This window comes from Tiliqua scincoides, chromosome 8 (assembly GCF_035046505.1).
Source record: "Tiliqua scincoides isolate rTilSci1 chromosome 8, rTilSci1.hap2, whole genome shotgun sequence".
NCBI classification, from domain to species: Eukaryota; Metazoa; Chordata; class Lepidosauria; order Squamata; family Scincidae; genus Tiliqua; species Tiliqua scincoides.
Window position 1 is genome coordinate 18,596,973 of NC_089828.1, and position 141,079 is coordinate 18,738,051.

General features: G+C 46.7%; 6 protein-coding genes across 7 annotated transcripts; 4 read left to right on the forward strand and 2 right to left on the reverse strand.

The window, feature by feature from the left end:
- Positions 1 to 10,837: 10,837 nt before the first annotated feature.
- On the forward strand, positions 10,838 to 25,030 carry COX5A (cytochrome c oxidase subunit 5A). Its single transcript, XM_066636307.1, has 5 exons — positions 10,838 to 11,166; positions 20,233 to 20,349; positions 21,535 to 21,656; positions 23,747 to 23,869; positions 24,875 to 25,030. Exons 1-4 carry the CDS (start codon positions 11,088 to 11,090, stop codon positions 23,858 to 23,860), a joined length of 432 nt encoding a protein of 143 aa, XP_066492404.1. The 5' UTR covers positions 10,838 to 11,087; the 3' UTR covers positions 23,861 to 23,869; positions 24,875 to 25,030.
- An 8,610-nt stretch (positions 25,031 to 33,640) lies between these two features.
- Positions 33,641 to 49,589, forward strand: FAM219B (family with sequence similarity 219 member B). Of its 2 annotated transcripts, none has more exons than XM_066636619.1 (6): positions 33,641 to 33,769; positions 37,156 to 37,252; positions 40,131 to 40,221; positions 45,622 to 45,699; positions 45,856 to 45,904; positions 46,530 to 49,589. In XM_066636619.1, the coding sequence occupies exons 1-6, from the start codon at positions 33,668 to 33,670 to the stop codon at positions 46,683 to 46,685; spliced, it is 573 nt and encodes a 190-aa protein (XP_066492716.1). In that variant the 5' UTR covers positions 33,641 to 33,667; the 3' UTR covers positions 46,686 to 49,589. The 2 variants fall into 2 exon arrangements, with proteins under 2 accessions (XP_066492716.1, XP_066492717.1); XM_066636620.1 differs by having other exon boundaries at positions 37,162 to 37,252.
- A 1,229-nt stretch (positions 49,590 to 50,818) lies between these two features.
- Positions 50,819 to 65,629, reverse strand: MPI (mannose phosphate isomerase). The gene is made up of 9 exons (XM_066636355.1): positions 65,469 to 65,629; positions 62,587 to 62,865; positions 61,372 to 61,499; positions 60,097 to 60,297; positions 58,113 to 58,254; positions 57,808 to 57,990; positions 57,026 to 57,199; positions 55,368 to 55,576; positions 50,819 to 53,220 (listed from the first exon to the last, which is right to left on the reverse strand). The coding sequence occupies exons 2-9, from the start codon at positions 62,600 to 62,602 to the stop codon at positions 53,002 to 53,004; spliced, it is 1,272 nt and encodes a 423-aa protein (XP_066492452.1). The 5' UTR covers positions 62,603 to 62,865; positions 65,469 to 65,629; the 3' UTR covers positions 50,819 to 53,001.
- Positions 65,630 to 71,225: 5,596 nt separating this feature from the next.
- Positions 71,226 to 97,273, forward strand: SCAMP2 (secretory carrier membrane protein 2). The gene is made up of 9 exons (XM_066635734.1): positions 71,226 to 71,373; positions 80,421 to 80,501; positions 81,972 to 82,061; positions 85,018 to 85,135; positions 87,497 to 87,625; positions 88,979 to 89,138; positions 91,484 to 91,585; positions 94,849 to 94,966; positions 95,655 to 97,273. Exons 1-9 carry the CDS (start codon positions 71,317 to 71,319, stop codon positions 95,799 to 95,801), a joined length of 1,002 nt encoding a protein of 333 aa, XP_066491831.1. The 5' UTR covers positions 71,226 to 71,316; the 3' UTR covers positions 95,802 to 97,273.
- A 3,673-nt stretch (positions 97,274 to 100,946) lies between these two features.
- ULK3 (unc-51 like kinase 3) lies at positions 100,947 to 126,321 on the forward strand. The gene is made up of 16 exons (XM_066636295.1): positions 100,947 to 101,151; positions 103,543 to 103,683; positions 104,779 to 104,899; positions 105,383 to 105,487; positions 105,828 to 105,971; positions 106,445 to 106,527; positions 107,585 to 107,740; positions 108,944 to 109,049; positions 112,351 to 112,391; positions 114,004 to 114,106; positions 117,371 to 117,435; positions 119,426 to 119,504; positions 120,078 to 120,118; positions 120,430 to 120,477; positions 120,942 to 121,008; positions 126,169 to 126,321. Exons 1-16 carry the CDS (start codon positions 101,050 to 101,052, stop codon positions 126,183 to 126,185), a joined length of 1,419 nt encoding a protein of 472 aa, XP_066492392.1. The 5' UTR covers positions 100,947 to 101,049; the 3' UTR covers positions 126,186 to 126,321.
- A 6,327-nt stretch (positions 126,322 to 132,648) lies between these two features.
- Positions 132,649 to 133,407, reverse strand: LOC136658664 (growth arrest-specific protein 1-like). Its single transcript, XM_066635464.1, has one exon. The coding sequence runs from the start codon at positions 133,405 to 133,407 to the stop codon at positions 132,649 to 132,651; it is 759 nt and encodes a 252-aa protein (XP_066491561.1).
- Between the last annotated feature and the right edge of the window lie 7,672 nt (positions 133,408 to 141,079).

Below are 141,079 nucleotides of genomic sequence, written 5' to 3' on the forward strand. Positions count from 1 at the left end.
GCAGTGCGGTTATCATTATTCAAGATCCAGCCCATTGTGTGTGGATTGGATATTGTGCTATTGTCTTTGGATCAAGGCTTCAAGGATTATCACAAATGCAGCCAGGAAATGTATCTGCCATTCATTTAAATAAGCTTTAAGTCTCAGGACTCATAAGAACAAATTCAGACACTTCGAACCTTCTCAAATACACAAAAGCAGCATTTCGCAGGGCCAAATTAATGATGATGATGATGATGATGAAAGATCACAACACTGCTTCTCGGGCACAGTTTCCTCAAGCAGGAACAAAAGATGTGCGAGGAGGTCGAGGTAAGGAGAAAGGCAGGGGAGGGTGCAGGATTTTTGCACCCTTTGAACATCATTTTCCACAGCAGTAGATTTATCCACTAAGCCTCTTCAGGCTTCTTCAAATATGTCAGTGATAGGTGGAATATATTGGAAGTAAGAAAAGGGTGGAGGCAGTTTTGCACCATTTTTAATATGTGGATATATGAATGTTCCAGAATGCAGTTTGGTACTGCACCATTGCCTTATTTAATGAGGTCAACTCATCACTGAGGACCTGACTCCACCTCACGGGCCCATGCTCTCAAGCGTTCATACACTTCCAGGCACCAGAGCCAGCCTGCATGAGGAGCTCCCCTAACCCATCTCCACTGCTTCCATTCCCCAATTTTGAAAAAGAAAAGGAGAATGGAGTGAAAGAGGAAGTGTGGAGGAGAGGACAGTCTCTGACACTCTAGCCCAGTGGTGCCCAAAGTCATGACCGAGGTCCATCAGAAATGTGGCCCCAGACAGCAGCTTTTCATTCGGCCTCCATGCGGCTCTTCAGTTGGGTAGATTTGGGCACAGGGGCACTCTGGGCAGTCACTTCTGTTGCCTGACATTCAGAAGGCTGTGCAACAGGATGTTCAGGCAGACTTGACTGCCCAGAGTGTTCCAGAGGCCAGATCTACCCAGAGGAGGAGTCACACAGAGGTGGAATGAACAGGGCCACTCACCGGGCAGACGGATCCACCTGAACCTGGGCCAGGTTTGAGCAGCCCTGCTCTAGCCCACCCTTCTCCTCTCATCCACACGTCCTCTTTTGTTATATACTTGTTTTTCTTCTCAAATTTAGAGAGCAGGAGGAGGAATGACTGAGACAGTGTCCCACAAAGCAAAGGTGTAACAAAAGTGGAGCCTGAGGGGCACCTGCCTGGGGTGCTAGGCCAAGGAGAGTGCATGAGTGCCTTGCGCTGCTTACAGTTCTCCGTAAGCATAGAGAACCAAGAGAACTCCATAAGCAGAGGAGGACAGGGAACACCCTGTTCCTTTTGGTCAGTGGTGCCGTCTTCAAGTGGTGCCTCTTCAAAGGGGAACCTCCACAGGAGAAACAAGGGGAGCACAAAGCTGCCAGAGGCTTTTCCTCCAGGTAGAACCCAGAAGTGACATCACTATGCCACATGATGTTAGTATGTCACTGACTCGGGTGCCAGGGCTTCTAGGTACACCTCTGTCACCAAGTGTGGGGGGAGCATTTGGCACACTGCTTAATGTGCTGGTCAGGGGTGTAGTAGAGGGGGAGTGGGTAGGAGCACATGGCTTGCATTTCCACTACAGGAGGAGCAATGATGCTAAGAACGTAACAGCCCCACTGGATAGGGCCCATAGACCCATCTAGTCCAGCTTCCTGTATCTCACAGTGGCCCACCAAATAGCCCCAGGGAGCACACAAGACAACAAGAGACCTACATCTTGGTTCTTGATGCTGTCTAGTAACATCTCAGGTGGTGCCTCTGAAAAATATTTCAAAGAGCCTGAGCTGAGAAGGAGTATCAGGTGCAGCAGAAGGCAAACTGGGAAGTTTGCCTAAGGGCGCAATCTTGCCCTTGACTTGGCCCAGGAGGATCACAAAATGTGCCATAAGGCACATTTGCACCTTCTCAGAAGGAAGCTGGTCCGGCGCTCAGAGAGGCTGACAGAAGACTCTATGCAGGCTTCCTCTGAGCGCCCTGGCTTGGCTTGGATGTGCCGACGCTAGGACCAAAGATAAGCAGGGAGGAGGTGGGAGGGAGGCATTCCTGGGCGGCAGGAGGGCGGGCAGTGGACAGCCCTGGAGGCGGGGCTGGGATCCCGCAGTTATGCCAAATCCCAACCCCCGTTCCCAGGGAGAACGGAGTGGCTTCAGGCTCTCCGCTCTCCTCTGACTTGTGCCACCTGAAGAGGTGGAGCAAATATGAGGAGACCCGTAGGGGCCAGCAGCCCTTACCCAGAGGTATGGGGAAATGTTTCCCCTTGCCTCTGGCTGAGCCGCTTATGGCCACTATCCTGCGCTGGATACAGCGCAAGCCTCCTGGCTTGCCTGTTCCAGCGCAGGATAGGATTGCACCCTAAGGGAAGGAGGAGGAAAGGTAAGCCCAAATCATGTCCCCAGGGAAGAGAGTGGAGGCTATTTCATTGGATGAAGAGCCCCAGGAGACACAGGCAGTAGAAGTAAGTGGACCTTCTCAATCAACACACATGGGATTGTGGTCTAATATCTCTTTTATATTGATCTGTTTTTAATCGCACTTTTTTACACATTTCTTTTAAACTATTGCAGCCCATTCCAATAGTTCGAGATGAAATGAATTGCTAGATCATATGTTTCAAAGTGGGCCATGGGGAGGGGGGGAACAATCTAATGAAGGAATTTAAAGGAAGGAATTTTGTTATGTACTCTTGGAGGAGGAACTGGGTCACGGCAAGCTTCAAAATGCACTACTGCAGCACTGGAGCTGGGAGGCCTCAGGTCAGCTCTAGCAGGCAGAGTGAGCTAAAATCTTATAGCATTCTATTCACCTGAGTGGTTTATCCCTTCCCATAATACATGGTCACAGTAACTCAGTAATATTGTATAGGTCCAAGTAAACTCAAGGCTAGCTCTGATCAATCATACACATCAGCACTTTATACCCCAAGTACCTTTTTATTCAGGCTTATGATCATGTGGGCCTTGAAAAAACAAACAGAGCTGTCAATTCAACCAAAAAATATAAACAGCATTCCCCCCCTTTTTCAGGAGCATATAGGGGCACATTTAGGGGGTGTTTTCCTAAGGCCAGCCAGGACTGATAAGGGAACTAATGTTCCTTTACCTTGTGCAGGTCTTCATGACTGCCCCATCACCACCACAGAATGCAGCTGGTGCCCTGCTGGCACAGCTGCACTGGTGCTGGAAACTGGGCTGTCAGACCCTGATCAGGTGCAGTTTTAAGGCACACCTGCAAGGATAGACCTATTCATGATCACTGGAGAGCCAACTCACTACCCTATTACCTTATGGATTTGCCTTATATAGAATCAGACTGTCAATCCATCTACCTTGGTACTGTTGGCTGTCTGGCAATAATTACTGAAACGGGGTGTCTTGCTACTGCCAAGGCCAGCATTAGGGAAGTGGCCAGCATCATTAGGGAGCTGCCAAGGGCCCAGTTCCAGTCCCTGAGATCCCCTTAGCTTTCATGTGCTGATTGTGAAGCATCTCCCTTGGCCACCTAAGCATAAGAGGGAGTCACCAAGGCACCAAGGATAGTTTGTTCTGAAACAAAGCCAGCCCTGGATGCCACAGACTGAAGATGGGACTCCCTGCAACTACCACTGAGTGGTGGCCTCTCCCCGGTCCCATTTGTAGTGCACAAAAACCTCGGTTGTCTCTTCTTACCTGATGGTACACCAGACCGTCATCATAACCTCAATCCTAACTTACATTGGAAAAAGCAGGCAGGCTGGCCTGCGCTGTATCCAACGCAGGGTTGGAGGTGGCTATGGCGCAACTCAGGGCAAGAAGGTATTTCCCCTTACCCTGAGCACTGCCCCAGCCAGTGCAATGGGGCTACTAGGAACTGCACCAGCTAAACAGGTGGTGCAGATCCAAGCAGCCTGGTGTTAGGCCGGGCTGCTCGGGAAGGGGGTTAGAAGGCTAGAGGCCTCCTAAGTGCCGGAGGCCAGTGCCACCCCCTCCCTGGCCCAGCTCACCCACTGGTCTTCCCACTGCCCACCTTCCCCGTGCCCTGGAACACCCACAAAACGTCTTCCTCAAACCCCTGCGCCAGCAGCCCGCTGCTGTTCCAAATGTATCTTGACCACGTCTTGATCTGGTGTGGGGAAGCCGGCTTGCATCCTTGCTCCAACCTCACCGACTCAAAAAGAGGTGCAGACATGCCATGCCTTACAGCACATTTGCAACACTCTTCAGCTGGTGCAAGGGACTTGCGCCAGCCAATTAAGCACTCAGGATTGCGCTCTAAATTGTCTAACTTTATTATTTCTTTGTCATTTCCAGCAGACTTTCCAATCTTCTCTCGCCTTTCTTCATATCAAACATCCAAATAGGCTGAGCAAAAACAGCTCTTGGATATGTTTGAGTGAAGGCTTGGTCACCACTGGAATTCTAGCAATGGAACACTGTACAGCGCCCTGTGACCTCTGGAGTGACCACCAGGGGGAGACAACAGCACCACAGGGGTACTGCTCAGAGGCAGAACTGAGTACAAATACCCCATCTGTCCCATAAACAGCCCAGTGCTTTTTTACAAGGGATAGCAGCGTTATCAGCAGGTGAGATTCAGCCATCCAGATGGGCTGCTTTCCGCCTGATGCACAAGGCCTTGTGTGCGCCGCCATTTGTCTACCTTCCCTGTACATTTGCAGCCAGCCTCTTATCCCCACATCTCTGTCTTTCAGGATTATTGCTGTGCTACTCACAGGGACTGAATGCGAAAGGCAGGCAGGGATGGCATATGAGCCGACGGCTTCCCTTTCCACCCCGACTGCAAAATCTGCACACATCCACATACTGCTTTGTCGCTATCAGCATCCGCAGGCAGTCAAATGCATTAATTGTTGCCATAAGCCCCGGGCCAGTGGAGAGATACCAATTCCCCCAGCTCAGCCTTTTCTGCTAGTATCTCCTCATTCATCACCTGGCTTCCATCTTCTAATCCAGCTACAGCTGTAGAGTTGGGGGGGGGGGAAAGAATGACAGATCTGCAATGGAAAAAACACACAGGCTGTGGCTGCACAGTGGGGAAGGGAAATGAATGCAAAAGCCACCTCTCCCATTGTCCACTTGCCTCCCATCCTCAAGGCTTCCCTTTGAAAACCCCAGGCCCAGCAGTATAAGACACAGGAAGAGAGACAGAGGGGAGGCTGGATAGGCCAGGATGTGTCCTGGAGGGGAGAGAGGAAGCAGAAAATGGTTTTGTGTGGGGGAAGTCCTCCTTATCTTCCAGCAGGCAGAAGTTTCTCTGGGCTGGAGGCCACCACTTATCTGCTTTTGGCACAGATTGATTCATTCCACTTTTCTTGTGTTTGCATAATTGAATATTAATTTTTCAGTTGTTGTTTTTCCACCCCTGCCCTCTTCTCCAGCTTCCTTTCTCATTCCACTCTGTGCTGGCTTGGAGTCTGTAAGTCCTTCGGGACACTAAGGCAAGCAAGGAATGACAGATGGCATTGAAGGATGGAGAGTTAATCCATCCTCAGGGTCTTGAGAATCCAATATCCCATCAGTCATTTGGCTTTCTCTCTGCCATTCCTTTCACTTTAAAGTGAATGAGAAATGCCAGTTTGTCAGTCGTGGGTGCTGACATCCTCTGTTTGCCCACGGAATAGATCCTGAAAGGCACAGAAAGCTAGCTTTGCCTAAGTATGTCGTAATCGGAGAAGGCTGATGTTGATTTCCCGTTTGCAGTTCCTTATTCAACACATTTTGTCCCTTGAGTGAGTGTCAGACTGCCATGAGTCACTCCACCAAGCACATGGCAACAGTACTGTCTTGACCCACCCTCCCCATTCACAACTGGGCTTCTGAGCCCCTGTGATGATGCAGAAGCTTCTGACAACACCTGTTCATGGATGGGCAAGATCGGTGAGTGCAGTGTAGACCATGCTTTCGATCTCTGTTTGAAAGCCTTTCCCTTCTCTTTGCTACAGAGATGAGCAGAGATGGGCAAACTTGGATCTGTCTCACCTGCTTTGATAGTTGGGATAGATAAAGGGATGTTCTTTTCCCTCTCCCACAACACTAGAACCAGAGGGCATCCACTAAAATTGAGGCAAAAGAAAATATTTCTTTACCCAGTGTGTAATTAATCTGTGGAACTCCTTGTCACAGGATGTGGTGATGGCATCTGGCCTAGATGCCTTTCAAAGGGGACTGGTCAGATTTATGGATGAAAAGTCCATCACAGGTTACAAGCCATGAGAAATAAGCCATCTCAGAATGTCAGATGTAAGGGAATGGCAACAGGATACAGGTATCTTGTTGTCTTCTGTGCTTCCTGAGGCATCTGGTGGGCCACTGTGAGATACAGGAAGCTGGACTAGATGGGCCTTTGGCCTGATCCAGCAGGGCTCTTCTTATGTCTTTATATGAGAGTCTTCAGCAAAATATACTTGAAGATCAGTTATTTTTTCCCAAACCAAAGACAAGTTTATATTTAAACCAGATTTCAGAGAATGTCTGCTGCATTAGTAAGCAGGAGAAATACTGCCACCCCAAACACCTGCCAAGGGGCACAGCCAACGCAGGTCCCTCGCCCACCCACTCTCCAGACCTATCAGCTCTCTAGTCTATGCAATCAAGGACACAAACTGGTCTCATTTCCCCTCCTCAATCAAGGAGGAAAACTTCAGTGTCCCACTCGCTCTCCAACAAGCTCACATGAAGACAGAGCTGAGCTGATTGATGGATTTAATTTGTGGTGGTTCATGCTGTTTTGACACGGTTGAGAGCAGTGACGGATGTATTTCCCCCTGTACGAGGGGAGGTTGTCAGCAGACTTAGCCTTCATGGGGGATGGGAAGGTAGAGCTTGCATCTAGACACTTCAGGAGTGGTGGAGGGCAGGAAGATTGCAAGAGAACTGGCAAAGAAAAGCAGTTAAGCAGTGTGATTCTGGATGAATGAAGTCCTACAGGTCAAGCAGGGCTTACTCATAAGTCTGGGTACAATTGCAATCTGTATAGCAAGGAGCAAGCCAAGGACACAAAGGCTCAAGAAGGCTTGGGGTTTGGTTACCTTAGGGATTGTTCTGTCTCTGGGTTAAGATGATCCTCTGAGGGCTAAACTACACAATGCTTTAAACTTTAAACCAGATCTTGGAAAGATCTCTTCCAGCCTATTCCCAGCTTTGAACAGGTGGGCTCCATCTGGTTCCATCACCTTCAGAGATTAGGTGACTGATAACTGGAGAAAGGGCCTTTTCAGTTATAATGACCTGCCTGTATAAATTCTAATCTTCATTGACTTGCAGTTGGCCTCTTGCAAAGCTGATCTTGGAAGGAGCTCTGGTCTAATGTAGGCAACCAGGCCTTACAAAACATTTGTTCCAATCTTACAGATACCTCACAAAGGAGTCTTGCAAGCTGCTTTGATTTAGATTGAGGGATTGAACTAATACAAGTACATCTCAATTGCCATGAGCATTGTTCAGAAAGCACAAACATGTGATGCATGTGCACTACCCACGCTTACCAGTCATATAAAATTATGCACATAATTATGCCTACACTTCCATGTCTGTCTGTGTGAATCATCAAAATAATTTCTAAGCAGCTGGGATAACATTTCTGGTTCTGAACGGGGACCTCTGTGTCACCCCCCCCCCCCCATTAGCAATCATTAAGTAAGTTAATGCCAGTAGACTTATTTCTAGTTCTGCCATTGATTAGAATGATATTACTGTCATCGATAAAGGATGACTTTGAGCTAGCCATAAAAATCTCCAAAGCTACAATTTGCCAAGTTGCCATCTCCCCCAGCTCCATCTCAACTATATCTCACAGCTCCCACTGAAGGGTGGTGGAGTGAACAAAGAAATCACCAACCCCTTTCTATTTAATATTTTGCAAATGTTTCAAATTATTATTAATTGATTTTAGATTCAGGCAATTTCAAGCTATAAAAGCAGCAGACTCAGGAGATTTAAAGCCCTTGAAAGCCCATTGGCTGCAGATCAAGAATGTTCTGCCCTAGAGAGAGAGAGAGAGCGAGCGAGCGAGCGAGCGCTAGTAAGAGAGTGAGTTTATTTAAATTAATTCTGTGACCAAAAATAAATAAAAAATCTTAAAATAGCCTGAAGGATCTTGCTCCACAAGCTCCCAGGAGCCTTTTATTCATTAAATTGTCCCATGCCCTGTGCTTTACAGATATGGCAAAGTATGGGAAAATTGCCAACTTTTTCCTGCTAGAAAATCTCCAGGGCCTTTAACAAGCAAAACAAGCAGATGGGGCATCGACCAGTATGAAAACCTAGTGATAGGGAAAACTTCATCTGTTGAATTGCTGCCTGTCACACCACTCTTAATGATTCAGGAGCCCTATGGAGTTCAGTAAAAATGACTTGCCATTTGTCTCTTTCTCACTATGCTACATTCCTTCCCTCCCCCCCCCCCCATCCAGGGAGCAAGAATAGTATTTGGTGCCAGTAGCATACCAAGGGTGGGGCGGCACACCCTGGATGCATGGGACAAAGGGGTGTCAGTATGCTCATCCCTTTGAATGCTGGGTAAACCTGGCTTCCTCTATGGGGAACCTCAAGGCAGAGGCTGGGTCTACCCAATGCTTCGAATGCCGGGGTAGAGCTGTCTCCTCCAAGGGTTCTCAAGGTGAAAGACATGCCTTTGAGCAGCCAAGAGTGAGGCAGTGGGAACAGCCTGACCCAGGTACTGGTGGCAGTAAGTATGCCGCTGTTTGGTGTCCAGCCTTGGGTGCCAGGATTCATAGGCTGCATCCTTTGAAGATGGACTGGGCAGAAACGCATACGTGAGATTTGGATCTCCCCACAACTCAGCAGTGAATATAAAACAAGATTCAAGTTTTAAAAAACGATTTAGAAAAGGTCTCACAAGCCACAAGGGGGCGGCTGAGAAGCAGCTTGTGAGCCAAGAAAGTGAATACAGCCCAGACATGTGCTAGGTGAGGTGTGTTCTGGACCAAGCCCTGTCTTTTCCTCTCCTAGACACTGACACATTTCAAATGACCTTTTAGCATGGCAGCAGGATGCAGGCTGACTGCAGCAATTTTGCCCATGGAAAGGCCGCCCATCCGAGCATCTCATCGCAAACTCAGATTGTCAGCAAGTGCCAGTTCAGCTGAGTCGTTCAAGTTTCCGCCTCTGAGCTCAATATGCCTTTGCTAGCATTTGGAGCTCATGGTGAAGGCCTTCAATGACAGTTTTATTGCAGGCATTAAATTTTATTTTATAATGAAGAATGAAGCATTGCAGCTCAAAACGAGCGTAATGAAGGATAAATAAATAAACAAATGCCTGTGGCTGGAATCCTGGGCACGTTTACTTAAGTGTAAACCCTATTGAATCAGTGGGATCTGCTTTGGAGAATATATGCATAGTATGGGGTTGCAAGGCAACCAAACAAAATTCTCATACTCTGCCATTTCTTGTTTAGGCTGTGTGTTAAATAAAGTAAGGCTGCCATCCTGTACGCAAGTGGTTCTCAAACTTTTAGCACCAGGATGGTCCCAGGACCCACTATTTAGAATGAGAATTTGTCACAACCCACCAGAAGTGATGACTGGAAGTGACATCATCAAGCAGGACCATTTTTAACAATCCAAGGCTGCAATCCTACCCAGATTTATGCAGGAGTAAGTCCCATTCACTATCATTGTTAAAAGCATATACACAATAGCCAGTTAAAAGTATAGATCTGTCACATTTCCCCAACTGCAGTCACATACTGGTAGCATCAAGCCTACTATATTAAAAATAAAATATTGAAATGAATAGGGACTCACTTGAAATGAGCTCACAACCCACCTAGTGGGTCCCGACTCACAGTTTGAGAAACACTGCTGTACACACATACATGGAAGCAAGACTCATTGAACTGAATGGGGCTGATGTCTGAATAGACATGCATAGGCTTGTGTCATGAGACTCAAGCAGACTTTCTTGGAAGTAGGCCCTGTTGAACAGAGCGTGACATACTTCTAAGTAAACACACATAAGATTGCACTTTGTGGCAGTGAGTTCCACAAGCCAATTACAGTCCTCACCACATCTTGTGGCAGTCCCTCCCCATGCCTTTTGGCAGAGAGTTCCACAAGCCAATTACAGCCTTTGCCAGGCCTTGTGGCAGAGAGCTCCACAAGGCAAATACGGCCCAAATCACGCATTGTGGCAGAGAGTTCCGCAAGCCAACTACGGCCCTCCCCATGCCTTGTGGCAGAGAGTTTCACAAGCCAGTTACGGCCCTCGTCACACCTTGTGGCAGAGAGTTGCACAAGCCAACTATGGCCCTCCCCATGCCTTGTGGCAGAGAGTTTCACAAGCCAGTTACGGCCCTCGTCACACCTTGTGGCAGAGAGTTGCACAAGCCAACTATGGCCCTCCCCATGCCTTGTGGCAGAGAGTTTCACAAGCCAGTTACGGCCCTCGTCACACCTTGTGGCAGAGAGTTGCACAAGCCAACTACGGCCCTCCCCATGCCTTGTGGCAGAGAGTTTCACAAGCCAGTTGCGGCCCTCATCACGCCTTGTGGTAGAGAGTTCCGCAAGCCAACTATGGCCCTCCCCACGCCTTGCAGCAGAGAGTTCCACAAGCCAACTATACAGTATAATAATGCATACTCCTGATTGGCCCGATTGGTTGTGATTGGCACCCAATTCCTTCAGGGGGCGGGACTTACGGAAAAAACGACACCTCCCTGTCACCTTTCTGTCCCTCTCAGCAGGCCCCGCCTCTCCTCTTTGCGTTTCACCCCTCCCAGCAGGGGGAGGTCCGCGCATGCGCGCCCTCTTTCTCCACCGCGGCGTCCTTTAAGGCGGGCAGAGATTTGTCCTTCCCGACTTCCCGTCGCATGGCCACGCCCTCTTTTGCCCTCGGTTTCTGCGGCAGGGAGCAGCGGCGCGTGGCCCGTTAGCCTCGTCTCTCGCAGCGGGTGGCTGGCGGCGCGCGCGCGCACGAGGGCGCTTGTGAGGGGAAGGGAGCCGTTAACGGCCGGGCGCGTGCGTGCTTGTGTGCACGCGCCGTCTCCTCGGCCAACCGCCGCCTCAGCCCCGCTCTGCTCCCGCCCGCTACTTCCTCGTCCTCAGCCATGTTGGCAGCCGCTCAGCTCGTCCGCCGCCTCGCCGCACCTGCCCTCCGCGGCCTGGGCCCGAGGGCGTCCCCCGCAGGTGAGTCCGGCGGGAGCGGGCTGGCCTTCCCCTCGGCCGCCTCCCTGCGGCCCCCGGTGCCTCGCCCGTCCAGGCCGCGCCGTGTCCTTGCCGTGACCCCGTCTAGGGCGGCGCTCACTCGAGGGCGGGCTGCACCTGCGGCCTGTGTCCGTTGGCCCCTGCCCCCTCCCCCCAGCACCCCCTGAGCTTCCCAGGCTCAGCTCCTCAGGGCTGGTGGGAGAGGAGGGGGGCGCCCCTGGTTGCCATGCTGACAAGGCCTCCGGTGAAGCCTGGGGGCAGGAGTGACTCTCATCAGCTCTCATCAGCCCTGCTGCCCCTCTCCCACGTGAATGCCCCCCAACTCTCCTCCCCCCACAGCCTCCTCTGGGTCAGCAGGCCTGGTGGCTTTACGGTGACATTGACTCTCACCACCTCTGCTGCCACCTCCCCCAGGTGAATGCCCCCTAATTCTCCTCCCCCCACAGCCTCCTCTGGGTCTGCAGGCCTTGTGACAGGGAGGTGACATTGACTAGCCAGGACCAGGACAGTGCAGTGTGTCCATTTTCAGTCCTTTTCATCTCAAGGCATACAGGCAAGGCGCAACATCTGCTTTTTCATAATTGACCCCATTCTGCTGGTGGGGGGGCAACATCCCCCAGTGGCCCTAATAATAAATGACCTTCCCCCCCCAAATTCCCATGGCACACCATTCATTGTACGTGGTTGAAAATTGCTGGTGTAGTGGTTTGGGAGCAGGACTTAGACCTGGAAGATCCAGGTTGAAATACCTGCTCGGCCATGGTGCTTCCTGGGTGACCTTGTTTTTATGCTAGTGGTTTTTCATACCATGATCCCAATAAAAAAAGTATGAGACTGGGAACCCACTGTCAATCCTGATCCCCCCCTCCCAAGATCCTGTCTGCTCACTCCTTTCCCCTCTCACCACCCACTCCCTGCCCCTGTAATGCCCTTCCAGCACTGTTCACTGTAATATTCTTGCTAGAGAGAGCAGGAAAAGTGACCACAAAGCTTGGCACTAGCAAAAACTATTTTAGCACCATTGCTAAGCACCTGAGCAGGACTAGGATCCAGTCTCCCAAAGTTATTCACTAGATGTTCCCTCCTTTTACCTGCTGGTGTTCTAGTCCAGTAATCTTCAACCTTTTTCATTGAAGAGGTTGAAGAGAACTGGTGTAGTGGTTTGGGAGTTGGACTTAGACCTAGAAGATCCAGGTTCAAGTCTCTCCTCAGCCATGAAGCTTCCTGGATGATCTTGGGCCAGTCACTCTCTCTCAGCCTCACCTATTGCACAGGGTTGTTGTGAGGAGAAAGGGAAGGGAGGAACCATGTATGCCCCCTCCCAGCTCCTTAGAGGAAGGGTGATATAAAAATGCAAAATAAAATAAAAATAGGTGACAAGCTGTTTCAAGGAGGGGGTTCAGTTTTTTTGCTGAACCTCAGTGGGGAACCAGAGCTATGAGGAAGGGATTTTCTTCCTCCCCTCAACACATGCCCAGAACACTCAGTCTGTGGTGGCGCTTTTAGTTCCTCCTCTTCTCATTTTGTATTTTCTTTGTATCTTTGCATTTTCATTGTCCCTGGAAACGGAACAGTGTTAAGGACAGGATGAATATTTCCTGAGGAACAACATTTCTTCTGGCTTGAAATGCAGAGAGGCTGTGAGCTTTTTTCCAGAAGCCTAAGGGAACTGCTAGTCTTGGTTTTAAAACAGGAGCTATTGCAGTACTTGGATGCCTAGAGGCATGCTCGAGGAAAGGCAAGACTTATTGGGTGACCTTGTACTGTAATTGGCTGTCACCTTGACCCTGGCTCACAGGCTGTGAGTTTAAAAGAGGGGGAATTGATTGTGGATGGTACTGTGAACTTTTTGTTAAAAGGATGGGTTGAAAATGAACTACATATGCTCAACTCATTTCTTTCTCTATTTTGAGAGACACACTTGGGGTCCTTCTAAGACAGTTTCTTCTAAAAACAGTCCAAGACTTCTGACTGCTTGAATGTGTAGATTTGACTTTTGCACAGTGATCCTGCTTTCAAGGTCATTAACAACTCTTGCTGACATCAGATCTAGTTTTCAACTATTCCTGTAGGTACCTAATACTAAAAATGTTTAGGGATACTAACTTGCATTTTGTATGCATATATATGTATTTAAAATACTTAGACCCCCACCTTCCATAAAATGGGATGTCCAAGGCAGCTAACTGAAGTTAGCTGTCAAGCTCCTTCTTCATCCAGAACTTCTTGTCAGATCTTGAGCCACTGTAGTCTGCTTCCAAAGTGGGCATACTAGTTTACAGTAGTTTACTGGTTTGCAGTAAATCTCTGAGAAGGAAACTTCATTATGTGAATTTCTGGTCATGTCTAAGAGTAGAATGCATATGTTGGTGGCTGCAGACCTATTCAAACCTGGGATTGCCCAATTGTATATAAACTAGGGGGCCAGATTTGTAAACTAACCAGGAACATGCAACAAGCAGTATGTAACAATACTGTTATGCTGTATGTATGTGTACAATAGAACTTGAGCACAGCAAGCTACTACAAGGGTTGAGAAAAGGTGCACAACTTGTAGGTAGCTATGTTGATTTCTTAGAGATAATATAACATAGTATGTAATATAAGGATAATATAACATATTAAGGCCACACCTGGAGTATTGTGTCCAGTTCTGGTCACCACATCTCCAAAAGGACATAGTGGAAATGGAAAAGGTGCAGAAGAGAGAGACTAAAATGATTACTGGGCATCTTCCTTATGAGGAAAGGCTATGGTGTTTGGGCCTCTTCAGTATAGAAAAGAGATGCCTGAGGGACATGATTGAGACACACAAAATTATGCACGGGAAGGATAAAGTGGATAGATGCTCTTTACACTCTCACATGCCACCAGGACCCGGGGACATCCACTCAAATTGAGTGTTGGGAGAGTTAGGACAGACAAAAGAAAATATTTACTCAGCATGTGGTTGGTCTGTGGGACTCCTTGCCACAGGATGTGGTGATGGCATCTGGCCTGGATGCCTTTAAAAGGGGATTGGACAAGTTTCTGGAGGAAAAATCCATTACGGGTTACAAGCCATGATGTGTATGTGCAACCTCCTGATTTTAGAAATGGGCTATGTCAGAATGCCAGATGCAAAAGGGAGGCATCAGGATGAGGTCTCTTGTTATCTGGTGTGCTCCCTGGGGCATTTGGTGGGCCACTGAGATACAGGAAGCTGAACTAGATGGGCCTATGGCCTGATCTAGTGGGGATGTTCTTATGTTCTTAACATTCATTCTCCTTGCACCTTTATTAGGATCAACCAAAATCAGACAAGGTCACAAGCAGCATGAGTCATGATTTCTCCAGTACACTCCTCAGAGATTCTCCTTCTTGGAGATTTACTGCAGAGTTAATCTGTGATCACTAAACTCTTATTGGCTATTTGTGTTCCAGAGCAGGAGTTGCCATTGAAGAGATTGCTTAGGGCAGTGGTATTCAGACCACCCCAGCCTGAGGACCTTTACTCCCTTAAGGCTGAGGTATTCAATCTGTGTGTCCCGCCTCCCTAGTGAGGCATGGCTAGCCTCCAGGGGTGTTGCCAGGCATCTCTGGAGAGAGGTGGCTGCAGCTGCTCTGCTCAGCTGCACTGGCTGCCTCCTGACTTGCTTTTCAGAGGCTGAGAATGAGGTGGGTGGGGCAGTGTGAAACATGGTGGGGGGAGGTGGGAGAGAAGGCTGGCTAGGCAGGCAGAGGTGCCGCATCTCATCATGGAGCTCTCTCCATGTGCAACCTTGCCCCAAGGACTACATTTCCCAGTGTGCCCCTCACCCTGGGCATCTTGGGATTGGTCAAGGCTGGAAGAGAGAAGAGTGTGGAGGTGCTGCATCTCATCAGCACAGGGCACACTCCTGGCAGACTTCAAACTGGGAGGAAAGAGTAAATACAGGCAGTGCAGTGCTTTCCTCTGCTCCTAGTGGGGGTGTGTGTCCAAATGCCCCAGCCTGCATCCCTCCGTCTTGCCTGAGGGGATCAGGGGTGGCATCTGCATGCTGGGTGTATGTGTGTGAGTAGCGCCCCCCGTCTACTTTGCGGTGAGTTGTAATCTTGCTGTATGTGGCTGCAATCCTTTCCACACTTTCCTGGGAGTAAGTCCCATTGACTCAAATGGGGCTTACTTCTGAGTAGACCTACATAGGCTTGGGGTCTGTGTCAGTTTAACCTAGGATCTTCATCTTTCTTTTTTCCCCCTTCAAAAAAGAAAAAAAGCCACTCTTGATGGCTTTGTCTCCAAAAATTGATTAAAAATAAAAATCCCCATTCCTTTTTAGCCATTCCCCTTCTTCCTCCTGCCTCCTTTTTTTGGGGGGGGGGGGGAGTGTACTCTGTTGGCTGCTATTGTAAGACAAAAGGCACAATCCTAGCTAGGTCTACTCAAAAGTAAGTCCTATTGTGTTCAATGGGACTTACTCCCAGGAAAGTGGGGTTAGGATTCCAGCCAAACAGTCTCTAGGTCTCAGTTTGCATCAGTTTGCAATTAGCAGATACACACAAAACAAAGTCTTCCCCTCCCCCAGGAAATTCATCACTTCCTCCCCCTTTCCAAAACCCTCCAGGTGTGCTGCTAACAAACTCAGGGCGCAGTCCTAACCAGGTCTACTCAGAAGTAAGTCCTATTTTGTTCAATGGGGCTTACTCTCAGGTAAGTGTGCTTAGGATTGCAGCCTCAGAGTGCTAGCAGCCTTGTTTCTCGTGTATAATTATAACACCTTCACCCCCATTTTGGGGGAACCGAGGTGAGGTTTTGTAATGGGGAGCCGTGGCCAATGGCTACAAGGATTAAGGGAGGCGCAAGCCAGAAAAGTTCGAGAACCACCGCCCTTAAGGGGTGGGGACAGGGTTGAAGGAGGCGATGTGATCCCCAGGATTCCGTGGCTAACAGGGCTGCAGGGACTGGGATGTGCTCACCAGTCCTTGCAGCAGCCTTCCTGGGATGTGCATAGCACTCAAGATAGCATGCATAGGTACTGCTTTGAAAGATGGGAAATTCCCAAGAAGAAGGTTTGTCTGTTACAGGAATGCAAAATTGGTCCCTTTGACACACCTGAAAGATTGCATCACAAACCTTGACTGTCTCCTTTGTTAGATTTGAAGGGAGTGTCTAAGTTGGTTCATAGATCCATGTTTAATTAGTCCTTTCTGTGGCAAATGTCAAGGAAATGGCTACAGTAATTTTCCTACTACACTGAGTTTGAGAAAATTGCTGATAATGAGATCCTGATATTGGTCTCCAGCTGAAAATCTACAGTACTTAACAAACATCATGCTTTTGTGTCTCTGTATTATGTAAACTGAAACTTAGGCTACATCTATGCTGTAAAGCAGGTTTTACATTCATTTAACAGTTACGGCTTACTTCAAACCCATGGAAATAATAGTTTTAATACTGAGAACCTCATTACTTTAAAGCAGAGGTCCCCAATTGTGAGGTGCAGTGAGCATGCAGGGTTGCTGTAGGACACTGCCACCAGGCAGGAGAATCAAAATGGAACGCTTCAGGCAGCTATAGGAGACTTTGTGCAGTCGTCAGGGCTGTACCATACCAAAAAGGGCCCATCTGCCCTTGTCCCCTTACCAGTGTTTGAAGTGATGAGTGAGGTCACTAAACCCAGAAGTAACTGGTGATGACATAATCGCCAGTCACTTCTGGGAGCTGCATGCTGTGTCTGTGGCATGGTGTGTATGTCACAAGCTGGAAGCACTGCTTTCAAGTATTACAGTTTTCCCTGTTGCCTTACAGTACTTAATACAGTATTTAATTAGGAAAAGTGAGAATATAGTTTGTATTCAGAATATCAGCATTGTATTTCTAGATCCTGAGTAGCCTAATAATAATAATAATACAGGTATTTATATACCGCCTTTCTTGGTCCTCAGATTTCTCCTCAGACTTTATTCAAGGCGGTTTACAAAGGCAGGCTGTTCTAAATCCCCGTAGGGATTTTTACAATTGAAAGATTCTATCTTTCAAGGACCACAACATTTCAGATGGATCTTTCTGATCTGGTATCACATTCTGGCCTCCAGTTTCCTCCCACACAAGCTGACAAGCAGCTCCTTCATCTCTCACATGGAGGGCAGCCAAGAAGCTTCTTCGCTCACACCAAAGAGCAGGTGGAATAACTCTGCTCTGCTTGTCAGCTTCAAGGTCTCACCATTCATGGTGCTGGTGGTCTCGAACTGGCGACCTGCGGATGTTATCTTCAGGCAAACAGAGGCTCTACCCTCTAGACCAGACCTCCTGCCATTCTAAACTTATAGACCTGACAGGGTGAATTTTCCTTTGTGTGGTGCAGCTGGACAACTTCATGAATAAAATGAGATTTTGTACTTGCATTCTATTAAGAAAATGGAACTTTGGACTTCTGGGTTCCTTTCTGCGGTTGTAGCAAATAACAATTCCAAAGACTAATTTTAAATGTAGTCTACAGGGATACCAAACTCATTTCATACAGTAGCTTGAATAGCATTCATGGTGGCATTCAGTGGGCCCTGAATAGCATTCAGTGCCAGAAGTAACATCATTAAGCAGGAAGTGATGTCACTAAGCAGGTGATGGCAAGAAATAGGCCCTTTGTTCTCTAGTAGGAGTCATTAGCTGCAAATGATTGGAGAGAAAACATGCAAATCTTGATCATATTTTCAATTTGAGCCCAGTCACAATTGAGCATTTTCAGCAGTGCTGTTTCTACCAAGGTGTAACTTCACAGCTCAGTAGTTGAGAGATGCTCTAAAAAGTGATACCTCAGCAGAAGCATGCTGCTGAAAGGGCAGCCCATGTGATAATGAGTCTCTCCCAGGGCCTATGCAGGGTCTCCTCTCACCCCTCTTGGTCTCCCCCTTCCCCCTTAGCTTTCCTTACCTTCCAAGGCCTCCTTGTGCACCTCCCTCCCAGACACTTGGCAGAAGTGGCGCTGCTGAAAGGGTGGTGCTGGGAGAGCCCATAAATCAGGTAAAGATCTTCCATGGGCCAGATAAGTTTCATACATGGCTTTAATACATAAAAATAGACACTGTATTTGATTATGTACCTTTACATGGTGTATTGAACAGAGTATGACAGGATTATCCAGACAGAAATCAACCAAACAATTTTCTGCCCAATTCCCCTCTTTGACCAAAGATTATATCAGCATCATACCGTCATCCATTTTATTTAGTGATATATCCTTATATTTGCAACTCATTGCCTTCAGATATTCATAAGATCATGTCCTTCCTGCTATTTTTAAGGGCTTCCAGAGATCTGTTTTTACACGCCTTTTTCAGTTAACTGAGATGTTAACTTGACTTGTCTCTTCCTTTATTGTGTTTTCTTACTGCCTTTCCCACATTTATCTATTTATGTAAAGCTTTGGGTGCAATTTTGTTGTCCTGTATTCTTGTGTTGTACAGCACAAGATATAATCATGAATAAGAAAGAATTATGATTGCTTGGTGACCTCTCTAGCATCAACTCCATAATTATAGAAGAACTGAATGTTTCCTAAGAGTACCAAACCAACAATTTAGTAACTTTAAGCATTTGATTACCTTTCCTCTCTTGCAATATCTGTTGAGCCATATGCTGTTTCCTTTTATGCATATTCTTGCCATAAAATATCCTCTTAGTAAAATCTCTCAATACTGTAGTTCTCCAGCTTGTTTGAGAAATAATAGTAGCAACTGAAATATTTACAGTTTTAGAGGAATATTGTTAATGTAGGCATATAAAGTTGTTGTTCAGTCATTAAGTTGTGTCTAACTCTTTGTGTCCCCATGGACTACAGCACACCAGGCCCTCCTGTCTACCACTAACTTTCAGAGTGTGTCCAAATTCATGTTCATTGCCTCCGTGACACTATCTAACCATCTCATCTTCTGCCGGTCCTTCTTCTTTTGCCTTCAGTTTTTCCCAGCATCAGGGTCTTTTCTAAAGAATCCTCCCTTCTCATGAGATGACCAAAGTATTTAAACTTCAGCTTCATCATCTGTCCTTCCAATGAACAGTCAGGGTTGATTTCCTGATAAAGGAAAAATAATAAATTGATTAATAAATTTATTAATTTAAATTAAATTAATAAATTATCAATAAAATTGATCGATAAATTATCAATAAAATGGATAAAGCAGGGACAGCTTTTAAATGAATAATTCCAAAATTTGAAATTCCTACTCTTTTAAAGGAGAATATTTAGTTTGGATTTTATCTGCCTAGGAAGTGCACTGCTGTGTTGCATTGTGACAGAGACTTTTTTTACTGTCTTTTAAAGTTTTTATTTTTACTAAAAGAAAGCTACAAGCAATTTAACAGAAGTGGAACTCAAAACAAGTCACAAAAGTGATAACTATAGCATCAAAAATATACTTGAACATTTAGAAGTAAGTTTATTTCACAGAAGTTATAAATGGAGGTCATTATCAACAAATGTATCTCATGTTTATCTTTTATCTTATGTAGTTTATCCATAACAGTGAAACTTTACATTTTTTGAAGCTTTCTTTTGTATTTGGAATTAAGGGCTTCTCTCAGTACTTAGCATCCAGTGACCATAGTATGTGTTAGCAAAAACAATGCTTCAGATTGGATGTGTACTGAGAGTTTTTCCTCCCCTTGTTTACAGCCGCTGGGAAGCTTTTATTCCCTTTTCTCAGGCAATGGAAAATGCATTTCGTGCCCATAGTGTTCTCCTGCATTCCCCCACCTAGGGAAACTCACTAGGACAGTATGATTGCTGTCAGTATGTGCTACTTCTGCAAAGGGAGCGAGGAGAGCCACTGTAATTCTTCAGTGTGGTCTCTGTCTGGGAAATGGTGCAGCACTGGGGTGACCTGCACAGACAGGCAGGTGCATTTTGTCACTTGATTGATCCCACAGGAACAGTTGTTACTAGCCTCTAGTAAGTGGCAAACTAAGTAGTTGCATTGTTGGATTGTATGTGAGGACTCGTGGCTTTGCATCTGTGTACCTGCTGTTTTGCATCTTGAATCTTGCAGCTCTTCAATATCTTTTCCCTGCCCCTTCCTATTTTTGTCTCACAGTGGCATCTGCTATACGCTGCTATTCTCATGGGTCGCATGAATCAGATGAAGAGTTTGACGCTCGCTGGGTGACTTACTTCAACAAACCAGATATTGATGCCTGGGAGCTAAGAAAAGGTAAGACTAATGAGGAACGTTGCGACACATAAGAGCTTTATTCTGCAATGCTCCTCCTACTTAGCATAAGTATTTCTGTAAGGCAACTGGGTGGAGTGTCTTATTTTCAGATGCTGCTCCTTGCCCTGCTCCAGCATATTGTTTCCAGCTTCATGGGATTATTCAAGGGCAAGTTCCTTGAGGATATCTACTCTGTTATTTTAGCATCTGTGTGAGTTACAATAAACTGTAACTTAGTAATAGTCTGAAACAGATTGATTGTCCCATAACATCTTTGGTGTTTTGGGCATACCTTTTGTTTTATGGGGAGGACTGGTCAGTCATATAAGAACTCATGCTATGCTATACATCAACAAGGAGATTGCAGCCAAGTTTGCTCACACACTGAACTGTAAATATACAATATTTGGCTGAATTGTACACTCAGGTTCCTTGGAATGTTCTCTTGAACAATGAAACAAATTCAACCAGACCTTGAAACAAAAATGAATTTCTGATATTGTTGAATTCTGAAAGGGGTTGAGGTGGAGCTGGACAATGTTGCAGAAAATTCTGGAGCTGGTGAATTTAGAGGTTGCATTGTGTCCTGTATAAGAGGTTTAAATGAAGGCATGCTAGTATGTTTTACTATTTCTTATGGCATGGCAAGTCATCTTTTAGAAATTGAAGCTAAGCAGCATTTGAAACTCAAACAAGTAATCTTTGCTAAGAAATTTCCCTAATATGTGTGTGTAGGTGTCTAAATGAGCAGGAAATATAACATTCAAGAATTTTGAAGATTTGGTTTTTGAGTTTCAAAAACTGAAAGCTGTAAATCAAACATCCTTGTGCAACTGAGTCTATTGGTATTTCATCTTAAAATAAGGGTTACAGAGTTAATGTTTTGTTATGACAGTGGCACAGTTCAGATTTGATAACATATTCAGAGAATTCATATCCTGAACATAAGCAAAATCTCTTCTGTATATATTGCATATACTGTAGTAGTATCCTGTAGTGACAGGAGAGAACAGGGACCTCCAAGATGTTTTTCAACAGAAGAGTGCAGTTTGTATTAAGAAGTTTTCTGGGATGCTTAGCTTCCTTTAGAAATGTCAGGAACTTTGAAAAGAGAGAATTTGTCCAATGTGTTTTGTAATCCTCAAGCAAAAATGACTTTAAAATTGTTCTTGTTCATTCTGTCAGGTATGAACACACTGGTTGGTTATGATCTGGTTCCAGAACCAAAAATCATTGATGCTGCTTTGAGGGCATGCAGACGACTAAATGACTTTGCTAGTGCTGTTCGTATCTTAGAAGTTGTAAAGGTTAGTGAAATAATGCTGAGAGCCGCCCGTATCCTGCTGCTGTTTCTGTCTTTGTGTGTATTCCTGTATGTAACTACTAGGATGTTCAAGATATAACTGATAGTGAGACTCTGCCTTCTTCCTCCAATTATTCTAGCAAACCCCTTGCATTTACTCCCCTCCTTGGGCCTTTAACTTGTAGTGCACCAAGTGCTAACTGGCTCAACATGGGTCCCCCTCAGACCTACATGGGACCAAACCTGGCCTCACCTGAATCCTCCAAAGGCAACCAAAGCTGTGCTCCGGTCCCCTCCTAAGGGCTTTCTGAAGCTTGCACGGGCCATGCCCATCCACTCATGGCCTCTGCAGGCTTCAGAATGACCTGTAGAGGCAAAAAAGTAACTTTTTCCAAGGGAAACCAGAAGTGATGCTTTTATGCCTTTTAAGGCATTCTGAGACCTGAGGAAGAGGTCTTTTTCAAGCCTCTGAATGCCTTCAAAGACATAAAAACCACTCCAGTTTGGAAGTTGCTTTTTTTTGCCTCTATGGGCCATTCTGAAGCCCTTGGAGGATGTGGGCGGATGTGTGCGGGTCCTCCGGAGGCAACCAGAACACAGTTTTAGTCATCTTTGGAGGGTTCAGATGGGGCAGAGTCTGGCCGTATGTGGGTCTGGGGAGGACCCACCTTGATCCAGATCCGTGGATGTAAAATCTACGGATAAACAGGCTCCACTTGTACTAAAGAAAATGTTGTGGTTTTATCTAATTGAATATCCTGATCATCTAAGATACCCTCCTCATTTTCCTTGATTCTATCTTGAAACTATTTCTTGGCACCATAAGAAAATCTTCTGTGGAAGGAGTCGAAGCTATTAAGACTACAATTGTTTATGCCCTTAACTGGGAGTAAGTCCCACTGAATTTATTTACTTCTGAGTAGGCATACATAGAATTGCACTGTAAGTGTGCAAACAAAGCAAATGCCTCTTAATGTCCTGCTCTTAAATAGACTGCCTATATTTCATGTTGAATTTAAAGCTTGTTCTTCTATGTCAATTGTTTGCTTTCTATTAAGTGGCAGGAAAGCTTTCACTTTTCTCTTCCACACTGACAGTGTTAAAATGATTCTGTAACAGAAGGGATTTAAAACTCTAGGGCAGGGGTCGATTGCCTAATTTGCTGTGCACTGTCAGGGCATGGCAGAGCTGCCTGCCCAGGCTCGTGGAGTCTATGCAGCATAAGGGACCCCACCAGCCTGGTCAGGTGACTCTCCCATAACCTATTCAGCACACAGCAAATTGGGCGGGAGGCTTCGCCTCTCAAGCCAAGCTCCTCGCTGGGCTGGATGACTTTGGGTGGAAGACTGCATGAAGCCCATGAGCCATAGGTTGCTGATCCCTGCTGTAGGGCAGTCTTGGAAAGTGGAGGTTGTTTTTCCAGTCCTGCCTATTCCCTCCTTTTGCTTATTTTAAGAAGTCTTTGCAATTCAGAAGCATCTGTTGTAGAGGGATTGAGAATATAAACTTCTTTTTGAATTGAGTAGAGACAGATGGAACAAGATGATGGAAGGTATAAAATTTCCTGAAAGACAGCCCCTTTCAAAATTTGAAAAGCCATGCTCATCTTAAAGCAGTAAAGAGTGTGTATATTAGGGTCTAGGGGCTTTTGTGATGTTCTGCAAAGAGTATTAATGATGACTGCTTGAAATAAAATTTATAGGATTAGCCTTGAAGGGACATGTGAAAGTGCTGTACATTAAATCAGTCTATCCAGGCAGTGTTGTCTGACTGATAGTGGCTTGCTAAGGTCTTTCCTAGCTTTGTTAACCTGAGACCCTTTTAACACAGGCTGAACTTGTATGTAGTGTGCTCTATCCTGAGCTATGGCCCTTCTGGTCAATTTTTTCTCTTCCGTTGCATCAGTATCCTGTCACAGTCGCTTTTAAACAGTAAAGTGGTATTTGAAAGTTTGTCTTGTAACTTTTTTGCCTAAGTGATCACAAGTGAATTTAGTCAATCACTTATAGGATTAACTTTTAAATATAACTCAACCCTGGTTTTTCTACATTTTCAGTTTTTATTTTAAACTAATTTTTACATTTTTTACATTAGGACAAAGCAGGCCCTCACAAGGAAATTTATCCATATGTTATCCAGGAACTTAGACCAACTTTGAATGAATTGGGAATCTCAACTCCAGAGGAACTTGGCTTGGACAAAGTGTGAACGCTGCTGGTAAATACCAAATATTCAGCCTTCTGGATAGGCCATCTCACCAGTGTGTATGTGTTAAAACAAGCTGTGAAGCATTCTGAAGTCTGTGTACACACATTCTTGAGATGATGATAGGGAAATCGGCATGTCTGCCAAAAGGTGAGGCTGTTTGGTGTGCCCCAGATAGCTCAGTTCCTGTCTCATGTAGGCGATCTGGATTCCAATGTCTCCTTCTGCCTGAGAAATTTTATATGTGTAACTAAAGACAAGAAAAATGGCTTTCAAATTTTGTTCACACAGCTGTGTCTTGGGCCACTTGACTTTCTTGATATGTTAACTGAGGTGTTCCAAATTCTGGTTTATAGTAGGCTGCAGGCTGACCTGTGTGTTCACTGGTACCCATCTCCCACTTGGGCATCATCTATTCTGTGTGCTGTGTAAATGCTAGAGTGATGCAGACTTTGGACTAAGCACAACTGTGTATGCAGTTGTAGCTAATCCTGATATGGCCGCTTGAGTTGGAAAGCGGATGTTGCTAAGTTCCATTCCTCTTCCATGTCAAGCTATCCCTAAGTTGTAAAGCTATCCAAAACATTTTAATATTTACTTTTGATGTACTTTATAGATGGCTTGTCAAGAATGCCATAGTTTCGCAATTTAAGGGCAACAGTTTCAGCGAATGCTGGTAGAACAAAGACGGAAGAATTCTGATGGATGTAAAGGAAATATAAACAATTTTATGTAATTTCAAAATCAGCTGTAGGATTAGCTTGATCTTTTAAAATGCATGTATTTTGAAGTGTGAAGAAAAGGTAATATACTTTGGAAGAGGTGACAGTCATGTGGAGATCTCTTTAAACCACTCTTGTGACATGGTGGCACTCTTGCAGCTGCTCAGCACCTGTTTTTCCTGATCAATTCCACCTGCTGGCCCTTCTAGAGACTTTGAAGTGGTAGGGAAAGATAAAGATGACCCGAGAAGAGTATAGCTATATCTGCACTAATCCTTTATCTGTTTTCTTCCAGATGAGCTTCCCATGGCTTTATTGTTAATGCTACCTGATTGTACAACAATTGCCTGGATACAGATGTTATGATATTTCAAATAACTTCCTTTTTATTTTGTCCTTGAATATGTGTTGTGAAGCTGGACCTAATAAAGGGGAAACTGGTTTGAACTGAGTCTAGTCTGTGTAGCCTCTGTGTTGTACTGCAGACAAATTACACTCAAAAAGTAAATAAATATGCTGAAATCTTGGGGCACAGCAAGCTCTTGAAATGTTTAGTCCCTCTGTGTTCAAAACTATGGTCCCCAGAATTTTGCAACATGAGATAAAATACCAGTACTACTGAAACAATGACAAGTAAATGAGGTTTCAATTTGTACCTGATATTGAAGAATTTGATTGCTACATGCATTTATCTCTGAATACTACAGCACATGAAAGCATGTCAGTTGGACAAAGTGTTGGACTACTTTTCCTGTACGGAGTGCTCTGTATATGCTGCACTTCCATAGAAGCACTGGCAAGCCACAGAATTCAACTTCTTTGCTTTCACTTATAGCCCCTGAGGCTGAAGAGGCAAACTTATAGCCCCTGAGGCTGAAGAGAGATGCCTGAAAATGTGTGGGCAATGTTTAGTGATAAGATTCACTAGTTATAAAATTTTGGTACTCCTTCCCACAGCTAGCAAGACAGTAAGAATTGTAGAATGAATTGTGTATGTTTGCATGACTTCCAACTTGCATAACTTATACAAATCAGTTTTGTGTTGGTTTTATCCTGGTCCAAAACCCTTTTTTGCTGTCTGTGTGCATGCGTGTACCCCACCCCATCCCACATTCTTAGTGTTGCTGGGATGTGTTGCTGGGATGTTGCTCATTTTTATTACGGAGCAAGCAAGAAGGCCTGTGAGAAGTGACATGGGCATCTGTCCTTGAATGAAGTGATACTCTTCTTAGCCTAGAGTACCACAGTTTCTTCCAGGCTGAAGAAAGATTTAGCCATAATTGGCATGGAAACCCATTGCTCCTCTGTACACAGGTAACACACTATCAAGGTGTGTGCTTTATTGAAGTGGGACTGGGGGAAATTAGTGCAGTACTCTGAACTTTTCGTACTGTAATGCGGAGCAAGAAAAGACGCAGGTGAGAGAGTAACTTAAATTTTAAAACAAGAAGTTTCATTATCTTCCCATCCACAATAATTGTCTAGTCCACAGCCTACAGATTCCTCATGCAGAAAGGGTTGTCCTTCAATTGAGAGAGACTGCAAGCAGTTAGCTAATGATTCACTCATGCAGTATAAGAAGACACTTTAAATACTGCAGGACACGTGCTGGACCTGGTGTTTACAGCTGGGCATGGGGGCAGTGATCTGGACGTAGAGGAGATCAAGATCACTCCGTTGTCATGGACAGATCACTTCCTGGTAAGGTTTAGGCTTGTTGCGACTTCCTACCTCCGCAGAGGCGGGGGACCATTTTCTATGGTCCGCCCCTGGAGGCTAATGGATCCTGAAGGTTTCCTGAGGGCTCTGGGGGATTTCCCCACTGCCAAGACTGGCGTCTCATCTGAGGCCCTGGTTGACCTCTGGAATGGGGAAATGACCAGGGCAGTGGATGAGATTGCTCCGGAGCGACCTCTGCCACGTCGCAGACTCGGAGCGGCTCCTTGGTTCACTGAGGAGCTGCGAAGGATGAAGCGGCAGGGCAGGTGTCTAGAGCGACGGTGGCAGAAAACTCGGGATGAATCCGATCGGACACGGAGTAGAGCCCATTACAGAGCCTATTCCGTGGCAGTGGTAGCAGCGAAGAGATCGTTCTTCTCTGCTACCATTGCGTCTGCTGACAACCGTCCGGCAGAGCTGTTCCGTGTGGTGCGGGGCCTCCTCCATCAGGCCCCCCCAGTAGACCAGGAGGAATACACGGTCAGCCGCTGTGACGTGCTTGCGCAACATTTTGCAGATAAAATCGATCGTATGCGTCACAACTTGGATGCCACATTGACAGTGTCTGACAATGTCCCCTTGGCAACTGCTTGTGCTTTGTTGTGGGATTCTTTTCAGCTTGTACAGCCTGAGGATGTGGACAGACTCCTTTGGAGTGTGAGGCCATCTGCCTGCCTGCTCGACCCTTGCCCAGCTTGGTTGATAAGAGCTGCCCGGGGTGGGCTGGCTGAGTGGACAGGGAGGGTGGTCAACTCTTCCTTGATGGAGGGGACGTTACCACTCGCTTTGAAATGGGCGGTGGTTCGCCCCCTCCTGAAGAAGCCCTCCCTGGATTCCACTGTGTTGGATAACTACCGGCCAGTCTCCAACATCCCGTTTCTGGGCAAGGTAATTGAGCGGGTGGTGGCGTCCCAACTCCAGAGGGTCTTGGATGAAGCGGATTATCTGGATCCTTTTCAATCTGGCTTCAGGCCGGGCTTTGGGACGGAAACCTTTCGGCGAGGCCTGAAGACCCTTCTGTTTAAACAAGCCTTCTGAGTTCTCGGCCTTTTAACATCTTTTTAACATCTTTTAATATTTTTTACAGGCCTGATTCTTTTATGACTTGCTGCTGCTCTATGCTCTTTTTTATCTATTTTTTTTACTCTGACTGCTGTTTTTTATGATGTGTTACTATGTTTTTTATTTGTTTTTAAATTATGTTTTTAATATGTTGTAAGCCGCCTTAAGTCCCTTCGGGGAGAAAGGCGGGGTAAAAATAAAGTTATTATTATTGTTATTATTATAAATAGCAAGTCTTAAACTGCACCTTAAAATCTGCGGACTCTGCATGATTTATATTGCCCTAGCAATTGGAAAACTATTGTAGACCTTTGCAATTGTAAGAGTAGTTCCTTCTCTAAATTAGATTTTCCTGCAAACTAAAACATGTCTGAAATATTGCGCACAATATGCCTTCTTGGAGGCTGCAACCTAGTGCTAGAGTAACATGATTTATGATGCCACCTTTGGGTGATTAATGTGTCCATAATTTTGGTGCTCAGCAGTGTAAAATAGCCAATTAGCATGTTTCATCCTGCCTTGGACACAACTCTGGAGCAGATGAGGTTTGCTATTTTCTTCATTTCATTTTTCCAACTTGCTTCCATGAATTAATGGCTGTGCAAAATTTCTAAGGAACTACTGCAATTTGGACTACCTGGTGCAGTGTCAGGGACAATTATGGGAGAAGGCAGTATATAGTTCAGCAAGAATCTTGGACATCTTTAGGAACTGGCTCAACCAGTGGAAGTTAACATTGCTTTACAAAGCTTGCTCTTTATCCTGCTGCTGCAAGAAAACATTTCATCTTGCCATTCATTTCCACCCTTTGCTTCTGAGTGGGTGGATGGATTGAATGCATTAAGACAGCAATTTTCAACCTTTTCCATTTCATGGCACACTGACAAGGCACTAAAATGGTCAAGGCACGCCATCAGTTTTTTTACCATTGTCAAGTATACTATGCTGCTGGTAGGGGGCTCACCCCCCCCCAAATTACCTTTCTAGAAGAGGAGCATTTTCCCCAGTAGTTCTTATAGGAGGAGATGTCTTCTAACAATCTTTCCCTCTTAATTTGACCCACACAGAATGTAGTCATCCCTTCCTTAAATAACAGAGAAAAAGTATTCTGAATTGACAATCTGGCTGCCTTTTGAGATGGCAGTAATGAAAAATTGGTGCAAAAGAGCAATGTTGGGGGCCAATTTTTAGTTGATACATTGGTTTGAAAACAAGTCTGGAGTAACCATAGTAATCACAGTTTATCACAGCTGAATGTAACAGATCTCAAGTTTTTTATCTGTGGTCAAAGTTTCAAGAAGCAGCATTTGGCTAGTCTTGCTAGGATTTAATAATCTCACTAAAACTAGTTATTTTCTCAATTAGTCATACTATTCTGGAATCTTTCTGGCCAGTTACACAGAGCTATAACTATTATAGTACCAGTTCCTGCCTGATTGCTTTTCAAGCTGCAGGACTGGATTCAGAAGTTGGTTTGGATTCAGAGATGTGCTTGGGCACACCTGGTGGCAGCTCTGATTTATTCTGGTTGAGTAATCCAATCTCTTTGAAGAGAAGTTTGAAAAGCAGTTGGTAAAATGACATGGGCGTTTGCCACTCAAAAGGATGAAGTCAGAGCTTCCCCTGGGTGTGCCTAAGCTCATCTGTGGCTTCCAATTACAGACAGCAAGGAAAAAAATAGTACTATACTACAAGAAATGCAAGTAAAATCAGGTGTTTTTTTGGGGGGGGGGGGTGCAGGAAAATCTAGCATAGCATTAAGATCTGTATCACTGTTTCTCAATGTTTGTCCCTGGTTGTACCATTTTGCACTCTCCACCTAGTGGAAGTACCACTGGAAGTCACTGGTGATGTCATTGCCAGTTACTTCAAGAGTGGGAGGCCAGATGCAACACAAGGAACACCAGTAAGAGTCACAGGGGGGAGGGCTTTTCCAAGTGTGTAGAGCTCTGCCTGCTGAGCCAAGCCTCCCACCACTGTTTGTGTTACTGGTCTCACTGTCAAGGTGTGGCGGTCTGGGGGTCTTGTGACACCTCAAGTACCACTGGTGATGCCTCAGTTATCAGTAGTTGAGAAATGCTGATCTATCTGAATCAGTCTTGCTGACTTTAATAGAGGCGGTAGTTGTGCACTACACTGCAAGCACAGTTTGCCTGTCACCACCCTAGTGCAGTCATGGGTGGGGCCAGATCTGAACTGGGATCTTCTGTGTCATTCTTTTGCCACTACTCTCCTAATGACCAGCAACTGAACGAGTGCTTCATGCAAACAGCATCCTCGTTCCTGGCCTGATGGTCTGCGTCGGCTCCTGCTATTGCGCTCCAAGCACAGCGCTCCAGGACCTCAGACCTGGGAGCCTTTCACTGCCGCCACGTCACAGCAAAGGGCATGCAGCCTATGCAGCCTTCCCACCTCGCCGTTGTCTGCAGAAAGCAACATTCCACAGCTGCGCGCAGCACAGCCCGGAGAACGGCTGAGACGAGGGAGTACCATAGAGTGCGGCAGTGCCGGGAGCCTAGAATGTCATCTCATAGCTCTTTCGCGGACGATCCTTCCTGTTTCAAAGAGAGGCGGTAGAGCTACTTCTCATTGGTTCGCTCTCCCCACAGCAGCCAAAGACGTGCTAGAGGCGGGCCTCTGTTCACCAATCCAAGAGGTCGGATTCTGATCTTTGCCTACCTAGACTTTATAGCTAAACTGATGAGCAGAAGTCAGTTTCCGAGGTGTATGTGTGTCTATGATATGTGTATATGCATCTCTCTCTCTCTCTCTCTCTCTCTCTATCTATCTATCTATCTATCTATCTATCTATATATATATATATATATATATAGAGAGAGAGAGAGAGAGAGAGAGAGTGTATATATATATAGATTTAGATATGCATAATGTGTTTCTATCATGTGTGAAAGGCTATATCTATTTTACAGATATATCTATATATGCTAGATAATCGAGATAATCTATATATATATAGCATAGATAGATAAATAGATATACCTATACACAAATGTTAGACTATCTATCTATCTATCTATCTGTATTGGCAACCATCAGTCTCGAAAGACTATGGTATCGCGCTCTGAAAGGTGGTTCTGGCACAGCGTCTAGTGTGGCTGAAAAGGCCAATCCGGGAGTGACAATCCCTTCCACACCGGGAGCAAGTGCAGTCTGTCCCTGGTCTGTCTCCCTGGCTATGGGCCTTCCTTCTTTGCCTCTTAGCCTCAGACTGTTGGCAAAGTGTCTCTCCAAACTGGGAAAGGCCATGCTGCACAGCCTGCCTCCAAGCGGGCCGCTCAGAGGCCAGGGTTTCCCACTTGTTGAGGTCCATCCCTAAGGCCTTCAGATCCCTCTTGCAGATGTTCTTGTATCGCAGCTGTGGTCTACCTGTAGGGCGCTTTCCTTGCACGAGTTCTCCATAGAGGAGATCCTTTGGGATCCGGCCATCATCCATTCTCACGACATGACCAAGCCAACGCAGGCGTCTCTGTTATCACGCAGTTATCATGGTGCTGCCTGCGACACTGACCACTCCCTGGTGTGCAGCAGAGTGAAACTGCAAACAAAGCGACTGTATCACACGAAAAAGGAAGGAAGACCTCGCATTGATACCAGCAAGACCCAGGATCAGAGAAAAGTGGAGGAATTTGCACAAGCGCTTGAGGAATTCCAGGAATTCCAGGTCTTCCAGGCCCGGCCGACGCAAACGCATCCAACAGATGGGAACATTTCAAGAATACCGTTTACAACACTGCCTTGTCCATATTCGGCAAGAAGACCAACAAGGCGGCAGACTGGTTTGAAGCCCACTCTGAGGAGTTGACACCAGTCATTGAGGAAAAGAGGAGAGCTCAAGCAGCATACAAGGCCTGTCCCAGTGAGCGCAACCTGCAGGTCCTCCGAACTGCTCGCAGCAAAGTCCAACAGACTGCCAGGAGATGTGCTAACGACTACTGGCTCCAGCTCTGTTCCCAGATACAGATAGCAGCTGACACGGGCAACATCAAGGGGATGTATGATGGTATCAAGCAGGCCCTAGGTCCAACACAGAAGAAAATTGCCCCTCTGAAGTCTGCCACAGGCGAGGTCATCCAGGATCGGGCGCAGCAGATGGAACGCTGGGTGCAGCACTACTCTGAGCTATATTCCAGAGAAAATGTAGTCACCGAAGAAGCACTGAACAACATTGAGTGCCTGCCTGTGCTGGAAGAGCTTGACAGTGAACCAACCCTAGAAGAACTTCACGTGGCCCTGGACTCCCTTGCCTTTGGCAAGGCACCTGGAAAAGACAGCATCCCTGCTGAAGTCCTAAAATGCTGCAAAGAGATCATTGTCACTGAGCTGCATGAAATCCTCTGTCTCTGCTGGAGAGAAGGTGGAGTACCTCAAGACATGAGGGATGCAAACATCATCACGCTGTACAAGAACAAAGGTGACAGGGGTGACTGCAACAACTACCGCGGCATCTTTCTCCTTAGCGTTGTAGGAAAGCTGTTTGCCCGAGTTGTACTAAAGAGGCTCCAGGTACTTGCAGAGAGCGTCTATCCAGAATCGCAGTGTGGATTCCGAGCCAACAGGTCCACCACTGATATGGTATTCTCCCTTAGACAACTGCAGGAGAAATGCAGGGAACAACGACAGCCACTCTTTATAGCCTTCATAGATCTCACAAAGGCTTTCGACCTGGTCAGCAGAGACGGCCTCTTCAAGGTTCTCCCCAAGATTGGATGTCCACCCAGGCTCCTCAGCATCATCAGATCTTTCCACAAGGACATGAAGGGCACTGTTGTCTTTGATGGCTCCACATCAGATCCTTTTGACATCCGAAGCGGAGTGAAGCAGGGCTGTGTTCTTGCACCAACCTTGTTTGGGATTTTCTTCACTGTCCTGCTGAAGCAGGCCTTTGGAACTGCAACAGAAGGCATCTATCTCCGGACCAGATCAGACGGAAAGCTCTTCAACCTCTCCAGACTGAGAGCAAAATCCAAAGTCCAGCTGAAATGTCTGCGTGACTTCCTCTTTGCCGACGATGCAGCTGTCACTACCCACTCTGCCAAAGATCTCCAGCAGCTCATGGATCGTTTTAGCAAGGCCTGCCAAGATTTTGGACTGACAATCAGCCTGAAGAAAACACAGGTCATGGTTCAGGATGTGGACTCACCTCCCTGCATTACAATCTCTGAGCATGAACTGGAGGTTGTCCATGACTTTGTGTACCTTGGCTCAACAATCTCCGACACTCTTTCTCTCGATACCGAGCTAAACAAGCGCATCGGTAAAGCAGCTACCACGTTTTCCAGACTCACAAAGAGAGTCTGGTCCAACAAGAAGCTGACGGAACATACCAAGATCCAGGTCTACAGAGCTTGCGTCCTGAGTACACTTCTGTACTGCAGCGAGTCATGGACTCTTCGCTCACAACAGGAGAGGAAACTGAGCGCTTTCCACATGCGCTGCCTCCGACGCATCCTCGGCATCACCTGGCAGGACAAAGTTCCAAACAACACAGTCCTGGAACGTGCTGGAATCCCTAGCATGTATTCTATCTATCTCTAATCTAATCTAATCTAATCTATGCATGCTATAGTTAGATCTAGATAGATGGATAGATAGATATAGATTACCTATCTAAATACACACACAGATACTTTCTGTATTTATACACTGCAACTGTTTTCCTCCTGCTCCCCAGTCGGAATCGAGAAGGAAGAAGTCCCAGACTTTGAGTGCGGCTGTTCTTGGCAGGAGGAGCTTGTCCCACCCCAAACCAAAGGCAGCAGGAAGGCTGGAACTGCCCCCTGTGCCTCTGAAACAGCGCTGCGACCTGACAGCTTCCCTGGACTAATTTGTTCCCTGGTAACTGAACCGCACTGGTTATATTTGGCTCTGTTCTGGTTTATGTCTCAATATGTAATGTTAAAATTAATGGGAACTTTTAATGTACTTGATGGATGCGGGGGGGTGTTATTTTCATACTTGATGGTGCCTTCTCTGGTCAGAACATCATTTCCAGGTCAATCGTTTCTGGTGGGTCCCGACTGAAAGTGGGTCGTGGTGCTGAAGAGTTTGAGAAGCACTGGGCTATGGATTTCTAAGCTCAACTACCGCTTCGTTCACTCCTGAGCAATGTTTTGCAAGGAGAACCCACGGGGTACCTACGCAAACTGTGAGCTCGTCACTCTAGACCTTTTATAGCTCTGTGTCCCTTCCTGCCAGGGGAGGATCCTTCCCTCTCGCGCCCTCTCATTATCCCCTGATGAGGCTGCCGAGGGGCGGGGTTTCGCGTCGGCCGGCTTGGGAAGCGGCCATGGTGACGAGCGATGGAGCGGCTGAGGAGCAGCAGCCGCAGCAGCAGCCGCCCTCGAGGCGGAGGGATGGCGGGCCTCAGCCCGGGCCCAGCAGCGACATGGTGAGGAGCTCCGGTGTCCGTTCGGCTCTTGTCAGGGGAAGGGGCCTGGCTGGTGGGCTGCGCTGCCACTGTTAGCCTGTGGAACTCCCTGCCACAGGAACCAGGGGGCACCTGCTAACATGGAGTGCTGATTAGCTTGTGGAGCTCCTTGCTACAGGAACCAGGGAGCACCTACTAACATGGACTGCTAATTAGCAGGAACCAGGCACCAGGGAGCACCTACTAACATGGACTGCTAAATAACTCCCTGCCGCAGGAACCAGGGGCACCCGCTAACATAGTGCTAATTAGCCAGTGGAACTCCCTGCCACAGGAACCAAGGTGCACCTGCGGACATGGAATGCTAGAACAAGCCAAAGAAAATTTTTCTTTCCCAGCATGTGAATTAGCCTGTGGAAACCCTTGCCACAAGAACCAGGGGGCACCTGCTAACATGGAGTGGTAGAACAGGCAAAAAAAATATTTCTTTACGCAGCATGTTAATTAGTCTGTGGAACTCCAACAACAGCATGAGGTAGCTTTGGCTGAGAGAGAGAGAGAGCGTGACAGTCCGAAGATGGGCCACTGAGTGTCATGGCTGAGTGGAGTTTTGTACCAAGCTCTCCCTAGGCTTAGTCTGACATTCTAACTATTGTATCAGAGCTTTTTAAATGGGGACAGGGAATGCCACTTTTCCAGCTATCATCTTTGGCAGGCACCTCATTTTAAATTTATCACTGCCCCCAGAGATGGCTGCTGTGCACACGAGTGTGTGTCTTGCTGCCCCACAGTTGGGGCTTTGCTCTGTACCCTCTTTCACCAAACCATGCCTCTTTTGAAGGGCCCGGTAGCTGCACAGCCACATCTTGCCCATTTGTACAGTGAGCCATCTCCATTTCCAGCAGGGCTGGGACAACACTGCATTGTTTGCCATGGATGGTGGGGCCCAACTACCACTAGCCATGCTTGTGAAGTACTGCAGATTCCACACTAGCTCTCTGCACTGTGTGACTAAGGCTGCAGTCCTAACCATACTTTTCTGAGAGTAAGCCCCACTGAACAAAATAGGACTTACTTCTGAGTAGATCTGGTTAGGATTGTGCCCAAAGTCCCTGTATTAGAACTGTGCTGTGTTAGAACTCTTGCCAGTCCATTTCACTGAAGTTCTAGAATCACGAGGGAGAAGTTTCTTCATTTTATAAGCCATGATTGTATGTTCCCCTAACATACCCACTGTGTCCTGATACTTTAGGGCCCAATCCTATCCAATTTTCCAGTACCAGTGGGGCGTGCACTGCATCCTATGGTGGGCAGGCAGTCACAGAAGGCTCCTTATGTTATGGGAACATTTGTTCTCTTACCTCAGGGCTCCATTACAGCGGCACCAGTGCTGAAAATTTGGATAGTATTGGGACCTTAGTCATTCCTTGTAGCACTGTTTCTCAAACTATGGATCTGGACCCACTAGGTGGGTTACAAGCCAATTTCAGGCGGGTCCTCATTCATTTCAATATTTTATTTTGAATATATTAGACTTGATGCTACCATGGCATGTGACTGCATTTGGGGAAATGTTACAGGCCTGTACTTTTAACAAGCTACTGTTTATATTCTTTTAACAATGATAGTCAATGGGACTTACTCCTGGGTAAATGTGGGTAGAATTGCAGCCTAGGATTGTTAAAAAAATTTTCCTACTTGGTGATGTCTCTTTCAGTCATGACATCACTTCCGGTGGGTCCTGACAGATTCTCCTTCTGAAAAGTGGGTCCCGGTGCTAAATGTGTGAGAACCACTGCTCTGTAGCAGGGGTCTCCAAACATTTTGGCCAGAGGGCCGCATCCAATATCTGGCGTGGTGTGGAGGGCCAGAAAAAAAATTTAAATATAAAATTTAAATAAATAAATTAGAGATGGAACTTAGATGAGTGAATAAATGAATAAATGGGCTCATTCATTCAACCTCTCTGGCCCTCAGAACACCCTCCAGACACAATCAGAGCACAGTTCTGGTCATGTTCAGCTGAGTGGACCAGAGGCTTTCAGAGGTTGGTTGCGGGTGGAAAGAGGCTTGCTGCGGGCCACATCTGGCCTCTGGGCTGGGGTTTGGAGACCCCTGCTCTGTAGGAAAGCTTTTGGTTCATGATGGTTGTCATTTTCTGAACCTTTTCCAGCTCTTGTTGCAGAATAACCAGAACTAAATGTACAAAGTATTCAGAGTACAAGCACAACATAAGTATGTATTGGCCCAATAAGAAGATCTGACTGGATTAGATGGGGGGCTTTGCCTGATTTGGCGGAGCTCATCTAATGATCACACTAAGGATCCATCTAGCCCAGCATTCTGTATTACATAGTGACCAGCCAAATTGTTCTGGGATAGCTGGACTTGAAGGCAATAATCCACTCCAACTGTTGCTCCCCAAGCAATTGGTATTCAGTGGTATACTGCTTCTGAAGCTTGAGGTTCTAGTTCGTTCTCCAACTGACGATGGAAGATTTCTCTAAGAATTTGTGTAATCCTGTTTTAAAACTATCTAAACCAGTCATGGAGGGGGGTGGGGGTGGCCTCATGCTGAGACATGACAAAAATTGAGAGAGCCAGATTGCTAGGAGCAGCTGAACCCCAGGCCTTGGAAAGGATAACATGTCTGTTGGTGGGTCTGACCTTCTGTTCTGAGCTCTCCTTCCTTCCTAGATCACTGTACAGGCCCATCCCAACAACAGCTTTTTTTATGGCTGCTAGTGCAGTTTTGAGCTGTGAATATGGGAAGTGAGACTTCCTTAAAGGAAATGACATTGGGAATGAGCTTCAAATTGTTGTTTAGACCTCATTCTAGCATACACCCACCTAAAAACCTCTTGCCAGTTCAAGCAGTCTGACTGAAGACTCTTTCTTTGTGTCCAGCCTTTGCAGTTGTCATCTTTGATGTTGAAATGTTTTAAGCACTAAACAGGAAGTGCAAGACAGGCTAAAGGATCATTCATCCAAAGGAACTTGATGTCATATTGTCAGGTTATTGCTCCCGAGGTTGTATTATCAAAACATAATAGGAAAGAGATTGTATAGTCCTGCAGATACAATATTCAGTGCATCTGTGGTTAAAACATGAGCTGATGGTTAAACAGGAGAGGTGTTTCAGCATGGTGGCTAAGAGGAGGCTACCTGATTGAATCTTGCCTCTGCCCTACACTCGCTAGGTGGCCTTAGTTGAGCAACTCCTTCTCGGCCTTAGAGGGCCAGATGTTCAACCATCACAGTAATACCAGCAAGGAGGGAGTCAGTTGTACTGTACAAAGCAGAGAACTTCTCATAATAAATAATAATACACATGAAATGCTTTGAACACTGGAAAGCACAAATGCTAATTTATTATTTTGGTTAATGTATTCTTCCATTTCTCATAGGAGCAGAGGGACAAGAAGAGGATGAGCAGAGAGGGTGCCGTGGAGAAAAGGGGCCCCTACATTATGAGCAAAGCTCCTTCTATACATGACAAACTGCGTAAGTCGAACCCAGAATCTCTGTATGGCTTTCCCTCTCCCCACAGGATCCCCACCTGAGGTTAGTGGTGAGCTGGCAACCCATTTTACAGGAAGGAACTGAAAAATTGCTCGCTAGGCAACCAATGGAATAAAGACTAATCAAAGAACTTACTGGAGGAGAGGAGAATGGTGGGCTAGAGAATCAGAGCCACTCTAGTCCACCACTCTTCTCTCCTGTGCTTCTTTCATTCCATTTCTTTATCCCTTTTCAAGTCCAGGAAGTGAAAAGAGGAGTCAGGAAACTGGCAGCTGGCATGCTGCAAAGTGTTTGGTACGCTGCCTGAAGTGCTGGGAAATCTTGGGCTGGCCTTGGTCAGGGATCTTAGAGTGGAACTATCATTTTGTCAAGTGTCACCAGCAGAGCAGCTTGCCCTCCAGGTATAAAAGGTTTGTTTTTGTTGGCGCTGCAATCTTGTCATTCCATCGAAGGAATGAAATTCTTAAAGGGGGCAAAAATCTAAACTCGATGGTAAGGACAAAGCTGGCTAATTGGATCAAGCCAGATCAAAATGACAATAAGGAAATTCAATGGATTAGAGATACAGAAATTGTCCTGATTTCTTTGGGTTAGGAAGAAACAGCCCTGTTTTTGTTGCAAGAGGAAAGAGAATGAATCTTCCCAGCCAGCAGAGAGAAGCTGAACTTGCTTCTTTGCTACATAACATGAATATTTTGCTACCCAGCAAGCAGGGTGGCTTGATTTTAAATCATGACTAAGTGCACTTGAATGAATGAGGCAAGTCTGTTGTGTCTCTCCTTTCAGTGCTATTAATTTTATTGGGACTTAGTCATGGCCTCCCTTCCTTTGGCTACAGCCCAAGGTGACTGAAATCATGCTTTAAATTGCGAAGGTCAATTTTTAAGTCATTGATTTCAATTTTAAAAATCCATTTAATCTTCTATCCATATGAATAGTGGTTTACAGAGAGTGTGACAAGTATGTCCTTGTCTCAGAGTGATCATAGGAGAAAATTGACACAAGGGAGACCATTGAGGAAGGAGGGGAAGTAGAGGCAGACCAACTGGGGAAGAATGTGTGATTATTTTGTGTGCACTTGCATAACTTACACTTATAGTACAGTACAGTCAGTAGTTGCGAAATAAAAGTGTAAATGGACTGTGATAAAACATTGATTTAAAAGTCGCTAAAATGTTTATCCTGTCTCAAAGGGTATGTTTGTTTCTCAAATATTTGACATAACGTTTGTTAATATTTTTAGAAAAAGAGAGTTGACTCTTCACTGTAAACACCTTAGGGGTAGTTGTCCCACTACCAGCCCTGAGTTTCTCCTACTAGACTACCGAAGGCTGCAATCCAAGATGCACTTGCCTGGGAATAAGTCTCATTGAACTCAGTGGGCCTTACTTATGAGTAAACATGCCTAGGGTTGTAATCTGAGTCAGTTGTACAGATCAGGGAGTTCCTAGATTTAAAAAAGGTCTCCCTATAGTTCAGTGGATGGCACCTGTGGTGATTTGCCCCCCACTGTTGAGCCATAATGTAAGTACATGAACTATTCTGCTCCATAACGACTGACAAAGATGGTTGAACAATAATAATTTGCATTTGAATAGCACTTTCTGAATGTGAAAATGCTTTACATGTGCTATGTAGTCCTTACAGCAACTCTGTAAAGCAAGTATGGCAAGTATTATCCCCACAGTGCAGGAAGGAAGACTGAGGCTGAGAGGGAATTGCTCATCTAAGGCTCCCTAGTGAGCTTGTGGCAGAGTCAAGATTTGAAATGGGGAATTCCTGATTCCTTCCAGAGTCTCTTACAGTGCAATCCTATGCACGTCCACTCAGAAATCCCAGTGCATTAAATGAGGCATATTCCCAGCAAAGTGTGTGTGTTGGATTACATACTTAGCCTCTATATCACGCCGGCTTTCCCCTACAGGGCTTTCTTTACTGTGAAAAATGGCCTTTAATAAATTCAGAAAAGGGTCAGGAGTTCAGTTTAAGATTTGTGTGTTCAAATTTAATTCAAGTTTCACTTTAAAGGAGACATTTATCACCAAAAAAGTGATTTTTTAAAAACGGCATTGGTTGGCAGCCTTCAGTCTCAAAAGACTATGGTATAAGCCTACAGCATCCGGTATTCCCATGCGGTCTCCCATCCAAGTACTAACCAGGCCTGACCCTGCTTAGCTTCTGAGATCAGACAAGATCGGGCATGTGTACATCATTTTAATCTACCTTGAGGGTCACCCCTCAGGACACTCCCTTTGATGGCTCCTACAACCAGGAAAGCTAATCGCTGTGGCAAACGTTTCCAGTGCCTTCACTGTTTCTGGGGTCCATGTACCTGAGAAAGTGTGACAACATCTGCACCTTGATCAGAAGGCTTCGGTGACCAGCCTTCCATATTGATACAGCTGCCACAAGGTGTCTGCTTCAGTCGCCATCATGCAGTACAGTGGACCCTCCTTATCTGCGAATGTGAATATTTGTGGGTTCCGAGCCTGTGGCTGGAGGGCCTCAGTGACCTCCTGGATGCGACGGGAAGTGCCTTACAATTGTGCATGACCTTGCAATGCCTCAGAAGGTCTCCGGCACACTTTGAAAGGCCCTTTCAGTTTGCCAGTGCAGGCCCCCTTCTCCCACGGATTTCATTAGCCATGGAATTCAGTACCAGCACAGGGGTAGGTGGGTCCTGAAATGGATCCCTTGCAGATACAGAGGGGCCCACTGTAAATATGTGGGTGAATTCGCTCGGAATTGGCAATGAGTGTCAGTCTCTGGATGGAGGAAGGCAGAATCATAACCTCCTCAAAAGCACAGAGGCAACTTGAGTGCTCACTATCTCTCTCTGTGTTACTGTTTTGGGTTGCAGAGAAGCATCGAGAGATGGCAAAGGCGATGCTGCGGAGGAAGGGAGTGCTTTCAGGAACGGTCCGGCATCAACCCAAACCAGCAGCCAAGAGGTCCCAGCCATTTTCCTCTTATTGTTGAATGGTGATATGCTTTTCAGAGTTTGCCCAGCTTGCAGGGCGTGCAGGAGCTGAGCGCCTTGGAAACCTGGCCCCAGGTATCTGTCTTGGGCGCTGCGTAGCCGGGAGGACTAGGAACAGTACATGGAACCCCTGAGTGTGGAATAATTGAAGCTCATTGCCATTGTGAAAGAGACCAGCCCTGGTCAAACCCGTTGGCTCTTGTGACTCTCTGTACAAGAGGGACGGGCTCCATTTGAACCAGAATGGAGCCTATGGAATGGAACCCTATGGGATGAGGATGGGGAGGTTAGAGAACAACAAGACAAAGGCAGGGTAGGAGAAGAAATTGGGAAAGGTAGGGTGATGGGATGTGATAGACGGTTCGGCACAATGAGAGGATGCGGGGACAAAGGAGCAAATAAGCAGCCCATCCTGGGGCATTCCGTGTATAAATGCTTTTATGCGAATGCCCGAAGTCTACGAGCAAAGGTGGGAGAACTGGAATGTCTGGTGACAAGGGAAAATATTGACATAGTGGGCATAACGGAAACCTGGTGGAATGCGGAGAATCAGTGGGATACCGCAATCCCGGGCTATAAACTCTACAGGAGGGACAGGCAGGGGCGTGTTGGAGGTGGGGTGGCCCTTTATGTTAAGGAAGGGAAGTATCCAGCAAAGTAGAGATTGAAGGTGGGTCCGACTCCACCGTAGAATCTCTGTGGGTTAAATTACCAGGCTTGTGCAGCGATGTAATACTGGGGGTGTGCTATCGTCCTCCAGACCAGAAATCTGATGGGGACCTTGAAATGAGGAAACAGATCAGGGAGGTGACAAGGAGGGACAGGGTTGTAATCATGGGGGACTTCAATTATCCTCATATTGACTGGGTCAATTTGTGTTCTGGTAACGATAAGGAAATTGGATTTCTTGACGTGCTAAATGACTGTGGCTTAGATCAGCTAGTCACGGAGCCCACCAGAGGACAGTTGACTCTGGATTTAATTTTGTGTGGTACGCAGGACCTGGTTAGAGATGTAAACGTTACTGAGCCATTGGGGAACAGTGATCATGCTGTGATCCGTTTTGACGTGCACGTTGGGGGAAGAATACCAGGCAAATCTCTCACAAAAACCCTTGACTTCCGACGGGCGGACTTCCCTCAAATGAGGAGGCTGGTTAGAAGGAGGTTGAAAGGGAGGGTAAAAAGAGTCCAATCTCTCCAGAGTGCATGGAGGCTGCTTAAAACAACTGTAATAGAGGCCCAGCAGAGGTGTATACCGCAAAGAAAGAAGGGTTCCACTAAATCCAGGAGGGTGCCCGCATGGCTAACCAGCCAAGTTAGAGAGGCTGTGAAGGGCAAGGAAGCTTCCTTCCGTAAATGGAAGTCTTGCCCTAATGAGGAGAATAAAAAGGAACATAAACCGTGGCAAAAGAAATGTAAGAAGGTGATATGGGAGGCCAAGCGAGACTATGAGGAACGCATGGCCAGCAACATTAAGGGGAACAATAAAAGCTTCTTCAAATATGTTAGAAGCAGGAAACCCGCCAGAGAAGCGGTTGGCCCTCTGGATGGTGAGGGAGGGAAAGGGGAGATAAAAGGAGACTTAGAGATGGCAGAGAAATTAAATGAGTTCTTTGCATCTGTCTTCATGGCAGAAGACCTCGGGCAGATACCGCTGCCCGAACGGCCCCTCCTGACCGAGGAGTTAAGTCAGATAGAGGTTAAAAGAGAAGATGTTTCAGACCTCATTGATAAATTAAAGATCAATAAGTCACCGGGCCCTGATGGCATCCACCCAAGGGTTATTAAGGAATTGAAGAATGAAGTTGCAGATCTCTTGACTAAGGTATGCAACTTGTCCCTCAAAACGGCCATGGTGCCAGAAGATTGGAGGATAGCAAATGTCATGCCTATTTTTAAAAAGGGAAAGAGGGGGGACCCGGGGAAACTATAGGCCAGTCAGCCTAACATCCATACCGGGTAAGATGGTGGAATGCCTCATCAAAGATAGGATCTCAAAACACATAGACGAACAGGCCTTGCTGAGGGAGAGTCAGCATGGCTTCTGTAAGGGTAAGTCTTGCCTCACAAACCTTATAGAATTCTTTGAAAAGGTCAACAGGCATGTGGATGCGGGAGAACCCGTGGACATTATATATCTGGACTTTCAGAAGGCGTTTGACACGGTCCCTCACCAAAGGCTACTGAAAAAACTCCACAGTCAGGGAATTAGAGGACAGGTCCTCTCGTGGATTGAGAACTGGTTGGAGGCCAGGAAGCAGAGAGTGGGTGTCAATGGGCAATTTTCACAATGGAGAGAGGTGAAAAGCGGTGTGCCCCAAGGATCTGTCCTGGGACCGGTGCTTTTCAACCTCTTCATAAATGACCTGGAGACAGGGTTGAGCAGTGAAGTGGCTAAGTTTGCAGACGACACCAAACTTTTCCGAGTGGTAAAGACCAGAAGTGATTGTGAGGAGCTCCAGAAGGATCTCTCCAGACTGGCAGAATGGGCAGCAAAATGGCAGATGCGCTTCAATGTCAGTAAGTGTAAAGTCATGCACATTGGGGCAAAAAATCAAAACTTCACATATAGGCTGATGGGTTCTGAGCTGTCTGTGACAGATCAGGAGAGAGATCTTGGGGTGGTGGTGGACAGGTCGATGAAAGTGTCGACCCAATGTGCGGCGGCAGTGAAGAAGGCCAATTCTATGCTTGGGATCATTAGGAAGGGTATTGAGAACAAAACGGCTAGTATTATAATGCCGTTGTACAAATCGATGGTAAGGCCACACCTGGAGTATTGTGTCCAGTTCTGGTCGCCGCATCTCAAAAAAGACATAGTGGAAATGGAAAAGGTGCAAAAGAGAGCGACTAAGATGATTACGGGGCTGGGGCACCTTCCTTATGAGGAAAGGCTACGGCGTTTGAGCCTCTTCAGCCTAGAAAAGAGACGCTTGAGGGGGGACATGATTGAGACATACAAAATTATGCAGGGGATGGACAGAGTGGATAGGGAGATGCTCTTTACACTCTCACATAATACCAGAACCAGGGGACATCCACTAAAATTGAGTGTTGGACGGGTTAGGACAGACAAAAGAAAATATTTCTTTACTCAGCGCGTGGTCATTCTATGGAACTCCTTGCCACAGGATGTGGTGCTGGCGTCTAGCCTAGACGCCTTTAAAAGGGGATTGGACGAGTTTCTGGAGGAAAAATCCATTATGGGGTACAAGCCATGATGAGTATGTGCAACCTCCTGATTTTAGGAATGGGTTAAGTCAGAATGCCAGATGTAGGGGAGGGCACCAGGATGAGGTCTCTTGTTATCTGGTGTGCTCCCTGGGGCATTTGGTGGGCCGCTGTGAGATACAGGAAGCTGGATTAGATGGGCCTATGGCCTGATCCAGTGGGGCTGTTCTTATGTTCTTATGACTGGTGGAACAGCCTTCCTTTTGGAGCCCTAGCATGATCTTTCCTGGGTCTTGGTAGTGGTGACTGGCAAAGGTCCCTTCTGCCTTCCCACCTGGGTGGCTATGAACAGAGTGTTGCTTTAGAGAGTTCAGTCCAGCTCTGGTCAACAGCAGAACAATCATTACTCAAAACCGCCTGGGAATGGATAACACGAATACACAGCATTGGTCAAGATGGCTGCAGTGCCTAATGGATGAGAGTAGTGATCAAAGTCTGTGGGGACTGTAGTTTAAGGTGGGTGGGTGTCAGCTGGGCCACACTGGCTTCTTTAGGCCAGGGCTCAGTGGAAGACTACATGCTTTCCATGCAGAAGGCCCATGACATCTCTGGGTAGATCTAGGAAAGAACCCTGCCTTGAATCCCTGGAGAGCCATTGCCAGTCAGTCTTGACAATCCTGAGCTAGATGAACCAACAGTCTGGCACTGTATAAGGAAGCTGCTTATGTCTAGTGCTAAACTTTGCTCTCAGAGTCTGCTGTCCAAGGATTTTCAAGGTGTCCTCAAATGCTCTGCTCTTTCTTTCCCTGAACAGCAGATATATAAATGACTCACAGTGCAAGAGATGAGAATTAATGTGCAGAGTTACCTTGCAATTTAAATGGTAATATGCAGGGGTCCACAAATGTTGGCTTGGCTTATCAGCTAGTCATTACATTTGGTAGCCACCAATCCCTGGCAACCCCCCCTCCTTTTCCGGCATACCTAAAGGGCTTGAGAAGATAAATTGGGGGGGGGGGGGTCTTCTCCCAAGAAATTACAGATGACTCTTGCACTGCTCAGAAGTGATTTCTGCCACTTTCCCAAAGTGGCAGTGGGAAAACAAGACATCTGAGATGGGGTTCTGTGCAGTACTAGATGTCCTGCTGGCCTGAGGGCAGCTGCCCCCCAGCAAACTGGGACGTTGTTATTAAGGGCAGGAGTTCGAGCATCCTGTGTTTTTTCATCTCCAGAAAAGCAAGCTTTTGGCTTGCAGGGAAATCTGAGAAGTTGGGATGGGAGCTGTAGAACTTGTTCTCAGGTGTGCAGGGTTGTAGCCCTAAAAATTATTATGTAATGCTGCCTATGGCTAATAGCAGATGGAATAAACTTTGGAAATGTGCAAGCTCATGCAAATCCCTGCAGCTTGCAGAACTAAGAGAAGGGCTGTAGCTTGATGATGGAGCATACATTTGGCATGAGAAATGTTCCAGGTTCTGTACCGGCATTTCCAGTTAACATGTCTAGCAAGACAGTGGTGGGAAAGACCTCTGCCAGAGAGCTTGATGATACTCTAACAGGCATTGGTTCTTCTTGATTGCCATGGGATAGATGGGCCAGTGTTCTGGTTTCGAAGGAGGTAGCTTCATATATCCACGTTGATTGCAGAATTTCTTTGCTGTCGGACTTGAGGATTTCTCAGAATCAACACTATATACAGTCTCATACATTTTGTTCTTTGTAAAGGGGCTTGTTTAGTTTTTGCCCTTCCCTATCCCAAGGACGCGAGGGGAATTGGAACGCGTGTCTGTCATTACAGTGGGCCCTCCTTATCCATGAGCTCGACATCCACGGATGCTGGGCCCATGGCTGGAGGGCCTCAAAGGACCTCCTGGATGTGACCAGAAGTGCCTTTCAGTTAGATCTGGAGGCCTTCTGAGGCACACAGACTCCTCGCGCCCGAGACCACCTCCTGGATGTGACTGGAAGTCACTTCCAGTCATGTCTGGGAGGTCTTCTAAGGCCCAACCACAGATTTAATTATCTGCAGAATTTGGTATCCATGGGGGTCCTGTATGTAGTGCAGAATATGTGATGTATCACTGTGCTCTAAAAAATGACAATTCATACCCAACCTTCTCTGGTCATGGCTTGACTCTTCAAGCACTCTAGTCAGTGCCCCTGGGATGCTTCATACTGAGTAGTCCCTCTTTCCACAGGTCAGTGAAGTTCAACAAGGGCTACGCTGCTCTCCGCCAGACCTCAGATGAAACCCTGGTGTCCTTGGATTCTGACAGGTGAGGAATGATTGGGCAATGCTTGATGAATGGGACAAGAAGAGCTCAAAGAAGTTGGAGAGATCTACGCCTTGTTGCATTGCAAAGCAAACTGGGAATTAGTGATTTGTTTGAAATGTTCTTTGACTCATCCTGATGTTTGTGTTCTTCTCCTAGTGACGGGGAGTTGGAATCGAGATGTTCCTCTGGATATTCCTCGGCGGAGGCAAGCTTGATGCATGTTTTGCTCCTCCTTCGTGTTGTTAATATTGCAGCTTCAGTGTCCATTGTGTGTTACATGAGGTGAAAATTCAGTTCTCTGCCCTGAGAGGCTTGCAGTTTAGATATTGGCACAGGAAGGCAACAGAGGGAGCACTGTAGCTGCTCCTTCCACTCCCTAGATTTGAAGGGAAAAGGGAGGGTGAAGAGAGTGATGCTAGAGGGTCAGGCATAAAGGGCTAGAACATGAGACAGAACTCTGACTTTGAAGCCACAACATGAAGCCAACTGGTTCAGAAGGTTAAGTTCAATCGCAGTTCCTGGTTTTGTGCAAGCTGTGGAGTCACAGGTTTTAAAAAATAAAAAAAAAACCAGAATGCCTGACTTGTGTGAGCAGAGGAGGTAAGGGTAGGGAAAGAGGAGAGAGCTCATGACTCTCAAAAGGAGAAGGTCCTGCAATGGGAAATTGTGGTTTCCCGTTACATATGAATTGAGGCTGTTTACGAACAGATACACGGAATATGTACAGTCCTCAATATGGAATGAATGTTGTTGGTTTGAGGTAGGGAGAATCCGTTTCCTGTCTGAGTGCCTTTGCTGGAAGGTTTCACCACTTCTCCTTCGCTTATCAGGTCAACCAGGATCTCAGCCGTCAATTGCTGCAGGATGGGTATCGCCTTGATGAAATCCCTGATGATGAGGATCTTGACCTCATCCCTCCCAAACCTGTTTCTTCCTCACCTTGTTCCTGCTGCTTTGGGGAGTCTGCGTCCTGCTCCATTCAGTAAGAGGAAGTCTCAGAGGGCTGCATTGCACAGGTCAAGAAACCAGCACTTTCTACTTTGGGGACGTACAGCTGCCTGATGGGAGGTGGCAGAAATCCAGCACCAGATCTTGGGTCAGACCAGTTGGGTGGGGGAAGGAAGAGTGCTCTGGTGACTGGAAGACCGGGACATACCATTGCACTACAGGCACTTGCTTAGGGCCCCAGGCATTCTCGTAAATTTAGCTCTGTGGTGCAATATAGAACTTCTTAGGTTGAAGTACTTGGGGGAGAGTGTGGCCAGCTGGTGTCCTTGCCTTTGTGGACAGAAGCTACCCAGTGGATGGGCAAAGAGGTCAATATGAGAGTTCTCTTCCTTTAAAGGCAAGTTCTTCTATTGTGAAAGGAAATTATGAGATGAAAGAGCAGCTAACTCTAGTTTATTTTTTGCAATTTCCCCAAATCTGTATATAAATAAAAGAACACACCATACAGGGTCAATGGAAGTCAGTTTTCCTACACTGCTTAGGATCGTAAACAGCTTTCTCTTTAGGGTTGTAAAGGCCTTCCAGGTGCTAGTGGGGCATGGCAGGACAGAAGAGCTCTTCATGCCTGCTGTGTGGGTGGGTCTCGGGCTTCTTGCATTGGAAAATCACCTGCTGGTATGTGGGTGTTTTGAAGCTCTCCTGCCACCCATGTCCTCCCAGACCATTCGAAGGGGCTTGAACTGCTACACAGTCTGATATTGGTCCCAGTGACACAAAGACTTACCAAGACTTTGGGTGTGTATTTGCTCAGAAGGAGGGCTTAGGTAGACCTCACCTGCCTTGCAGGCCTGCCCTTTCTGACAGAAAAGCCAAGGGCAGGCCAGATGCTAAGCTGATATTTCTCTGGGAAACAGCAGAGGTTGGCACTTATGAAGATTGTCAGTGATTAGCTGGTTCAGGTCATTGTGATGGCAGTTCCTTTGATGGGAGTTGGTGCTGATTCAGATAAGCTTGCGATCCTCCTGCCCTGTCCCCCCTTCAGCACTTAAAGAAGTGCTTTGTCCAGTTTGATAAAGAGAGAGGGTAGGATCTTTGCATCTGTATCCCATGTTGCCTGTGATGGAATGATATCTTCAGCACAGTGGCGGTGCCTCTGTTGTTCAAGGATGCTTTTATTTCTATTATTCTGACACTTTTCTGAAAAAATTACATACTGGAATTTAAGCCACCTTCACAGGCACACAGGAACTAGGTTTTTTTTTTTGTCCAGGTCACAAGAAATGAGACACTTTCCCATATACTATGTCTGGCAGCTTATAAGAAACAGTAGTAGAATTTGTCTATCTTTTCATGTGAATTTAGTGATACTAACTGATACATGTGAACTAAGATCATGAGAGCCTAGATCCTCCCTTTCTGTGTCACAAGCAACAGATCATCTGTAGGTCTGCAGGATAGTGATAGCACAGGATTGAAAGTCTGTTAGCATTATTATAGGTCAGGGCTTTCCCAAACAAGGCCCGTGGGCCAGATCCGGCATTTGGAGATAGTCCTCCCTTTACAGTTCCACCATACTGCTGCTGCTCCTGGCACCTGATCTCATCACAAGGACGCTTTGGGCAGTCATGTCTGCCTGGACATCCTGTCTCAAGGCCTGCTCAGGCTGTTGGCAATAGACACAACTGTCTAGGGCATCCTTGGGATGGGATAGTATGCCAGGCCTGTGGAACAGTAAGCGCTGGCTGGGACGGGGAGGGCTTTTTCAGCTGTCTCCAGTTTGGAGACTGCTGTTATAGGTCATTGTTTTGAATTGGGATAGAGGGGAGAATTTTGGGATGAGCCTTGGCTAGCCCGTTGTTCTAGGAGTAGCAATGATGTGTATTGTATGCAGTTACTGCAGCAGTCTTACTGAGCCTGTGTTCCTTGGAGGACAGTGCATCAGTCATGCTGATTCTTTTTGTTGCATTGCTTTTGGAGAATGAGAGCCCCTGAAACCTAAACAGCACTACAGCCTGGATAGCAGGTCCAGATGTCTTGGACTCCACTGACAACCCAAGTGAGATGTTTGTACACTATTCTCTTGGGCATCATGCTCCTGTTGGTAAACCAAAGGCTGTTTTTTCTCTGCCTAGAAAACTTACCAATGCCTGTAAACTTGGTAGACTCTCACCTTGTACTTGTGGCCTGCATGTAACCTCCTGTTCCCATGGCTGCATCCTCATGGCTTGATCTCATAGTGGGGGGCATGAAAAGGTGCCCAGCAAGGATGCTGAGCTGGTTTTGGTTTTAATCCATCAAGGGATGGAGTGGTAGACCATGGAAAGAAACCAGACCACCACCAAGAATGCTTTCATGTTGCTCCATTGGGGAGTATTCCCAGCAAGTGGGGAGGTTAACTCTGCCTTCACTTTTTCAGCCCATTGCTGAAAGGTAAACTTAGGCATAGAAGTTTGGTTAAGCAGATGACTGATGTAGCCAAGTATTAGTTGCTTTTAATATTGCTACGCAAAGCAACGTTTGCCTGAAAGCCTCAGGCCCTCCAGCAACAGCCTCTCAGCTGTAGAAGGTCAGCTCATGTCCGAGACAGAGCTATTTATTCTAAGTTAACTGCAATAAGCTTTAATGGGGTAGTGCTTATTTATTACAAACCGAGACACTAGCAGCACACTCGAGATGTTGGGTCTCTGCTGCAAAACAAGCCCTGAAGGGAAGGGGCTGCATTTTTATTCCACATTAAGTTGTGGAGATTTCAGATCTGATCATGATCGGTGCCACTGCCCCGTAAGAGTCTTAAAAGCTGCCTTAAAATATTGAAATGCACAGAGGACAATCTTTATCAGATATCTAATACTATTGTACATACAGAGAATTACCTGGCAAATTGTTTTGTATATTATCGAGCAAGGGGAGCGTGTATCAATAAAACTCTACCTTTTACTGCAGTTTTGCTTATTCTGTGTTTTCTGAAAAGGGTTCCTGGGGTGCGTGTCAAGATCCATGATGTTGCTCTTGTCTGTGTCCAGTTATAGTGGTGAGGATGAGCTGGATAAAAGCTGCTAAACAGAGCTTTTGAATGACCGTTGCACCAACTCTATTGATATAGGGACTACATTGGGGTGTTAATACAGGCAGCAGAGAGATGTGTATCAAATTGCTTTATCAGTGTTGCTGTTGAACTCCTTAAATATGCACTTGACCTCAAGCATTTGGGGGGGGGGGTCTCCAGCGAGTATTTTTCCTTCTAAGAGTGACATGTCTATTTTAGCAGCTCTGCGATCAAAGCTGCAGTCCTAAGTACACTTTCTCAGTAGTAAGGCTGGTTAAATTTCTCTTCCCAGTATGCAGTGTAAGTCACCTTGAATTTATAGGAAAGTGTAGACCCGGGCTCTCCAGACTACTACATGAACAGTGTCACCATTCCACTGGGGGGGGGGGGGGGCTCCACAAAGCGCCTCTTTACCTCCCCATTCTTTGTGTCCAGCCACTTCTGGTCACACCCCAGGCTTTGCGCCTGGATTTTTGGGCAGAAGCAGCAGGATGCAGCAAAGACTGGGGGCACATGGAGGCGCTGTGCAGAGGCTTCCAGCTGGAATGGTAAGTGCCATTTGTGTCAGGGAAACCTTTGCCCGTGCACAGCAGTCTCCACTTTGGAGACAGCTGGTGCAGACTAAACAATACCAGTATTGATGTATTTAAAATAAGGCTGGGCAAACTTTGGCCAAAAAGGACCACATTAGAGTACAAAAATTTTATGACAGGCCATGATGCATACTTGTTATAAACACCATAACTTTGTTGTAAAAATTCTGCATTCCATTCTTTTTTGGAACACACCTCATTCACTTCCTTTTGTTCAATTCAAAAGAGTACTGGGGAAAAAATATATTTAGGAAGGAAATGAGTTTCTTTCTTGCTTTTTTCTGGCCTAGTCAGTTTTTAAACCTGCATTGCTCCCCGAGAGGACACACATGTGCTTGATCTGTGCTGCTACATTTAAGTAGACAGTGCCAACATGATGATATGCTGGGGGCGGGCTCTTATGAACTAGATTCAGCCCCCAGGTCTTACAATCTACCACTCAAAAAGAAAAGCCAAGATATTTTTGGACGTTTTGAAAATCTCATTTTCACAGTTGTGTAGGTCTAAGAAAAGAAACACAGGAAGCATGTAGTTCTCAGGGCTTGTTTTTTGCAGCCATTCCTTTATTCAGGCAACTTTAACCTTGTTATATTTAACTCTTAACTGATGATGTACCCCAAGTGAAGTACACTGGGTTGCCCCATCTGTGTTTTCTCTATCCATATTATCCGCCTGGAAGAGTATTTGCTATAAATAGCACTGTAAACTGTAGTACAGGCTGTAGGAAGAATACTAGCTGTCTACTGGCATGCTGTCCCTAGGTCACACGTGTCCCTCTGAAGGGTCACTTGCCACACAGTGCCTTCTCCCCCCCCACATGTATAGTTCTCCCCTTATCTACACCCCCCTACAGGAATCACAGAATACAGAAATCAAAATGTCAGATTCTCAGCCACAGCTCTTACATTCCTGGCAGTGCAGCTCTCTGGAGCCAAAATCAACAAGAACTTCCACTATGAAAGCAGTGTCTCCCACGTGTAAATAGAACACACCACCTCTTCCCACCAGCGTATAGTGCTGGTCAGCAATATACGATTCCCTTAATCATGAACTTTGGAATATTGACCTACCCAGGCATTTAAAGTATAATCCTTTGTTTACAACTGAATTAAAAACCGACTGCTTAAAAACTAGAGAGGAGGGTCAAAGCAGAGAGTTTACATCTATTAATGTGTTTCTCATTTGGGGCATCTGCAGTTCTTTTGCACAATGAAAGCTGTATGTCTCGTTAAGAGATATTTCTTATATATTGTGGTAACCTAGAATGTTAAAGAAGCCTTAAAAGAGCCAGATGTCAAAATGAATTACCCATTCTTCTTGCTGTAAGTTCAAAGTAACAGTTTATTCCAAGCTCAGGCTACAACCATGTATGTCTTCATACTATGGCTGAAGGACAGGGAGCTGTGGAATAAAAAGGCTGGGGGAGTACCTGTTAGCCCCATGAAAGAGGCATAAGAACACCAGACCAAAGGCCCTGACCCCTCCCCCCCATTGACAAGAAGAACAAGTTGTGCCATTAACATGACATGTTGGAGGTGATGACTTCCTCTTCCCATACTGTGACAATATAGCACCTGAACAGTTATTAATGCCCAGCACTTGCAAAAGATACTACTTCAGCAATGTGAGCCCTCTGAGGTAGAGGTTAGTAGTATAATCGGCAAAACTGAACAAGGGCTGGTTTCAGTGCCTTGCCTACAAAAAGAATACCCTCCAGCAATAAAGGGTTTTGTTCAAGAATGCACTGTCCATTTACAGCCAGAGCAAACTTTACTAAGGAAGGACCAAAAGGCAGTGTCGCAAAAGAGCAACCACTAAGAACTGAGCAGCTGTGGGGCCTGGTGCACCTATGGTAGTGTGTATGCAAGCAACTGAGATAATGCACAGACCTTCCTCCACTTTCAGGGGTGGGTGAAACAGAATGTGCTGGCTTAAAGCAGAGGTCCCCAACCTTTGAATGCTTGATAAGGCAGCACCCGTCTTCCCTAAAGCTACCCCCACCCCAGTGTTTCCATCCTTTTCTACTCCTTCCACATCACCTGTGCATGCAGCAGAAATAGATGTTCTGCCCTCCACTCTCCTTGGCTCTTCGGATGTCCTGCATTCTGCAGCACTGGGCAGATGGGGGGTGGTGGAAAAGTCTACAGATGGCAGGGACCTCCTTGGTTACACAAGTACTCAGGGGCTCTGGAGTTTAGAGGGAAAAGAAACAGCTCCTCTAAACACACGCCTTCTCAATAATGTCAGAGGACAAGCACGCACCCCTTGCCACTCGGTAGGTTTCTGTTCTGCGCCTTTTACAGAATTGCTAGTGCTAGACCACTACTCTACAAAGAGTGGGGGGGGGGGGAGGAGCTGAGATTATAGAGGAAGAAGTGGTTATGTATCCTATGCTAAGCAATCAGCCCTCTGCTGGCAGCATCAAGAAAAATCAACACACAGCTGCAATTTCTACTGCTTGGCACCATAATAAAAACAGCAGGGCTACCAAAGAGTTCTCGGTTCTACACATCACTACAATTAACAGGGTATGCCCCGGGCAAAGCCGAGGATGTTGGGAAACAGTTGGCTGGTCGTATAGGGCAAGCCTGACTGCTTCGGTTTTTCGACCTGGCAATTTGGTGGATGGGAAAACTGTAAGCATGGAGGGCCCAAGCCCATTTCTACTGATTCTAAGTGGAGTCACAGCAAGGTAAAGTGCCAAAACGTCCCAAACTATAAGAGGCAGCAGGCTCGAAAGAGCAACATCCCATCCGCTGTGGACAAGTGTAAGGAGACGCTCTCATTGGCGGAGATGAACAACACTGAGCCTCGGGTGAGGGCCATTTCGGATGCAGCAGCAGTGGAGGTGCCCACAGCTGTTCCCCGGACCACCAGCAGGATGCTTGCCGAGTCAATGGCCGAAACAAGGTACAGCTTATTGGAGGAAGGAACCTGCAATGAAAGCATAGATGTCACTCAACAGAGGCAATGAAATGATCCTTGGTCCCTGTTTCCTGCTTAAGGAAACCAGCATCACGTTCTGAGTCAACTGTACACATATGCCCCTCTTACTTGCCTGACCCTTCACCTCCCTCCAGTTCACCAGGTCCTGGGTGAACTTGACTGGCAGGTACAGTTCCTCCCCCCGTTTGCTCCCAAGCAGCAATGCAGCATGCCACACTGGTCCAGCCAATCCAGGAGGTCAACTGAGACAGTGGCCTTAGGCAGCAGACTGGCAGAGGACACCCACCTGTTCTGAACTCCCTCCTCCTGCACCTTGGTTTAAAAAGGGGAATAGAATAAAAGACGAACTGTGACCAAGAGCGGCAGCCGCCACACTCTTTCCACCTTATCTAATCAAAGGGGCAGGAGTGATGATGGAGGCAAAATGGTGGTGGAGTGATGGTGGAATTTGGTATGTCACCTTAGAAGTTCAGCTTGTCTGCTATGTTGCCCTACACATTGCACATGTCCATGCTGCATGGAAGGCTTTGCACCTCTCCTGCAAACATCCCTCTACTCCACACCCACCACCACCGGCATCCTCCACTCCATGCAAAACACATACCCATCCTCCAACCCGCTGTCCCGCCCTGAAGGGCTCCTCCTTCCTCTTCCGACCTGCATTTCAGTCTGCCCAGGGGAGGACAGGTATACACAACACCTAGCAACAAGGTTTCCTCACCTCTTCCTCCCCACCCATCCTCATCCACCTACAGCAGGGGTGCCCAAACCCTGGCCCTGGAGCCACATGCAGCCCTCGAGGCTTCTCAACACAGCCTTCAGGGAGCCCCCAGTCTCCAGTGAGCCTCTGGCCCTCAGGAGATTTGCTGGAGCCTGCACTGGCCCGACGCAACTGCTCTCAGCGTGAGGGCGGCTGTTTGACCTCTTGCGTGAGCTGTGGGATGAGGGCTCCCTCCACTGCTTGCTGTTTCATGTCTGTGATGCAGCAGAGGCAGCAACGGAAAGGTCAGCCTTGCTTTGTGCAAGGCCTTTCATAGGCCTTGAGCTATTGCAAGACCTTCATTCATTCATACAAGTTCATCTTTAATCTATTCATTTATGTAAACTTATGCAAATTTATTCAAATTTTAAATGTGAATTCTTTTTTCCCCCGGGCCCCCAACACAGAGAGATGATGTGGCCCGCCTGTCAAAAACTTTGGACACCCCTGACCTACAGGGTTACCCTTGAGCTGCCACCCCCCAAACTGGTGCTTCCAGGTACACCTGCAGCAAGGACTGACATTCAGCTGGGGTGGTTGGGAGTGAGCTGCCCAGCAGGAAGCCTCTGCGAAAGGAAATGTGCAGGCAAGCCTCAGCTCTGGCCCTTCAAGCCCACAGACTGCAAGGACAGCTCGCCTGTTCACTGCAAGGCTGGCTAACTGGGTGTGTGGGGCCAAGTCGGAAACGTGACATGAAAAGCAGGGTCTAGCTCCATTGGCCTGCTGCAGCAGCAAGAGAGGGCCAGAGGCCAAAAAGGCAGCAAGGCAAAAAGCCTAAAGCACCCCATCTTCCCACGTGGTCTCCCATCCAAGTGCTAACCAGGCCTGACCTTACTTAGCTTCCGAGATCAGACAAGATGGGGAGCGTTCAGGGTAGTATGGTCATTAGGACCAGAACTGGCTGAGACAAACCTTTATTCCTTCTCCCTACTGGCTGCTGCAAATCACTTTGGCATGCAGACACTAGATGCAGCACCTGTAACAGTTTCAAGCTACTTTATAAGGAAGATGGACTTCACCTCTCAGTTTCAGAGTTGCATCATTCTGGCAGCTGCTGGGACACATGGCATGCATGCAATTAAGGGCACAATCCTAACCCACTTTCCAGCCCTGACATAAGGGCGATGCAGCTTTGAGGTAAGGGAACAAACATCCCCTTACTTCGAGGAAGCCTCAGTGACTGCCACCCAACTGCAGGATGCCCCATACTTCCCATTGGCACAGCTATGCCAGTGCTGGAAAGTTAGTTAGGATTTGGGCCTCAGTTGGCTTGTGTGTTAAGTGGCAGCGCAGCCCTACTCATGCCTGGGGGAAACTTTGCATCCGGAAGTGTTTTACAGCCATTTCCCTTGAGGATGGACCACATGAAGCTCACCTCTATCTTCATGACAGCAAAGTCTGGTATGGGTGGGTCGTAGAGGAAGATGTAAGGATCCAAGCGGTTTTGAGTGGGAACCAACAGTTTGGAGCTGCTGGGTGCTGGGCTGTAGTTCAGCATTTCACACAGGGTGATAACATCAATGAACTTCGGCGTCAGGCCAGCTCGCACGGTATTGTCAGAGCAGGCCATGCACTCAATGCAGTCTGCAGGATCAAAAAAGAAATCTTCAGTACAAGCTAAAACCCTCCCAGGGACAAGAGAAGCTCTTTTGGGAAATGATTCCTGATCCCCACCCCATCCTAGAGAATCCTCTCTTCTACTAATCTAGTTACCTGAATTTATATCGATATAAATGTGGGATATGTGCCATCCCAGGTGAGCAATCTTGCTCACCTGCTGGAATCCCTAGCATCCCTGCTGGAATCCCTGCTGGAATCCCTAGCAATCCTAGCTCACGTGCTGGAATCCCTAGCATGTATGCACTGCTGAAACAGAGACGCCTGCGTTGGCTCGGTCATGTTGTGAGGATGGATGATGGCCGGATCCTAAAGGATCTCCTCTATGGAGAACTCATGCAGGGAAAGCGCCCTACAGGTAGACCACAGCTGCGATACAAGGACATCTGCAAGAGGGATCTGAAGGCCTTAGGAGTGGACCTCAACAAGTGGGAAACCCTGGCTTCTGAGCGGCCCGCTTGGCCTGAGGCAAGTCTGAGTCTGAGGCAAAGAGGCAAAGAAGGAAGCCCCATAGCCAGGGAGACAGACCAGGGACAGACTGCACTTGCTCCCGGTGTGGAAGGGATTGTCACTCCCGAATCGGCCTTTTCAGCCACACTAGACGCTGTTCCAGAACCACCATTCAGAGCGCGATACCATAGTCTTTCGAGACTGAAGGTTGCCTACATCTAGGTGAGCAACATGTTATTAAAACATATTCTTCCTCTTTCAAATTATTATTTAGTAGATATATATCCTGTTTCTCAGCAAAGAAAGTCCACAAAGTGATTTACACAGTAAATAATAAAATGAAAAGAGGGTTTCCTTTCCCAAATGAAAATATAAAAGATCGCATTATCTTTATAATAAAAGACTAGGAAACGGCCTCCTGAAGTCTCCACAGGGACGAATATGGTCTCCACAGGGGCGAACTTGGCTCTCTCCAAGTTAAATATAAAAGAGTAAAGGCTTCCTTGGGATCAAGGACATGTCTATTTTGCCTGCCCTACTCTGTAAGATGCCAGGTATTTTAATGATGCTGTATGTATGGATTACATTAATAGGGCTTTATAAGATGCTGCCTTTCTGAGTCAGGCCCCTGATCCATCCAGCTCAGGACTGTAAATATTCACTGGGCGCAGCTCTGTGGGATCTCAAGCAAGGGGTTTTCTCCAGCTCTCCTTGTCAAGTATTGAACCTGGGGCCTTCTTCATGCAAAGCAGGGGCTCTGCCACTGCACTATGAGCCCTTCCCCAAAGGCTTCTCTTTTTATAGAACCCAGAGGCTGGTAGCACTCCAGAAACTCATAGGCAGAATTCCAAAAATGAGGTTGTGTTCTGGAGACTCACACCATAATCTGAGAATAAGTCAAATAAAAGGGTCAGGAAAGAGGATCTCGCCAAACAGCCAGAATCTGCCCCCACCCCAGAAACTCACCTCCATAGATATAGGCATGGGGTTCATTTGCTCCTAGAAACATGCACTCTCCTGGCTGCAGCTTCATCAGGTTCAAGAAGTAGATGGCAAAGCAGCCAATGTCACCGGGGTACTGTGAGTGTAACCGAAGGAGAAGCTCCCCGCAGCTGGACGAGGTGTTTTTCCCTGCAGCTGCTGTGGAATAGAGCCCCTCCCCAAGAGAGAGGCTGGTGAGCAGCAGCGGGTCCATTTTATGATCAAGGCCCTAAGCCAGGGGCATCAAACTAATTTCGTACAGCGGGCTGAATAGATTTCATGGCACCTGCCCAGGGCCAGAAGTGATGTCATTAACCAGGAAGTGATGTCATTAAGCAGGTGATGACCAGAAATAAGCATTTTGTTCTCAAATAGGAACTCATTAGCTGCAAATGACAGAAGAGAAAATATGCAGGTCTTGATCATATTTTCAAGATACAGGAGCCCAATTATCATGCAGGCTGCCCTTTCAGCAGAGCTGCTTTTGCCAAGGCAGCTGAGAGGTGCTCTGTGAAGCGGTGCCTCAGCAGAAGAAGCATGACTGAAAGGGTGGCCCACATCATAATTGCGCTCTCTCGGTACATTGGCAGTATCTCTGTCTTGGTCTGCCCCTTCCCTAGCACTGTTCCTCGCCTTCTGAGGCCTTCTTCCATTTCTCCCTCCCAGCAACTTGGCAGGAGTGGGGCTACTGAAAAGGGTGACACCAACTGAAGAAATTAAGACAGTGCAGCCCCAAGAAATGCCAATATCTCCCACGCACAACCAACCTTCCTGGGAGATGCGCTGCACCAACAGGTTGAGCTGGTCTACAAAGACCTTCTTTTCACTCTTCATCATTCTCGTGAAACAGACGCGCAAGGCAGCCGACACTCCCCGGGGGTCGTCCACCACGCTGCGTTCCAGCTGCTCTGCTGCCACATTCCCAATCAGGGTCCGGAATTCGGGAACATCTGCGGGAAGAAGACACACACCTGCAGTGACCCAACAACAACCGCAACACACCTGCACGTCTATGGCTGTGAACTTCCAAGTGCAAGCCCTCTCCCACTTGGCCATTCTGGCATATGCTTACTCCGAAGAAAAGCCACAATCTCCTCGACAGGTCGGAAGCCACACATGCCCTCAAAGGGGGTGAGGGCAATGGCCATCTCTGGTTTGTGGTTGGCATCTGGGTAGTGCTCTGGGGCCTGAGCATGAAGCTTTTCTGCCAACTCCTATAAAAAAGCAGAGACAAGAGTTCAGAGATGGGTCCTTGGTCACTTGGGCAGGAAACGATGTGTCATGGTTTCTATGGGTCAGGGAGCCCATGAGGAACCATGTGATAACCACAAGGGAGGGATAATAAGTTAAGAATATGACCAGAAGCAAGAACAATCAGTGCCACCACCTTAGAAGAGGGAGGTGATGTGTTAGCGTCTTCGCATCACCCTGCCCCAGGCACCCACCAGCCACACAATGTTATTGGAATGGATGGATAACAGACAGGCCAGTCCTGCCCAGAATTTGAATAAAACCCTTTCATTAAGTCCTGCAGACTCCAGGAAAATATTGATAGAGTATTTCACTTTTATAGTTTCCAACATCTTGCTTGGGAACAAAGAAAGGGGAAACTCATTTGTAGCCAGAAGGTGTAGGTACGCTCTGTCTGTAGAGAAAGCAGCCCTTGAGGAATGTTGTCCTCAAAGCTCAAAATCAAGAGTGAAAAGGATTCTCAGCCTGCATTTCAAACACACCGTGACAAGCACAGAGCACTTACATCTCCCAGAGACGGCCCAGGATGGCTCCCGGGGGGCTAAGGCAAGCCCTGCGCCATTGCCTCACAAGCCATTCAGATCTATTACTTCTCGCAAAACAGGAACAGGGAAAAACCATTTCAGAACTGACGGCCACAACATTAAGATAAATGCACTGTGCATTTTATTGCCGTAATGGAATCATAGAACAGCGCAACCTGCAGCCTCCGGTGGACGAGTTGGGCATTTTCTCTGGTTCTTTCAAGAAGACAGATGTGGGGCATTGGAGGGAAGAGCTTCTAGGACAAGAATGGTGGAAAAAGTGGGGCTGTGTGCAACATCACAACTGCTCAAGGATGAAGTGCCAGGGTTTGTTGTAATTGTTTTAAAATGCAGTCAACCTTAACATTAGGTGGCAAGAAGAGTTTCGCTGGATCAGGTCACATGCTTTTCCTCTTAATTCCCACTGTCCCAGTAGATGGGAAGTCCATAAGAAGAACACATTGGCAAAGACTTCTCTCCAGCTGTTGCTCTCCTGCAACACAGCACATAGCCAGCATGCCTAGTAGTCACTGAGCAAATGTCCATGGGATTTGTCCATGTGAGAGATGGAACTGATTGTCAGCCTACATGGGAGAACTGAAGGCCAGAAGTGAGACCAAACCAGGAAGATCCATTCCGAAATGTGGTTGGTTCTTGAAAGAGAGAGCCTTTATGATTGTAAAAATCTCCTTGAGGGATTTAGAAACGCCTGCCTATGTAATCCGCCTTGAATAAAGTCAGAGGAGTAATCCAATGACCAGAAAGGCAGTATATAAATACCGAGTTATTATTATTGTCTAATCCCCATATCTACTTTTCCCCTAAAGTTCTTAAAGCAGTCCCACTGTGTCTTACAGGCTGTTTCCCATCCAGGCAGCTTACTGTATCATTGTGTGCCCTTTAACATCATTCATTTGACTTGCACCTTGTTTTACAGGTAAAAGCCCTAGGAAGACAAATGCTGAGTGTTCCTCACATAGGGAGTCACCTTCTCCCAAGTCAGATCACTGGTCTATCTAGCTCAGTATTGCCTACTCTGCTGGCAGTGGCTCAACAGGGTTTTTTCCCAGCCCAATCTGGGGATGCTGCCAGGTATGGAACCCAAGATCTTCCACACACATGAAGTACGTGCTCTTCTGCTGAGCTGCAGCCCCTCTCAAAGAACACAACACCACACTTGCAAATTCCATGGGTCAACTACCACAAACCCAGTGCAAACGCCAGCATTTCCCACTGAAAACTAGGATGCCCTTGCATTGGCCCACAATGAGAAGGTCGTACCTTGGTGGGATGGGCCTGGATCGATAAGGCGGTGTTGACAGACAGCACTTTGAACAAGAAAGGTAGTTGGCCCTTGAAGGTTTCATTGACCTTGGAGCCCAGGCACCCAGGGTTGTTGGCTATCCACTGCCCTAAGGTCTTCTGGGGGATGCGATTGTCTTGAATCATTGCATCTCCTTTGGGGTGAGTACCCATCCAGAGCTAGAAGGGGGAAGAGAGAGAGAGAGAGAGAGAGAGATCCATTAGTGTAATGGCTGCTGATTTCAGGAGCAGGCTTGGCAAACTGTAGGATGAGAAGATGCACAGCAATAGTAAGCAGGGCCAAACTATCAGGGTGTTGCAGTTATTTACCCAATATTGTTAACGGAGCAAGTTTTCAATTGCATGGGCCAAATCTGGATCCTGCAAGCAAGGCCTCCCCATTCTACAACCCCATCCCACAACCCCTCTTAGTGCTGCAGTGAAGAACTGTGCATCAAAAAGCACTGGCAGCGCACCAAATGCTTTACAGCCTGCATCTCATTAAACAACCCAAATGAAAGAAAGCTATTCGCTCAAGAGAGTCCACATTTGAATTTTAGTACTGCAGGCCTGAAGCCAGTACTCTAGCCCTCAAAACATGCCAACTTCAAATCAGAAGGGTCCATCGGTTCCACATCACAGGCAGGCAGAACAGAAAGGAGAATGGGCTCCAATTCCTTCCTAATTTCAGCAGATGTAGTACCCTTCCTCCTCCACCCACAGCCTGAAGAGGACCATTTTCAGATTTTGAGTACAGTCTTGTATGCATTTGAGTATCACATGGTAACGTTAGAACAGTACATTAAAGAGCTTTTTTGCTCTGTCTGTTTACAATGCATCAGATAAAGTGGGCCATCTCAATGTTCATGCAGCCATCTTTAGTGAGATTAACCCACTCACCTCCACTCCACACCACCACTTGTCCTCCCCCACACCGCCTTATTTAGAAACAGTGGAAGAGAGAAGAGTAATTGGCTGGAGAGCCAGCTTTTACCACTCCCCTCTCTTCCACCCTGGTCTTTTTCTTCTCTTTCTTTCATAATTCAGGAAGTGGAGGAGAAAGAGCAGAGGCACCAGCCCCTGTCAGATAACAGCGGCATTTGGCACTCCATCTCAGGCAATGAAAGGTCTTAGGCCAGCCAAGTGGACTGCACTGTATATTAAAGCCAGGTTGCTTTGGCATTGGGCAGGACAGAAGGACAGGCAAGCACCTGACACTGGCAGCCCTTGGAGACTAGAAGAGCAGGTACTTACCTCCGCGTATGGCTTATCTGCATCAATCTGTACTGCAGGATCACTGCTTGCCAAGAGCTTGGCTACTTCGCTGTCCCGGCCTAACTTGCCCCAGGCATAGTTCTGCACAGCGCATGTGAGGGGAAACACTGAACAACATAGAAACAGGAGGTTACCCAAGGACGCAATCACAGTGGCACCAAACTTGTCTATAATTGTCATAAACAATACATTAATGCTGCTGGCATTTAAATAACCTTTCTGCAACTTCTGCATTCAACTCAAAAGAAAGCCACATTGTTCAGGGCTATACCAGCCTATCGTTGTGGGATCTCAGCACAGAACTTATACATCCATGCCAGCTGGCAACTCATTCCGAGGAAAGGGACTCTGCCTTTTCTCCTTGGACTGTGGGCCTAGCAATCTGTCTTCATTCTGCTTTAAAAGCAAGGACAGCAGAGAGGTCTATCCCAATGGTTACTGCCAAGGTTGCCTTAATTTTACAAGAGAGAATAGCTTAGATGTGCATACTGCTGCCCAACAAAGGGAAATACCAGCAATCGACATGGTTAGAGCATTGAGAAAAGACCTGCTGGACCAGAGCAAGGTTCCATTTAGTCTAGCGGCTTCCATCCTACAGTGGCCAGCCGCACACTTCCAGGAAGTTCATGTAGAGCATGAAAACTATAACCTTTCTTTGCTCATTGCCCTTCAGAAGCATGCATTCAGAAACAGACTGCCTCTGATGCTGGAAGCTTCATTTAGCCATGATAGTGAAGAGCCGCTGATAGCTTTAAAAGAGGACTAGACAAATTCTTGGAGGAGACAGATAAATCTATCAGAACCTACATCTCATGGCAATGAATTTTATAAAATTAAATTACGCATTGCATGAAGAAATCCTGTCTGTCCTGAATGTACTGCCAATCAATGTTCTTGGCAAGTCCTGTGCTCTAATATGATGAGCATGTCCACACCTGCTTTTTTTCCTCAAAGCACTTGCCCATACACAGCTCAGTGTCTCAACTCGCTGACTGGGAAGTTTAGTTGTGACATCATATTTTCGGGTCACCTAGCTCCCCGATGCCACCCCAGCATTGAGACCTCAGCACACATCACTGCAGGCCATGTGGGGCACACATTTGCTGAGCACAGATAAGACCCAGCTCAGACTGACTTTGCTTGCTTCACTTCCATCCCGTCTAAACACAGGCCAGTGTTCACTCATTCACATACCTCTTGACTCTGCCATTGTTCTGACAAGTCCTAGCCTCTTTTCCCAGCCGGTAAAAGGAGCAAGCTATCACACCTCTTCCGGGCACAGAGGTGAGCACGCCAGGAAAGGTTGTTTCCCAATCCAGATTCTCAACAGACTGACTGTGTCAGAGCACTGAAGATCCGAATTACAGCGCAGGGCAGCAAGAACAGAGCAGAGCTAGGTTAATCTGAGCAGGAGGGCACATCCTTAGCAACACTTCCTCTTCGTTCCATCACAGCTCCTGTGCCTTTAAACAGCTGCATGAGAAGCAGAAATTCAACCTGAATAGTAGTCCAATTAGACACATTGGGGAATTTCATACTTACCATACAGCTCTTTGTAAACGGTGCCAGAGCCCTGCCAAAACAAAAGGTAGCAGCCCAAGGTGGAGCTGAAAGGCCCTAGAACATCTCTTATGGGATCTGAACTCAGGCCCAACACAACTAATCAAGACAAACTGAGTAACAAGTTAGAAGAGATTTAAAAAATCGGTTTATCCTGCCAAAGAAACATTGGTCCTTTTCACTGGGCTGGACTGCTCCAATTCAAAAGCAATGTTAGGTAGCTTGTCTGGGCTGCTAGACATTTATTGATAAAACCAATTATGATCTTGCCACAGTTATCCATGCTTTGGACACAACCAGGTTCAGGGACTACTGGTCACTCTTTATTCAGAATACTTTCATATTTGGGGGGAATAAGTCAAGAAAACATGCAAATATGGGCTGATTGCAATGCCTTAAAGCTGGATCTGTCTTTGGAAAAATTTGCTGCTGTCTGGTTCAGAACAGATTATCCAGTGTCTTCCATGGTGAACTATCTGGGGTTACTGGGGGTACTGAAAGGGGCTCAGTGGCATCAAGTTTGCTTCCAGCTGGGCATAACTCAAAGGACTGCTTTTGACTAGGTTAACCAAAGTGGGCAGTCTTCTCCCATATGAATGCACCCATAGGTTAAGAACATGACTTCAAGCCTGCTATAGGTGCCTTCAGTTGTGGAGTCACTAACACAGAGCCACTTCTACAATGGTGGTGCCCAACTGTAGAATACCCTTCCCTGCACAAAGCAGTCTTTTGAGCGCAACCCTATGCGCATTTACTCAGATGTAAGTCTCACAATGTTCAAAGGGGCTCACTCACAGGTATGTGCATGTGGCACTGCAACCTCGTTACCTTTTAGGTGCCAAGTGAAAACTTATTTAGCAAAGCTTTGGGCAGTTTCAATGATGGTTGGCTTCTGAGATTAATCTGTTGTAATTAGAGCTAGTTTCATGTGTGAATTGCACCTTTCAAAAAGAAGTCACATACATTTACTGTGCTCAGCAAAAAAATTTTAAATACTGCCACTCCCCTTTCTCAGATGTGCACATGGGGGACATGCTTAACATGTTGTGAGGAAAACACACTAGAGCATTCATGCTCAAGTGACACCTTCTCTGGTTATGTCCAAATAAGAAACACACAGTAACATGTTCTGTGATTTTATATATTTTTATGTATGATTGTTGCGACACTTAAGAAGCTTCTTAAAGGCTGCCAGCCAATGCATGGTTCCCTGGGAGCAAGCCCCACCAAACACAGTGACAATATGGAGTTATAAATGAACCTATATAGATTTGCAATGTAAGTCAGCAAGTAGGACTGACCAACTGGGTGAAAAGCCCTCAGAAAGCCTCTGGTAGGAGCTGGACTTTAGCATCACAACTGAACCATGACTGAGCTCCTATACCAGGAGCACCACTGTTCTCTCTTATATAAAGCTGGGAACCATCAGATTTAGGCAGGCAGGGAAGGGCACATGATGACAACACAGCAGAATCTGACCCAAACTGCAACAGCAAGGGACTATACTATGGAAATTTTAATAAGAGTTAACACATTACAATTTTCCATAGCCACCAGTAGACACTCCAGTGACAAAAACCCACCACTGAAGTCCATCACTCATGAACCTGATGAACGGGAAACCAGACATCCACGTGCATCCCTTGCAAAAACAAACTGTGTTTGAAAGCAAAGAACAAAAAACCTAAGAGAATAAGCCCTTCTGAACACAGTGGAACTTACTTGTAAGTAAAATGCACAATGGAGTAGGCAGGATGACCAGACATCCTCTTTATCCAGAACAAGTGGTCTTTCTTAGCCTCATGTCCTGGAAAAGACTTAACTGCCTTCCTTTTCCATGTGAGCAGGCCCCTGCAGAAGCGTATAGCCTTCTTGCAATTAATAAACTATATGTAATAAAGTTTTGAATTTAATAAAAATTAATATAGTGTTTAAATTAACCACATGAAATCCCTATACAAGTGTTTTCAGCTTTTATTTTGCCATGTCCTACATTTTTCTTGACTGTCCTACATTTAGGGGAGCTCAGTCCTCTTTTGCTGCTACTACATCTGGTCACCCTGGGAGCAGCCTAGAAGCTCACTCTCTTTTTGACTTTGGTTCGACCACCTGGGGGAAAACGTACAGGCTTTTATATCGGTCAGAGGAGGTTAAGACTTGGGGGGGGGGGCATGGCGGAGGGGGAGGGGAAGCCAGCTACTTACTGATCCCTAGTTGAAAGTCTTGCCCCTTCCTTAGATTTCAGGGGGAGGGGAGATCTTCCATGGGGAGGGGAGATCTCATAGAGTCTATGGGGAGATCTTCCATAGGGAGGGGAGATCTAATAGATTCCACGGGGATCTCACTGGGACCCACTAGATTCCAATGGGATCTCTGCCCAACCGGGTCCCCCCTCCTTCCCATTCATGGCGCGACCTCCTGTTCCCCTCCTCCCCTGAAGGGCCCCGGAGGGCAGCTGCGCCCGCGCCTTGCTCGGAGCGAGGCGGGGAGAACGGCGTCGCTGCCGCCTGCCTTACCTGTCGAGGAGCCGCAGGCACCCGTCGGCCCCGCGAGAGTCGTGTCGCGCGCCAGCATGGCCTACGCTTGGCCCGGTCAAAGCCGCCTGCTCCCAATCAGGTCCGCTCCCTGCGACCACGCAGACGGAGAGAAACAGGCTTCCGGGAGGGCGGTGCGCACCGCGCCTGCGCAGCGAAACCTCGAGGCGTGGCGCCTTCTTCGCTACCACGTGACAAAGAACGCTCTGTGACCGAGCACCTGCCGGGGGGGGGGGGGAGCGAGGAAAGACAGACTCATGCGCAGAGGGCGATGACGCTTGCAGTGCCCTGGGAGGGCAGAGGCTTTTCTGCGCACGCGCGCCTCTGCATACTCTCGGGGTGCCTGCTTTGAAAAGTGGTGGGGAGAAGGATGTGGCAGAGGCTCTGAGCGCCCGAGGGGTCTGCATGTATTTTATTGCTGTGGAGCCTTTGCAGCCACAGGGATCCAAGATAGCCCCCCCAAATGGCTGGCAGTCTAAGCCTCTGCATGTCTACTCAGAAGTAACTCCCATTAGAGTCCATGGGGCTTGCTCCCAGGAAAGGGTGGAGAGGATTGTAGCCTCAGAGCCCAATCCCAGGCATGTCTACTCAAAAGCAAGCCCCACTGACATCCCTTTGACGTAAGGGGCTTGCTGTGGGATTGCAACTCTCTCCCACTTTCCAGTGCTGATGCAGCCCGTTCATTAAGGGAGCAACATGCCTTGAGGAGGCAGTGACTGTGACTGCCTCCCCACCACAGGATGCGGCACACACACCCTATTTGCAAGGCTGCCTATTTGCAAGGCACTGGAAAATAGGTGGGTTGGGGCCCTTACAGCGCAAGCTTATGCTCACCTGCAAGAACACTCTGCAGCAGAAACTTGACTTCCTTCTGAGTAGATATGCCCAGGCTTGCGCTGTTAGTTACTAGCAGTACAGGCAAGTCACTTAACACTGCTGCTAAATACAGTTGAATTGATCCAGCCCAAACTTGAACCTCACTTTCCTCCGCAGAAGTTGACTGACTTTTTCTTAGTCCTTACTACAGGTAGATGACCCCTTATCCAGACATCCAAAATCCAGACATTTTGGACAAAAGTCCCCCCCCCTTGGGTGAATTCTAGAAGGTCTTGTGCTCATTCCCTCATCCAGTGCAGGTACAGGCTGTAAGTTCTATACTCCAAGGGTGTCAAACATAAGGCCTGTGGAAGCTTTTTATCAGGTTCTCAGTTGCTGAGCAGGGCTGATGTGTTACTGCTGAAAGGGCAGCCCACATGAAAATTGGGTTCTCCCATATCTTGAAATATGATCCAGGGTTTGCGTATTTTCTCTTTTGTCATTTGCAGCTAATGAGTTCCTAAGTTTGAAAAACTGCTTTTTTGGTTATGACCTGTTTAATGACATCACATCCAGCCCTTAGCAGGAATCATGAGTGTTCTTCAGCCCTCTGTATGAAAGAAGTGTGACACCCCTGCTTACTGTGTTTGTGTACCTGCACAGATATTGTTGAAAAATCTCAAAGAGGACAGCACACACCCATATGAGTAACAGTGAAAAGAGAAGGAAACATTTCCTGGGCACTCTTAGAGCACAGTCCTATGCATGTCTATTCAGAAGTAAGTCCCACCATAGTCAATGGGACTTACTCCCAGGAAAGTGTGGCTAGGCTTGCAGCCTGAGAGCCCAACCCTATGCATGTCTACTCAGAAGTAAGTCCCATTATAGTCAATGGGGTTTACTCCCAGGAAAGTGTGGTTAGGATTGCAGCCTGAGAGCGAAACCCTATGCATGGCCAGCAGCATTAAGGGGAATAATAAAAGCTTCTTGCCCTCTGGATGGTTGGCCCTCTGGATGGTGAGGGAGGGAGAGGGGAGATAAAAGGAGATTTAGAGATGGCAGAGAAATTAAATGAGTTCTTTGCATCTGTCTTCAGGGCAGAAGACCTCTGGCAGATACCACTGCCCCTCCTGACCAAGGAGTTAAGTCAGATAGAGGTTAAAAGAGAAGATGTTTCAGACCTCATTGATAAATTAAAGATCAATAAGTCACCGGGCCCTGATGACATCCACCCAAGAGTTATTAAGGAATTGAAGAAGGAAGTTGCTGATCTCTTGACTAAGATATGCAACTTGTCCCTCAAAATGGCCATGGTGCCAGAAGATTGGAGGATAGCAAATGTCATGCCTATCTTTAAAAAGGGAAAGAGGGGGGACCCGGGGAAACTATAGGCTGGTCAGCCTAACATCTATACCAGGTAAGATGGTGGAATGTCTCATCAAAGATAGGATCTCAAAACACATAGATGAACAGGCCTTGCTGAGGGAGAATCAGCATGGCTTCTGTAAGAGTAAGTCTTGCCTCACAAACCTTTTAGAATTCTTTGTAAAGGTCAACAGGCATGTGGATGCAGGAGAACCCGTAGACATTATATATCTGGACTTTCAGAAGGCATTCGACACAGTCCCTCACCAAAGGCTACTGAAAAACTCCACAGTCAGGGAATTAGAGGACAGGTCCTCTCATGGATTGAGAACTGGTTGAAGGCCAGGAAGCAGAGAGTGGGTGTCAATGGGCAATTTTCACAGTGGAGAGAGGTAAAAAGCGGTGTGCCCCAAGGATCTGTCCTGGGACCGGTGCTTTTCAATCTCTTCATAAATGACCTGCAGACAGGGGTGAGCAGTGAGGTGGCAAAGTTTGCAGACAATACCAAACTTTTCCGAGTGGTGAAGACCAGAAACGATTGTGAGGAGCTCCAGAAGGATCTCTCCAGACTAGCAGAATGGGCAGCAAAATGGCAGATGCGCTTCAATGTCAGTAAGTGTAAAGTCATGCACATTGGGGCAAAAAATCAAAACTTTAGATATAGGCTGATGGGTTCTGAGCTGTCTGTGACAGATCAGGAGAGAGATCTTGGGGTGGTGGTGGACAGGTCGATGAAAGTGTCGACCCAATGTGCGGCGGCAGTGAAGAAGGTCAATTCTATGCTTGGGATCATTAGGAAGGGTATTGAGAACAAAACGGCTAGTATTATAATGCCGTTGTACAAATCGATGGTAAGGCCACACCTGGAGTATAGTGTCCAGTTCTGGTCGCCGCATCTCAAAAAAGACATAGTGGAAATGGAAAAGGTGCAAAAGAGAGCGACTAAGATGATTACGGGGCTGGGGCACCTTCCTTATGAGGAAAGGCTACGGCGTTTGGGCCTCTTCAGCCTAGAAAAGAGACGCTTGAGGGGGGACATGATTGAGACATACAAAATTATGCAGGGGATGGACAGAGTGGATAGGGAGATGCTCTTTACACTCTCACATAATACCAGAACCAGGGGACATCCACTAAAATTGAGTGTTGGGCGGGTTAGGACAGACAAAAGAAAATATTTCTTTACTCAGCGCGTGGTCGGTCTGTGGAACTCCTTGCCACAGGATGTGGTGCTGGCGTCTAGCCTAGACGCCTTTAAAAGGGGATTGGACGAGTTTCTGGAGGAAAAATCCATTATGGGGTACAAGCCATGATGAGTATGTGCAACCTCCTGATTTTAGGAATGGGTTAAGTCAGAATGCCAGATGTAGGGGAGGGCACCAGGATGAGGTCTCTTGTTATCTGGTGTGCTCCCTGGGGCATTTGGTGGGCCGCTGTGAGATACAGGAAGCTGGACTAGATGGGCCTATGGCCTGATCCAGTGGGGCTGTTCTTATGTCTACTTGGAAGTCCCATTATAGTCAATGGGGCTTACTCCCAGGAAAGTGTGGCTAGGATTGCAGCCTGAGAGCCCAACCCTATGCATGTGTACTCAGAAGTAGCCCCAGGTTAGCCAATGGGGCTTACTCCCAGGGAAGTGCAGATAGTATTGTAGCCTGAGCCCAATCCTAGGAGTATCTATTCAAAAGTAAGTCCCATTATAGTCAATGGGTCTTACTCCCATGAAAGTGTGGCTGGGACTGCAGCCTTAACCTGCAAAGAATTAGTTCACCCATTTTTCAAAGCCTTTACAGAGGTTAAAGAAAGCAGAGGTTACAGAAAGCTGTTTGCCCGAGTTGTACTAAAGAGGCTCCAGGTACTTGCAGAGAGCGTCTATCCAGAATCGCAGTGTGAATTCCGAGCCAACAGGTCCACCACTGATATGGTATTCTCCCTTAGACAACTGCAGGAGAAATGCAGGGAACAACGACAGCCACTCTTTATAGCCTTCATAGATCTCACAAAGGCTTCCGACCTGGTCAGCAGAGACGGCCTCTTCAAGATTCTCCCCAAGATTGGATGTCCACCCAGGCTCCTCAGCATCATCAGATCTTTCCACAAGGACATGAAGGGCACTGTTGTCTTCGATGGCTCCACATCAGACCCTTTTGACATCCGAAGCGGAGTGAAGCAGGGCTGTGTTCTTGCACCAACCTTGTTTGGGATTTTCTTCGCTGTCCTGCTGAAGCAGGCCTTTGGAACTGCAACAGAAGGCATCTATCTCCAGACCAGATCAGACGGAAAGCTCTTCAACCTCTCCAGACTGAGAGCAAAATCCAAAGTCCAGCTGAAATGTCTGCGTGACTTCCTCTTTGCTGACGATGCAGCTGTCACTACCCACTCTGCCAAAGATCTCCAGCAGCTCATGGATCGTTTTAGCAAGGCCTGCCAAGATTTTGGACTGACAATCAGCCTGAAGAAAACACAGGTCATGGTTCAGGATGTGGACTCACCTCCCTGCATTACAATCTCTGAGCATGAACTGGAGGTTGTCCATGACTTTGTGTACCTTGGCTCAACAATCTCCGACACTCTTTCTCTCGATACCGAGCTAAACAAGCGCATCGGTAAAGCAGCTACCACGTTTTCCAGACTCACAAAGAGAGTCTGGTCCAACAAGAAGCTGACGGAACATACCAAGATCCAGGTCTACAGAGCTTGCGTCCTGAGTACACTTCTGTACTGCAGCGAGTCATGGACTCTTTGCTCACAACAGGAGAGGAAACTGAGCGCTTTCCACATGCGCTGCCTCCGATGCATCCTCAGCATCACCTGGCAGGACAAAGTTCCAAACAACACAGTCCTGGAATGTGCTGGAATCCCTAGCATGTATTCACTGCTGAAACAGAGACGCCTGCGTTGGCTTGGTCATGTTGTGAGAATGGATGATGGCCGGATCCCAAAGGATCTCCTCTATGGAGAACTCGTGCAAGGAAAGCGCCCTACAGGTAGACCACAGCTGCGATACAAGGACATCTGTAAGAGGGATCTGAAGGCCTTAGGGATGGACCTCAACAAGTGGGAAACCCTGGCCTCTGAGCGGCCTGCTTGGAGGCAGGCTGTGCAGCATGGCCTTTCCCAGTTTGAAGAGACACTTTGCCAACAGTCTGAGGCTAAGAGGCAAAGAAGGAAGGCCCATAGCCAGGGACACAGACCAGGGACAGACTGCACTTGCTCCCAGTGTGGAAGGGATTGTCACTCCCGAATGGGCCTTTTCAGCCACACTAGACGCTGTGCCAGAACCACCTTTCAGAGCGCGATACCATAGTCTTTCGAGACTGAAGGTTGCCAATACCTACAGAGGTTAATTGGCATAAGAAAGAAATAGTCTAAACTCTCAGCCCCGAGGGCACTACAAGTACCAGTCTCCACTGCGCATGCGTACATCCACCTGTTCTTTCCTCCTCCTCCTCCTCCTCCACTGCCCCGCCTTCCTCCCTGGTGACGCCACAAGCTCTTTGTCACGTGGCGGAGAACGGCCCGTGAAGCTGCGCAGGCGCAGTAGGTCAGCTCTCCCGGAAGTGTGTCTCTGCCTGCCTGTGTGGTTTCCAGGGAGCAGGAAGCGGACCGGAGTGGGAGCAGGTGCAGCTGGCCCAGCCCGGAACTGGCCATGTCGGCCTTCGATACGAATCCCTTCGCGGACCCGGTGGACGTGAATCCTTTCCAGGTGAGGCAGCCGAAGGTGGTGCCGCCTCCTCCAGTCTATGAGCCTAACCCGGGGCTGGGCAGGGGGCAGCAGGGGGAGGAGGAGGAAGAAGGAGGAACTGGGAGCCCCATCCTAGTCACGTCTACTCAGAAGTAAGTCCCATTCTAGTCAATGGGGCTTACTCCCAGGTAAGTGTGGACAGGATTGCAGCCTCAGAGCCCAAGCCTGTGCATGTCTACTCAGAAGTAAGTTCCATTATAGTCAGTGGGCCTTACTCTCAGGAAAGTGTGGATGATCGCAGTGTCAGAGCCCAATCCTGTGGGAGTCTACTCAGAAGTCCCATTATAGTCAATGGGCTTTAGTCCTGGGAAAATGTGGATAAAATTGCAGTGTCAGAGTCCAATCCTAGGTGTGTCTAAGTCCCATTATAGTCAATGGAGTTGACTCCCAAGTCTGGATAGGATTGCAGCCTCAGAGACTGCTCCTAGTCATGTCTACTCAGAAGTAAGTCTCATTATAGTTAATGGGGCTTCCTCCCAAGTAATTGTGGCTGGAATTGTAGCCTTACAGCCAAATCCTCTGCAGGTGTACTCAGAAGTCCCATCAGAGTCAGTGGGGCTTACTCCCAGGAAAGCGTGGATAGGATTGGGCTGTGAGTCTCTTCTTTTCTCTCCTGCAGGGGAGTCTGGTGAGTGTCAAGGGGAGGGTGGTGGAGGAACCTCAGGAGGCAAGGGAAAGTTGCCTTGAATCTAATAGAGGCGTTCAACTTGGAGTGCATTTACTTGGGGGTCAGTAGCTCCCCCCCTAAAGTCTCTCCTCTTCTGAAGGGTGTCAGCTTGTCTCTTTCTCCCCCACCCACCTACCCACCCTTTGCCAAACCAGAGTCAAAAGAGAGGTGTAGGTGGAGTCATTTCTAGGGACTTGTAACCCTCTCCTCTGCATATGCTTCCACACAAGTAGGTCCAACTGTGTAGGATTGCAGTCATAGCTTCAGAGAGTCTCATGTGACCCTTAAAGCCTAGTCTAGTGGTTGTGGGTTGAGACCCACCAAGAGGTCACCACCTTACATTTTGGTGGGTCGCAAGACTGATAAGGAGAATGTATTGACCCCTATGGAAAGCAAAACTTGGCCTCTTTCTCCCCACCCCCATCTGCAGAGGAGTCTCATAGGTGTCAAGGGAAGGGTGGTGGAGGACCCCAAGAGGCAAGGGAAAGTTGCCTTGAATCTCATAGAGGCTTTCAACTAGGAGTGTATTCACTTGGGATCAGTAGCTGGTGCCCCCTGCTAAAGCTTCAGCTCTTCTGAAGGGTGTCAGCCTGTCCCTTTCTCCCCCACCCCCTAACACTTTGCCAAACTAGAGTCTAAAGAGGGGTGTAGGTGGAGTAATGGCTTTGGTAACTTACTCCTGATCACTTCCTACTGTCTTCAGAAGGGCTTATTTTCAGATATCTGTGTTTAGGATTGTATCCTTATCTAAAGAGGGTCTTGTGACATTTAAAGCCTAGCCAATTTATTATAGACGCTATAGTCTTTGAAAGCTTATGCTGCAATAAATAGGTTACTCTTTAACGTACCGTAAGACTCGTTCATGCTGCGACAAATGAACAGGGCTACCCCTTTGGAAGCTGCAGCCTTAACTGCTGGGTCACGTTGGGTAGGGTGGGGGGGAGTAGGGGTTTGTAGATTTTGTTTTGCTATGTAGAATGTTAGACAGTAAGCCGTAAGATCTCCAGATCCCTTTGGGGCAGGGATCTGGTCTCTTGTGCTTAGTAAAGTTTCAGTCATGCTGATAATGCTCTGTTAATAACGGCGACAAGTTTGGCCCTTCAGACATGACCCATCTCTCTGGTTCTTCAGCAAAACTGGTGCCAGACCTATACCTGGCCTTTATTCTCTGTTTTGTCTGTCCAATGCTTACAACAAGCCCTCCTTTCTGTGTGCTGTTCAGCACCTAGCAGCAGATATGATGCTACACCATTCTTGTAATATCACAAACATTCTCTGTTTGTGACCTAATTGGCGTAATTACAGACAGTTCTTCTGATCTGAGTAAGGGAAGGATTTGGGGTGCCTAGCTCTTACCCAGTGTTGGCGAATCTGTTAAGGGGCCATAGCAGAGCTGCAGGTGCCTGCTTCTCTCTGAAATCCCTGCTGTCAGTTGGCACTTCCGTGCTCCCATCTCTTGATTGGTGATACATGTTTATCTGAGGCATGTTTACTTGTCTGCCTTCCAGCATAAAGTTAGAGAGCCCCCACCTCCAAAAACCAATCATTTTGGTGTTTCAAAGTTTGGTGCTATGTGCCTGGGAACAGAATGAAGCCTGTCCATGAGAGAAGTTAATCTGCATCCAGGAACAGAATCTCCAGACCAAGATGGGTAACTAGGCACTCTGGATACATCTAAGTACAGGTAATGTCTGTACCAGCCCCAGGGTGAGGTAGTTGAACCAGGAAGGCTCAGGTTTAAATCTCCACTGAGTTATGAAGTTTACTAGACAAATGTGTTCCTCTCTTTTTTCAGCTCAATCTGCTTGACAGGATTGGTGTGGAGATAAAAATGGGTTATAATCTCTGTGTATCCTCCCCTGAGTTCCTTTGAGGAAGTGTGGGATACCTATGGAATTGCTGCTACTAATATACTAAAGAGCTTGAATCTAAATACTGTATAGCAGTGGTTCCCAAACTGTTGAGTCATGACCCACCAGCCTAGAAAGCACTTGTCCCTGGCCCCTTAAGGGGTGGGGAAGGGGGAGACAGCACCGCAATCCCCAAAATGGTGCCACTGCTGGGGACAGAAGGGAGGTTTAACTTACCAGTGCCTGTGCTGGCCTCTGGGAGGTGTGCAGAGCCCCGCAGACACCTCTATAGGGCCCCCAAGCCTTAGAAAAGTTAAAAATAGTGATTGGAAATCACTTCATGGTTTCAATAGCGATTGGAAACCACTTCCACTTCGTGAAACTGGATGTAGTTTCTGATTGCTATTTTTAACTTTACTAAGGTTTGGGGAGCCCTGCAGAGGCATCTGCAGGGCTTTCCGGAGGTTGGCACAGATGAAAGTAAGTGAAAGCCCTCCCTCTGTCCCCTGCAATGGCACTATTCTGGGTATCGTGACACTGTCTTCTCCTCGCTCCTGCAAAGACTTCATGGTTCCCAAACTTCTGCAAGTATCCTTTGCTTACAAATTCAGTTTGTTTTTGCAGGGGATGCATTTGGATGGCAGGCATCCCATTGGACAGGTTCATGAATGAATGGTGGACTCAAGTGCTGGGTTTTTATCATTCTGTCTCTTGTGGGCTGTGGGTAATTGTAGTGTTATGGATACAGTACTTTAAACTTTTCTAAATTTCCGTAGTATAATGCCTCATTGTTGCAGTTTGGTTCAGATTCTGCTATATCATCACATGCCTTTTCCTGCCTGCCTACATCTGATGGCTTCCAGCTTTGCATGAGAGAGAACAGTGGTGTTCAGTACAGGAGCTCAGTCCTGGTTCCGTTGTGATGCTAACATTTGGCTGCTGTTTTCTTTCCATGCAGTTGGTCAGTCCCATGTACGGGGGTTTAAAGAAGCATAATCGAGGCTTAAACTAGCTGACCAGTACAGGAGGGGAGAGGAGGGACAATATTTTTTAGAAACTAGTTGTCAAGTGCAGTAAATCTGTTTTTTTTCAACAGTGCAGTTCACTCATGAAATAGCCCTGTAACAGCTGCTTGAAAACAATTTCGCAAACAGGGAGCGATTCTGATGGAAATTCTTGAGCTTTCATTGGGGTTGTCCACACCAACAACTTCCTATGTGAAATCACTTCTCTACGCTTCTACGCTGCAGATCATGTGTGTAAATCTGGGCTGAATAGTGTCCTCTGTCTGCAGGATGGATAAGTTTGAAAAGAATTCTGCTGATAAGCTCCTGTTGTCTCGACCAATGACATGCTGTTGATGCAGAGGAAGTTGTTGAAACTCTTGAGTGCTGGGATGCAATGATGGTTTTTGCAATTGTGCAGGGAGACAGACCAGGGACAGACTGCACTTGCTCCCGGTGTGGAAGGGATTGTCACTCCCGGATTGGCCTTTTCAGCCACACTAGACGCTGTGCCAGAACCACCTTTCAGAGCGCGATACCATAGTCTTTCGAGACTGAAGGTTGCCAATACGATGAGGTGCCCCTGGTACCAAAAAAAAAATTGTATATTAGCTGGCTTTACAGTGTGTTGATTTTGGTGTGGTGCTACATTTTGCACTGTGGTGTTTTTCTTCCCCTCAGTAACACTTTGGATACCGAATTAAATTCATAAAGCACTAGGTATCTTTTACTAGCTGCCGGAGCTTTCATGGAATCTCAAAAGGACCTCACTGTATTAGAAGCTAGTATTGGAAGCTCTGTGCCTCTCTGAAGCTCTCAGTTTACCAAGGGAGTTGGTAGGTCAGCCTCTTTATCTTGCTGACCTGGGTGTGGATGTGAAAGGGAGCACTAGTGGTCAAACGCTATCATGCTTATGGGTGTCCATAACACATGCAACAGGGCAATATGGTGGCACCGTAGTGAGCTTCTCACTGGTATTTGCCTTCCCGTTCTAAGTTTAGTTCACACACAGTTCGTAAAGTTACAGTTTTGAACCTACGTCTGTAAGAAATTTCATTGCAAGCAGATGATGCCCTTCACAAGCCTCTTCAGCCAAGGTTTTTTTGTTTGTCAACAGAGCTGCTAGTGGTATAAAGATCTTTTCAGTTAACCTAGCTCTTCAAGGGAGTTTTTCGACATTGGGTCTTTGGTGCCAGGCCTTCCTTTTGTAATTTTAAAAGCACTTGGGGTGTTGGTTTTTTTTGTACATAAACCAAACAGTGTTCTACAATTGGAAAGGAGAGGGTTGATTGGAGGAATGGGCAAGGTTGGAGGCGAAAGAAAGACACAGGGCAGTATAGGAATGCATATAAACTTGACCATTTTGTTAATTCTTTGCCCATAGCATTAGCTGTGTTCAAAATAACCAGAAGATTCTGTGTTCTGTAATAGTTTGGTGGTGGTAGACCAAGTGTCCTGGTTTGACCCCTAGCTTCCTTTGGTGTTTTGAATAATCCTAGTTTATGGGTGGAGAGTGTTGATTGGTCTTCCGTTTTGTGATTACTGTTGATGCGTTGACTCTGGCTTGGAGACCTAGTTTTGCCACAGTGTCAGCCTGTGAAATCCATTGGGCATGCCCAGGTAGCAGATTCCACAATGCTGGAACATACTGCAAAGCTTAGGGATGTCTCCAGCACTGAACTGATGCAGGCACAGAGGACTATTAGCCAAAAGGAAGCAACTGTTGAAATACTTTGTGGTGTTTGACGTATATGATTTTTAGTAGGTCACCCTCAGGCTGCTGCATCAAGCCAGTTCAAACCTAAACTAAAACAAGATTTCACATTTTACCTTATTTTGTAAGTAGGTCCTCCTTTGTGGCTTGTCTACTGAACTTTTTGTGGTGAACCAGTTGTTGCTTTTTAACAGAAATGGAACCTTCTGGATGTGTTTATAGAGATTCAGTTTATTTCATTGCATGTTGATAGTTGGGATTAGCAGCATTCCAGTGGCATTGGTCTAAATTTGCATTCTGATTCCCCCTACCCAAGCAAATGACCTGTCATTTGGTCAAGGAAAAAGTAACCACATAATGGATAAATATTAAAGATGTCTAAAGCAAATATATTAAAACAGTTTAACATCAAAGTTGTTAATTAGCAAACTACTTTCCTAAACACACTTACCAGAGCAAGCACCATTGAATACAATGTCATTCCTGGGATTGTATTGTAAGTTGTCTTTAATGCTAGCTGTGTAGTTTGGTTTAGTTCCCTACTTTGTTATGGATCATGATGTAAAGGTGGAAAAGGGTTTTATTTTTTCCTAATTTCATTCATGCAACAGTCCTGTAAAACAAGTTATTGCTATTCCTGCAGGGAGAGCAAGAGGTTGAGAGAAAGTGATTTGCTTAAGGCCAAAACTTCAGTGTCAGTTCAAATCAAATGCTTGCCCCAAAGCTCTTACTGATTTGATCTCTTGTACCTCTGGTTGTTTGTTCCCAACTGGCAAGGTTGTGGTACTTTTCTGAAGTATTTTCTGAAGCAAATGAGAACATCTCACAAAAGTTAAAACTCTCTGTCGTGGTGTTTCTAAATAAATTAAAATGGCCCATTGCGGCTGAACAATTTTTCATATTCTTGAAGCCTCTCCTAAAAGTTTTAAAATTCGACAGATTTTGTTCTTCGTTTTCATGCCAGCCATTTCGACTGCATTTTGGTTTTGTTGTCCATGTACAGCACCAAGTTCCAAATCTGTTGTTGAGGAAAGTATACTACATGCCACATCTTACAAACCCCTCTTCAGTCTTGCTCCAACCCACTTCCATCCATTTGCTTGCAATACTCCTTCGTATTTGGCTGTACTTTTCAAATAGCTTGAATTCTGTTTAACATATAATAAATTGTGTGGGTACAGAGAACAATCTGTACTTTAAAAAAAAAAAAAAGACCTTGGTTTTACTGTTTTTGTGCTTTCCAAAAAGTATTTTGTATCTGGCTTGAAGTTCAGTTCTGTGGTGCCTACTCAATAGCAATTGAATGTGTCTTGGATTTCTAGATGTGTCCATATGCTTTGGACTTTATGTGGCTATGCCTCAGGGACTTTCCAGGAAAACTGTCCTGTAGTTTTCTACCAGTGGTCTTCTACCTTTTTTGTGCCAATATATAATTAACCCAATATATATATATATAATATATTGGGTTATATATAATTAAAGTATGAGACTGGGGACCCCACTCTCAGTCTTGCACTCCCTCCCAGAACCTTAACTGCCCACCCCCATCTCTGCCCCTCCCTGCCCTTGTAATGCCCTCCCAGCACTGTTCATTGTAACCAGATATACTTTTTAGAGTGAACGGAAATGTTACCATGAAGCCTGGTACTAGTGCAGGCTGTTTTAGCACGATTGCTAAGAACCTGAGCAGGATTGGGACATAGTCTTCTGGTACCTGAAGGGGTACACCAGATGCCTCCGCCTTAACCTGGTAGTGCTCTAGTCCAGTGGACTTCAACCTTTTTTCATTCCCGTAAGTTCCCAGGACCCCACAACTGTGGCTTTGCAATCCCAAGGCTGAAGAACGCTGGGCTATACCTTTGCCTTTATTTGGTTTCACTTTTGCATACATGAAAGTTCAAATAAAATAAAGACAGCTGTCAATAATAGCCAAAACACATGGGATACAAAGGAAGGTACAACAAGGAAGTACTCAAGAGAAGCAAGAAAAAACAGGGTGGGGTCGGGGGGGTGCCTTCTAAGTCCCAAGATTTGCAACGTTAAACTGCTTGTGACAATAGTGGCTGTGCTTGTGGCTTGTCAGATGTTTGTTCTGGAGCAGAATTATGTTACATTTTGCAACAGGAAACTAGCAGTTCATTTTGTAGCAAGGCCTGAACTCTAAACTTAACCTCCTTGTTCCCTGGAACTGTGCAGCCAAACCTCCTTTCTGATGATACTGCTGTGACTGACATTGGTCCAGCAGCTCACTCTGCTTGGGAGTACTTGGACTTTTGCAGCCTGGCACTTTCCACGTGTAATGTTGTGCTTCTCCCCCTCCCCAAAGCAGTAGCTACTCCTTGGGAATGTGCTGAGAAACTGACTGGGTTTTCTAGTTCTGTGTACCAATGTGCCTGCAGCCCTAATTCTGCAAAGGAGTGTGCTCCACAGTCCTACGCGTGTATGTTTACATGGAAGTAAGCCCCACTGCATTCCATTAGCAAGTGCGTTGCACACAACAGGTGATGAAGGCTGCACCTGTTTCCCTTTCCTGGCGTGACTCCCTAAGTTGTATAACAACATGAATAAGCAGGGAGTGTCAGCATTTAGGCTGTTTGCCTGCAGTTATTCATTAAACAGAAGCTTGCAGCGTACACAGCTAAGATGATACTAGGCTAGACCCAATCTGACAGTCTGCCTGTCCCTAGGCTCATAGTTGCAACATGTACTTTTCCCTTCTAGCTTTCCCAGCCTGATAACGCAGACATATTTTGCGTCTGTATCTGAACACAGCAGTAGAAGCTGATACATTGCTTGCTTTGGGGACGAAGGCTGACCATTATTGAAACAGCTTTGGGTTTTCATGGGAGTTTGTGGAATGTGTCCCGTAGCTGTAAATGAAGCATCAGGGAGCAAGGTTCCTTCTGTAAACTGAAGCTTTCTTCCGCCTTTTCCAAGTAGGCAACTCCTGAGTGGTAAAGATACGTATGAGTGGCCCCACCCCGTTGTGCCAGGACTTTAAACTTTATAGCAGTGCCACAAGATGATCTGATGAAACCACAGCTCCTTTTGTCACAGCTGCAATGTCTAAAGGGCATCTCTTTTGCACCTTGGATCTTTTGCCTCTATCCAAAGCTCTGCTACCAAAATCATTTATCTTTCATGTCACACTGAGTGTGTGATGCCTAGATTCCTTTACTGGCTCCTTGTGGCACAGAACATACACTTTTTAAAGCTGTTTATGTACTATTTGCATTTCCATCCATGACCTCTACCTCTTTCAACTCCTCCACCCATAACTGATCAAAGATCTCCCGCTACCTTAAGCAGTTGAGTCTGGTCTCCTTTGCGGCCTCCATGTGTACGGTGCCACTTCCATCCCCATTCATTAAATCCTTCTACAAAACCTGCCCTTTCAGCTTTGGCTTGTGGCTTATCCTGTTAATCTTCATTCTTTACTGAAGTTTCACTATTGTCTCGTCTAGATTGTGAACTTCTTGGGAGTAGGGACCTGGCTATTTACTGTTGAATTCCTGTAAGGGTTCCATGTACACGGATGGGGTGGTATAAAAATATCTAATACAATCTGACTCAAAGGGCCTGTGGTTTAAGTGCTTTTCCTCCAAGTTAAGAGGAGGTGAGACTGAGCCTATTATAACAGCTTCCTGTGTCTCGTGTGGGACAAGGATCTTATCAAGAAGGAAGAATGGAAAACCAGTCATAGCAATAAGGTATAGGAATGTATGCACACTCTGCATTTATTCTTCTTACTGATTCCCTCGCCTTTCTTTCAGGATCCTTCAGTCACACAATTAACAAATGCTAAACAGGGTGGCCTGGATGAATTCAATCCTTTCTCTGAGAGCTCCCGACTGGTAAGTCAGCCTGAGATTAGGTCTCAAGCTAGTAGTCTTTCAGAAACAGATTCCAGTTAGACAAAGAAACGTGAGATGATGATATTCTTCAGGGCTATATTAATTGTTTAAATGGCATGGTATAGGTTTCAACTTTATTCAGTTATTGTTTAGAATATTTATATACTGCTTTTCAGCTGACAAGTATAAGATCAGTTACTTCCATATCCTGGAGAAGATAAAGTGTTCTTTAGCAGACAGGAGAATTTGAGAGGTTTGTATGCCAACAGTATACAGAAACTGTAATTGTCAAGCGATTTGAGGAACTATAAGGCAGCTAAAACAGTATTTTAAAATCCTTTTTAAAAACATTTAACCTTTTGCTATTTCATAAGAAGCATTTTTTCCTAGGTTTCCCAAAATTCTACTTTTTTTCCACTGGAAAACTGGAAGAAATCTGCCACTCAGAAGCAGTTTTTCCTTCTAACTTTTTCAACTTTGTGTGTCGTGTTCTGGGCCTTCGCATCTCTAACTGCAGCCATCAAAAATGGAAACACTGTTCTGTGGGTTTATTAGAAAAGAATAAGCTAATACAGAAATCCTATTGCACCTATATAAAACCACAACACAAGTATTTTATAAAGTTCTCGCTATTCAGCCCCAGAAAACATAATGGAAATATTACTTGTGTAGCATCTTCCATGTGTATGGCACTTTTCAAAAGGTAAGAGGATGAGTCTCTCCCCAGAGGGGCTCCCAATTTAGAAACACATAAGGAAGGCAAAAGAGGAGGAGGGAGAATGGCAGGTAAATGTGGAGAGAATGTGATTTGTTTCACGTACATAAGAACAGCCCCACTGGATCAGGCCATAGGCCTGTACAAAAACTGTACACACAGTTAGGCTTAGTTGTTCCAGGGCAAAGAGACTAGAGCGTAGTTCCAAAGGCTTCCTGGAAAAGTGGGTTTGGGAGAAAGTACTAAAGGTGAGGTGAGAGGCCATAGCAAATATGTATAATATGCTCTTCTGTCTGCCTTGGGAAAGGCTGACATAGGAAGGGATGGGGCAAAGGAAATGTAATTGATATATACAAGTTCATAATTAGATTGAAAAAAGGAAAGGAAAATGGTTTTGTTTCTTCACTTACTATTGGAACCGGGAGGGGCATATTTGACTTTTGTAGGAGAGAGGATATTGAGAGCGGTACACGAAAAAGCTGCCTTTTATTTCATCTCATCAGGCAACTTCTCTTAGAGGGGCTAATGTTTGGGTTTGTTTGTTTTTTGAAGATGATCTCCAAATCCCAGCATGGCTGGAGCCGTGGAAATAACAAGTGCCTCAAAATGGGCACCGGGTTTTCTGAAACTTTGGGTTTGTCCCACTTTGGGACAAATCCTATTAAGTGATGCTTTTGCAGTGGTGGAACCAGAGCCTATTATATAACGCTGTTGTCCCACTCTTCTGACTCTTTCTCCCCTCTCTTTTTCTCTAGACAAATGCAGCTCAGACTGTTCCGGCAACGCAGCCCAGTGGGCCTTCCCAACCTGCCGTGCTGCAGCCATCTGTGGAACCCACTCCACAGGTAATGTTCCCTGCCGTATCTCTCTCATTGCTGGGCTGCAGCTTGAGAGAATGCAGTGCTTGGTAGCCTAATAAGCAGAATCATCTTTGGTGCTGATTGGTATTTTGCCTTATTATATTTGTTTTAGGTTGCTAATAAGCCTATTTTAAATTTTATTTAGATCTATAACTCTCTGTTTGCATGCTCTTGGAAAGGCACGCTTTACAAACATGCAAGGCCTGGCTTCTTAGTTCAAATTGGGACGTGGCTCACATGCAGCAAATCACAGCCATTTAGGAGATTTGGGATCAGATTGTTTTCACTAAAGATGAGTGGAATTCAGCTGGCTCTTCATGGGATGGCCAGAGTTGACTGTTGGATAATGTCCTGAGATTTGATCCCATGCAAAAACATACCTTTGTGTCAGACATTGAAAGCTCTTGGTGAGACTTTCTCTTAGCTGCTTTCCTTCTGCATTTTGGCTCCTGTTTTAGCTCTGCGGGAAGGGACTTTACAGTATACAAAGAAGTAAAATGCAGGTATTCAGCAGATCAGTCATTTACATCAGGGTGGGCATAAGGTCACTATGGGGCTTCCAATACCTTCAGTGATCTAGAGCAGCAGTTTCCAAAGAGGAGACTGCTGTGCATCAGGAATGCCTTCCCCTGCACAACCAGCACTTACTATTCCAGCACGCTGTAGCTCTCTTTGTCCGTCCGTCCGTCCGTCCCCCCGATCAGGATGACACAACACTCTGTGCAGTTGTGTCTATGGTGTGATGTCCTAGCAGGCACACTGGAACAGTAAGCTCTGCTCATGAAGTGGGCGGCTTCTCCTGAACCCCAAATCTGGCCCACAAGCTGGGGTTTGGAGGTAGCTGATCTAGAATCACTCCCAAACCTTTTATACGCTTGCCTCTATCTTATTTTATTCTTGCATCATACCAGGAACCCAGATTCAAGTTACATCCCAGCCCTGTACACAACTCAAACATGTACATTATTGTACTAACTGATGTAGGTCCTGCCTCGCAAGGTGTCGTTTTGTAGCTCCCAAGCTTGGTAGCTCCCAAGGCTCTGGTAAAATAACCCAAACACACACTCCTGGAAGCCTAAAGTCTCCCCACCCCACATTCACTTGCATTCTACTGGGTTAATATACTTCAGTGCAATTGTCTAACCTTTTTCACACATCCCAACCTTTCAAAATCAGATTTAGAGGTGTAAGTCATCATCTCCCTTGACTTACAAATAGTGGTGTAGAAAAGATAAGCATGTGGTGACCTGACATGACCCTCACCAGGTGAACAAACAGATCTTCCTTGCAGTTTGCCTGATGCCCTAAAAACAGTATTCTTGCATGAAACCTGCAAGCTAGAGTTGAGTGAGAAAGATTTGTTCAATTGACTGTTCAAATGTCAAATAGTGTTTTTAAAGCATTGACTGTATCAGCACCACAACATTGCCTTTTCAGCAGGGTTGATAACTTATGCTAATCATAAAAACAAATGAGTTGATGTACAGCAGGGAAATCAGTTCGTTACAACCTTAGAATTATCATTACTTCAAACAATGTTAGGGAAATTTTCTGTTAATGTCAACCATTCACTGAACAGTTTTTTCTTTGGCTTTTAGCCTGGAACACTGAGGTCAGCCTATAGCTGCAACATTGTTTTAATTCCATTTTTTTAAAGCTGTGGCATTAAAACAGAAATAAAGGGGAGTGACTTCAGCTATTTAAAAAGAGAGACTTGGTTTTTTAAGGTAGTTTTGCTGAATTGACCAGTTCCTCAAACCTTCTCCACATCCTGGCTTCAGGATATTTGACAGTATTCAAGTGCAGTCAAATAAGTAATAGAGGGCCAAGTGATAGACATGCCAGCCCTATGAAGGGGATGTAGTTTGTGGATGGCTCTCTTGGATTACATTAAGGTGAAGCAGGGGAGAAATATTTTAAATGTTCATATAGACCTTGGAAAGCAAGCAATGTAATGGAGAGCCCTCTACAGCCTTATACGTTCACGTTCTTGTCCGACCCTTCTTTCATCCCCATTCAATCCTCCTTTTGATATGTCACTTCCCTATTCATTTAATGATGTTAGATAACCTAGTTTTAGCAAGCGATCAGACAAACCCCATCCTGTGAGCTTAGACAGAGCTTATAGTTGTGTGTTGCAGTTGCTGCTTAGACAGGCCAGCAAGTACCTGACTCCTAAGTTCATCTCGTCACGTTCAGAAGGTACAGAGAGGCAGAGATTGCTAAGAGAAGATGCCAGCTCTCAGAATACCCTCCAGGTAAAAGGGAGAGGAGGACAATCAGTGAGCAGATGTTACAGAGTTTTCTTATATGTACTTTCTGTTGAGCAGGAAAGAGTGCATTTTGTTTGTAAGACCCAGGATCCCATTTCCTGTCTTCTGCATTGGCTACTTAGTCATGCCTTTATTCCTTGTGTTTTCCTCTCAGATGTTTGTCCTTTTTGCAGTTAAAATTGTTTGATCATCAAAATGGGTACCCAGAGGGACTTAACAAAAAGAGCATAGTGGAGGCATTTTTTCCAACAGGGGATAATACAAATGGAAGTTCTCATGCCTTTGGCTCTGAGATGTTTTATTTCTAGTATAGATTGGGGAGGAGACATCTCTAGGAACTAATCTGCGTGCGGTTTTGCTTCAAATCCTGAAGGCTACTTTCTGTCAAAGCACTTGATAGTTCAGTGAAACCTGAGATCCTGAACTTTTTTGTTTTTCAAGACTTGGAGAAGATTGAAAAAAAATTGTAAAAGTTCTTCTGAAAGATTAGAACCTAGAAAGATGCCTGGGTGGGGCTTTAAGAAGCAGTCAGAAGGCAAGACCGCTGCACTCAGTGTAGTAGTTTCTTCTAATGGTCCCCACTACAAATCAATATAGCCCCACAGCCATGGGTTTGCCCTTCAAGTTGTAGGTGTTCTTGTTTTAACTTGTATTTTTTTTCCACATAGGCTGTGGCCTCGGCAGCACAGGCTGGTCTCCTTCAACAGCAGGAAGAACTTGAAAGGAAAGCAGCAGAATTGGACAGAAAGGAGCGCGAGTTGCAAAACAACGCAGCAAACTTAAACTGTGAGTGGTGCCTGCTACTTTTTGGAGTGTCAAAACCTGACTTAAAAGAACAGGGTGACAGCTGCTTGAAATCTAACCCATGTGGAAGAGAGGCCTGCCTTCAGCTCTGTTGCTCACCTCAGCTAATTGGTCAATCCAGCCTTGCAGCTAGTCATCGTGTCTGAATTTGCTTGAAGGGTGTTCGGCAAGTTTCCGACACCCCTGTTGTGCTGACCCTTAACTTGGTTGTCATAGCGGGTGTCTAAGAGTTTCCATGGCGATTGCATATTGTGTACTGCTGCACTGGGACTCTTCTCATTCAGATTTGTGATGCTCTTTGTCAGTGGAAGTTTTAATTTTAAAAGGAGCTAGTCCTCTGTGTTTATGGAGGAAAAGCCTAAGGAGAAATGGTCTTTGCAACACTTAAACAGAGAAAGTTTACACATATACACTTCACATATACATTGAGCTGCTGATGGGGGGGATCACTTTGTGCACAGTGTGGAGAAAGTGGACAGATAAAAGTTTTCTCCCTCTTTCACAATGTTAGAACTGGTGGCCATCTAATGAAACAAACCGGTGGGAGTTTTAGCAGACAAAAGGAAGTACTTTTGTCTTGCCTCACGAACCTTATAGAATTCTTTGAAAAGATCAACAGGCATGTGGATGCGGGAGAACCCATGGACACTATATATCTGGACTTTCAGAAGGCGTTCAACATGGTCCCTCACCAAAGGCTACTAAAAAAAAAACTCCACAGTAAGGGAATTAGAGGACAGGTCCTCTCATGGATTGAGAACTGGTTGAAGTCCAGGAAACAGAGAGTGGGTGTCAATGGGCAATTTTCACAGTGGAGAGAGGTGAAAAGCGATGTGCCTCAAGGATCTGTCCTGGGACCAGTGCTTTTCAACCTCTTCATAAATGACCTGCAGACAGGGGTGAGCAGTGAGATGGCAAAGTTTGCAGACAATACCAAACTTTTCCGAGTGGTGAAGATCAGATGTGATTGTGAGGAGCTCCAGAAGGATCTCTCCAGACTGGCAGAATGGGCAACAAAATGGCAGGTGCGCTTCAATGTCAGTAAGTGTAAAGTCATGCACATTGGGGCAAAAAAATCAAAACTTCAGATGTAGGCTGATGGGTTCTGAGCTGTCTGTGACAGATCAGGAGAGAGATCTTGGGGTGGTGGTGGACAGGTCGATGAAAGTGTCGACCCAATGTGTGGCGGCAGTGAAGAAGGCCAATTCTATGCTTGGGATCATTAGAAAAGATATTGAGAACAAAACGGCTAATATTATAATGCCGTTGTACAAATCTATGGTAAGGCCACACCTGGAGTATTGTGTCCAGTTCTGGTTGCCACATCTCAAAAAAGACATAGTGGAAATGGAAAAGGTGCTAAGAGAGCGACTAAGATGATTACGGGGCTGGGGCACCTTTGTTATGAGGAAAGGCTACAGCGTTTGGGCCTCTTCAATCTAGAAAAGAGATGCCTGAGGGGGGACATGATTGAGACATACAAAATTATGCAAGGGATAGACAGAGTGGATAGAGAGAGATGCTGTTTACACTCTCACATAACACCAGAACCAGGGGACATCCACTAAAATTGAGTGTTGGGAGAGTTAGAACAGACGGAAGAAAATATTTCTTTACTCAGCGTGTGGTTGGTTTGTGGAACTCCTTGCTACAGGATGTGGTGATGGCATCTGGCCTGGACGCCTTTAAAAGGGGATTGGACAAGTTTCTGGAGAAAAAATCCATTAACGGGTTACAAGCCATGATTTGTATGTGCAACCTCCTGATTTTAGAAATGGGCTATGTCAGAATGCCAGATGCAAGGGAAGGCACCAGAACGAGGTCTCTTGTTATCTGGTGTGCTCCCTGGGGCATTTGGTGGGCCACTGTGAGATACCGGAAGCTGGACTAGATGGGCCTATGGCCTGATCCAGTGGTGCTGTTCTTATGTACTTCTTTACATTGTGCATCCTTAATATATGCAGTTTGCTGCCAGAAGTTGTGGTGATGTCCACCAGCTTAGGCAGATTCATGAAGGACCAATCTATCAATGTCTGCTATTCATGATGGTATTTTAGAGGAACCTCCAGGTTAACAGGTAGCATGTCTCTGAATATCAGTTGCTGTCAGCAATAGTGGGAGAGGACTGTTGTCTTAATCTTCAGTTTGTGGGCTTCCTAGAGGTATCTGATTGGCCACTGGGTAGGCCCTTGGCCTAATCCAGCAGGGCTCTCCTTATGTTCTTAATTAGATGGCATTTCTCTTCTTTTTAACCACATATTTCTAGGGCTCCTGAGGTACTCTGTGAAGCAAATGAATTGGGGAACCTTTCTAGAGACTTCCTCTTTTTCTCTCTCCTCACAGTGAAACAGAACAATTGGCCCCCTCTTCCGAAGAACTGTCCGATCAAGCCATGTTTCTATCAAGATTTCTCTGCAGACATTCCAGCGGATTACCAACGAACTTGCAAGATGCTGTATTATCTATGGATGTGTGAGTGAAACTGATGAGGGGTAGCTAAGAAATTCTAGGAGAGAGAGTCAGTGATCACAAGCCTACTTTAAACTTTCTGAAAGGACTGCAGTGGCTGAGTCCTGAGTCCAGGACTCTGTCTTCTCTGATGTCAGCAGTTAGCCCTGAGAGCAAGGCTAGTGTGGAATAAAGCTATTTACCTATGATGTTATCTGTTGCTAAATGGCCAGAATCATGTATCTGTTGTTGCACTATTGTGCCAATTATTACAGGCTTTTTGAACAAGGGAATTGTGGCTATTCAATAAAAATCTTATACTATCAAACGGTAAATTAATATTTCTTTAATACAGCAGTCTCCAAACCGCTGTGTCCAGGAAACGCCCTCCCCGTCCCAACTGGAGCTTACCGTTCTCCCACGGCACCACTTCCTTTTCACCTCCATTGCTGCATAGGGACGCTCTGGACAATCATGTCTGTTGCCTTGTAGCAGGATGTCCAGGCAGAAGCAACCGCCCTGAGCATCCCTGTGCAGCAATGGAGGTGAAAAACGAGCTGCACCATGGCAGAACAGTAAACGCTGCTCAAGGGGGGGGGGCTTTTTCCAAATCCCAGAGCTGGCACACGGGCCAGGGTTTGCAGAGCTCTGCTCTAGTAGATAGCACTTACAGTAATTATTACAATGTACATTAAAAGGATCCCTCTCTAGAATATACTGTGAAGTAGTGCCTCTGTTTTAACCAAGCATCAAAGAAATTGTGTCTATTTCTACGCATCTATGGTGTGAATAAGCCTTCCAAACCCCAATGGCCTCTTAGTACCTCCTTCTGGTGGAACAGAGGAATTGTGAAATTCTTGGCTAGCTCTGTGCATAGAAATGCGTTTCATGTGCATTGCACCAATGTTGAAGTTAGAATCTGGCACAGATTTTGCCCTAGATCTGTATGGTGGCCTAATTGTCTGCTTGTATAATTAAATTCTTCTTTGTAAACCATAAGAAGTGCTTACCTTGTCAAAAATCAGAAGTGAGAGAGTGATGGAACCTTCCCCCCCACCTCTCAAATGGTAGCCAGTATTCCTCTGCCACTCATCCTTGCCAAATAGTCCCATTGCCTTCTTCCAGGCCACCTTTGCAGGTCTTTGTTCAAAGACTGCATAACTTTCCAAATGAAATGCATCAATCTTGTTTTGTATTATGTGCACCAAATACAGAAGTTGGATTTCCTTGATGTAGAATTTCAAATTCCCTTTTTGGATCAGGATGCATGCAGACCTGTTCCTTGTCTTCAGATCTCCTGTAGAGTGTTGTGCACACTTTGGTATTTTAAGGAGATGTAATGCTTACTGATCTGTATTTGTTTTCTCTCCTGAGCAGTTCACTCAGTCACCCTGCTACTAAACCTGCTTGCCTGCCTGGCATGGTTCACTACTAATGCCGACAGAGGAGTAGACTTTGGCCTGTCCATCCTGTGGTTTATTTTGTTCACTCCCTGTGCTTTCCTTTGTTGGTATCGGCCAATTTACAAGGCTTTCAGGCAAGTAACATGTCCCGGGTGGGTGAGTGGATGGATGTGTGTGTGTTTGAACATTTGTTTGAGCAGGTCATAGTAGGAACTTGCTTGTGAGGCTGTTCCTCAAAATCTGGAATCCACACCTTTATTTGTTTGTTGGGCAAATTATGACGGGGGGGGGGGAGGTTCATGTTATGTTTGTACCCTCCTTTCCTTTGGGGTTCCAAGTGGTGCACTCAGCAACAAATTTACAAGGTAGCTTAGGCTGCTAGATGGTGTCTTGCCCAATTTATGCCCAATGATATTTATGGCTAAGTGCTTTCTTATTTATTTACAGTATTTTTTACCTACCTTCCTCCCCAAAGGGACCCAAAGTGGATTCCAACATACTTTAAGAATCAGCAGCTGATGGACTCTGTCCAAAACTAGTCCAGTGAAAGCCATCAAGCAGGCTACCATCCAAAGTGCATTGGGGTGGGAATGGGCTGTAGCTGGGTGGCAGAGTATGTGCTTTGTGTGAAGGTCCCAGGTTCAGTCTCTGACATCACCAGATTGAGTGGAGAAAGACAGGCCCATGTCTCTGAAGCACTAGAGAATCGCTGCTACTTTGTTGACAGTACTGAGCTAGATGGATCAGTGGTCTGGCTAGAAATGCAAATCCTTGTGCATGTCTGTACATTGCTTGCATCTATCAGCCTAAGCTACCTTGCAGGGTTTTTGCTGAGAGGTTAGCACATCCCTTGATGCTCCATAAGGCAATCAATTGGAACTATGCTCTTGTCTCTCTTCATGGATAAGCCTTGTGAGAACCAAACCTAATGTTTAAAACAGGGGTGTCCAAAGTTTTTGACAGGAGGGCCACATCATCTCTCCGACACTGTGTCAGCGGCCGGGGAAAAAAAGAATTAATTTACATTTAAAATTTGAATAAATTTACATAAATGAATATATTAAAGATGAACTTATATGAATGAATGAAGGTCTTGCAATTGCTCAAGGCCTATAAAAGGCCTTGCACAAAGCAAGGCTGGCCTTTCCTTTTCTGCTGCTACTGCATCACAGATGTGAAACAGCAGTGGAGGGAGCCTTCATCCCACAGCTCACGCGAGAGGTCAAACAGTTGCCCTCATGCTGAGAGCAGTTGCATGGGGCCAGTGTGGGTTCCAACAAATCACCGGAGGGCCAGAGGCTCATTGGAGACTCGGAGCTGCCTGAGGGCTGCATTGAGAGGCCTCGTGGGCCGCAAGTGGCCCCAGGGCCGGGGTTTGGGCAACCCTGATTTAGAATGTCAGACCTAAGACTAGGGAGAGTCGCTTTTAAATCTCCACTCCAATTGTTGCTATTATTATGCAGGGTTGTAATATACTGCTTTTCAACAACAAAGTTCAGGAAGAAGTTTATGTAGTTAAACAAAATTGGTTCCCTGTCTCAAGAGTTCACAAGCTAAAAAGATACAAAAGAAATGCCAAGCAAATAACCACTGGAAGAGAGACTGTGCTGAAGAGGAGCTGTTGCTTTTCCCCCTGCTAAATATAACAGGTGCCTCACTTGAAAAGGTTCCTCTTTGCTCAGCTAGCAGGCCCGCTGTAAGGGGTAGGGTGGGTGGAGTCACAGCCTTGTATGCCATACTGGGCTTATTGGAGGAAAGATGGGACTAAAATAATACAATGCACCTGTGCCAGCATAATGTGACTGTGATAGTACAGGGCAACCACATACTGTTGGCATGTAGCTTTATCAGTGGTTCAGGTTCAAGAGAAGGGCTCGTCTAGGAAAGGGCAGTCCAGGAGAAGTAAACTTCCTGGGAGGAGTGTGGTGTTAGGCACGCAGAAAGAGTTTGGCTCTGGTTTGGCCACTCAGCGTTTAAGATCACAGCTGTACTGAGCGATTGTAACTTGCTAGGGGAATGGTATATGTTTCTTAATATTTGTCCCCTGCTGTATCACTTTGCATGGTCCACCTATGGAAAGTACCACCGCAATGATGTCATTGCCAGTAACTTCCAGATTGGGAGGCAGGCGCAATGCGGCAAACACCAGTAAGAAGCTCTAGGTGAGCAGGAAGTTTTTTTTGAGTGTGCAAAAAGCACACGCTAGAGCTCCGCCCACCCAGCCAAGCCTCCTACTGCTGCTTGTTGTGTTGCCTTGCTGGTCTTGCTGTCAGGCGGCAGGGGTTTGAGCCCCCCATGAGTATCACCAGACTCTACCTCAAGTACCACCTGTGGTACTAGTGCCACTGACTGAAAAATGCTGGTGTATGGCATTGGTCCATGACAAAATCCTCCTGGCTATTCAATGCATTGTGTGGAATTTGTTTGTTGTACTCTTGTTAGAATATCTGCATTGATGCTTTTCTATCTCTCTTGGCAGGTCTGACAGTTCCTTCAGTTTCTTTGTCTTCTTCTTCATATTTTTTTGCCAAATAGCCATCTACATCATCCAGGCTGTTGGTATTCCCGGCTGGGGAGACAGGTAAGCCCAATCACCCTGGCCCACAGTGTTGAAGGTCTTTTGCCTGGTAAGGAGGCTTCTGTACTGTGCTCTTCTAAAGCTCTCTCTTTTCTCTCCTGGTCTACGGCTTTCACAGATCACAGCTGAAGCACCTCTAACTCCATGCTTCCTGCTCTAGTCCTTCGCCTGAAAGGCACGTATCTCCTCTAACCTTTCCTAACACATCCTCTCCTCGCTGTGCTTGTCCCTTGCATGCTCTCTTGTGCTGATCTGCAACAATCCTTTTATTCCCCCTTTCTCAGTGAATGGAGAACTCTCTTCCTTCTCCCATCCAAAGCCTCCATTTTGCTCATTTGGGGCATTCTGAAGTGAGAGAACTTGTATTTGGCTCAGTGAGCCTCCCTTGCTAAAGAAGCATGTATGGTCTCAATCTTCCCAGCCTAGTGGCTAAGAGACTGCCTGGTGAATTGGGACTTTCCTGGTTCAAATCTTGTGTCTACCCATGAAGTTAGGTGGCCTTAGGCAAGCCACTCTCTCTAACTTGGTCTTCTCTTTGCAATATGGGGATAATAAAACTTAACACACAGAGTTGTTGTAGGGTTTACATCAAGATATGTGAAATGCTTTGCATGCTAGACATATAATAATTAGTAGTATTGTTTAAACAGCTCAGGGTAGAGGAAACCAGGGAAGAGTTTGAGTCTTCTTAAGCAATCAGTCTCGTTGCCCACTCTGGTTTCTAAAGGATGAGTCCCAGACACTTGTGAGCTATATGCATCATCAGCTCTGAACGAGGCAGTCGGCAAGCAGGCCCCAAAGGAATCCCAGAAAGCCAATTCAGTCTTTCCTCCACATGTATGTGAAGAGTCATTAGTATTGGATGTGTCAGTTCTTGTCTGAAGGGGGACCCTGAAGCTAGGAGTGCAGTGGAATTGGTGTCCTGGAGAAAGAGCTCTGGCCTTTATTGTGCTTCAGCCATCCGCCCTCTGAATTTCTAGCCCTCATATTGAATCATGCAGGGAGCTCCTTTTTTAGCTTGACTTTTGAAAGTCTGTTATGCTTTTTAACTAAATCCAGTCCTGACTGGAGAACATTTTACCAAATCCTTTAAGGCTTCTTCCTTTAAAGCAGAGGCAAAGCAGAGTGAAGAATTCCTTCCCCTCCTTGGTCTCTTTGAGCAGTACAAAAAGGACCTGACCAACATTTATTTATTTTTAAATGTGTGTGTCCCACTTCATTCTTGCAAGGCCTGAAGTGGTTCACAGCATAGTTTTAAAAATACAATCATAACAGCAAATAAAGTTAAATACAAGAATTACATAATAAAAACAGCCAGAGAGTAAACCCCTTAAACTAAATATTGCGCCAGCAGTATGTGACCAAAACCAGAAAGTCTTCAAAGAACGCTAGAAAGAAAGGAGCAAATTCCATAAGGAGAAGCCTGCTACTGAGGAGGCTCTTCCATTCATCTCCTCTAAGATCACATCAAACAGTTGAGGGTGTGTGCAAGAGCCCACCTACCCAAAAGAACTCAGGGCACATTTAAATCCCGGTGAGGGAAGGCAGGCCTCTGGGTACCCTGATCTGAAGCCATTGAAAGATCATAAGCAGCACCTTGAATTGTATCCAGAGGCAAACTGGCAATTGCTGCAGCTGGGACAGGTGGAATATTACATGATTTTAATGTCCCTGTCAGCAGTCTTGCAGCTTCATTCTGTACCAGCTGTAGCTTCCAGTTGGTCTTCTGGAGCAACCCCGCAGACAATGCTCTGCAATAATCCATACGAGAGGCGACTAAGGTATATGGGCACCCAGAGCCAAGTCAGGAGCAGGCACAACTGATGCACCAGCCAAAGTAAGGCAAAGGCTGCCTCAAGATGGCCCCTGGGCACCCAAATCAAAGGCCTTTTGTGAAAATGTTCTCCCAAGGCGTATCACATACATAGGATTTTTGTGGTATGCTTTGTTTTGTGGTAATGGTGAAGGCGATAGCTAGGGGATGGATTTTTATCATTTGTTTTCTAAGGGTATGTTCATGAGCAGGCTCATCCATGAGATCAACTTGTGGTGATCACCTCCAGCAGCAGATTGGCTGGTGGTGCCTCCTGCCTGCTTCTCTTGCATCCCTTCTTCCCACTTCCTGGATTTGAAAGGAAGAGGGAAATAGAGCTCCTCCACACTTCCTGTTCTGTTCTGTTCCCTTCTTTCTCTTTGAATCATCACTTTGGAGTGGTAGAGGTTGTGGCTGGTGTTCCTCTGGATAAGGGGGAGGGCAGCATTTGGCAAGGCACTGCAGAGCAAATGGCAAGATTCGACATACTGCCTCGGGCAGTAGGAGGTCTTGGGCTGGCTCTGTGTATGTGGAGTGGTCCGTATAAGTACATAGTGAGTGAGAAGGTCATTTGTGTATTTTATTCCATATTATAAGTGTAGAATGAGTTTCAAATGATGTGGATTTTTCTGTCATATTGGAGACTAGTGAACTGTTAGAAGACTTGACCTTTTAAAGTACATTGCATCCGTAGACCAAACAGCTTAGTCCCTGTTATTCAATTAGTCTTGGCTTATCCCAAATGTTGATTGATCATAAGACTTTGGAAAAGATCCAATACATGTGTCAGAAAGTACAAATGGAGATTATTTTTGCAAAATAAATGATGCCTATTGATTCGCAGTATTTGGGCTTCTTCAGAGTTTTCTCTGCTTTTTCACAAAGAACATTTGGCATCTGGCTCCTCTGTATGTATACTTAATATACCCGTAGGCTTTGCAACTTATTATTCCATCAGTGAGCATGGGATGGCGCTTCTCAAAGTATGAGAGAACCTTGTTCCAAGGGACTGTCAGTCTTGAAAACCAACACAAGGGGGAACCACAGAGGAAGTGGAGGGAAATAGAACAAGGGAAGAATGTGGGTATGATTTTCATACCCAAATACGGTACTGTAAAATACTTATTTTGATTACTGCGTGGAAGTCACTGGCCTCAATCTCTGATAGAGAATTTGGACAGCCACAAGGATTGCCATTGGTTACCAGCTGTATGACCTAGCCACCACGAATATATCCGTACAAAGCCCCATTAGCGAGCTGTGGGAGCCTCCAAAAACCTCTGTTGTGGGTGAGGCCCTGCTTGTGGCATTTGCAATCACTGCGTGAAACAGGATGCTGGACTAGATAAATCTTTGATCTGATCCAGCAGGATTGCTCTTGTGTGCTGTGTGTCCCTTCACCCCAGTGCAGACTAACACAATATTATTGGTTTTTTGTTTCTTTGTGTTCCAGTGGGTGGATTGCAGCACTTTCTTTAACTGGAGTTAACTTGGCTGTGGCAATCATTATGATGGTGGTAGCTGGCTTCTTCACGATCTGTGCTGTTCTGTCTCTCTTCCTGCTGAAACAGGTGAGTTTCTGGAATGTGGAAAGGAAATGCTCCTCAGGCCTAGGGGCCAGGGCTTCAGCCCATCTGTTTGAAGGAAGCCAATGGTAGGTTTGTTGCCTTTATTTGGATGTCAATTTTTGCACTCCTTCACCTCCCCTCCTGTATTGTCCAAGAGGACTGTGCTGTAATCTTTGCTGAACACTAGAATTGGCTCTGGGGAAAAAAATAATAAATTATCTAAGTATCCACTGAACCTCTGGTTTGAATCCCTGTTCAGACCTTGTCTCTAATCTGGGTACTTCATTTTGAAACCAAAGAGAATGGTCTCAACCCCTGCCTCTGGTGGCTGGTTTTTGTTACCCACACCTTCCCTATATGGATGAAGGGCAATAGCACAATGGTAAGTACTTCTTTTGCACACAGAAGTCCCAGTTTCAATCCCTGACATCTCCAACTGGGTTGGGGAAGAGCCACAGTCTCTGCCAGTCAGTGCAGGCTATATTGAGACAAAAAGACAGAAGATCTGACCTTGTGTAAAACAGTTTCATATGTTTACTAGCCTTCCTGGCAGTTCTCTGGTTTCTGTGCCACAGGTGGAGTTGATACATGGGAAGGGAGCAAAAGGAGTTGTGTGCGCTCTCTATCTTGCATTGGCTGCAGGAGCAGTGAACATGCCCATGCTGATGGCTGTCCTCTTCTTTTTCTCAAGGTCCATTCTCTGTATCGCCGGACGGGCGCCAGCTTCCAGAGAGCCCAAGAGGAGTTCTCTCAAGGCATCCTCACCAACAGGAACTTCCAGAATGCCGCAGCCGGGGCAGCTTCTTCTGCTGCTCAGAGTGCTTTCCGGGGGAACTGAAACCTTCCAAAGGGGGCTGCATCTGGTTCCTTTCCACACTTGCTCCAATCACTCCCTGATCTTGATCATTCAGGATGCTTTTCCCACTTGTACTGGTCAAAGCTCCAAGAAGTTAGCAAGAAGTAGTTTTTCAAGCCTCATCTTGCCTGCCTCAGAGCTAGTGGGAAGGGGTCAGGGCAGCTTTTTGTCTTTCTCACCCCTCCCCCCCAAAAATCAAATATATCTCCCATTATCTTGGATGCAGAAACATTTATTTCACTTCCCCTTCCTTCCTTCCTTCATGGGGGGTTGGGAAGCTGATTTTGCACTCTTAACTTTTCTTCCATTGGAAGCCGCTACGAAGAATGACTTTTTGTCTAACTAAGCCCATTGAAGGTACTAACAACGCCCCTAACAAAGCATTGGGGCTTGGGTTTTGCTTCCTTGGGTTTTGCTTCCTAGTTTTTAATTAGTTGTTCTTTCACTGCCAGCATATGAGGGATTTTGGTGCACATGTGTGTTGTGATGTAAGGGTACAATTTGAGGCATACCCTTCTTCCACTGCACAACCTTTCGTGCTTAAGTGGTTCTCAATTAGATGCAGCTTGACCTACCGAAACTGGGGAGGGGGGTTCCTCTTGAGCCCCTTGTTGGGTGCATCCCTCACTGTAGCCTTAAACGTTGAGGTTTATATGGATTATTCACCAGCTCCGTTGCCAGGTAGGAGTAGCAGCATTGGGTAACCCAGCTATTCCTTACTCAAGTGTTTATCTTGGTTTCCTGGAAGCAAGCTGAGCCACCAAAGCAATTTTGAGAAGAAGGGCAACCATCAGCACGCAACCTGACTAGACTGTTGCGGTGATCTAGTGCTGAGTTAGTCATCACCTGAACGAAAACGTTCAAGTGACCACTCCTCCCTCCCTTCCACGCAGCCTCTTTTTGCTGCTTGCAGTACCCTTGGGAGCAAGGGATTCTGGGAGACAGGACTTGTCAAAGGAAAAGGTATTGTTGAAGCACGTACTGAAAGATGGGTTGGTATAAACCTCCTTGCATTCAGTTTAAAATGCTTGCATTTTGCTTTTATCTAGCTGTGACCCTCCTTCAGGGTCACTTCACCTACAAACTAGTGTGTTCAGTATGATTTACCAGGTGCATCCACTGATGCAGTTTTCTGTAGCTAACCGAAAGGCTAATTCTCAGCATGCCTCAACATCCATCACCAGAGGGAGAATTCCATTGCTCTGAGGAGCTGTGAGGTGGTGACATTTTTTCCTGATTTCCACAATAAGAAAATCCTTACAGCGCATTCTTTAGTGTTCTCAGCGGATGTGGGATTCTAAGAATATTCTCTCCCAACACTCCATGAGAATAAAGTACAGTATGTGTAAGGAAAGGCAGGTTATGTTCCCAAATTAGTTTGGGGAAGGGAGTGAACATGGTAACACTCCTAGAGGTACAGAGGGATGAAGTGCGGCTTTGGCAATAATGTGAAGTGGTGGAGGGGGGTGAGGGGGGCGGGGGGGAAGCTTCATGAAACATAATGCCATGCATGTGCAAGATCCATGCTCTAAAGTCAAGTTAGTTCAGTGATAGATGTGTCTCAAGATGCTGAGTATAACTGGAGGTTCTATTTTAGCCTGTGTGAATAAATCGCCGTAGAAGCAAGAGCCAACACTACCTAAAATACTTGCTTCCTCGATTTACGTCTTCCAGAACTGTGTACTTGCAGGGAAATCCAGTTGAATTTTGCTCTTAGACACTAAGTGATCTGTCACTCAGTTATTTCCCTGGCATGTTGGCTTAACTGAGCTGAAGTGTACAAGGGTACGCTTCAATTCCATCAGATGGGTAGCCGGGAGGCTGCTGTTAATAGCTATGAAATACAAGGGAATATTCAGAGAAATGAGACTTCTTGCTTAGAGGGTTTCTTGTCTGTATGGTTTGTTCATTTTTATGATCTTGGTGACTTTTGTAAAAGTAGTTTCTTTGATTCCAAATTTCACTCATGGGGTTTGATGTAGTCCAGTACACCCCAGAGAAGTATTTCTTGGCCTCCATGTTTGTCTTTCCCTCTTTTTTTTTAACTATTATGTAATGATGGCAGAAATGAATTTCAAAAGATTCTTCCCCTCTTGAATGTATTTTCCACCTCTTCCTTTGTTTTCTGTGTAAAAATGTATATGTCAAACTTTTGTGCTTAAATACAAAATAAAAGTCAGACTGTTAAATATTTTATTTTTCACATTTTTATACTACCCTCCCTCCAAGGACATTAGGGCGGTAATGGTTCCGTCCATCCTTTTGTCCCCACAACCCTGTGAGGTGGGTGAGGCTGAGAAATACTGACAGACCCAAGTTCACATAGGAAGCTTCTTGGCTGAGTGGGGAATTGAACCTGGATACATGCTTGTGAATCTGCTTTTAAAATAATACAGTTCACCTGGGCCGCCTCCTCAGGACTGGTCCATTAATTGGATGGATGAGATTTGCTGAATGCTCAACCACCTTTATTGTTGGATCCAAAGATGAGTAGAAGACAGGCCTTTGTGTGGCAGGGAAAGGGCATTAATTCTCTGGCTACCAAAAGGGCCAATAAAGAGTTGGGAGTTCAATGGTATTGTAGAGGTAGAATTGGATGAGTGGGAGAGTGATACCGGGCATAGAACTCAGTGTGACAAGACAAGAGAGTGAAGTGAGAAGGGTTTTTGAATTTTGGACTACGGGAAAAAATCCATGGCTAGATGGTGCCTGGACCAAGGACTGCAGATAAGAAGTGTGCCATTGGCAGGTCATGAAGTTGCTTCCTTGTGGTGGGGGGAGCAAGTCTCTCCCATCAAATAAACCTCAACCAGCACAGTAGCAGCTCAAAGGAGGTCTGAAGAGCTGGGTTTGAGTGGTTGCTATGATGGTTAAGGGAGTTTGCCTTAAAGGGGGGCCTGAGGGTTGGTCTTGGGCTCTCCTGAGAACAGTGAAAAATCGATCCCAATAAGATCCTTCTTTCAAACACATGCGCACAAGTTTTCCTCCAAGCTTGCCTGATAGGATAGTAGGGGAGTGATTGTTCTGGCAATGAAAAGTGTGGCCTTGAGGCCTGTAGGTTTCTGAGGCCTGTTGCCATCAGTCCCACTTTAAAGTCACATTACTGGCCTTGATTGTGCTCTTCTGGCAGGCATCTAGTGCCACATGCATGTCTATATGCATGTGCTTCAAGCATCAAAAGTAGAAAGGCTTGTCAGGCAACAGTATCCTTGAAAACTTTAATGGGTACACATATCATGGTGTTAATACTGTACTGTGAACCAACAGAAGATATTCAAAGAATGTAGTTTGAGTAGGCACCCCATGAAATTGAATCATGAGCAGAATCCCAGTGCCCTAATTAGGGTGTCAGCCTTGGTGTTCAATTTTATTTATATTATCATTTGTGTGGTACTTCTGATGTTTTATTCATACCTCATCCATCCCTCAAATCCTGTTTTTGTTTGGAAATAAGCCCTGCTGTGCTCAGTGGGGCTTACTCCTGGGAAAGTGTGCATAGGATTGCAGCCTTGGAGGTGTTGCCAACTGCTGAATAAATGACACCAACTGAGAAGGTAGACAATCTTAGCGGCCATTTTCATGCTTTAGCTTCTGGATTCATGAAATCGATGTGAGCGGAAAAAGACCTTCCATGTGTTTCTGAATTTGAAAAAAAATAAACAGGAGATATGAATGCCAAGAACTCAAAGAATGAAGCTGGTATAGTTTGTAGTGCTATAGCCCTGACGGTGTGTCTATATTGATTGGTCTCTACCCCAAGGAACTTATCTTAAAGTTCAGTAGGGAGGAGAAAGATAGTGGCAAGGGTCAATGGGGAAAGAATGCATGTTCAGTTCCATATACCCAGGTCTAGTTTCAGTAGGGGTTAAGGATTCTACCAAAGTAGGGGTTTTGCTATATACATTTAAGTTTGGGCTTTGGAGGGGGGGTCAATTTCTTTTTTGCAGCATAGTGTGTTCATTGTGTTCATAATTTCATTGTGTGTGTGTGTGTGTGTGTGTGTGTATACACACACACACACACACACACACACACACACACACACACACACAATATATATGTAATTTCTTAAATGCAATGTAATATTTTAAAAAAGAAAATAGCAGTACTGCTTCAAGTCTCACATGTGCAAAGGTAAAGCTTTATAGGGTTGCCCTGTCCCTGAGGGCTCCTTCCCCTTCCCCTCAAATCAATAGTAAGGCCACACCGGGAGTATTGTGTCCAGTTCTGGTCGCCGCATCTCAAAAAAGACATAGTGGAAATGGAAAAGGTGCAAAAGAGAGCGACTAAGATGATTACTGGGCTGGGGCACCTTCCTTATGAGGAAAGGCTACAGCATTTGGGCCTCTTCAGCCTAGAAAAGAGGCGCCTGAGGGGGGACATGATTGAGACATACAAAATTTGCAGGGGATGGACAGAGTGGATAGGGAGATGCTCTTTACACTCTCACATAACGCCAGAACCAGGGGACATCCACTAAAGTTGAGTGTTGGGAGAGTTAGAACAGACAAAAGAAAATATTTCTTTACTCACCATGTGGTTGGTCTGTGGAACTCCTTGCCACAGGATGTGCTGATGGCATCTGGCCTGGACGCCTTTAAAAGGGGATTGGACAAGTTTCTGGAGGAAGAATCCATTACGGGTTACAAACCATGATGTGCATGTGCAACCTCCTGATTTTAGAAATGGGCTATGTCAGAATGCCAGATGCAAGGGAGGGCACCAGGATGAGGTCTCTTGTTATCTGGTGTGCTCCCTGGGGCATTTGGTGGGCCGCTGTGAGATACAGGAAGCTGGACTAGATGGGCCTATGGCCTGATCCAGTGGGGCTGTTCTTATGTTCCTTATTCAGTCATATGCCCAACTTATCCCAGCTCCCCCACTGCGTGACACGTGTCTAGTTAGCACGTCAGAATGGTGGGCTCTGGGTTTAAGCGTGCACACGGGCGCTTCAGAATTGGTGCAACCATGGGAAGTGAATCCCACTGTTCAGTCGGAGGCTTGCTCTCAGGTAAGAGCATCGCTGCCTTCCCCTTCCCGGCAGCCACTCCTCCCGCTTGCAATTGCGGGCGGCTGCCAGCGGGGGCTCGGGTGGAGAGGGCGGCTGCGCTCCGGCTTCTCCTGGCCCTTTAAGCAGCCAACGCGGAAGCTGCCTGGTCCTAGCCCAGCCCAGCCCCAGGAGGCTCTCGCTGCGCGCAAGCCTCTGCCCCTGCATGGGGAGGCTGGGGGGATGGCGGGGGCCGGCTGGGCGCCTCCGCAGCTGGAGGACTTCATCCTGACCGAGAGGCTGGGCAGTGGCACCTACGCGACTGTCTTCAAAGCCTACAGGAAGGTGAGAAGGGGCTTTCCAGGCCTGGGGGGGGGGGCTGAACTGAAGGGTATAGGTCATGCCCCCCATCCAGTGCTAGCTGAAGTGGCTCTGTCATCAAGGATCAGGGCAATTCAAGATCTTTCAAGGGCTCTGAATGGAGCCTCCAGTTTCATGGAGCAGAATGGAACCTCCAGTGTCAGAAGCAGTATACCTGTGAGTGGGGCAGGGCTGTGGCTTTCATCTTCCTGGGCTGAACTGTTCGTGGTCGTCGTCCCCCCATCCGGTGCTAGCTGAAGTGGCTTTCAACAAGGATTAGGGCAATTCATGATCTTTCAAGAGCTCTGACAGCAAAATGGAACCTCCAGTTTCAGTAGCAGTATACATGTGAGTGGGGCAGGGCTGCGGCTTTCATCTTTGCTGGAAGCATCTCTGGCTGCGTCCCCTGCAGACAGGATGCTGCATTAGATGAACCTTGGACCAGATTCAGCAGGGGCTTTTCTTGTATTCACCCACCAGCTCCTGGGATTCTTGCAAGGAACACTCGGCTATCACTGGCCTTTGGCAGGATGACCAATGTCAAAACCAGAATAGAGGACAAGGCACCCCAAAACGTAGAACATTCAAGAAAAATGTTGTATGTGACAAAATAAAAACTAAAACCACTTGTATATTGTTTCCATGTGGTTCATTTATATACTATGTTACTTATTATTAAATTTAAAACTACATTAAATATAATGCGCTGCCTGCCGGGGCCTGCTCACAGGGGAAAGGAGGACATTTAAGTTCTTTTCCGGGACATGGGACTAAAAAAGAGGACATGTCCTGGAAAAATATATGGTCTGGTCACCTTGGCCTCTGGTCTTATCCAACCAGTAAGGCACTTCTGTTTTTAAGTAAAAGTGCACAAGATTGCTCAGCATAGACTTTCAGTGTTATGGGATCCTGAATATGGACTCTTTCATTTTGTCAGGGCTGGATGCCTCTCTGGGTTGAGTGATCAGGCTTGATCCAGTACACACCCTGTTCTTTCTGTTCAACAGATTCTGTGTTTTTGTTATCATACTGTCCTGGGGATTGTATAACGTGTCCATAAAACAGTAAATCTGAGCTTGAACAGACTTCAGGAATTTCCTTTGGGAATTCTAGATAGTTTTGTTTGTGTGTGTGTGTGTGTACACGCCCACACACCCAGGAAGACCAGTCATCCCTGTTTCGAGTTGCAATTTGAGATTCAATTAGAAGGAAGCTGCTTTTCGGTTGTTAGCATTAGGGCTGAATATATTTGGGGGGTAGATAGGATGACTTGGAATCTGAGGACAAAAAGGGGCTAGTTGACATAGAGCCAAACTTTGGCTCGGGAGCCACAGGTGGCTCTTTGATGTATGATGTGCGGCTCTCAGAAATATGTTGACTGAGCTCCTTTAATTAATTAATAAAAAGGTAAATAAGAAATTTTCAAGCATTATAATTATTTACCTGCTATAGACTGAGAGTGCCCTGGATTAAAACACGTTGACGCTGGGTAAATATATATAAGAATGTAAATGCTTCTTAAATATTGCTGTTCTCAAACATTTCTCTTGCAGCTCTTAAATATCTGAAGTTTATTGTATGTGGCTCTTATGTTAAGCAGATTTGGCCACCCTGGTGTAGAGCAAGTAAAACGTTAGTGCTGTAGTCCTGGCAGAGGGGTAGTTTCAGAGCCTAGTTTTTTAAAAGATGAAAAGTTCTAGGGCTGTAGTAGGTTATAATTTTATTTTATATGTCACCTTTCAGCTACGGGCATATGAAAAGAGCTTACAAATTTCGATGAAAAGCAATAAAACTGTAGCCTACAAAAATCAAAACAAAGTTGTGATAGGAACAAACAGATCCCCCCCTCCAATTGATTATGTCACAAAATCAAAAGCTCTGCAGAATAAAATGATCTTCAGGCGTTGCATAGAAGCGGAGAAAGGGGACCAATTTAATCAATCTATTTTAAAAGTTTGGGGTCGCCCATTGAAAATATCCTGCTCTTGGTTCTGAGAGCAGTGAATTATGATTCATTGCAGTGAATCATGGGCCAGATAAAGAGCTTCTGTTGGCTGCATCTGGCTCACGGGTCTTATGTTTGATACCCTTGTACTAGGGGATGGGGGGGGGGAAGGTATGATTAAACCTGGGCAGGAGTTAAGAAAGCCAGATTTGGTGGAGTGTGTAGGAGGAGGGATTGCTTCCATGGCCTAGCAGGATAGGCCTTGAATTGGAACCACCTTCGGCAGGGACTGGGTCTTTACCAAGTGTTGGCAGTGACAGTGTCATGGTGCTATAAACAGATCTGCCTGGATACCGGACGTGTGTGATTGAAATCTGCCAAGATCTTTTGGGCAACACCAACTAAAGCCAATTTGCCTTTTGCCTCCATAGAGGAATGTCCGGGAGGTAGTGGCCATCAAGTGCGTGAGCAAGAAGAGCCTGAACAAGGCCTCCGTAGAGAACCTCTTGACCGAAATAGAGATCCTCAAGACCATCCGCCACCCACACATTGTGGAGCTGAAAGACTTCCAGGTGGGGTGCAGAAGCAGGTGTGGAGTTGACTGGATTGGGGTTCCATATGGGTCAGACCCTTTGATCCATCTAGCTCAAGATGGTCTATATGGATGGACAGTAGCTGTCCAGGGTTTCAGACGGAGGTCTTTCCAAGGCCCAGCCCTAACTGGAGTTTGTGAGAGGGTTCTTGGTGACATGACATGGGGCAAGCCAATCAACACCATCACAGTCAAATGCCTGCTTCAAACCTGGAGAGCTATTTCTTGTTTTGGAGCCCAGTCCTGGAGAGAGAAGGTACATTTAATCTGAGCATAGTGAGGTTTTTTTCCAGAGCAACTTCACTGCTATGCTACTTTTGTTTTCAGCCTTACCCATGCTAAAGACCTTTTGCAATCGATGGGACAAGTTAGTTATGACTTATTGAAGCTCTTTTTATTTCAGTGGTATTTTAAGTGTGGCTAGCTTTCTTAGGGTCAGGGTCTGTGTGTTTGGGATTACAACTGAAGGTACTGCCGTAGCAATGGCTAGGAAAATTAATAATAATTAATGGGTGATATAGAACTCTAAATACAAGTACAACAAAGGTTATGTGAGATTTTCAGGGACTGTAGCAGTGTGCAAGCCCATGGCTGTACTACAGCAAATCATTGCAGATTTCTTAAAGTGTCCCAGCAGCTGCTTGAATGTTTTTTCTCAGATTTATAATCAGGATAGCATATGTTCTTTGCAAATAAATAAAAGGACATCTGCAACCATGTCTGTTTTCTGGCTGCTGTCTTGAGACTTAATCCCCATCGGCCCTTGAGGGTTCCCCAGGCGTTGCCCCCACGCTCCCTTATGACTGTGCAAAGCACATCTTTGCACAGACATAAGGACTAGAAACTTGTTGGTGGAGTTTGTTCGGATACTGAGCTCAGTGACTGGCTGAACTTATGTAGTACAATTACACCCAGCTCTGTTGCAATGTGCTTCCAGCATCCTGTTCCTGGGGTGAACTACTGCATTGTGTGCCCACAGAAGTAATGGCGTTACATCATTCAAGACAGCCATACCTGATGGAGGAGGGAGAGACTGGATTTCAAACAAACCTGATGCTGTTTGACTTCTTTGCAGTGGAACAAGGAGTACATCTACCTGATCATGGAATTTTGTGCTGGGGGTGATCTCTCTCGCTTTATCCATACACGGAGGATACTCCCGGAGAAAGTGGCTCGGATATTCTTACAGCAATTGGGTAAGGAGTGGGAAGGGGCACAGAGAGGGAGGAGGGAGGGAGGGGATGTGTTCTTGGCTGTATATAATTACTGCTTTCCACTGCTGATCAAAAGGAACTGTTGGAGAAGGAAAATAAAATCTTGATTTGGTAAGGAAGTTGGTTGCTTGCAACTGATGCCTACAGGGCCAGCTTTAAGCCAATTGGCCCAATTGCTCCAAATTGGGCCCCACTCCAGGGTAATAGAGAGTAGATTGCTTAAATCCATTTGGTCCATTAACTCACATGCATTTTTAGGCACACATTTTGATTGCTTTCCGTTCGACCATAGAAAAAGAAAGTATGTAAAAATTTTATTTATATCTCTAAGATTCTACAGACCTTGGCTGCAAACTTGGGGCCCTGCAAAAAATGTTTCAAATTGGGCCTGACAGCAGCTCAGGCTGGCCCTGAGTGACTTGACACCCTTCCCAATCTCAGCACTGTTTCCGTTTATCCAAACAGCTTGTGCCTTGAAGTTCCTTCATGAGAAGAATATCTCCCACTTAGATCTGAAGCCCCAGAACATCCTGCTCAGCTCCTTGGATAAGCCTCTTCTCAAACTGGCAGGTCAGTATGGGTTGGGAATCGAACAATGTACGGCGAATTGCATGGGACATATTGCAATGCACTTCCAACTTAAGAGCATGATCCTGAGGGTTTGGTCCTCCTTTATTTCATTATTGAAGAACAACACCTGCTAATGCAGTCTGATGCACCTAGATGTGCATCATCCAGGGAGCACTCAGAATCATTTAATGGGGTTTTATATGGGGGAAGCATTCAAAGCCATTTTCCCCGTCTGCAGTCTCAAGTAGTACAGTCTAGTCTATCACTTCATTCTGGGGTGTGTGTAAATCGGATCATAGTCCTTTGTGGGCAGGAGTCATCTTTTGTTTTTCTCTTCCAGATTTTGGATTTGCTCAACACATGTCCCCAAGAGATGAGAAGCATGTGCTGAGAGGGTCACCGCTTTACATGGCTCCAGAGATGGTGTGCAATGGGCAGTATGATGCCCGTGTAGACCTATGGTCCATGGGAGTGATTCTCTATGGTAAGTCCATTATCTGACTTGGAGACAGAGTAGTTTGAACTCCACCTATTCTGCACAGGGATGATGATATTGAGGCTCCCAATGCCAGTAAAATGTTGCCTGCTTTTTGGAGTGAGGCTGACCCAAGACATCCCGGCACCTAAAGCAGTGCATCAAATGCTTCCTCCCACTTTTCTACTTGTGCACCAGTCATTACCCTCACCACTTCTCTTCTTCCTCCCTAGATTAAAGGTAAAGGAAGAAGTGTGGAGAAGAATTGTGGACTAGAGTGTCAGAGACATTCTAGCACCTCACACTTCCTCTCTTCTCACTGCTCCCTTCTTCTTCTCTTTTTGTTCAGATCTGAGTAGGAGGAGTGGACAGAGGTGGATAGGCCCTCCCCACCATCTGCCTGAGGCATTGGCCTCAGTCAACCTCATGAATGGGCCAGCTTTGTCTCAGAACCTTATTGCAAGGGTTTCTTTCCTTCCTAGAGGCCCTATTTGGACGCCCGCCTTTTGCCTCCAGGTCATTTGCTGAGCTGGAAGAGAAGATCCGAAGTAATCATCCCATTGAGGTAACATTGCAGTAGTCGGGGTGCTGGCAGGTGCTGGGATCTCAGGGAGGGAATGAAGGTTGATGCCATTTGAACATGCAGAAGGAGAAAGATTCTTAGAGCCTGGGTTACCTTGAGTGACTTTCCTGGATTATCAGTTACTGATTAAACACCATCAACAGATATGGTACTTTGCTTTAATCAGGTGAGAGCCCCAGTAATACTTGTTAATCCATTGCATACATTTAAGTTGGTAGATTGAATTTTCTCATTTTAAAAAATTGTTCTGAAGAAAAAACATTCTTTGTTTTGAGATGATGCACAGGTGGGTTGTAATAGGTATCAAATTGGAAGAGGCATTCTCATCAAATTGGAAGAAGCATTCTCTCCTGGATGTGAAAGTGAAGGGAGAATGCCTCTTCTGCTTTGGCTTATGTCATCTGCAGTATTTATAAATAGGCACATATACTAATAACAGTAATAAAAAAAATTGCAAGAGGCATAGAGCAGGAAAGGCTTGGAATCTAGAGGCAGCTAATATCTTTCAGAGGATGATATTCTTACCAGAGACTGCAAGGTGTCAATTGCTATACATTACATCAGTGATTCTCACACATTTAGCACCGGGACCCACTTTTTAGAATGAGAATCTGTCAGGACCCACCAGAAGTGATGTCATGACGGGAAGTGACATCATCAAGCAGGAAAATTGTTAACAATCCTAGGCTGCAATCCTTCCCACACTTACCCAGGAGTAAATCCCACTGACTATCAGTGTTAAAAGAATATACGTAGTAGCTTATTGAAAGTACAGGTCTGTTACATTTCCCCAATGCAGTCATGGTATCATCAAGTCTAATATATTAAAAATAAAATACTGACATGAATGGGGACCCATCTGAAATTGGCTCGCGATGCATCTAGTGGGTCCCGACCCACAGTTTGAGAAACACTGCATTACACGTTTCACCCCCACCCCCTGCCCAACTCCTGATTTAGAGCTACCATTATTGTGGGAAAACTATCCTTTGGACTTGACCGGTGGCTTGACTGCCCGTCGTCTGTCTTGCTTTTCTAGCTTCCCAGACATCCGCGGCTGTCGCAAGAGTGCTTGGACCTCCTGCAGCGCCTCCTGAAGAGAGACCCCCAGCAGCGCATCTCTTTCAAAGAGTTCTTTGCTCACCCCTTTGTGGACATGGAGCATATGCCGAGTGCTGAGAGCCTGGGCAAAGCAGTGAGTGAAAATGATACCACTGGGAAGGGAGGGGCAGTGAAAATTTGAGATCACTGGGGAGGGGATGGGGAGAGAGGTCGGAGTGACTGAATCTCCCAGTGGCACTGACCAGTGGCTGAGGTCAGAGGCTTCTAGTAATATAGACCCTCCATGAAGTAGATCTGCATGAGTGTGAGACTTGGGCTATCCACATGAAGTTTAAGGTGCTAAGAATCCTGAAGTGGTAGAATTGTAAATCTCCCACTCCCCAAGTGGTATTACTTATTTTGTCACCTCATTCTACTTGCATGGGCAGACCATGTCCTAGGTAAAGGGAAGAGAAGAGAGGGATATATCTCATCCACCCCCATCAGTTTTAGAATATGGGACTACATATGAATCAGTCTTATTGTAAATGTGTCTCCCCATCTTTTGGAGGAGGAGCCTCTGACTTTTGAAAAGTGACATAGTAGCAATCACCCATATTTGAAGAGCTGGTGCAGAGTGGTGTCTAAGAAACAACTTACTCTTGATCCATAGTGAGGCAGTAGCATTCTAGGCTGCTCTGTTTCACACTGTGGATTGATGAACATGTGTCAGTCCTATTTTTGAATCCTCCCCATTGCAAAACGCATCCTGCATGTAGTTAACAGACATCTCAGGGAGAGATCTGGGCAACACATTTCCTTCAATGTGTTCATTTACTACATGCAGGATTGAGTGCTGGTTATTTTGTTTTTGTTTTTATTTTATTTTTTGCATGGGGAAGTGTTTGAAAATATGTTACATGGGGGTTTGGGGGGGGGGGAAGCTGAAGTAAGCCACTTGTCCTCTCAGCCTGAATCCCCAATCTGTAGTAGGTGGGTAATAGTACTGTGCAAATTATAGTAAGATAATGTGTGTGGAGTGTTTTGAACATCAAAAAGCATGAGTATATAAATGCTAACTAGTTGTTGTTAAGAATTACTTCTGTAAGTATGTGCAACTGTCTTCTAGTCCGTAAATAGATTATTCAGGTGACTTTAGTTCTTATGGAGGCTTCTGAGAGTGAGGTATCCTTCTCTGGTAGCAGAGTGTGGCAAGTATCTAGGAGCTGGAGTTTCTGAGGGCCCAGAGATTATTGCTACCGCCTTCCCTCTACACATTAGCCAACAATGGGCAAATCACCACCTTGAATTCCTACTCCGGTCTCTTCCTTCATTCTGCTTTCTCTTCCTTTCTCAGACCTCTCTTGTAATGGAAGCTGTGAAGAAGGACCAGCAAGGAGATGCTTCTGCTGCCCTGTCCCTCTATTCCAAGGCTCTGGAGTACTTTGTCCCTGCCTTACGCTGTGAGTGTCCAGACTACCATTTTCTTTCCTCACTCGCCTTTCTCCTCCAGAGTTAGATGGGTGACCATGGGAAGATCAAGAGTGGCAAGAATTGCCCGTGTGGGATGGCTCTTGGCATGAGTGAGTGACCCTAGTCCTTGGATTTGGTTTCTTCTGGCCTTATTAAATTCTTGGTAGGCAAACATGAATTTGTGATCCTCTGAAGGCCACTCATTTGAAGGAAGGTGGAGTTAGGGCAGATGGACAACAGGTGGAATTCAATACAACAATTGTCCTCAACTGGTGAATTGAAACCACCAAAGATGGATCACAGCAGATATGCCTTCACAGTGTTCTTTGTTTGGCTTCTTTCCTCATTTTAAAAAATATACTTATTAAGAGCCCAATCCTATCCAACTTTCCAGTACCAGTGCAGCCCCGACTGGGTCTCCCCTGACTGGGTCCCCCCACCCACCGCAGGATGCAGTACACGCCCCATTGGCATGGCTGCACCAGTGCTGGAAAGTTGCTTAGGATTGAGCTGTAGGTGTTGTAACAAATTTGATCCCCCCAGTATAATCTCCATTAGAATATTCCTTGAGTAGCAGTACAAAAATTAAAATCCATTCGTTGGTATGTTGAATTGGTCTGAGTCAGGGGTGTCCAAAGTTTTTGGCAGGAGGGCCACATCAGCTCTCTGACACTGTGCCGGGGGCCGGGGGGGGGAAAGAATTAATTTACATTTAAAATTTGAATAAATTTACATAAGTTTACATAAATGAATATATTAAAGATGAACTTATATGAATGAATGAAGGTCTTGCAATAGCTCAATGCCTATAAAAGGCCTTGCACAAAGCAAGGCTGGCCTTTCCTTTGCTGCCGCTGCTACATCACAGAGGTGAAAGAGCAAGCAGTGGGGGGAGCTCTCATCCCACAGCTCACTCGAGAGGTCAAACAGTCGCCCTCACTCTGAGAGCAGTTGTGTTGGGCCAGTGCTTCCTTCAACAAATCTCTGAAGGGCCAGAGGCTCATTGGAGACTGGGGGCTCCCTGAGGGCCGCATTGAGAGGCGTCGAGGGCCGCAAGTGGCCCCCGGGCCGGGGTTTGGGCACCCCTGGTCTGAGTTAAAATGAATACACAGTTTACAGAGATGAATATATCCCAACCCCCCTGACAAAACTGCACATTCCTTAGCTCCTAATTCCCGTCCATTCCAAATAATCCTTAAGCACTGACAGTGTGTCAGTCCAGCTCCATAACTGGACACCTCCACTCCTTTCCTCATATTAAAACAGGGGTGCTCAAAGTTTTTGGCAGGAGGGCCACAATATCTCTCTGACACTGTGTCAGGGCAAAAAAAGAATTAATTCACATTTCAAATTTGAATAAATTTACATAAATGAATATATTAGAGATGGAAAATGAATGAATGAATTCAATCCAGTTTATGATCCCATCCACCCTAAGAAGGGGGGGATCTTCATGCCAGTTTATGATCCCATTCAGACGCACACACAAATGGAGGGGGAGATCTTCCACACTTTCACATACCCGCCTTCTCACCTGCCCCCTCACCCTCCCTCCTTCGTTTGCTTGGGCTGCCTACCTGCCTGCCCATGTGCTGCTGCTGCCTGCCTGCCTGGCTGGCCAACCAATGAGCCCTCCTTCCCTCTGGAGGTAGACGTGCTACGAGCTGGGCCGGTCTCCCCTCCCTCGTGATCTGTCTCTCTCTCTCCCCTGGCTCAGATTGCAGGAGGGGAGGGGAGGGGAGCCGAGCCAAACGGAGCTGAGCCCAGCCCAGCCTAGCCCATGGGCTAGAAAGAAGAGACTAGCAGGCAAGCGCACAGGGTCTTTTATAGTGGGAAGTAATGCGAGACCTGCAAGTCTCACGTTACCTTTCCACTGTAAAAGCCCTGCACGCCAGCTGGGCTCATCTTTCCTTCGCTGCCACTGAGCTCAGCGGCAGCGAGGGAGAGCAAGGTGCGGAGCTCGCGCGTCGGGCCAGCGCAGACTGGGGTGAGGGCTAGGTGTCCATTGGAGGTGGGGGGACCCCCTGGGGGCCAGATGGGGACCTGTAGCAGGCCGCAAGTGGCCCGCGGGCCAGGGTTTGGGCACCCCTGTATTAAAAGAAGTTTTCTATCAGTCCCATGTTATCCCTGCACTGCATCTTTCCCTGTATCTATCTTAAGGTATGTTTAACTTTAAAGCATTTGGATACTGCCCAACATTTAATTTCCTATTGCAATAATGTTGGGCTCCCTGTCTGATTCTACCTGTAGGCAATTAACATTTCGGCAGGTATTGTCAGATGGCAAAGGTTGGGGGTTGTTTTCAGTGGAAGAGGCAGAGAGAGAGAAGGATGGGTGGGTGGAGCTTGCTCATAACCTCCAGGCACCTGCAGAGTGCCCCTGCTCCCACTTTCTCAGCCTTTCTGAATTTGAAGAGGGGAAAAGAGCAGAAGAGGAACAGTGGAGGAAAAGCGCATGGTGGGTTAGAGACTCTCCTCTCCTTCACAGCTCCTCTTCTGCTCCATTCCCCTCTTTTCAATTCCAGGGAACAGAGGTGGGGACAGTGGAGGTGGGCTAATGGGGGACATCCACTGCCAATCTTCGACCTGAGGTGACCGCCTATATCAGGGGTGTCCAACATAAGGCCCCAGAAGCTTTTTATCTGGCCCTCAGGCTCTCAGCTGCTGAGGTGTTACAGCTGAAATGGCAGCCCACATGAAAACTGGGCTTTCCCAAATCTTGAAATATAGTCAAGATTTGCGTACTTTCTCTTCTGTCATTTGCAGTTAAAGAGTTTCTATATGAGAACAGGGTCTGATTTCTGGCCATTAGCTGCTTAATGATGTCACTTTCTGCTTAATGACATCACTTCCTGCCCTCAGCTGGAGCCCTGAATGCTAACTCCGGCCCTCTGTATGAAACAAGTTTGATACCCCTGGCCTATATCATAAGAACAGCCTATATCTAAGAACAGCCCTGCTGGATCAGGCCATAGGCCCATCTAGTCCAGCTTCCTGTATCTCACAGTAGCCCACCAGAAGCCTCAGGAAGCATACAAGACAACAAGAGACCTGCATCTTGGTGCCATTCCTTGCATCTGGCCTATCATCTTCATGGGTAGGCTGACTGTAGACATTAGCCCTGGCAGCTAAGGAAAATGGCCAAGGGAATTTGTGGTGTTCCTACCTCCTTTTCATTTCCAGTTTTTTGTTGTTTTTTTTTTTGACCTGGGGTAATTTCTGTTGACTCTGCTGATTTTTCTCCTTCATCTCTGATCTCTGTAATTTGCCTTGTTTGTCTTGACTCCTGCAGATGAGACGGACGCCCGAAGGAAGGAAGCAATCCGCTCCAAGGTCAGTCAAAGGCCTCTCTCCACAGTCAGTGGGAAGATTGAGTTGGGCAACCTCTAGGGTCAGGGCATATCGGGCAGGAAATGTGAATGGATGTGAGCAGCAAGAATTGCAGTCTTGTAGGGGGTGGAGTGAAGATGGAACTGGCATGTCCTATTTCAAGAAGCCTTTGCATGAGACCCAGAAGCAGTGCTGGAAGGTGCACAAATTATTTATACTTTATTGTTGCTTCAGCTGAATTTCAGAATCATTCCATAGTTGATAGTGGCAGTGTTATGATGTGGGTGATGGCTGCAGGACCAGAATTGGGATGGGGTCAGAGGGTGCATAGCTCCACCTAAACTACCATTTCATCTCATTGAATGATTTTTTTAAAAGGTGTTTTAGTTTGTGACATGACACTCTTTAAATGAGGATTTAAATTTTGAATGAGAGAACTGCTTTTTAACATAGCGTAGTTTCTGGTTTGAAATTAAGTTGGTGTCATCTCCCCATTCAGCCCCATTCCAGATTTTCCAGATTACATCCATTTGTCTTGTCCATCTCAACCCTGAGCCCAAATCTCTCCCAGAGAGTTAGTATCTATTTGCCCAAAGAGACTGAGCTGCAGATGAGGGCTTCTCCGGTTCAACTTTCACCTCTGCTATGAGCTCTCTAGATGGCCTTTGGCAAGCCACCCCTCTCAGCCTCAGTCTTTCTATCTGCATTATGGGAATAATAATATTTACCTAACAGAGTTGTTATAAAAAATACAACAAGGTAGCACACATTAAATGTTTTTTCGCACTCACAAAGCGCTATACAGATTTGCTATGTGAGTTTACTACTGTTATCCCCTGAAGATCTTCCAGGGTGGATTTTTCAAGACTTCAGTCTTCCTTATGATTAAGTGGTTCTCTGTCCAATCCTTTAGTTGCTATGATTCTGAGAAAAGCAAAGTGCTTAAATGAGGTAAGGTGTAATTTAAGGAAGCTGTTCTGTATATAAAGAGGGTTTGGGTTATAAACAGGAAACGTCTCTGACTTTTTAAAAAAGCCTTTGCTCTTATTTAGTGTATATGTTCCAGCTTGGCGGGTTCACAGGCACTAAAATACACAATGACATGTGGGCTTAAGAAACAGTTTATAGTGCTTTTCTCTTGGTTATGGGGAGTTTGCTGGAGTGTGTTTCCCCATTAATTTCTTTGAAGTGCCACTTGGAAATGAGGCCACCCCACATAGCAATGAAGGTTGCCTTCCTCCTCCTCCCGTTCCCAGATTTCACAAAGGAAGAAAGGAATGGAGCAGAACAGGAAGTGTGGATAAAGGGAGAGTCTGCCATGCTCTAATCCACCACTCTCCACTTCCTCTTCCTTTTTGAAGCCAGGAAGCTGGAGAACGAATGGGAAGTGCTGCAGCCACCTGAGGCAGCTACCACCTGAGGCAGCAACCTCAGTCTGCCTTGTATGGGCTAGCCCTGGGAAGTCTGGCTATGACCGTAGATCACTATGGCACTATTGTCTTCCACTTGTAAGGATTAAGCCCTAGCACTGAAAACAAGGTAGTCTCTCCCCCTCCAATGTTGCCCATCTCAGGCTTTTCTGAGGTTCTGTGTTGTACTCTTTCCCTTTGCTTAGGTGAGTCAATACATCTCGCGAGCGGAGCAGCTCAAAGGGCTGGTCTCATCCAACAACAAAGTCCTCTTGCAGCAGGGCATCCCTGCTAGGGACATCTTAAAAGGTAAATTTCTGGGTGAGAGGAGGGAAAGGGCAAAACACTGCATTAAATCTGCTGCAGCCACAAAGTATCGTGCAATACCCTAAAAGCTAACAGTTATTCTTGTAAGCAGGGGGTTCATCATAACTCAGTGGCAGAGCACTGGTTTGTGCATTCAGAAGGTTCCAGGTTCAATTCCTGGCATCTCCAAATAGGGCTGGGAAATAATGTCTGAGATCCTGGACAGCTGCCACTTGTGTCAACAGTAGTGACCTAGACCAGGGCTGCTCGAACCACAGCCCAGAGGCCAGATCCAGCGTCCACGCGGATACGTCTGCTCAGTGAGTGAACCTTTTGGTTTTGCCTGGGTGCTGCTGCATGAAGTCCTTGATCAGGGGACAGGAACTCTCTGGGCAGTTGTGTTCTGTCCAGACGTCCTGTTGCGCAGCCTTCTGGGATGCTGGGCAGACGACGCGACTGCCCAGAGCATCCCTGTTCTCTGAACAAGGTGGACTTTGCATGGTGCCTGGGCAGAATGCATTCCGAAAAGGGACTGTATTCTGAGCACGCAGTGGTCGCTAGACCTAGATGGACAAATGATCTATAAGTAAGTAATGCTCACAGACTTATTTTGAAGAGCTGCTGTGGGGGCTCCAGGCAGGACCATGGCATATAAAAGGGAGGTGTTTCCCTTCAGACCATGATCCCAGCAATGAAAATTCACCACCCCACCCCCCATGAGCCCTAGAGAGAAGCTCTTATATAGTTTGACCCAAAGTTAACACTTTCATCCTGTTGTAGATTTCTATAGCCACCAGGGGGCGCCGTGCCCCAGCAGTTAGTCTCAGATACCTAAAAACACAGCATGAGGATGAGGGCTCTCTGCCCTATTTTCTGTGGGAGCAGAACTACCCAAACCTGTGTGTATGTCCACATGTGTGCCAGCTGTTTCTTTGCTAGACAGAAGCGTTCTATTTTGTTCCTGTTTTCCTCCCCTTAAAAGTGCCTGAGTGGGCCCTGCACTTGTTACTGTATGCGTGCAAGTAATTCATGTCTTGGTCACAGTCACCACCCTTTAAGATGCTTTGTTCCCATTTTGCTGATGGGCAAGCTGAGGCTGGCAACTTGACTAAGACCACCGGTGAGGTTGTGCTTGATGCGGGTCTTGGACTTGCAGACCCAGCTGACACCATGAAATGGGCCGCATTGGTGGGTGCATGGCTGCAGCTTGCCAGCAATGGGTATCCCCCTCCCACCCTCCTTTCTACTGTGTAGAAGGGAATGGGAGAAAAGTAGCCTCCCTACTGCACATCTGTGTTTCCAGTTCTTAGTCTTTCCCCCTCTTTTATTTGAGGGCAATTTCTGAACTTTATTCTTTGAACTTGATTACAAAAAGTACCTAGGTTTTAAATGGCAAAATACAAGCCCTAGCACTGTCAACATCTTTAAATGGCCAGGTTTCTCTTAAAAGAAAAAAAAAGCCAAAAGTGGGAGTTCAGTCCTTTCCCATCTGTGATTTCCCTGTTTATTACAGGGAAACCCAGGTTGAGTAGCATTGTGGATAAGAGACTGGGCTGAGAATAGTCACCCCCCACCCCTCCACACTTGTTAATCTCACCTCTACCAGGAACTCACTAGGTGGCCTTAGGCAAGCTGCTCTATCTCAGTCTCTGATGCAATGTGGGGATAATAATACCTTATAGCTAATAAGCTAATGCATGTGAATGCTTTGCACCCTTAAAAAAAGCACTCGTGCAAGGAAAGCGCCCTACAGGTAGACCACAGCTGCGATACAAGGGCATCTGCAAGAGGGATCTGAAGGCCTTAGGAGTGGACCTCAACAGGTGGGAAACCCTGGCCTCTGAGCGGCCCGCTTGGAGGCAGGCTGTGCAGCATGGCCTTTCCCAGTTTGAAGAGACACTTGGCCAACAGTCTGAGGCAAAGAGGCAAAGAAGGAAGGCCCATAGCCAGGGAGACAGACCAGGGACAGACTGCACTTGCTCCCAGTGTGGAAGGGATTGTCACTCCCGAATTGGCCTTTTCAGCCACACTAGACGCCGTTCCAGAACCACCATTCAGAGTGCGATACCATAGTCTTTCGAGACTGAAGGTTGCCAGCTACTATACAAATGCCAAGTCTAATTATGGTCATGACTTCCTAACCCTGCGTAGTGCCTACAGCAATACCTCCAATAGCACCACTTTCTTTAGCCCTGTTTCATTACAGTGCTCTTTATCCTAGGTGGATTGGCAGCTACAGCAGCCAATGAGAGTAGTATATTCTAGCTGATCAGCACCAATTTACTGTGTTGCCTCCTGTAGCTGTTTTAGAGAGCACTGCCCATTCCAGGAATTGATCCCCCATGTTATTAGAGGTGTTGTCATATATTTACAGTGAAATATGGCCATTGAGCATGTATATGTCGATTCAGTCCTATCCAGCTTTCCAGCATGGATGCAGTGACAGCTTCCATGACTGTCACTCCACTGAAGGATGCAGTGCATGGCTGCTTCGGTGCTGGAAAGTTGGACAGGACTGGCCCTTAATCTAAAATTGGGCCCTCTTCACTGTAAGGCACACAAGATGACATACAGCATTGAAACCCAAAACACAATTGCTGGCGTTGTTACACAATACCAGCACCTCACAATGTTGCCAGCTCCTTTTACGGCTTGTGTCACCCAGACACAACTTCAAGAGGCTTAGCTTTGCACCTGATACTTTCTGGCTGGCACTTACAGTCAGGTTAGGTTCCTGGAAACCCTAGAGGATACCAAATTCACAGACATCGAATCATTGAACCAATGGGATAAATGGGGTTAGGTTCCAAGGGACCCTCTTCACCATGCATTCTGTGAACTTTATGCACCTGAATCTTAACTTGAAATCTATGCAACGGAGTGATAGTGAGGTCTCATCAACATCTCCAACATCTGATGCTTCCTCCTCTGTCCTGGTTATCCCTCAATGGCTGTGGCGATTTCTCTGTGCTGGCTGTTTCTCTGTGTTGGCAACTCATTGAAGGTTGCTGGCCCAACAATGAGGCCTGAGAGTTCAGCAGCAGGGAGGGTGTTGCTTCACCCATCCTCCTCCTCCACCTGTCTCTTGGCTCCTTTCCTGGGCTTGCCCCAGCCCCAGAGCAGCTGTCAGGTAGCCTTCCAGAGACCTCACAATCCTCAGGGTTGTGAAGGTTCAGCTGGAGTCCCCAGAATAGTGCCCAGGATGGTGGGGCAAATCTGGAAGCTGACACAAATGTATCTGATGACTGTATTTTCAATGTGTTGCAGAGATGTCCAAGGACAAGCCTTGCCTTTATGCAGCTCTGGAGTTGGCGTCTGCTGCTGTTGCTAGGGTGAGCCATTCAGAGTGGAGACTTTGCAGTTTGCGTGAGGAGAAAGCTATCCAGTCTCCAAGCTTCTGACTCTGAAAGCCTTGAACCGCCCTGGGGTCATTAACTTATCAAGAGCTGGGGCCCATCTCAGACACCAAAGTGCAATGTGGGACTTACCTGTAATTGTCCAACAAGCAAAAAGGGTGGGCAGCCACAGTTTCCCTCCCCTTTTCTTGCCTGGTGGCATCCAATCTGTGTGTGCTGCTGCTGTGCTATTCTACCTCTTGCTTTCTTCTAAGTCAGTGGGCTTCCATCTTTTTTGTGTGACAACCCCAATCAATCAATAGATAGTATGGGGACCCACTGCCGATTGTGCCCTCTCCAAGGACCCCATCTGCCCACTCCCTGCCCCCATCCTCCCTGTTTTTCCCCATCCCTTGTGTCTTCACAACAACGGTTTGTGAGGTAGCAGCCTGAGCAAGACAGCAGGGCAAGACAGCACGAACAGGTTATGCAGGAACTTCATTTTGATAGGGAAGCACCATTATTGGATTGGATCCAAGCCTTCTCTTGCCCATGCTTTGAAAGGTTGCCACGACCCCCCAAATGAGGCTTTGTGACCCCATTGGGGGGGGGTCCCGACCCACAGGTTGAAGAACACTGTTCTAGGCCAATTGGAAGGAGAGAAGAGACACAGAATGGCATGGGAACAGAATGCACTCAGTTTCATCAAGCAGAGGGAAGGAGACCTTGTATTTTGATGGTGGTTTTATTGTGTGTTGCCTTGAAAGACGGGATACAAATGTGCTGAAATGAATAAATGAAGAGGAAGCGTGACAAGGAAAGGCACCGAGCGGAGGGAGTGCTACACCAGGGTAGAGCAAGCAGATCAGTGGGAAACTGAGGGGCTTGGCCTAAGCAGCCCCCTCCAAACCTAAGTCCCTTGACTTAGGTTAGATTCTTATACACCTGTTGGAGACTCCTGCCCAAGAACGTATCCAAATGCGTGTCTGCTTACAGTCACAATCTGTATTTATTTATAGTAGTTATACTGCACATTTTTACCAGCCCCCCAAAAAAGTTATCAAAAAAGTTTACCTAGCAAAGGCATGAGAAGGGGATTCCTTGTGCCGAAGGACTTGCAGTCTGAAATGAAAAGATGCACGAGAGACACCTGCAAACAGCCACTGAGAGGGGTGCTGTGCTGGGTTGAATAGGGGCAGATGCTCCTCTCCTGCTAAATATGAGAGAGCCAACACTTGAAAAGGTGCCTCCTTGCCCAGTTAGCAGGGTTAGGGCCAAGTACCAGCCCTGGGACATGTAATGTTATTTGATTAGGCATATTCCACATGCTCAGGGTGTTTTAAAACACTGGGTTTTCAAAAGGGAGGAAAAGAATAACAAAGCAGAGCTCTTCCTTGAAATAGTGGTCCATAAACAGCCCCTTTCACACCCACCCACAGATCATCTGTGTTGTATCACTTGCTGGGTTGGGGGAGTTGCTGGCTCTTGTGGGGCCAGTGTGTCCATCCCTCAGGCTCCTTAGCTATAGGGCAGCTTACAGTTTTGCTGGACTTTTGACTGGGAAAGAGGCGGAGCCACCTCCCAGCAATCCTTGTTCCTACATCAAATGGCAAGGACCAAGCTGTTTGCCATTGGCTGAGGGAGTTTTTGTTGCAGAGTGAAGAACCAAGCAGAAGTGTGGAGGAGAGGAGAGTGCTGGACTAGAGTGTCAGAGACACTCTAGCCTGCCACTCTCAACTGCCCAGTTCTTCTGCTCCATCTCACTCTTCCTTTTCAAATTCAGGAAGTGGGCGGTGGATCTCATTACAGACAGGTCCTGTTGGTGTTGGGGGTGTTGTGTGAGGGGATTAAGACCTTGAAAGCTGTGTAGGGGAAGGAGCCGTTCTCTGTGCACATCCCAGCTACTGTTTCCGGCAGTTCTGATGTTGTTTCAAGAACCATTCCTAATGCCTGGCTGAGATAGGATCTCCCCGTTTCTCTTTTCCAGGAGGAGGAGGGCAAAGATGATTATGAAACACTGGATTTGTACCAGCAGAGTCTGGGTGACTTACTGCGAATGTTGGCTGGTACGTAGTGGCTTGCTATGGGATGCCAGGCCGGGCTGGTTGTTGGGGAATGACAGTCCAATCCTATGCTTTTCAGCAGAATGGCAACTGCTGCATCCAATGGGGCTGGGAAGCAGCACCAAGAAGGGTACTTATGTTCCCTTACCCTGTGTAGCAGCCAGGCAACCCCAATGGGTCTCCTTGGGTCTGCACCCGCTATTGAGCGGGCACAGAATTGAGGAGACCCGTGTGGAGTTTCCTAGGCTGGGAGGGGGGTTAGGATATGGTGGCAGATCCTGCTGCTATCTCCGCCCCCGCTCCCCTGCCCTACTCCCACCTCCCCTTCAAAAAGCCAGGGAGACTTCCCATCGGCTTGAGCAGCTGTAGGTTCGATATTGGCTCATAAGCTGTGCTAATTAGGAATGGAGCCTCCATGTTCAGAGTCGGTGTACCTTGATGTTATGGCCATCCCCTTTTGGCCCTGTTTGTGTGCTTCTTGGCTTGATGTAGTCAGAGACAAAAAAGACCAGACAGGATGGTTTTTGATCTTATTCTGTTTCAATTCTTCTTATGCAATCTCATTTCGATCCCCAGCTGAGCCTGCAGGAAGGAGAAGGGAGTTACTGCATGCTGAGGTATGTATCTGATCTGTCCCTGAACCTGCTGCAATTTACAGAGGGGAACTCCTGTAGTTCACCGCAGTTAACCAACATCCCAGAATACAGAGACCAAATCTCAAAGGATTTCTTTGCTTGACTGTCGTTTGCCTGGTTTTCTGGCAGTTTATCAATGAGTTAATTACCTTTTGCTCCTGCTTCTCTTTTGTTTGTTTATTGTTTTAACTTGTGCTTGGATTATGAATTTGTGAGCCGCCTTAAGATTTTATTTCATCATTCGGGAGGCAGCGTGTACACTGATAACTGACACTGAGTTGTGTGTTTGGCAGATCCAGGCTTTGATGGGCCGAGCTGAATACCTGAAGGAACAGATCAAGGTATGGAGAAGCAGAGGGAGACATGGGGCAGAGAGCCTGTGTACTGTGTGGGCTGCAAATTGGGGCATGCCTAGGTAATTATAGAGGAGAACATAGAAGGATTGGCCTGAAGGATGTGTGTGTCAATAGTTGTTGGATAGAAGAAAAAGATGATGGTATTGAAGCATCTCTGATGTGCTTTCCAAGAGAGGGATGATTGTTAATCTATAGGCAAGATCCTTGTTCTGGATCTTAGCGGTCCTGTGTTCAAATCCTGCTTGAGCCCAATCTTTTTCAGCTCAGATGCCATATGCCTCTGAATACCAGTTTCTGGGGACAGACAGTGGGAGAAAGCCATTGCCTTCATATCCTTCTGGACTAGATGGTCCTTTGGTCTGATCTAGCAAGACTCCTTTTATGTTGCTATAAACTGGCATGTAGTTAAAGATGAGACGGCAACAGGGAAATCCTCTCTTCTGTTCCAGATGAAAGAGTCACAATGGGAGGCTGAGTCCATAGGCAAGGAAGGCATACTGGATTCCGCCCGGGGCTGTGAGTTGATGCTCTTCTTCCCAAGTCCTGTGTCCGCCTTCTCACTTTGTGTCCATTGGCACCTTGTTCCTCTTTGCATCATCTTTGGAATACGTTCTGGGACTTGGCCCAGAGCCCATTTCTGAACCTGTTTAAAACGAACCAACTAAGAACGAAAAGGCACACTCTCTGCTAATCAAAAACCAGTGGCTGTTTGCTGCTCTTCCCTTGTGTTTCGGTTGTGACCCCTTTTTGTCAGAGGGAACCAACATCTCATTCCTTTTGCTGTGCCAACCACTTTGGGTCCCCCTGATGAAAAGTCATAGTTAAATATTTTTAATAATAATGTCAAAGAGGAGGATGATCTGGAACACTTTTCCATGATGCTTTTTGAGCAGGGGGTGTTGGTGTGGGTGATTGTTAAATCATGCAACCCCCAGCCATATATACTGAAGGGTACGAGAGTATTTGCATCTTGGATGATTATGTCCTGGTCAAATGCAGCCTGGTCATTGGCACCCCTGGGCATTTGCATCTGTGTTAGTTTTTGTGCCCCAGTTATTTGCATCCTGCTGTAAACTAGGCAACAAGCAAACTACGTATAACTGGGCAAAAAAAAAACCCACGTTATATATATTAACCCTCTTATCCCACCTCTAACCCTATCTTGGCGTTTAAAAAATAAAAAGTACATGTAATATAATATACATATATGGGAACACAAATGACCAGGACACCCCCCCCCCCCAAAAAAAAAAGTGATTCAAATGTCTAATGCTGGGACACATTTAACCAGGATGCATTTGAGTGGGACGCAATGTTCCTGTCACCGTACCGAAGTGGTACCATGTACAAATATGTAATTTGACCCTAATTATACTGAATATGATCATTGTAGACTTCCAGAAAGGTCAGAGGACCTAATAATTGAACCTCCCCCCCCCCCCAGTAATTACACCCTTGCTGGGAACATGGATCTGCTGGTAATTCAATACCAGCGCCCCTGTACAGGTGCTCCCCAATTTATGTAAACCTCAATCAATGTCATTTTGAGCTTTCTTTAAGGCTGGTCTGTGCAAGAGAAGCTACTTCCACTCACTGCTCTGTAAATCTCACCACTCATCCTGAGTTTCCTCTTTCATTTAAAAAGCATGCGCAGGGAAGGGGCACTATCACTGTGCCCCAGAGGAAACACTGGAGCACACCAGGAGCAATCTCAGCTTACAGAACAAAGCAAGGGGTGAGCTTTATAGAGTGGGGAGTGTGGATAGCTCCTCTTGCACAGCCTGGTTCCGACTTACATAAAACTCATCTTACGTAAGAGTGTCCAAAACAGAACCCTTGCATAAGTTGGGGAGTGCCTGTATCTATATCTTTTTCCATGTGGAGACAGCCATGGTTGAATTTCTGTTTGGACTCCACATTTCTTATTATAGCCCCTAGCCAGTTTAGTGTATCAGTGGGGACAGTTGTACAGGCGTGTATTTTGCTGTGTACGCACTGCAATGGCTGTTTAGGGGTAGAAGGCAAAAAGGCCACCCATACATTGCGTGTGTCTGGTGAACATTTCATTTGTTTTAAGCCTTGCTGAGTGCTTTAACTTTATGGAGCGATCTGCTATTCTAGTCCTTCACAAAGGGAAAACAAGTCTCTCCCCCCGCCCTGCACTACCTCCCTCTGGTAGGATCAGTTGTGCTGCTCTGAGGGGTCAACAGCAGCAAAATGATATGGGAATGGAGAAGTCTCTATTTCAGTAGACCTGTGATGAAGTGGACTGGGGCAAAATCCCCATTTTGGGGAGGAATGCTTGGAGTTGGATTGGGGGGGTGTCCTCCTGTGCGAGTGGAGTATACACATACATCTCCCCTCCTTGTTTTCAGGGGAGAAGGAGGCCTTTGTGTGTGTTCCCTGCAGCTTGGGAGAGTCCCCAGGTAGCGGCTAAGCTCTATCCCTTTTGTGTTTGCTTGGTTAATTGGAATAAGCTGCCGTGTGGGCTCTTTTTCTCTGCCTGAGAAGCAGTTAGCTTCCCTAGGGGCAGGGGCAAGGACCTGATGTATGGTATAGGCCCTTTTCTCTTTGCCAAGCGACCTTGAACCATAAGGAGAAGTGAGGGGCTGTCCATCCATCTGAGCTCTCGCATGCTTGACGGATCACAGGGGGAAGCCTCTCTGTCCTTTGTTTGATGCCACAGGGGCAGGCAGGTGTCCAGAAGGGCTTTGGAGAGGCAGCCCTTTGAAGGGGAATGGACAAGAATAACTCTGACTTTCTGTATTGCTGGAGGCAGGCTTGGGAAAGAGCTGAGTAGAGAGGGGGAGAGCCTTTCGGGGAACAATGTGCCCCAGGACATCACATATAAAGGAGTGGGGGGGAGACGGACGGACGGACGGACACGCGCGCGTAGTGAATGAATTGCTTTCTACTAGAAGTTTTAATCTTTGGTCTCTGGAAATTAGGAGGATGTAACTTTGCAGGGTTGCAAGGATATAGGATGAGCCCTGCTAGCAAGGATCCATAAACTCAGTATACTGTTTTGCTAAATAGCAGCTGTTGAGAAGCAGGAGATGGGAATTCCCTTTGTGCTTTTTAGGGGGGCTTCCAAAATAGTGTGTGGCAACTGTAGGGTGAGCCCAACCACAAGACTGAGGCAATTGCCTCGGGTGGCAGGTTGACAGTTGGTGCCCACTGCCTGCTTCCACCCACCTTTAGTGCTGTTCCTTCTACTCCTGCTTCCTGGATTAAAAAGCAGAGGAGAAATGGAGCCAGGGGCGGATCCAGGGGGGGCATGGGTGCGTGCCCCCCCAAACTGATGCCAGAGGGGAAGGGCGCCTACCGGGATGGGAAACAGCCCAAGCACAGCTGGGAGCCCAGGTCTACCTGCCTGCAAGAGGCGGAATGGGAGTCCAGGTCTACCTGGCAGGTAGATCTGGGCTTCAAGTCTGGGAAGGAGCCCAGATCTATCAGCCCAACAAACTTTGGCCACAGAGGCCAGAAGTTCAACCAGGAGCTCAGGTTTATCCAGTTGATAAAGCTGGGCTCCGAGTCCAGGTGGGAGCCCAGGTCTACCTGCCCAACCAACCTCAGACACAGAGGACAGTAGATTCAACCCAGAGCCCAGGTCTATCTAGCCAGTAGATCTGGGCTCCAAGTCCAGGTGAGAGCCCAAGCCTGCCCACCCAGTGAACTTTGGCCATGGAGGCCAGTTCAACCAGGAGCCCGGGTCTACCCACCTGGTTAACTTGGGCTCTGGATTTTGTAATGCTCATGGGCCCTCCCAAACACAGACACTGGATCTGCGCTTGAATGGAGCAGAAGTGGATATATGGAGGCTGGAGGACAGAGCTTCAGAGATGCTGTAGCCCACTCCTTTCATCTTCCATTTTTAATCCAGAGAGTGGAGGAGAAGCTAGCAGGTGGGTGATAGTATTCAGCATGCCATTTGGTGCCAAAAGGTCTTGGTCTGCCCTTGACCAACCCCGATCTCCAGCACTTGATTTTTAACAAGATTTTTCAGGCATCATGAGAGCCAGACACTTGTTTAGCAAATCAAAACTTTTTTTAAAAACAAAATTCTAAGGAAAAAAAAATCCACAAAATGTCAGCTGTTTATACCCAAGGAAATAGGACTCTGTTGCTACTGGTAGCTGAATGTGAAGCAAGCAGAGATGTTGTAGTTCAGTGTTTGGGTGCTAGATTACCCCACTGCATCGAACATGAGTTATTCAGATACTCGGGTAATTGCATCTCCCCCTCTGGGCTGCAAAGGTGCTATCTATGCGTGTACTGAGCTTTTGGTTGATTTTCCTTGCTGTTTTGGGGGGCTTATATTTACAACCAAAGAGGCTAGAGGTTGATGGATATACTGAACAGATGGTAGGCTTCCAGCAGCAAAATACTGTCTGTCAGGAGCAGATGCAGTAAAGGGAGAAGAAGAGCAGGGAATTAATTTTTTTTCAAAAAAAAAAAATGCCTTTTGGTACTCAGTGGAGAGAAAACTAAGGCGCAGAGTCTAAAATTTGACTTTAAAAAAAATCTCCCCAGAGGCACGCAGGGCACATTTTATGGTGATGATGATTATTTTAATCCTTCATCTCTGCTTGCGATAAGCTTTTGAGCCTGGAAGAGTCAAATGAGGTAGCCATTGAATTCTGACGTGGAGTGGGCCTGATGCCATGAAGCAGCCTGTTTTCTGCACGCACTTAACCGGGCTCCTGAATTTGAAAAGTCTCCTCTTGCCAAGTGGCTTGCCTCCAATCTCTCCTTGCACCACATTTAGGGAACCACTAGCTGCTGTCCTTGATTCCATAGCTAACTTCCTTCAGGCAGGATCTAGTGCTGTGTCTAGAACTGGCTTCACTTCGGTCATCTTGGCCTTAGTTGACATTTTAGCTAGCCAATGGGCCTAACCCCCTGACTCTCTGCCCCTCCCATTTTGGGTTTGTATTTCAAAATCATGGTTACTGTTAGGTGGTTGGTCATATATCACTAAAGCCATACTAATGGCTGGGGGGTGGGGTAAGCACTTCTTGCTCAGCTGAGACCTCACTGCTAAGGAAGAGGGACAGATCAGAAGGGGTTGCATTGGGCACTGAAGGCTTGGGCATCAAAATATCAATCAAATGTGCTTTCAGTAAACTTGGGAATAAAAGGCGTTTCAGTGTTTGCTGTTAAAACACCCATTTTTTTTTTCATCCTAAGCAAGACAAAGCATCCCTTGGTTGTACAAGTGCTGTTATCCATGTCACAAATCAGGACTATCAACATTTTGGAGGCGGGGGGGGGTCACTTGTCCCAAGACCACTGTGCAGTAAATATTTAAGGATATAGACTATGAAATCCTACTTGGCATATTCCGTGGGAGTCGGCTTTTTAATTTGCTGCAGTCAATTTCATGATTTTTATTTTATTTATATCACACCATCGCTGTACAAAATGCTTTACACAAGGTAAGAGGACAAGTCTCTGCCCCGAGGCGCTCACAATCTATAAATAGGCACAAGGGAGATGACAGAGGAACGGGGAAGGGAGTAGCAACCAGATAAACAGGAAACATGCAGTTATTTCATGCACACATACTTGGGCTTCATTGCTGGAGGGTGGTACTTGGGTTCAGTCAATTGAAACGCAGATTCATTTTTATGCCAATCAAAACCACCCTCTGTTTCTCTTTTCTCCTTACTACAGCCTGTATTTTACAATAAGTCTTATTCCGGGAGATTGCCCCATGGATTCGGCATCTCAAGCAGTCAAGCAGCAAGCAGTCCTCCCAGCATGATGCAACAGAGGCTAATGGTTGTATGGAATTTTGTTTAGTCTGTGTACATACATGGACAGACACAGAGAGCGCATGTACTTGAAGCATGAAGCTGTATAAACTAGTTGTTTTGTATCGGGGAAAATGTAATTTATATGCCCTCTCCATGTATATATAAATGTATTGTAAAGTTAATTTTCTTGTGCAGTGTTATCCAAAATGAGAGGCTGTAATTATTTAATATATAAGAATATGCTCAGGACAATTAAACATGCTTTCAGGGGATGCTGAATAGAAAAGACAAGAGCTTAGGAGTTTGATCGTACTGAGAAGGTATTTGATACCTGGTCAGGGGTATTTGAGGACTCTGGTGGTGATTTTTGCTATGAAGGGAGAAAAGCCATCCAGGAGAGGGTCTCATGGAGTACTTTAATGCTTGCGTCTGCAATCACCATTTTAAAAGTACTTTGCTTTATGCTAGCAAAGCAGATGTGTTTATTCCATACTCCCTTGAACAAGCTCTCCAGAGTAAGGGACACATCATGCCATTCTGTCTAGCCACCGCTATCCAGTAGGGCAGAACTGGATTCTCCAGCATGTTGTTGTCACACACCCCAAAAGTGGGGGGGAGGGAGGGAAACAGCAGTAGCTATTGCAGCCGGGATTTTAGTACAATGTTTACTGCTGGTTGAAGCATATATTTTTTATAGAAAGAACACTTGCAAACTTGGAACTGGTTGTGCAAATCTGGTCTTTGCTGTGCCTTGTACATTGTTCCCTGCTCTGCACCCACAACACATGCGGTAGTGAGGAGGTTGCCAGAACCATCTGCCTTGTCTTTTCCCTGGGCGGCTGTGGGATGCTATTAATAGATCTCTGTATAATCCTTGCCAAGACCCTGTTTGTCTTGCCACTGACAGGGAGGCCCCGGTGGCCTCAGTTTGGGTGAGACAGATTTTAAATTTGTGATTCCTCTCCCTTCTCTGTCCTATTAAAGGTGGGGGTGGGGGGGGGGGAGATTTTTAGCATCTGGTTTGCAGAGCTTTCCAAGATCTAGAGCTCTTCAGCAAGGCTTGCTGAAAACCAGTCTCGATTGCATTCAGCCATGAAGTTATAATTCTTAAATGAGTCCATGCTGAACAAAACCTATTATAAACACCTGCTTGCTCCATCCATCTTTTCAGGTGGGGAAGAAAGAATAGTTGCAGATATGCAATGAGCAAATGCTGGAGACCCAGCATCCCAGCGGAGTCCAGCAGTGCTGGTGCCAGGTTGCTGGCCCACTGGACCCTGCATGGCATCCCCCTCTGCCAACCCAATAGCATGTTCACCTGCCATAGCCATCGGTATCAGGCATTGGCCTGGCCAGGTGGTCCCCCAGATGGGCACAAGCCAGTTACTGACCTGGCTAACTGCTGGCACCAGCCGCAGGACCCAAAACTATGTCACATGCTTCATCCCTGGGCAGGCTATGAGGTTTTCTTTCCTACCAGCACATAAAGCTACAATTTTAACTCCCCTTCGATACCCAGAATGAAACCACTTCAGGGGCATTGGGGGATAACTCCAGCTGTCCCATTGCTGAGTACAGGATTGCTACTACTGCTCAGAAAGCCCACCAGATCCCACCCAGATGGGGCCTGCTGAGGACCCTTGAAAAAAGTAGGACTGGCAGTGGATAAGATAGAACTGCAACATGTTCCCAAAGGGGGTCATCAAACAGGGGGTCATCAAACCTGGTGTGGGAAGCAGCAAGGGCCGTCCATCCTTGAAGCCAACTGAGGCAATGTATCAGGTGATACATTAGTGAGGGGTACCTGCCTCTGTTGCCTGCACACCTCTACTGCTCCTTCCTGCTCCCTGGATTTGATATAGCCCAACACTCTCCTCCCTCTTTGACTCCATTCTCCTCCTCCTCTTCAAATCCAGGGAATGGAAGAGAAGTAGCATTTGGTGCATTGCCTTTGAGACAGTGGAGATCTTGGGTCAACCCTGGAAACCAGTTTATACCTTCCTTCAGTACTGCTCTCTTGGGCTTGGTGCTTTGGATTCTCCATGTTTCCGTAGTAGTTCCCACCCAACACACCTATGCTATTGCTACAGCCATGTTGCTTCCTGAGCATCAAGACCTCAGTGCCTTTGCTTTCCTCTCTCCATTAGCTCCTGCTCTGCTCATCTTGTCAATTATACTCCCCCTCACTAAATACTATACAGATGATGATTTCTGCTCCCCTGAAAATCCTTCTGCCTCTGCTTTTCAAGCTGTCTCTCTTGGTTCATCTTCCACCCAGGGGCAGCAACACCATCCGTCACGATTAAAAATCTACTAGGTACTATCACATCTTGTCTTCTAATGTGTATTAAATGTACAAAGCAGGAACATATACTGTACGCACTTTTTCCAACAGCTGAAGTGTAATTTATGTTAAATAGGTAGGCCGTCTGGCTTAAGAATGCAAGAGGTTCAATATTCTTTCCCAGTAACCAGTAGGCACCAAAAAAGATCAGCCTGGAACAGATCAGTTGCCAACTGATGGACTGTGCTCGTTGCTGTCCAAAGAAAACGTACTGCCTTCAGAGCTGCCACTTGTCCCATGCCACCAACAGTAACTGTTGCCACTCCAGTGCTACAGGTGTACAAGCCTGCAAGAAAAAATGAGGCCACCAGGAACACTGGCAGCCATTGTAAGTCATTGAATGCGCAGTGTATGTACTAGCAGTGGGAAAAGTAGAGGCAGAGGCTTGGAGATAGTCTATGGGCCACATGTATCATGGAAGTCCAGGCAAAAATGACTGTGAAAAGATTCTGTTTAGGTCTGGCACTGAAGATATGATAGTAGAATTGCAACAGTATCTGTTCCCAAAGGCGGTCATGAAACTGACATGGGAAGCAGCAGGGGTGGTCTGTCCATGAAGTCAGCAGAGGTGGTTGCCTCAGGTGATACATTAGCAAGGAGCACCTGCCTCTGTTGGCCTACACAATACTGATCTTTCCTGCTCCCTGGATTGCCAATGCAACAATCAACAGATGAGCAGGATAGAGAAACCTCTCCACTGACTCTAACTTGCCTGGTTCTTGCTGACAGATGCCAACTGAAGCTGTGACTAGGTTCTGGAGCTATTTTGATGGCTCTTAAAAAATATGTGTGCACAGTATACTGTATATGGTGGGTGGATTGTGACTACTACATTTGGGGAATGCTTTGGAAAGCTGTTGAAAGATGTCAGCTATTCTTCTCTTTATTAAATGATTTTTCAAAAGCTTGGAGGATCTAGTCTTTCATATTGCGGCTGTGCTCACCTATTTGGATCAAAACTCGCTGAACATTCAGTTTTACTGTACATGTCTCGGTACACAGAATGCACCCAGGGAATGCAAGTCTAAATGTAGTGAGCTTATGTTAAATTATGCAGTGTACTTTTACAGAGTAAATAAATATGAGCATTAGGAGCCATGATTATCTACACAGTATTAGCAGTTGCTATGGCTGGGCACCCGAATCTCCTTAAAAGGTTCTAGTGACCAAAGGTCACCTGCTGGATGGGCCAGTGAAGAGCCTCAGTGATGGTGTCACTGGTTTGTACCTGCATCACTGCCATTGTGAAGACTGAGCAACCTTACAGCACCTTAGTAAGCCAGGCCTGCAGTGTCCTCCTGTCTTCCTTGGACCACAATAACTACAAGTGCAGCCATGATTAGCAGCACCAGACTACATAAGCTCCTGTCCCTCAAGTTACCTGGGCATGTACAGAGTGCTTTCATCTCACTCCAGAATTGCTGTGTAATAAATGGTTGAATGGATGGATGCAGGAGTAATAGGAACACATGCTTAGAAATCCAGTGGACTTCCTGTTTCCTCCACAATTCACATACAGGCAGGGGAGGTGGGGAGAGTCCATCACCAGCATATCCCTGCTGAATCTTTCCTGTGCTTAAAAAAAAATGTAGCAAAAACTCTGAAATGCCCATGTGCTTTTTGCACATAATTTATAATGTTTACTGCTAGTCATACTAAGGAGCAAGGCACTGTGTGGAAAATTAGAGGCTTGCCTCCTTAAAAGCAGCCTGCATGGGAGAGGGGAGTGGTGACTGCTAGAGTGATGGGAGACACTCTAGTCACTACTCTCCTTGACTCTTGGGCCCATGGACTTGCTGGCTGGCCACATTCGGAAACAGGGCTAGATGGACATTTGGTCTGATCCCACAGGGCTCTTTTGGATGGTTAGATGGGTATGCAAAATGCCTTAAGGCAGGGGTGCTCAATAGGTGGATTGCAATCTACCGGTAGATCGCGGAGTGCTGACCCCCCCTTCAGGTGCCTCTGGGAGGAAACGCCGGGAGTAAGGCCCATTGTACTCAATGGGCTTACTCCCAAGTAAGTGTGGCTAGGATTGCAGCCTCACAGCCTAATCCTAGGCATGTCTACTCAGGAGTAAGTCCTGTTATACTCAGTGGGGCTCAAGGTACACCAACATACATTGTACACATAAATGTTACATGTTATGATGGCGCGAACATTGTAAAAAAAACTCTGGTAGATCTCCGGGCCTTGCTGGGTTTCAAAGTAGCTCTCAAGCCAAAAAAGTGTGAGTACCCCTGCCTTAAGGTCTCATAGTGCAGGATGAGGGAAGGGTGTGCATTACAGGAACAGAACGATTTGCCAGGGATTCAGCTGGTGCGGCTACAATGCTGGGCTTTCTGGCAGGCAAGATCCAGATTTAAATTCTTATGCAGCTGTGAAGCTTACTAGGAAGTTTTGGGCTGGTCACTTATCTCCCAACTCAATCTATACGGCAAGATTGAAACTGTGGGGAAGAAGGAACCCTATGTACACCTCTAGGAGGTCCTTGGAGGAAGGGCAGTATATAAATGTGACAGACAGCTTCTCAAATAGCTCTTGCTTTCTAAAACGGGCTTGGAAGTCGTAACTTCCCTGAAGCCATGCTGTATCTAGAAGGAAAACTGGGTCAAATCCTGCCACTTATGAGGAGGAAAAAGCATGTGGGTACACTAGATACTGGCCCTTTAAGAAAGGATGCAACAGCAGAGAAATCTCTAACTTGGCTGGGCTCTGAAATCCAGCAACAAAGAAAGGACAAATCCACTGCCTGCCCTTTTTTTGTGGCTCATAGGAGAATTACAGGGATCCACCCCTGACTCCTAGGTCCAGAGGGGACAACAGTAGCCATGCCCTCAGATTTCATTGCAAAGTTGATTTAAGACATGATTTTGGTTTGAAATGTGTAAAAAATAAAATTGTCAATATGAGCCTATGAAGCACCAGTACACTAGTATAGGTTCTGCTGCTTGCAAACTAGAAGAAAAACAAAGATATACGGTGTGTAAACGTGAAGATTGAATTCACTCTGTCAAATAAACTGTAGTAGTGAATGAAGCCATGTGCTTAAAGTTACTTGGACAAGAGAAAGAGCAGATCCTGCTTCTCTTCCAGGCAGCACTTCTGGTCCTAAACATGACTCTTTCTACAAGTTTAAGGAACTTTCTTTGGAAAACATCAATCTACTCAAGACTGAACAGCGGTAGAGTGTTGCCGGTAGAGCCGGTTAAGAGAGTTTTCTTAAAACCCATTTTGGCTGGCCCAAAGGTGTACACATTTGATCCCTGTTGCACATATGCAACATTGGCCAGAAATGGCTTAAGCTGCCCAGGTTAGGACTGGATGCAGGAATTCTCAGGACCAAACTTTCCAGCACTGACAAACGGAGAACAGTCCCTCCGTAACTGGCTGTGCCTCTCAAATCCATCAAGGTTGAACCAATTCCAGATCTTTTTTGCTCCAAACAATTTGAAATTATTTTAAATGATCATCCAGGACTTGCTGGTTTTGTCACACATGAGACACGCCCCCCTTTCCCCACAATTTCAGAGTGGATGAAAAAGATCCTTCAAATGGATCTCCTGAAGCATGACAGGAATCATTCCCACATGCATTGTCATTCTCCAAGTCTTTCTTCAGTGCTCAGAGGGCCCATCAAGAAACACAATCCCAGGCATATCTTTGTAGCTTCCAACCTGGATCAGGTGTTCCTCAGGTAGTTCAAGCAGTGGCGATCAGGTGATCCTGTGCTTTAGCCCCTTCCTCCCTCTATCAAAGGGGGGCCACCCCCAGATCAGTCCCTGTGCTTTAGCCTTCCCTCTATCAAAGGGGGGGCCACCCCCAGATCAGTCCCTGTGCTTCAGCCTTCCCTCTATGAACGGGGGGCCACCCCCAGATCAGTCCCTGTGCTTCCCCAGTCGCCTTCCCTCTATCAAAAGCGGCCACCCCCAGATCTGTCCCTGTGCTTTAACCCTTTCCTCCCTGGATCAAGGGGGGGCCACCACCAGCAGGGTTTCCACCCTATGGCCCTGGTGGGGGGGGGGTGAATCGGGCAGGAGCATCTCTAGAGGGTCAGCACCAGAAGAGCCAGAGCAGCACCAAGGGGAGGGTGCCCAGTGCCAGGCCGTGCCAGGCCCGGGAACCCCAGGCGGAGCTGGTGCAGGACCCCCCTCCAGGGGGCGCCGGGGGACCGTCCTCGTCGTCCTCCCGCAGCAGCCCCTCCTCGTCGCCGTAGTCCTCGTCCTGCTCGTCCTGCTGGTGCTCCTGGAAGCAGAGCCGGCCCATGTTGGCCTTGAGCACCTGGCAGAAGGGGCGCTCGGTGCCGTCGCAGACGCAGCGCTCCAGCGCGGGGCCCCCGGGCGCGGCCAGCAGGTGCCCGATGGCCGCCCTGCAGGCGCCCGTGCAGCGCCGCCCGTTGAAGAGCTGCCCGCAGCGGGCCAGGTAGGCGGCCAGCGGGGCCTGGCAGGCGGGCTGCTGCTGGCAGCGGAAGCGCGCGGCGGTGCAGCCCTGGCCGCTGCTGGAGGGCCGCGGCAGGCAGGGCTCCAGCGCCGCCTTCAGCCGCAGGCAGCGCGCGTCCTGCCCGCACTCGCAGCGCTCCAGGGCCGGCCCGCTCCGGCTGCGGTTCAGCCGCACCAGGGCCCCGATGCAGTGGCTGGGGCAGGCCGCCTCCCCCCCGCCCAGTACCGGCTGGCAGGCCGCCTGCGACTGGCTGTAGGCGGAGCCGCAGTCCGGCTCGTCCTGGCACCGCAGCAGCGCCTCCCAGCACGGCTCTCCCCGGAGGGCCCCGGCCAGCCACAGCAGCAGCAGCAGCAGCCCCCAGGGCCGCCCCATGGCGCCCCCCAGCACTCACGCGACCGGTCCAGTGCCTGTCTACTCAGAAGCAAGGCCCATTGTAGTCCAGGAGGCTTACTCCCAGGAAAGTGTGGGTAGGACTGCAGCCTCAGAGCCCAATCCTATGCATGTCTACTCAGAAGCACTTCCCATTGTAGTCCATGGGGCTTACTCCCAGGAAAATGTGGGTAGGACTGCAGCCTCAGAGCCCAATCCTAGGCATGTCTACTCAGAAGCACTTCCCATTGTAGTCCATGGGGCTTACTCCCAGGAAAGCGTGGGTAGGATTGCAGCCGCAGATCCGTGTGCCTCCTCCTCCCACCCCAGGGTCTCCTCGCACGTGGCTCATTTGCCCAAGCTGCTGGGTTGGATTCTCACGTGCATAGTTTGCCCGGGCGCGATGGAGAGACGGCGCCGATTGCACCGCGCCAATGCCGTCTTGGAAGACTTTTTTTGCTCTGGGGACTCCAACAAGCCCGATCCTAGCGAGGTCTACTCAGAAGTAAGTTCCATCGAGTCCGTTGGGGCTTCCTCTCCGGAAAGGATGCAGCCCAAGTCGTTGGCTCTCTCTTGTCCCAGTTGCAAACTCCTCTTGGGCGCCAAAATCCCGGGCAGATCCTGCGTGTTGGAGAGTCCCTTTTCTTGCACCTGCCTGGCTGGACGGACTCTGGAGAGAGACCCCTTCTTCGTTTGCAACGAGGTCTGGGCAAAAGGCACTCCTTGCTGGCCTGCGGGCACGGAAAGGAGGGAGGGACGGAGGGTCTTCCATTCACCCTCCAGGCTGTTGCAAGCTTATTGTTCCCTTGAACTCCGCTCCAGCATTCCCCCCCTCCCGCTCCTTTTTTCCTGGCCTCTCCTCCGCCCCCAACAGCCAGTGTGGTCCACACACAGGATACAAAATGCATTTCTGAGGTGGGTTTGATTTCAGCCAGACAACAGGGTGTGTGTTTCATATGAACACAGTGGTTCCAAACTTTTAGTACTGGGACCCACTAGCCTGTGGAACTCCTTGCCACAGGATGTGATAATGGCATCTGGCCTAGATGTCTGCAAAAGAGGACTGGACAAATTTTTGAAGGAAAAATCCATCCATGGTGCGTGTACGTGCAACCTCCTGATTTTAGAAGTAGGCTACGTCAGAATACCAGGTGCAAAGAAGTGGCACTAGGAGAAAGGTTGTCTTGTGGGCTCCCTGAGGCATCTGGTGGGCCCCTGTGATATACAGGAAGCTGGACTAGATGGTCCTTTGGCCTGGTCCAGTAGTGCTTTTTATGTTTCTTACGTTCTTAGCTACTTCCATTCATTCAAGCCACATAAGATAAATACAGGTGCAGTGCCCTCCACTTATCATGCCCATTTTACAGATTTGGGAAACTGAGGCTGTAAAATAACAGTGATTTGGTCAAAGCCAAAACTGTGAGTCTCTGACTGAAGCTTCAGTCAGGCCTCTGAGGCTTTCATCCTAACTTCATACTTCAAACTTCAAACTTCATACATGACTTCAAACCATTATTGTTATAATTAGCATTATTATTCAGCCCATTTATATACCACTTTTCAATAAAAAATAGTTCACAGTTTACATAGCAAAATAAATGGTTCCTGTTCCTGCTTTTCTCCGGTTCTTGCCTTTCTCTGGAGAGCCCACAAACTAAAAAAGGCACAGGTGAGACACCAAAAACAGTAACTGGAAAAGAGTGAAAATTGCCTTCCCCCTGCTAAATAAGAGGACGCTACTTTAGAAGGTGCCTCTTTGCCCAGTTAGCAAATATAACAGGGATTATGACTTCAGAGTTTTAATTTTTTGCAATTGATAGCTACTGTAACCTGGTGAGGAGGAATTTTTTTAAATTTACATTGTTATGCTTTCCTTTCAGATGCATATTCAAAGTGTCCTGCACCATAGCTTATTGAAGATTGGTCCCAGCTCCCAGATCACTCTCTGGTGCTTAGGAGTGAAGTACCCTCAGTGATAGAGCACTTATACGTGCTTATATAGTGCCTTATACGTGGTTCAGTCCCCACCATCTACGATCAAAAAACATTGGCAGGGCTAACCAAAGAGCTCGCAGTGCCTGAGGTGGCACCCCCAGTGTTCCTGCCTCCCTGCTTTGTGTGGCACCCCTGTGAAATGTTGGCCTCCACAACTCTACCTTCTGCTCCTTAGAGTGGAAAAGGAAGAGGGGAGCAGAGCAGAAGAGAGGGTGAGGCGTACTAGATCTGATGCGCCAACCTCATTACTCTCCTGCACACCTCCTCTTCCGTTCCATTCCTTACTACCTTTTCAAACCAGGGAGTGAATGGTGGAGGTGGTTTCTGGCAGTGGTGTAGCTATGGGGAGTCAGGGGGTGCATTGTCCCGGGTGTCTATGCCTTGACGGGATGTCTTAGAAGCCTCCAAAAGACACAGTTTTCACCTCTAAGATACCCCCTCAAGGCATGGTATTCCTAAGGCCTCCCCGAACCTTAGGAAGCTAAGACAAGGTGTGGCACCAAGGGCCTCAAGAAGGTACCCAGTGTCTCCTGGGCCTCAGAAGGAAGTGCTTTTCAGAGCTCTTTAAGATCTCATGTGGGGGGGGGGTCTTAAAATATTTTACAATACTGTTATGGAGTACTATGGGTGTGTTAAAAATTTTTGTGCCCCTGAGTGCCGGATGCCAGTGGTGGCTGGGGGCATGCCTTTAAAGGCATTAAAGGGGGCATCTTGGGCCAGTCCTAGGCCCCTGTGCAAGTAGAACCCCAGACACATAAGAGGTTGTAGTCAGCAGATATGATCCCACACCCATCCCACATGCTAATTTCTTCACAAGTTCTAGAGTTCCAGGAGTAGTCTTGTTGCTTCTTCTCTTGGAGACCTAACGGACCTAACAGAGTCATCTTTGACTAGAGCTGTTGTGGCCATTTGGCAGATGGGACTCTCCCTTTGTGAGCTGCAGCAATGCCTGACCCTGGTGCTTTCTTGGAGAGCCACAGGAATCAGAGCTCAGGGTAAGGAATGGCATATAATCACAGGGACTATGAAAGGGTGAATAGCATTTTCTGGGCTGGTTCCTCTTCTTTGTCCTGCCAGGGCCATGCGGTGAGGTAGCGCCTTTACGGCAGAGTCGATTGTTCACGCCCTGCAGCCTGCCAATGGCCTTTCTCAGATGGCCACTGTTTGGCTGCCACTGTTTTAACAAAGCGCACTTGAGAAGCTGCAAAGCGGCACAGTTCACTCCATTCCCCCCCCCCCCCGCTTTTGAAATGGAAACAAACCCACCCTTTGGGGCTTTCAGGGAGCAGGAAGGGGGGGAGCAAACCGTCAGGGAGTGGGACTCTTGGCAGCTGTACAAAAACACAAAGGACCCTGAGGTTTGGGGGGGGGGAGCTGTAGAGAGGAGGGAGGGACAGGGAGCTGGAGACCCAGAAAATGTCTATCCACTCTGGACTGACAAAAAGTCCTGCAAGGACGGAGCCTTCTGTTCATGTTTGTAGACTCAGCCGATAGGCAGAAATGCCTCTTGTCAGCAGCAGTGTGTTCCTGGAGGTGAATATGACATTTCAGAGATTTCTGACAATTTCCCAGCTGCCAGGACAGACCCAACCATGAGGCAGGGTCTCAGCTGCTTTGGGCAGTGGGTTGGTGAGGACACCCCACCTCCGCCTGCCATGTCGCTTCGCCTATTGGGCCTCTCACCTGCTCAACTCTCAGCCAAGAGCCAACCAAGTTGAGAGCAACTGCCAGGTCTGTTCCTGTTGGGGACCATGCAAGAGCAGGCGGTTAGAAGATTGGCCAGCTCTTGGGCCTCTTTAGCTCAAGAATTGCCCAGTTCTGCAGCTGTTACCTCTTCCTACTGCCTCTTCCCATGCTGACACAACCTGGAGGCCCAGGAGGAAGGGATATCATGTGTTCTTGCTATTGGGGCTGGGAGAAGTGAAGCTGCCCTCCTCTGCCAGGGTGACCAGATACAATGGAGGACAGAGCGCCTGTACCTTTAACCAGTGTATAGAAGAGAGGATTTTGGCAGGTGCAGCTTTTAAAACCCTTCCATGTTGAGCTGCACCTGCTAAAATTCTCTCTTCTATACACTGGTTAAAGGTTCAGGCACTCTGTTCTCTTTTGTATCTGGTCACCCTGTCCTTTGCAGCAAGTAGACACAGAACTTCTGGTGTGCTGGGTGGGGGGGCAGGCCCTTTAAAAATATTAGTAGTAATTTTGTATTCACAGAGGTCAGTTTATTGTGGGTCAAGTTCGGGGCTTGCCAGGTTACAGTACATAATTCTCTGTGATTTGGCCATAACTAGAGATGGGTTTTTTCCAATGATACCAACACATAAAACACACAGTAAAAAGTAAAAACACAATTTTCTGCATTTCTCATACAAACCCAAAATCTGCGCAAAGATAAAACAGTTCTCTAACACCTCTACATGCATGTGGCTTCATCTGCTGACACTATACCACCTACGTCACCTACCTAGTACACTTTTAAAACAATTATAATGTATATAATATAAATTATAATTTATAATTATAATTTATAAAAATGTGCCCTTGGAATAAAAACACAAAACACCGCTTTCTGCGCTTCTCACTTTGGTCAAAAAATGAAATCTGTGAAAAAATAAAACCGAAAAAGCACCCCTCTAATCATAAGGAAATGCCCCCAAGTCCAATGGCATTTTGCCAGGGCAGACCCAAGATCACCTGGAGATGGAGGTGGTATTTCAGATTCTGCACCCTATTATTCGCTAGCAGGCCGACCACCAATATTACCACTTCTTCTCCTCCTGCTCCTTTGGTTGGAAAAGGAAGAGGAATGGAGAAGAGGAAGTACAGAGAAAAGGAGAGTGATGCCACACTTTCTATATATTTCTATTCCCAGCTTCAGGGTGCCAGCAATCTGCTACCTGAGGCTATCTCATAGAAGGCCAGGCCCCGATCAGCCCCGGGGCTTATAGAGAGAGGATATAACAGTTCCATATATTCTCAATAAATATTATTAATAAAAATTGTTAAGCAAAAAATGAACACATATGCTCCTCATTTTGTGTGGTTTTGTGCGATCTTCTCCCTTGTGGCTTCACTCAGCTGTCAGTGCCAGTCTGCTTGTGCAGTGGACCAAGTTGGGGGGGGGGCATCGTGGCAGGGAAGGGAGAACACCTGACGTAAATGTGATGGCATCAGCTGATTTTTAAAAAGGACAAATCGAAATTGACAACTGACAATTCGTTGCATGTGGTGTGTCAACCAGCTTTGCCCTTTGATAATTAAAATGCCCCCAGGCAGCCACATCGCAAACATCCAATTGTTCATGCTGATGGAAAGAGTTAATGATCTCTCACTAGATCTGGAAAAAAATGGGTGTGTGCTCTGATTTGGGAAGAGCAGAGAGAGCCTGTTTTAAACTGATGCCTGTCTTGTGATGTAAGAGAAACAATTGTTTTGTCTTATGACTGAGTTGTGCTGCCGCTGCAGCTGTTTGCTGTGTTTTGATGAGCTCAGACATTTCAGATGTAGAAAAATAGGAGCCGTTATATCACCAGAGCCAACCAGGAAACAACCTGTGCAGGTAGAAAAATACAGACCCTTTTCATAGCATCCATCAGCGACTGGCCAACGTCCTTTGGAAGCGGGGACGGGCAGGCCAACTAGTAGAATGTTCCATTTGTCTGGTTGGTTTGAGGTTTTCATTTGGCACAATGCTGTATTTCTTATTATGGGGGGGAGGGGAAGATAATAGGATTATTTTCCCTAAACAAAATAAGATGATGCTTGTTTCCTTGCTATGTATAATCCCTTGGAGGTTGTTTTGTTGTTGTTACGTAACTGATCTAAGGATAATAAAATAGATGAGGACAGATTAGGTTTTTGTGAGAGCTGTCCTCTCATTTTGGTATGGAGGTAACCGTTCACTCCATTCTTCTTCCAGTTATACCCAGCCTATACTGCTTATGTTTTGAAGCTGAATTCACCCAGGGTTGACCCAGGTGACCCAGGGAAGCCCAGGTGACCTCCTGGCACTCCAGTCAGAGCATCAAATGCCACTGTATCCATTCAGTGACTTGCCAGACAGCCCTTGATGTGGCAGCTCAAAAGCTCTTGCAACTGCCATCCCTCCTTGCCTTCCTGCTTGTGGGATATACAAAGGAAGAGGAAACCGGAGGAAGGTGGTGGACTGGAACATCTCCACCAGTGCACTAGCCCAGTGTTTCTCAACCAGTGGTACAGGTACCACCAGTGGTACTTGAGATGATGCCTGGTGGTACTCATGGGACCCCTGGATACCTGCCACCCAGCAGAAAGACCTGGAACATGATTCAACAAACAGTGGCAGGAGGCTCAGCTCAGTGGGCAGAGCTCCAAAGCATGCTTTTCCATGCTCAAAAAGTTAACAGAAAATAAGAACAGCCCCACTGGATCAGGCCATAGGCCCATCTAGTCCAGCTTCCTGTATCTCACAGCGGCCCACCAAATGCCCCAGGGAGCACACCAGATAACAAGAGACCTCATCCTGGTGCCCTCCCTTGCATCTGGCCTTCTGACATAGCCCATTTCTAAAATCAGGAGGTTGCGCATACACCTCATGGCTTGTACCCTGTAATGGATTTTTCCTCCAGAAACTTGTCCAATCCCCTTTTAAAGGCGTCCAGGCCAGATGCCATCACCACATCCTGTGGCAAGGAGTTCCACAGACCAACCACACTTCCATACTTCTGGTATTTGTCATGTCACATCTGGCCTTCCAACCCAGAAGTAACTGGTGATGATCTCATTACCAGTTACTTCTGGAGGTACTTTGAATAGGTGGACCATGTGGTGTGGCAGAGGACAAACGCTGAGAAACACTGCACTAGCCCATTTCTCACCTCTCCTCCACACTTCCTCTCACCTCTCCCCCACACTTCCTCTCCTGCCCTATTCTTTTGGAATTCAGGGAGTAGGAAAAGAAGTGGAAAAGGTGGGCAGTCACCTATCAGCTTTTGCACCCAGAAACCATACCAACCTCTGTGGTACTATGAGTTTAATGTCAGCTGGTCTGGGTTCCTTCGGGCCCCCCCCCCCAATATTTAACTACCTTTGTAGACATGCAACTCATAGCAAGGTAACCAAGTCCTTGTGGAATAAGTCTTTAGATGGGTTGGGATCATTTGTTGCTTTGATACAATAAATATCTCTTTAAAGATCCATAGCTGACTCATCCATGAGGCAGCTGCCTCTGATGGCAGACTGGTAGAGACCCCCACCTCCTGCCTCTGCCCCCCTCTCAGCAGAACATACATCTTCTTATATAGTTGCAAATGAAGTAGATACTAAAAAGATACCCCCGATCATCGTGGTTTAATAGTTGGACTTAGTCCTGGAAGAGCCAGGTTTAAATCCCCACTCAGACATGAAGCTTTCTGGGTGACCTTCGACCAGTCCCTGTCCCTCAACCTCACCTACCTCACAGGGTTGTTGTGACGACAAAAGGAGGGGAGGAACTGTGTACACTACCTTGAGCTCCTTGGAGGGAGGGCAGTATAAAAATGTGAAAAATAATAATACATTTTTAGTGCTCTCTTATTTAGTGCAGAAAACCTGACTGTGCCGTTTCTGGAACTTCTAACCAGTTGCCAAAGAGCAGAGAGTGTAACAGCATCTCGGACGCGGGAGTCCGACTAGGCAATGATCTGCTGGGTTTATCATCTCT

What these genes read in the sequence shown, in the direction of transcription:
- COX5A (XM_066636307.1), top strand. Translation starts at nt 11,088, where the DNA reads ATGTTGGCAGCCGCTCAGCTCGTCCGCCGCCTCGCCGCACCTGCCCTC. An exon ending in TGCCTGGGAGCTAAGAAAAG is followed by an intron (nt 20,350 to 21,534) that starts GTAAGACTAATG and finishes TCATTCTGTCAG; the next exon opens with GTATGAACACACTGGTTGGT. An exon ending in GTATCTTAGAAGTTGTAAAG is followed by an intron (nt 21,657 to 23,746) that starts GTTAGTGAAATA and finishes TTTTTACATTAG; the next exon opens with GACAAAGCAGGCCCTCACAA.
- FAM219B (XM_066636619.1), top strand. Translation starts at nt 33,668, where the DNA reads ATGGTGACGAGCGATGGAGCGGCTGAGGAGCAGCAGCCGCAGCAGCAG. An exon ending in CCGGGCCCAGCAGCGACATG is followed by an intron (nt 33,770 to 37,155) that starts GTGAGGAGCTCC and finishes CATTTCTCATAG; the next exon opens with GAGCAGAGGGACAAGAAGAG. An exon ending in CCCAAACCAGCAGCCAAGAG is followed by an intron (nt 40,222 to 45,621) that starts GTCCCAGCCATT and finishes CTCTTTCCACAG; the next exon opens with GTCAGTGAAGTTCAACAAGG.
- MPI (XM_066636355.1), bottom strand. An exon ending in GCAGCGCATCTCCCAGGAAG is followed by an intron (nt 57,200 to 57,807) that starts GTTGGTTGTGCG and finishes TCTATTCCACAG; the next exon opens with CAGCTGCAGGGAAAAACACC. An exon ending in TTGCTGTCATGAAGATAGAG is followed by an intron (nt 53,221 to 55,367) that starts GTGAGCTTCATG and finishes CTTTCATTGCAG; the next exon opens with GTTCCTTCCTCCAATAAGCT.
- SCAMP2 (XM_066635734.1), top strand. Translation starts at nt 71,317, where the DNA reads ATGTCGGCCTTCGATACGAATCCCTTCGCGGACCCGGTGGACGTGAAT. An exon ending in TCTCTGAGAGCTCCCGACTG is followed by an intron (nt 80,502 to 81,971) that starts GTAAGTCAGCCT and finishes CTTTTTCTCTAG; the next exon opens with ACAAATGCAGCTCAGACTGT. An exon ending in CTGTGGAACCCACTCCACAG is followed by an intron (nt 82,062 to 85,017) that starts GTAATGTTCCCT and finishes TTTTCCACATAG; the next exon opens with GCTGTGGCCTCGGCAGCACA.
- ULK3 (XM_066636295.1), top strand. Translation starts at nt 101,050, where the DNA reads ATGGCGGGGGCCGGCTGGGCGCCTCCGCAGCTGGAGGACTTCATCCTG. An exon ending in GATATTCTTACAGCAATTGG is followed by an intron (nt 104,900 to 105,382) that starts GTAAGGAGTGGG and finishes TTATCCAAACAG; the next exon opens with CTTGTGCCTTGAAGTTCCTT. An exon ending in GCCTCTTCTCAAACTGGCAG is followed by an intron (nt 105,488 to 105,827) that starts GTCAGTATGGGT and finishes TTTCTCTTCCAG; the next exon opens with ATTTTGGATTTGCTCAACAC.
- LOC136658664 (XM_066635464.1), bottom strand. Translation starts at nt 133,407, where the DNA reads ATGGGGCGGCCCTGGGGGCTGCTGCTGCTGCTGCTGTGGCTGGCCGGG.